General features: G+C 42.4%; 2 protein-coding genes across 2 annotated transcripts; both read left to right on the forward strand.

The window, feature by feature from the left end:
• The first annotated feature begins 43169 nt into the window (after positions 1-43169).
• On the forward strand, positions 43170-105848 carry LOC134601644 (protein kinase C-like). The gene is made up of 7 exons (XM_063446162.1): positions 43170-43459; positions 103595-103753; positions 103920-104011; positions 104798-104860; positions 105087-105225; positions 105695-105762; positions 105827-105848. Exons 1-7 carry the CDS (start codon positions 43331-43333, stop codon positions 105846-105848), a joined length of 672 nt encoding a protein of 223 aa, XP_063302232.1. The 5' UTR covers positions 43170-43330.
• Positions 105787-106688, forward strand: LOC134600854 (protein kinase C delta type-like). The gene is made up of 3 exons (XM_063445242.1): positions 105787-105877; positions 106090-106218; positions 106435-106688. Exons 1-3 carry the CDS (start codon positions 105869-105871, stop codon positions 106576-106578), a joined length of 282 nt encoding a protein of 93 aa, XP_063301312.1. The 5' UTR covers positions 105787-105868; the 3' UTR covers positions 106579-106688.
• Positions 106689-144179: the final 37491 nt, after the last annotated feature.

Below are 144179 nucleotides of genomic sequence, written 5' to 3' on the forward strand. Positions count from 1 at the left end.
CACACAGCGCCCTCAAACACACACAGCGCCCTCAGACACACACAGCACCCTCAGACACACACACAGCACCCAAACATACACAGCACACTCAAACACACACAGCACCCTCAAACACACACAGCACCCCCAGACACACACACAGCACCCCCAGACACACACACACACAGCACCCCCAGACACACACACACAGCACCCCCAGACACACACACACAGCACCCCCAGACACACACAGCACCCTCAGACACACACAGCACCCTCAGACACACACACAGCACCCTCAGACACACACACAGCACCCTCAGACACACACAGCACCCTCGCTCACACATATACAGCACACTCCCACACACACACACATATATATATATATATATATATATATGAGCTCTTTCTAATTTTCTTTGTGTGTTAACTCACTGAGGGTTATTTTATTTATATATATATATATATATATATATATATATATATATATATATATATATATATATAAAATAACCCTCAGTGAGTTAACAGACTAAGAAAATTAGAAACCTAGAATGTGACGGCACATAAAAACACCCTCACACACAGCACCCCTCTTACATACACACACACTGCGCCCCTCACGCATACAGTATGTCCAAATATATATATACACACCACATGCACCACTACACACATTACGCTCCAGATACACGCTAGATCCCTTACCCTATATGCACTCTTAATCCTCTACACACACACACACAATCCTATACACACTCTGGGTCCTTTACACAGTAGATCTCCTACACACACACTACATTCCTTGTCAGCAAACACATACAACATTCTCTAAACACACCCTCTCTACAACCCCTACACACACTACGTCACCTATACACACACACTTCAACCCGTATGCACACACTCGCTACATCCCCTATAACACTATGCTCCCTATACACACACTCTCTACAGCCCCTAGCCACACATATTATACCACAAACACAAATGAAATTGACCTATTTACACAATACCACACCACACTCTACACACACACAATCCCTCAAGCAGGCTCCAAACACATGCACCATACACTTTCCTGGCCCTTTTGTCCTCTGGTATCCCACTTGTGGAGACACCAGAGACAATTTAAAAGCAAACACAGCGCAAGCATGTTATTAAATTTGCTTGCGCTGCGCAGAACAAATTCAGGGCCTTTTTCTAATGCCAGAGCTCTTTAGTGGGGCTCTGCGCATTGAACTAACATGCTCACTTTGAGAGGGGGCATGCTTGTCATTAGTGATGACAAAACAAACCCTCTCTGGCCCCGCCCCCTTCTTGGGGGCCGCTCTGATTGAAAAATGCCCGGGCCTAATTTTTTTCCCAGTCCGGCCCTGTCTACAGTCCTTCTTTCTAAGAACATCAAGCCCATACATACTACACCATTGTCTCTATTTATTTCCTTTCTTTAGATTTTCTCATATTTTATATCCCTTATTACAAGGGTGAGTTAAAGTTTTTTTGTTTTTTTCATTAGCGCTCCACTGGGTCTTGTTTGTTGTTACCTTTTGTCCTACTTATACCACCCCACTCTTTTACTAATAGGAAACTGTCCACATTTGATCAAAGCCATTACACCCTGCCCAACATAGCACACTACTCCTAATTACAATTGAAATCTTGGTGGAAGGCCCATGTCTCAGCCCCTAAGAATTCAGGATTTTCTCCTCTTACAACCTTTGAGAAATTTTACATGGTACTGTTGCCTGTGAAAAAAAAAACATCTCCACCATTTACGCACTATTACTTTCGAATACTGAGACACGCTCCCTAAAATGTGGACAAACCTGCAAAAAAGACCCAGGGCAACAACAATCAGATGCAACCTGGTTAGCCTCTGTCAATATGCACAAGGGTCTAACCTGCGCATTCCAAATGGAATTAATGCTTAAATTATTCTAATCGCTGGTATATAGTTTCCACCCGCTTAGCGGCAATGTGCCCACCAAAACCTATGTTGGCGCTGTCATGGCAACAAAGGTGCGTTCTCACATATTTTGTGGAACAAAACAATCCAGCTCTATTGGAAAGATGTAATTGCATTAATAAAATAATCACACCCAGGTAACCATACCCAACCTCCCTGCTTCCCTGTTACTGTTCATCTTTAAAAATACATATCCCAAACCCACCCAATACTTGATATTTCAGATTCTTATGGCAGCCCTCTCTCACGTAGCAATAAAAAATTTGCTTTCGCAGACAATACCATCTATGCAGGAACTCATAAAACATATCTCATGGGTAGGTAAATACAAATCTAACAAAACCCAAGTGGCATCCTGACATAGCTGGGAATATGAGGTATGGGAAAACTGGGCTTTGAAACACCCTACTTGAATAAGACCATAACCAATCATAGTTACCCCTCCCATTACCTCAGCCTCTTCCCACCACACTAAGAGGAACCTAGAAACTCAAGCAGATGTACCAAAGTACGACTAATCTCCATCCCCAAACTCTAGACTCTCTACCCGAACATTTGAAATCAATACCCGCTTCAGACATGACTGGCTGGAACCTTGTCCCCCTATGCTCTCTGCCCTTCCCCTTTCCCCCTCGCCCTAACCATTTATTTCTACATTCCATCTCTGTCCACAGTTGGACCAAATCACTGACAGATGTATAGCCTCCACCCCCAGTAGCCACGACAGAGGCCCATAAGAATAATGGGCAAGAATCCAAAGCAAAGTGAGGTATATCCTATCACAGACCAGAGGTCGCATCTCAGAAGGTTCACAACCATATATTTCCCTACAAGCATTAGACCCAAATGACCCGACAGGTCAGGAAAACAGCAGATGTGAAATTCACCCATAGTTAACTTACGCACCTAGCAGCCAACAAAGAAGATAGGGACGATGACATGCTGAGTGTCATGTCACGATCATGTCATGCTGTTAGCCACTACATTGTTTCCTTATGGTGATTATTATGATATGTCATAATCCTGGATGAGTTACCTGTTGTAAGCCGATGTTGTTGCATATGAGTGGATTGTGACATGATGTGGACGATATAATGTTGATTCTATGTCATGTGATTTATGTTCCCCTTTCTTTTCTGTACCCCACATGCCTTATATTACTAAAAATTAAAACGGTCAAATTGAAAAAAATATATATATAAACATTCCCTTGCTTTCAGTTGTAGTTAAATCAGGTTTTGTGTTTGCGACACTATGACACTTTGTAAGTAAAGCTTATTGTAAAGCTAGCATACTGGCAAGCAGGTAGATGAAATAATTAAGCCTGTTTTATTTCCATTCAAGCCTTTTGTTTTTCATCCAATCATTAGCTGCTCAGCGCATTATCCAAAATCATAGTCCTAACTTTGTGCAATAAAAATAGATAATTTTTTGCGTACCTGTCTCTGTTACAGGTTTCCCTATATAATTAGAATCTTGAGGCCCGTCTCTCTGACTGCCACACTAGCTCGAGTTAGTATGCAGATATTAGTATGTTAATTCAGATTTAGTGAGAGAACACTGTCCAGAAACAAGGAGAACAAAACGATTCAATGATTTTGGCAGCGACTAGTAGGAGCTGGGGGAATCCAACATGCTGTCATGAATTCTTAATCTCAAATATTTTAAGCAGTTTCTAATTAAGGATCTTTAAAGCTACAAACAGCACTGCGGGCCCTCAGGCTTCAGTGTACAAATTGTATTTAGGTGCAAAATCTTTTCGTAAAACGTGCCAGTATATTTTAAGCATGCATAATTTAAACGCAGATGCCCTGTGAAAGAGAAGCATTTAGTGTTTCATAAAGTTGCATTATCTGTAGAGAGTTTATTTAAATGTTCAAATGTGATAAGGAATTGCCAAAGCCAGCTAGTTAAATGCAAAATAACAAACTCACCTGGTGAATTACCTACTCATATCTGTTCTCTAAGGTTAAAATTATTTTCTTTCAGCTGCTTGGATCTGCTGTCGATTTATGCACTCTGGTTCAGTCTTGCCTAAGCAATTTCGGTTATATTCTGTACAGTCCTGCTTCGACCATGTATCTTTTGTGTCAGATTAAAGTCGTTTAGTCTGTTTTGTTTAGTTTATTCTCATTGTGTCTAGCCATGCAAGTCAAGCGTGTTTCTTTCATGTAAAGGTAAGCCTGTCCAGTTTAGTTAAGTTTAGTTAAGTGCCTTTGTTCCCGCATTGACCTTCTTGCATGTACATGACTATTAACCAGCTTGTTTCTGTCTCAGTGGACTTGATCCAGTCCCCTGCTATTAACACAAGCCTTTCATAAAATCCAATTACATATTGTAGTTTATATTCTGCCTCTGGTGCGCCTGTTCAGAGATAAGATCATATGAAACAAACAGTTACATAGGGCACACACAAACAGCATATATAATGCAAAAAACCTACAGCACAGATAGTGATGCTCAACCATATGAAGTCACCAGATCCCCTCCCCAACTTTTTTAGCCTTTTATATCCATTTCTAAAGGCATTCCTGTAGAAATGTTGGGGATCTGGTGTCTTTCTTAACCACTGCTAAAGGGCCGTGGCGCCAGACTGGATCCCCGATCAAAGATGTCCATCAGGTGACCCTAAATGCGATTTGGGTCCAAATAAGAGACTAGTATCTATTAGTGATGGATTGTACATGCATATATTTTACTGTATTTTTGATATAGAATTTTTTTTACAAGTGGACATAGTAAAGTATTTTTATACATGTTGTTGAGCTCATACGTGTATTTTTGACCAATACATCAGAACCTGCCCGATTTTCAGTTGCGCTGATCATCAGCAGAAATCTTACAGGCTACATGGCTTCAAGGACTTACCCTGTGTTTGATTATGGATCCAAACCCTGCAGCGGGGGGGGGGGACTCACAAGTTCTGTCTTGGTCACCATGACACACATGGGGCAATATCACTGGAAATGAAATTGAATGTTCCAGCTAAGTGCTAACCATTTTTATTCCCCCCCCCCCCCCCTTTTTTTATAATAAAAACAAAGATTCTGAGTGGAATTTCCAAAATATTCTATCTCGGTTATAGGGGTGAAGGCCATACAGAACATTTGTTAAATGGCTTTGCTTCGTCTTTATAATCTCTTCACTGTACTGGAAGATCTCAGACACAACTTGATTTATCTGTTAACAAATTGTGAGATAATGAATAACATCCAGTTCTATCTACCTAACCCCTTTGCTAAAACGCTGACAATATGCGAGTGATGACAGTGGACATGTTGTGCATACAGTACTAAGTAAATAAGAGCTTAAATGAAGAGGGCAGTGTTTAGAAGACAAAAGATTTTTTAGAAAATAGGATGGGTTCAAACGGGTGTAGGACAGACAGTAATCTATCAGGTTTTGGACATGCTTCTAGCTCCAACCAAAATCAAACTTACTGTAAATGTAATCCTATAATATAACAGTTTCCCCTTGCTATTGGTGCACACGCACATGTCCACAACAGGGACTACTGGTCTCATCACATATCAGGGCACAGTTGAAACTGTTTAATGATATTAAATACAGCATTAAAACTAGCTTTACTGGCACTTCCAGTAGCAAACAGCATGGTGGTATAGGAAAGAGCTGGGGAATAGCACAGAACTGTAATAGATGGAGCTTGATGTGTTTTGCCCCCTCTAGTGATGCTTTGTCAAATTCTGATATTATCACTATACCTTAGCAGAAGACATTACATAGATATTAGATCCCTCAATAGGTACGTAGATGTGCTTAGTAATCTAGAAGCCTGTAGCAATTTTGTGCAGACACTAAATAACATCTGTGATAACAAAGATATTTCAAATGAACTTAGAGAAAAAAACCATGACTAACGTAATGTCAATAAAGTCCTGTTCAAATGTCTAAAACTTCACTTTTATTATGTCAGTTTTAAAAAAATAAAGTTAATGACTAATGTGAGGCATGGACACAATTGGTATATGTCCATAAGAGATCAAATAATGTATATAAAGAAAGGAGAAAAATACGATCTAAACCAATATAATTACAAGCATACAAATATTTACAAAAAACTAAGTGAAAAAAATATAACTATATACAATGGACTGAATATGTACAATGGATAAGGTACAGAGATTATGACAGCAGACAGAACAGATATAAACTGAATCACTGTGTCTATATCGTTAGTACTAATCTCTGAGCATTTCAAGTTTAGACTTTGTTGTGAATACTGGATACAATGTATCATACCAATGGATATCATGCAAGCGCTATGGAATCTGTTGGCGCTATATAAATGGCAATAATAATAATAATGTCTCAATAATACTCCGTTTTGTTGCTAGCATACAAGGAGCAGCAGGGCATCGAGGTGAGTAAAGGACCTAGGTTTCCAGGGAGGGGGAACCTCCACCAAATAGTGGTCTGGAGAAACGTGATTTTCGGCAAGTCTACACAAAATCAGGTTAAAATAGTATAGTGTGTACACTGATAAGATAAATCTGTCACTACTCAGATACTATAACTTATATCACTACTATGATAAACCAACTAAGCTCCGAAGTGATCCTATACTGTGCTTTCAAGGGCACCTACTGATGGTATCTGCTATTTGGGATCAAGACTCTGTGAAAATATATAGCTGTGCCTTCGAGGGCACCTGTGCTTGTGGAGCAAGCAGAAAACTATCTATCTAAATAGAAGCTGAGTATGAGTGGTCTAATACTACCAGTGCTGACGTTTGTTGGAATGAAGAACAATTTTGGTCAGTTGCTGAGTAGATCACTTCAGCCTCTGGTAGTAGGGTATATTTCTTTTCCAAATGACAAGACCAAATATGGTCTCTAAAATGGTATTAAGGTTTCTAAAATGGTATTAAGGTTTCTAAAATGGTATTAAGGTTTCTAAACTGGGATTAAGGTTTCTAAAATGGTATTAAGGTTTCTAAACTGGGATTAAGGATTCTAAAATGGGATTAAGGTTTCTAAATGGGATTAAGGTTTCTAAAATGGAATTAAGATTTCTAAAATGGGATTAAGATTTCTAAAATGGAATTAAGGTTTCTAAAATGGAATTAAGGATTCTAAAATGGTATTAAGGATTCTAAAATGGGATTAAGGTTTCTAAAATGGTATTAAGATTTCTAAAATGGAATTAAGATTTCTAAAATGGAATTAAGGATTCTAAAATGGGATTAAGGTGAACACGACTGATAAGAAGCAGTCTTATTTGCAATATTGTATATATACTATAAATAAAAAGGACCTGCTATTAAGCAAATCAAAGTCAGAAGACATGTAAAGAATGTCATAAAAGGTACTTTGGCCCATAAATGTTTGTCACATACATAGGTTCTGCAATACAATCCCTTTAAACCCAAATGATCACCTGTACCAAGTATTTTCTCTTCCTTTTTTATTTTTCTTTTGTCTTATTTGAGAACCTGTGCAGCTACGTACGTTCCCTCACATTCATAGTACATCACACAAACAGGAAATACCAGCACTGCCATAGTAGAGATGACCCTGGCATCCTGGCAATAAATAACAAATTACACATTATCAAAAATGAGATCTACGTGTCATTTGGTTACAAATTAAAGGGAAATAAAAATAACCTTCATAAGAACCAAAGGCGTTCTATAGTGTAAGGAAAAGAAAAAACGAATTATGCAGGCCACATAACTTGCAAGAAGCAGGCATATGGGCTGCAAAGTGTCTGGAAATCGTCAAGTAGTCGAAAATAATAATGAAAAGAAATAATAATAGTAATAATAATAATAATGTGATAGTGGTGTCCCCTTTAAATCAAAACAATAATGGTATTAAAGGATAGATATGGGGGAAATCTAGTTCTTCCAAATAATATTTATATAGAGTCTATCAGTGCATATCCTATATCAAATGGACTGAGCTTTAATGTGTCAGGCTCAAAATATTCCCTATAAGATATGCTGACTCATAATTTTAGAAAGAGGAAGAAAAAAATGCAATCATGCCACTTATTTGGGGTTTACCATAGGGAATACTTCTGTATCTGAATATAAATGTATATGCATAAATGTGCCTCCGTTATTAATGATAAAGCCGATATACGGAGTGCATTTTGAGGAGTACATATGTATGCAATACTATTTCCACCTAGGACCCAGAGTATTCGCTGTATATATTCGCTGTACCCAGAGTATTCGCTGTATATATCAAAACAGAGTTGAGAAATGTTATGGATATCGTGATGCTTAGAGTGCCCACGGCATATCCATGTATAGTATAGCAGTAAAAAGGAAATGAAGATATATACAGATGCAGTCCTTACGGTTTGATACAAAGTACTGTTAACAATGGTAACACAGTTTCCGATGCATGTAAGTCTGCTTGGTCAGACCTCCTCGGGTGGCAAAAGATTGCTACTATCTATCCATACCAAATAGAGAAAAAACATAAGTGCCAAAATTATCGTGTCATATTGTGAATAAGTGAAAGGAAAAGTGTACTGTCTATAAATGAGACAGGCAGAACGCCTGACGCGCGTTTCAGTGCTATAACAAGCACCTTCGTCAGAGGCAAATGAGCTGCTGCTCCGGATGTTGAATATATACCCTGTGTATGTATGCCGCTATCCAATGGGTGACCACTCTCATTTTTGGGCGTGACTATTTCTTGGCGCGAAGTTCGCTGCCCTATCATTTCGGGAAATGCGGATAGGGGTGGGGTATGCAAGGTATGTAGCCTATAATAGGCTCCTCCCATTTTACTCCGTTATCGTAGCCCATTCTGGGCTGTCTTTTACCACGTGATCGGCATTGCCGAAATGTAGATTTATCTGTGTATACAGGTATATGGTTCAACTATATTTATATACATATATTGATGCCAAATTTGGTTTAGTGCATCCTGGTTATCGAAATAAGTGTATATATATATATACCTGTAAATTAAAACAGCTTCATGTGTTCAATGGGGAGTTATTAATTGCATACTTAGTAAGGGAGCAGACATTTTATTAGAGAAGAAAAGGGGATACAATCAGACCTAAATAAGTGGGTCGAAATAAAATAGAAAAATAAATAAAACATGTTATCAGGCTACTTGTGTATATTAAAAATAGTAGAGTCATGTTTGCAAGGAATTATATACATTATAAATTATGAATACATTTCATAAGGTGGACACATATATATATATATATGCGTTGTTTATTCAGGGATGAATGGTGTGAATGAGAAACCCTCATTCAAACCCATCGGTGAAAGGGTTTTGAGTTTATAGATCCATATGCTCTCTCTTTGTAAGAGTTTTTTATCTAGATCACCCCCCCCTCGGTCCAAGAGTGACCTTTTCGATTCCACAGAAACGTATGTTTTGTGCAGAGCCTCCATGGTGAAGTTTTAGATGTTTTGAGATGGGGGTATCAACTAGTCTCCTTGGGTTTACCGATGTAACATGTTCTCTTATCCTTTGTTTAAATGCACGTATGGTTTTACCAACGTACATTTTTTTGCATGAGCATGTGAGTAGATATATTAGTCCGGTGGTTTGGCAATTGAAAAAGGTTTTGATCTCAAATTCATTGGTGTTCATGGAATCGGAGATCTTTTTGGACCTACGTAAAATGAAGTTACATGCCTTACATCTACCGCATTGATATGTCCCAGATAGTGAGGATGTCAACCATGTGGGTTTGGTAGATGGAGATCGTAGGTGACTTGGGACTAGTATGTCCTTAATATTTCTTCCCCGTCTCGCTGTGACTGAAGCATATGGTGTGATGACTTTTTGTAGATGTTGGTCCTGTATAAGGAGTGGCCAGAATCTGTTGAGAATCTTGATTGTTGGATGCCACCCTGCGTCAAAATTACCTATGCATCTTATCAGCTGTTTGTTTTCATTTCCATGTTTTTCTGCGAGGAGGGTGTCTCGATCTGTCATTAGTGCCCTTTTATATGCATTTTTCAGGCATCTGTTTGGATACCCTTTCCTTTTGAACTGTCCTCTCAAGATCTTTGCTTTATTTTGGAAGTCTTCAATGGTGGAACAGTTACGGCGTAGACGTAGGTATTGACCTACCGGTATCCCTCTTTTCAGGGGTAGAGGGTGATAACTCTCCCAATTGAGAAGGTTGTTGGTGGAAGTTGGTTTTCTAAAAAGAGTGGTCATCACCTTTCCTTCGTCAGTGATCGTGATATTAATGTCTAAGAAGTTAATGGACCTGCCTCCCATTTCGTGGGTCAGTCGCAAGTTAATATCATTCTGATTTAGAATATGTACAAATTCCTTAAAGAGGTCAGTGGTGCCAGTCCACACTATTATAATGTCATCGATGTAGCGCTTCCATGTCGTGACATATTGAGTGTATTCCGATAGAGGTGTGCCAAATACAGTATTTTTCTCCCACCAACCCAGGTGGAGGTTGGCATATGAGGGGGCACAAGCCGTCCCCATAGCTGTCCCTCTCACCTGGTGGTAGTACTTCCCCTGGAACATGAAATAGTTGTGCGTAAGTACATATCTCATGAGGTCTTGTACAAATTGGTTATGTCTCTCTGATGTAGTTATATTGCTGTCAAGATGAGCCTTCAAGTGTGTAAGCCCTATATCGTGTGGAATGGAGCTATACAGCCCCTCCACATCTAGGCTACACAGGATGGCGCTTTCAGGTAGATTAATGCCATCGAATGTCTTGAGAGTGTGTTTTGTGTCTCTTAAGTAGGATGGTAAATCCATCACGGTCTTCCTAATGATTTGATCAATATATACACTAACATTTTGTGTTAGGTTGGAATTACCGGAAACAATCGGTCTTCCACTCATTGTGGTTTGTTGTTTATGTATCTTTGGTAGTGAGTAGAACGTCGCGACCACTGGATTTTTTATATACATAAAGAGATACTCATCTTTAGAAATGAGTGACAATGACATAGCTTCGTCCAGGATGGTCTTTAATTCGACCAGGTATTTCTTGGTGGGATTACCACCCAGTAGTTCATACGTGTCTGCGTCTTGGAGTGTCCTTTGTGCCATCGATACATATTCTTGTTTATCGAGAATGACCAGGTTTCCCCCCTTATCAGAGGGTTTAAGAATAATTTCTTCCATATTCTGTAGATGTTTTAATGATTTGCGTTCTTGTGGGGTGATATTGCTATATGGAAAAACTTCTAGTTCTCTTCTATCAAGGTTTTCAATTTCCTTGCAAGTTAACTCTACGAATAAATCGATGTATTTAAACTCAGCCAGATATGGTGTAAAGGTGCTCCTTTTTTTGAGTTGTGTAAACGGTGCTTGTGGATTTACTCGTGTTTCATTGTTTGATAGAAGTTCCACCAGGGTATCTAGCAATTCAATGTCAGATGATTGTAACCCCAAGTTTCTTGCTCTTTTTTCCTCTTTAATACGGTGGAATTTATGTAATGCTAGCTTTCTGGCAAATAAGTGTATGTCTTTGGTCCAGCTGAATTTGTCAAAGTCGGGTACTGGGACAAATGACAATCCACGTAGAAGTAGCTGGGTCTCTGATGTAGAAAGTTGGTAATTAGAGAGGTTAATAATCTGATTGGGGTCTAGTACTTCCTCCTTCTGAATGTGTATGGAGGTCTTGAACGGCTCCGCGTCTGAGGAGCTGGGTTGTTCTCCATACTTGGGTGTCCTAAAAAAGTGACCCCTCTTTTCAGAATACTTCTATTATTACTTTCTGTGTTGTCTCCTTTTGAGTTATCGGATTCAGATCCGCTGGTTTCATACTCTGATGTTGATATTGTCTCTGAAAAACTTTTCCTCATTCGCTTGCTCTTTCTATACACATTCCCAGATTTAAAGTCCCCGCTATCTCTAATATATTTCGAATGTTTGCGTATTTTGATGTTCTGTTGATATTTTTCTAGATTGTTCTTAAGTTTACTTTCAAGCGGTTGGAAGTTGGGTTCTTGTTTAAATTTTTCAATCTGGTTAATTTGTTCCTCCACCTCTTTATTTACTTTTTCTAATCTTTTGGACTCGTATTTACATAGAATTTCCATAAATCTCTTGGAGCAGGTCCCTGCTGCTTCTTCCCACTCTTTGGTGAACTCATCCTCATCTATATGGCTTGCTGGAACATTTTGTACTCTTAGCCCTCTCGGTATGAGTTCTTTTTTAAGGTAGTTTTCCAATGACACTATCTCCCATTCCGTTTTGATTTTTTGTTGGAAGAGATTCGTGAGCCGTTTAAATGATGTCTGTATGTCACCATTCTGATTGATATTCAGATCCTGATCTGAGAACACCTGGTCCGAATTAGTACACCACCCATCTCTGCTTGTTTTATCAAATAAAAAACTTGCCATGACTCAACTATAAAGGTACTCAGGTATTGAAACCTATTTAACGAAATGAAAATTGCATATGACAAGTAAACTTCTACCATATAGTGCCTAAGACAGTAGGCTCTACCGGTATCAATCTACTTGTTTAGTACCTATTAGAGACTCCAGAAATCTCAAGGGGCTTAACCCCAAATCGTATACAGAAAAAACGAATTATGCAGGCCACATAACTTGCAAGAAGCAGGCATATGGGCTGCAAAGTGTCTGGAAATCGTCAAGTAGTCGAAAATAATAATGAAAAGAAATAATAATAGTAATAATAATAATAATGTGATAGTGGTGTCCCCTTTAAATCAAAACAATAATGGTATTAAAGGATAGATATGGGGGAAATCTAGTTCTTCCAAATAATATTTATATAGAGTCTATCAGTGCATATCCTATATCAAATGGACTGAGCTTTAATGTGTCAGGCTCAAAATATTCCCTATAAGATATGCTGACTCATAATTTTAGAAAGAGGAAGAAAAAAATGCAATCATGCCACTTATTTGGGGTTTACCATAGGGAATACTTCTGTATCTGAATATAAATGTATATGCATAAATGAAAAATGAAAATGAAAAAAAGAGCAAGAAACTTGGGGTTACAATCATCTGACATTGAATTGCTAGATACCCTGGTGGAACTTCTATCAAACAATGAAACACGAGTAAATCCACAAGCACCGTTTACACAACTCAAAAAAAGGAGCACCTTTACACCATATCTGGCTGAGTTTAAATACATCGATTTATTCGTAGAGTTAACTTGCAAGGAAATTGAAAACCTTGATAGAAGAGAACTAGAAGTTTTTCCATATAGCAATATCACCCCACAAGAACGCAAATCATTAAAACATCTACAGAATATGGAAGAAATTATTCTTAAACCCTCTGATAAGGGGGGAAACCTGGTCATTCTCGATAAACAAGAATATGTATCGATGGCACAAAGGACACTCCAAGACGCAGACACGTATGAACTACTGGGTGGTAATCCCACCAAGAAATACCTGGTCGAATTAAAGACCATCCTGGACGAAGCTATGTCATTGTCACTCATTTCTAAAGATGAGTATCTCTTTATGTATATAAAAAATCCAGTGGTCGCGACGTTCTACTCACTACCAAAGATACATAAACAACAAACCACAATGAGTGGAAGACCGATTGTTTCCGGTAATTCCAACCTAACACAAAATGTTAGTGTATATATTGATCAAATCATTAGGAAGACCGTGATGGATTTACCATCCTACTTAAGAGACACAAAACACACTCTCAAGACATTCGATGGCATTAATCTACCTGAAAGCGCCATCCTGTGTAGCCTAGATGTGGAGGGGCTGTATAGCTCCATTCCACACGATATAGGGCTTACACACTTGAAGGCTCATCTTGACAGCAATATAACTACATCAGAGAGACATAACCAATTTGTACAAGACCTCATGAGATATGTACTTACGCACAACTATTTCATGTTCCAGGGGAAGTACTACCACCAGGTGAGAGGGACAGCTATGGGGACGGCTTGTGCCCCCTCATATGCCAACCTCCACCTGGGTTGGTGGGAGAAAAATACTGTATTTGGCACACCTCTATCGGAATACACTCAATATGTCACGACATGGAAGCGCTACATCGATGACATTATAATAGTGTGGACTGGCACCACTGACCTCTTTAAGGAATTTGTACATATTCTAAATCAGAATGATATTAACTTGCGACTGACCCACGAAATGGGAGGCAGGTCCATTAACTTCTTAGACATTAATATCACGATCACTGACGAAGGAAAGGTGATGACCACTCTTTTTAGAAAACCAACTTCCACCAACAACCTTCTCAATTGGGAGAGTTATCACCCTCTACCCCTGAAAAGAGGGATACCGGTAGGTCAATACCTACGTCTACGCCGTAACTGTTCCACCATTGAAGACTTCCAAAATAAAGCAAAGATCTTGAGAGGACAGTTCAAAAGGAAAGGGTATCCAAACAGATGCCTGAAAAATGCATATAAAAGGGCACTAATGACAGATCGAGACACCCTCCTCGCAGAAAAACATGGAAATGAAAACAAACAGCTGATAAGATGCATAGGTAATTTTGACGCAGGGTGGCATCCAACAATCAAGATTCTCAACAGATTCTGGCCACTCCTTATACAGGACCAACATCTACAAAAAGTCATCACACCATATGCTTCAGTCACAGCGAGACGGGGAAGAAATATTAAGGACATACTAGTCCCAAGTCACCTACGATCTCCATCTACCAAACCCACATGGTTGACATCCTCACTATCTGGGACATATCAATGCGGTAGATGTAAGGCATGTAACTTCATTTTACGTAGGTCCAAAAAGATCTCCGATTCCATGAACACCAATGAATTTGAGATCAAAACCTTTTTCAATTGCCAAACCACCGGACTAATATATCTACTCACATGCTCATGCAAAAAAATGTACGTTGGTAAAACCATACGTGCATTTAAACAAAGGATAAGAGAACATGTTACATCGGTAAACCCAAGGAGACTAGTTGATACCCCCATCTCAAAACATCTAAAACTTCACCATGGAGGCTCTGCACAAAACATACGTTTCTGTGGAATCGAAAAGGTCACTCTTGGACCGAGGGGGGGGTGATCTAGATAAAAAACTCTTACAAAGAGAGAGCATATGGATCTATAAACTCAAAACCCTTTCACCGATGGGTTTGAATGAGGGTTTCTCATTCACACCATTCATCCCTGAATAAACAACGCATATATATATATATATGTGTCCACCTTATGAAATTTATTCATAATTTATAATGTATATAATTCCTTGCAAACATGACTCTACTATTTTTAATATACACAAGTAGCCTGATAACATATGTTTTATTTATTTTTCTATTTTATTTCGACCCACTTATTTAGGTCTGATTGTATCCCCTTTTCTTCTCTTATAAAATGTCTGCTCCCTTACTAAGTATGCAATTAATAACTCCCCATTGAACACATGAAGCTGTTTTAATTTACAGGTATATATATATACACTTATTTCGATAACCAGGATGCACTAAACCAAATTTGGCATCAATATATGTATATAAATATAGTTGAACCATATACCTGTATACACAGATAAATCTACATTTCGGCAATGCCGATCACGTGGTAAAAGACAGCCCAGAATGGGCTACGATAACGGAGTAAAATGGGAGGAGCCTATTATAGGCTACATACCTTGCATACCCCACCCCTATCCGCATTTCCCGAAATGATAGGGCAGCGAACTTCGCGCCAAGAAATAGTCACGCCCAAAAATGAGAGTGGTCACCCATTGGATAGCGGCATACATACACAGGGTATATATTCAACATCCGGAGCAGCAGCTCATTTGCCTCTGACGAAGGTGCTTGTTATAGCACTGAAACGCGCGTCAGGCGTTCTGCCTGTCTCATTTATAGACAGTACACTTTTCCTTTCACTTATTCACAATATGACACGATAATTTTGGCACTTATGTTTTTTCTCTATTTGGTATGGATAGATAGTAGCAATCTTTTGCCACCCGAGGAGGTCTGACCAAGCAGACTTACATGCATCGGAAACTGTGTTACCATTGTTAACAGTACTTTGTATCAAACCGTAAGGACTGCATCTGTATATATCTTCATTTCCTTTTTACTGCTATACTATACATGGATATGCCGTGGGCACTCTAAGCATCACGATATCCATAACATTTCTCAACTCTGTTTTGATATATACAGCGAATACTCTGGGTACAGCGAATATATACAGCGAATACTCTGGGTCCTAGGTGGAAATAGTATTGCATACATATGTACTCCTCAAAATGCACTCCGTATATCGGCTTTATCATTAATAACGGAGGCACATTTATGCATATACATTTATATTCAGATACAGAAGTATTCCCTATGGTAAACCCCAAATAAGTGGCATGATTGCATTTTTTTCTTCCTCTTTCTAAAATTATGAGTCAGCATATCTTATAGGGAATATTTTGAGCCTGACACATTAAAGCTCAGTCCATTTGATATAGGATATGCACTGATAGACTCTATATAAATATTATTTGGAAGAACTAGATTTCCCCCATATCTATCCTTTAATACCATTATTGTTTTGATTTAAAGGGGACACCACTATCACATTATTATTATTATTACTATTATTATTTCTTTTCATTATTATTTTCGACTACTTGACGATTTCCAGACACTTTGCAGCCCATATGCCTGCTTCTTGCAAGTTATGTGGCCTGCATAATTCGTTTTTTCTGTATACGATTTGGGGTTAAGCCCCTTGAGATTTCTGGAGTCTCTAATAGGTACTAAACAAGTAGATTGATACCGGTAGAGCCTACTGTCTTAGGCACTATATGGTAGAAGTTTACTTGTCATATGCAATTTTCATAGTGTAAGGAAAACAAAGTTTTAAAAAGGGGTTAAAAAAAACCTTTGCTTACTCACCTGATTCCATCACATATCTCACTTGGCGCTCCGCATACTCTGCATGCTCCGCATCCTCCAACATCATCCAACAAGGAAGCGTAAAAGTCCATTAGGATCCAGGAAGTATATCTAGTGACTGTTTGATTGACAGCCACTAGAGGCAGTCTTAGTCCAGCAAGGAAATCATTGCAGATTCTCTAATACTGCAATGATTTACATTGCAGGACTACATGGGACAGGGACACTGCAACCAGACCACTACAGTGTCCCTTTAACATTTAGCTATCGAGAAAAAAAAAATCAACTTCAATGTTTTATGCTAAGAAAAGACATTCACAAAAAATTTAAAAAACATACACATATGCTGTTTACCTGTGTAAACGAACATGACATGTACAAGTGAAACTTTCTAAGTGACCTAGATATATGCTTATTCTAAGGGGTTGAGCTAGCACCCACCAATCAACAATCAGAACGTGTAATAGGTAAAATGTTACCAATTATACTTATGTATATACAACTTCTCAAGACATAACATGATTAGGAAATGTGCACTCACATAAGTAATCATGAGATATTTTCTTTATTTAATGAATAATCCAAACAACATTTAAACCATAACACACACTTTGTTGTTTTTCTTCTCCATTCTGTCCTTATGTATCATAACACTGGACAATAAATGGAAGCTCCTCACTTTTTCCATGCTCTGCAGATAGTTGTGTACATCAAAATTCATGGCTGTATTTTGGATCTATTATACATGGGGAGGAAGTGAGATCTTGCATTGTACACATATACTGTAACTGTACTGTATGTGGGAATCATGTTCACATATACACATTAGACATGTGCAATTCTTCTGAGCTCTACAGATGTGTAAGTGGTTGTGGTGGCAGTCCTGGCACTGGGAGGTGGGAGCTCTATAGATATGTAAGTGGTTGTGGTGGCAGTCTGGGCACTGGGAGGCGGGAGCCCTATAGACTATAGATGTGTAAGTGGTTTTGGTGGCAGTCTAGGCACTGGGAGCCCTATAGATGGTTAAGAGGTTGTGATGGCCGGCCGGGCACTAGGAGCTCTACAGATGTGTAAGTGGTTCTGATAACAGTCCTGGCACTGGGAGCCCCCTGCCCATTACTCTAAAAAATGTTCTGCTTCGGCAATTCGGACCAATGGCATTCAGTTTGGAACTTTGGCACGTCGGCACTTCAGAACTTCGGAACTTGTGGTGGCAGTCCTATAGATGTGTAAGTGGTAGTGGTGGCAGTCCTGGCACTGGGAGGCAGGAACCCTATAGATGTGTAAGTGCTATTGGTGGCAGTACGGGCACTGGGAGCCCTAGAGATGTGTAAGTGGTTGTGGTGACAGTCCTGGCACTGGGAACCCCCTGCCCACTATTCTAAAAATTAGTCTGCTTCGGCAATTCGGACCAAAGGCACTCGGTTCAGAACTTCGGCACTTCAGAACTTGTGGTGGCAGTTCTGGCACTGGGAGCTCTATAGATGTGTCAGTGGTTGTGGTGGCAGTCCAGGCACTGTGAGCCCTATAGATGTGTAAGTGGTTGTGGTGGCAGTCCTGGCACTGGGAGGCAGGAGTCCTAGAGATGTGTAAGTGGTTGTGGTGACAGTCCTGACACTGGGAGCCCCTGCTCATTACTCAGAAAATGTGTCTGCTTCAGCAATTCGGACCAATGGCATTCAAATCGGCACTTTGGAACTTCAGCACTTCGTTCCTTCAGAACTTTTGCACTTCGGAACTTGTGATGGCAGTCCTGGCACTGGGAGGCGGGAGCTCTATACATGTGTGAGTGGTTGTGGTGGCAGTCCTGGCACTGGGAGCCCTATAGATGTGTAAGTGGTTGTGGTGGCAGTCCTGGCACTGGGAGGCAGGAACCCTATAGATGTGTAAGTGGTTGTAGTGGCAGTCCTGGTACTGGGAGGCGGAAGCCCTATAGATGGTTGTGGTGGCAGTCCGGGCACTGGAAGGCAGAGCCCTATAGATGTGGTAGTGGAGGCAGTCGAGTAATGCCCAGTAGAGTAATGTGCAGGGGTCTCCCAGTCCCAGGACTGCCACCACAACCACTGACACATCTATATGGCTCCCAGTGCCAGGACTGCCACCACAATTACTTACACATCTATAAGACACCCACCTCCCAGTGCCTGGACTGCAACCACAACCACTTACACATCTATAGGGCTCCCGCCTCCCAGTGCCAGGACTGCAACCACAACCACTTACACATCTATGGGGCTCCCAGTACCAGGACTGCCACCACAACCACTTACACATCAATAGGGCTTCCGCCTCCCAGTGCCAGGACTGCCACCACAGCCACTTACACATTTATAAGACACCCACCTCCCAGTGCCCGGACTGTCACCACAATCACTTACACATCTATAGGGCTTCTGTCTCCCAGTGCAGGACTACCACCACTAGGTCCGAAGTGCCGAACCGAATGCTATTGGTCTGAATTGCCGAAGCAGACAAATTTTTTTACTTACCCGAATTTCTGAACCGAACAGAATTTTTTGACCATGCACATCCGTAATAGACATTACTTTAACTTCAGTGGTATTTTCACAACATTACATTTCTGGAGATCTGGTTCTTTACAAACAACCATGAACAGAATTTGCTTTTATCTATTATTGTCATGTCTACTGTGTTTGTGCTTCGATGCATACATTTCAAATCCAGTTTGACATATTGCTATATAAGATATGTCATACAGTCCCTAAAATATTCCCGCTTCCAAACATTTCCGTAAAGAATGAACAAATAATAAAGAAAAATGTTGTAAATGTACATAATTTTCATTGTCTGTTTATCCATTGACTGCTGTTTTATACCACTTTAATATGGTATCTATGAACTGCATTTATTAAATAAGTGCTAGGCTAATTTTCTTATTATACATAATGTACGAAAAACAAATTGAGAAAAATCGAACTGAAACTTATTGTGAAATATCTCCCTTTTATGTGCACAGTATATAAAAACAGGATTTAACTGAAGGATGATAATGCATCCGATGTTTCATTGTGAGATGCTATATTAGATTTCCTGCTTGATTCTGTTTTATTTATGATTTCATTTTTTTTCTGTTGTTACCACGATGCCTATATCCTCCATTATACTGACAGCTTGCATGACATAATGTCAATGTTTTAAACTGGCAATAAAACTGAGCAGAAGGCCAACAGAGACAACAAATCCATCCGACGTTAGTGCATACTCTGCCTCTGTGGCATCCTCCTTTATTCACACTATAGTGAGTCAGGCTGCCCTTTGCAGAAGACAAAAACAACACAAGTAGGAGTATCCCCATTAATTAATAGGTTGTAAGATTTGCAATAAGTGCCTTTGACTGGCCTCAGGTAGGTCCAAGATGTATAGGTTACGAATAGGAACAGTCTGAACAAAGGTCAAGTTCAAGGTTCTCACATTCCCTAAAACCATGTTCCCTAAAATTCAATAATTGTAATAAAGAGTATAAAAAGGAAAGGCACATTTACCTTTCACATATACATCCTGTGGTATATACACTGATCAGCCACTACATGGTGAAGAGAATAACAAGAGGACAAAGTCTTAAATTAGAGGGTGTTTAAAAACAAAATATAGAAGTATAACTATACTGAGGGGGTAGTGGATGCATGGAATAACGATCCAGCTGAGGTGGTAGAGGTTAACAGAGTGAGGGAGCTTAAGCAGGCGTAAGGCTATCTTACATTAAGATAAGGCCAGGGACTAATGAAAGTATTTAGAAAATTGGGTACAATAAATCGGCCGAATGGTTCTTATCTGTTGTCGCATTCTATGATTCTATGTTTTTTTTATTTATTTAAAGTATATCTTTATTCACAGTTCCAAATATATAACGAAAACATTAAAAAACCTACGAAACAATTTAGGCTTATACTTCAGACTGTTATATTCAAAGAGACATAGTAGTTACATGTTACAGTATGTACATTACTAATAAAACAGTAGAAGGACAAAGCCTAAAGACAAGTAAATAAACCAAACATACTAAAACAAAGTAACCATTTCAGACCAGCATTCTTATACTCCTTATATTTACAAGGGATATTTGCTCAGTTCCTTGATTTTTTTTGTGATTTTTTTTTTTTAGATCAAATGTATCTTTTTTTATCGTTGTGAGATATATAAATTAAACTGTTCTTTTTCCATGCAGAGCTGGAATTTTAATTGTTGGATATATAGATGTTTTTGGAACGGTATGCTTGATTTCCAGTTCCTAGCAATCAGAATTTTAGTAGCAATAAGGCTATGAATTACCAGGCAACGGTTTTCTTTAGAGAGTACGTCTATGTTCATATGCAATCATGCGGAATGTGGGCCCCAATTTATGTCTGCATTTGATAAAACCTTAAAAGTATCAAAAGCTCATTTCCATATAGTTTAACGAACGGACATTCCCATCAAATATGTAGGTAGGTACCTACCGGGTTTCCACATCTCCAACAATTTGGAATATGATTAGAGTACATTTTGGATAACCTTGATGGAACGAGATACCACTTATTCATGATCTTGAATTGACATTCAATTAGGTTTAAGCAGTGAACATGTTTATGCATTTGATTTAAGGCCGCACACCCCTCCTTTTCAGAAATCCTCGTTCCTAGTTCATTGTTCTAAGATTGAATTATTTTAATAGGTTTATAATTTACTTCTTCATAATTTTATTAGCTTTAGAAATAATTTTGCGGGGGCAGAGCCAAGCCATTGAACCGAGCGGCCGCATGCTACTGAAGCTCCGAGCCGACGGACGCCTTTATAGCCGCAAAATCGGGTCTGAAAAGCCCCAAACCGCCGGCAAATCCCCCCAAGCCCTGACCCACAAGCCATGGGTAAGAAAAACAAAAAACAAAAATCCGACAAACCACATATGGGCATGAATATCGGCGACCTGTGGCGCCAGGCCCGGAGTGGAGTAGGGCCCGAGATGGCCGACTGCTCAGACGCAGACACAGAAATATCAGAGGATTACTGCATGGGACTGCCAGAGGGGAATACAGTGGAGCCGCAAACCACTATACCCTCCACCTCTCCACCCCGGTAACAACGACTATCATGAGCGGGCTCCTTGACGGAACCTCCAGGCCGATATGGCCCAAATCCAACAAGAGGTTCGAGGCCTAACGAACCGCATGGAAGTCCTAGAAAGCGATGCCCACAAAAATACCCAACAAACAACCCAACTCCAGAGGGCGGTACTGGACCTGCAGGCACAACAAGCCAAAACAGATCAGAAGATGGCGATGGCAGAGGACCAGAGGCGCAGCCTAAACCTCAAGATAAGAGGTATATCGGAGAAGACTCCGGAAGATGAGACACCACACCTGCTGAGGCGCCTCCTCGCAGCACTACTGCCACCTAGGCAGGCAAAACAGGTGAGCCTGGAGGTGATGTTCCGCCTGCAAAAATCGCCGAAAGCGCCGAGCTCAGCACCAAGAGACCTACTGGTGAAATTTCAGAGCAGCAAAGATAGATCAGCGGTTATGGGAGCTGTCCGGAATCACTCACCCTACGCCTTCGAAGGAATGCAGCTCTCGTTCTACACGGACTTATCAGGATACACCATGGCTTGGAGAAGATCGTTACAGGCTTTAAAAACCCTGCTCCGTGCCAAAGGCATCTTGTATCGGTGGAGATTACAACACACTTTAGAGGTCCAACATGGCACCGCAACACACCCTATCCGGGACCTACAGGAAGCGAGAGACCTGTTGCCAACCTTGGGACTGTCTAAGGACGCTTTGAAACCTGCTAAACCGCTCACCACGGTCCCGGCGACCCACACATGGAATCCGGACACAGTACTCCCTTTTGTGCCTCGGGAGACAAGGCCAGATGCCTATGTGGCGGTAACCACTTGAATGGCCACGGACACCCGGCAGAGACCAGCTGATACCAACCCACTAGAACTAGTGACCACTCCAACAACTAACGTTTAAATGCTCTAATTATCCTTTCATATGTTACTTTATGTTTTCCACTCGGTTTTTGTTTTTCTTTATTTTCACCTCTCTACTCTGATGTTAAGTTGAATTCTATGCAAGGTCTCTCTCATCGGAAAGGCCTAGAAGTAACATTTACGTAGACAGCAAAAAGGAACGAGGGACTGAGACCAATGACCACACCCCTCTTCCCCGTATACCTACAGGTAGACTCATGACCTCCCCATACATAGACACTGGTTACGCAACTCTGGCAACTTAGGCACGACGCTCTGTTCCAGGTCAGGCCTGGAGGTGCCATGCTCCCCTCGGGAGCAGAATAGGGACGAGACATCACCCTCTAAAGGCCAACCACACTTTATAACGACCGATACCGTTTAACCCCCACGGCTGTGACCCATTGGGACCCATGAGTACACCACAATCACCTAAACTGTGCTGTAAAGCTACAGGTCACACTGATTTGTCCATACACCCGCAATGAGAGATCTACCAATGACACTGTTTGCCAATGCTTCCTCTCTCCGCACAAAAACATAAAGAGTTTATAATACCAGCTAACACCATATTGCAGACTGGGTAGAATGTCAGTTTGACAGACGTTTTCTGTTTTCACTTTTCTGTATAAAAAAAAATTGCGCAGCACACTCAATGCCCAATACGATCCACTGATGTTACCTGAATGCGTGCAATTGTGGCACATTGTCTATGCTTGTTATTTTTATGCACGAGAAAAATAAAGAATTAAAAAAAAAAAAGGAAATAATTTTGCTAGTCTTCTTATAGCAGAACATTTGTTCCATATGTATCTAAATATTTGATCAGGTTTTTAACAGAGTGGTGTTTTAAAATGTTTTGATACGTAAAAACTTAAACACCTCTTTGTTAGGTATATGAAATTTTGTTATAATGTCTGGAAAAGATAACATTTGATCTGAATGAGTAATCTCCTCAATAGTTAATATGGGGGCATTGTTTTAGGGATAAATCTGTCATGTTTTCTTCTAGAAATGTTAGACGGCATGTTTTTATAATTTTATATCCTAGTGGTATATATTTCTTTATCTCGTCCCATACCTGTATAGTTTGTGCTAATATGTACGATTTACTCATTATTTGGTATGTATATATTTTACCACTATTACACCAAATAAAAAATTCTAATCTTGATACACCATTCCATTTTATCTACTTGTAGTTTATGGATATGATCAATGAAATTTGCATAGTAAGTATGCTTAATGATGGGAATATTTCAGCATCTTTGGGGCGTTTTTTTTGCTAAAAGCATTGAATTTATTCTAGGTCTTTTCCCCTTCCAGATATATCTTACAAAACTATGTTGGATCATGTCCAACCAACTCTTAGGTATTTTAAGTGGTAAGGAATAGAAATGACCATTTTGGTAATATACCGTATATACTCGAGTATAAGCCGACCCAAATATAAGCCGAGGCCCCTAATTTTACCCCAAAAAACTGGGAAAACTTATTGACTCGAGTATAAGCCTAGGGTGGGAAATGCAGCAGCTACTGGTAAATTTCTAAATAAAATTAGATCCTAAAAAAATTATACTAATTGAATATTTATTTTCACTGTGTGTATATAATGAATGCAGTGTGTGTGTGTATGAGTGCAGTGTGTGTGTATGAGTGCAGCGTGTGTATACAGAACCAGGTGCTGCTTGGCAAACACAGCATTATGTGACGATGCCATTGTGCTTGATGCAATGACACTGCTGAGTTGCATTCGGGATCGGAGAGGCTTGCAACTATTTCCCTGCAATCTAATCCACTAGGCGGTCCTTTATTTATTTTGTTTATGTTAAGGTTATGAATCATTGTGTGCCAGAGATTTACAATCCTTTTTCAACCTGCAGCCACTGTTCCTTTTGAAAAAGCTGAGAAGTTATCTGTTGCAGTAAAACCACACTACCCTTGCTGGTTAATTTGATGACAGAAAATGTGCCCAGCATGCCCAATCTGAGCATTTAAATTAACTTTTGTTAGTCTAAAATGTGTTTGGTGCCAGTAAATAGGATTTTTACATGGGGACGCCAGTAGTACATGTTCTTTTTTTTTTTTTTTTTTTTTTAATTCTTTATTTTTGTGGTGGGAAAATGCCCACCGGTTTTGATGGTAGATTATAAACGTTCGTTACAGAAAGAGAAAAGTAATCAAAAGAAATGCAATTCAATCAATACAGTAAATAATAACAAACATAAGTCACTCTGAGCTTGACATGCTGGCTTCTCTGGTGTCTTCAGTGTCATGTACGGGAAGCAAGCAGTGTTAATACTAATCCTGCATAATACACCAGCCGCTAGTACGGATTAGGGGTGAGCCAAGCGCTGTAGGACTTTGTCTTTCCTTTTGGGTTATAGGGTATCATTATGGCTCCCCCGTGTAACAGTTCTATCGGGCCTAAGGTATATATTTCCCTTTAGCTTACTTCCTGCTCTTGGGGGCGTAGGGTTAACTCAGGTGCTATGTCTTACCCGCTGGTAAGCTGGGCTTAGGGTGAGCAGTTTGGTGTGTTAGGTTATCAGCCCCTTGTAGTTTCAGTTTTTAGGGTTAACTTTCCGGGAGCTTAAGCGGACCTAAGGCGGCCCGTATGGGGCCGTACGCAATTTAACAAGAAGTGGGAGAGTACACATATTTTCGTATCAGCTAAAGTTGAAACACAGTATAATATACATGCTTAGCATACACTGCCTTGACATGGTGCATGCAATAAGAACACGATTAGAGGCCTAATTCAAGTTAAACATTAGCCGGAATGGGCTATACGTTCAAGTGGGGTCCTGTGGTTGGTTGGCGTAGTGTTGAGCCCTATCTTCCCGAGCCAATGTATTATCTAAGGCCGGTGAATAACTATACAGAGGTGAGATAAGGTAATCATTTGGTATGCTCGCGGTAATTGGCTCTTACATATACAGCCTCTCAGGGATTTTTGGGTTGCAGAATTAAAACGTTTTAAGCGATAATATCTAAATGGACCACAATTTCTATTGCTAACAGTTCCCCAAAATATGTAAGAGAGGATAACAATAGATGTCAGGTGCATAAGCCGCTGTAGCCTAACCCTGGTCTATGTGTGGACCCTGACGGGTACCTGTGGCTATCTGGATGGGGCCCTTGGTCTGTTTCCGCATGGGGAACCCAAATACATCGCTGTGGACATACCCGCCGGCGGCACCTCGATCTCCGAGTTTATCCTGCGAGGCAAGCACGTCCACAGCAAGGCAAAGCGAACAGCAAGAAGTGACCCGTAGGTCCCATCTAAAGCAGTGAAACCTATAGTTTGCTGGTCGTCCGTGTCGTGATTAAGCACTGCCCCGCGGTCCTACATGGGCTGTGTCGTGCCCGGCCTATGCGAGCAGTATTAAACTCACATTGCAGTGAAGCATGACTCTAACCGCTGTGCGCTATACTACATGTGTCACATGTTATACGACAATAGTAAGTTTCCTAACGTGAACTCTTCAGAGCCTGCACATAATATATAAACAGTAAAAGCCGAAATAATAGCCAAAAAGGTACAAATTAAAAAGTCCTTAAATGTTCACCCAGCTCAGCACTAATAGGTCAGTCTCGATGCAAAGTTCAGATGTGTGAAATTCTCACAGTGGGGGAAACATGTTCAGTGTAGCTGTGATGTTGATGAGTGATGTGAAATTGTAAGAGCCTTGGGGCTAAGCTGCAGAGTAATTGGGAGCAAGCTGTAATTATTCGTTGCAGTTCACAAAGTTTTCCTCGATAACTTGGTTGTGTGTGAAGGGTAGCTTGGGTTAGCTGTTGCTAGGTCAATGGGAGTTCTGTTCCCTGGTTTGAGTCTTAACAGCAACTATGAAAGCAGGCAAAAGTACTGATCACTTTTTTGGGTAGGACTCAGGTCTTCTCCGATGGGGCCTACTGTTTATCAGTTGGAGTCCTATGGAGGGTTCTCTGGGCGAGGCGGTTGCTGGCCTCCCTTGGGTTTGGACTGCTGTTCGCGTATCCTTGGGGTTACCTCCTCTGTTGGAGTCCCCTGTGTGTCCGGGGTGTCCAGGTGTGTGTCCGGGAGCCTCAGAGCAGCCAAGAATCTCGTGGGGTCCTCTCCCGCCGATATGGTGAGCACTTCGTCTCCGCGGGTCACCACCAGGGTTCCGGATACCCCCCACCTGTATCTTACTCCATTTTCTCTTAGTTGCCTGGTAATGGCTTGCAGCTTGCGTCGCTCTAATAGAACCGAGAAAGGTAAGTCATCAAAAATCCTAATACGGTGGTTTTCCACTTGGACAGTGGGTTGTTTCCTGGCTTGGATCAGTATTGCCCCTTTGAATGACACATCTCGAGTGATTGCAATTATGTCCCTGGGAGCATCTACAGGCGCTGTTGGGGCTTTCCGGATTCTGAACGCTGAGATCAGTGGTGGATCTCCGTTTTCTCCTGAAATGCCTAGCGCTCCTGCCGCTTTATTCACGTAATTTAGCAAGGCCTCCGGGCCCACCGTCTCTGGTGCACCGCGGATGCGTATATTCCGTTTGCGGTGTCGCGCCTCCAGGGAGCCCACGGTGAGTGCAAGCCTCTGCACCTGTTGCGAGAGGGCTTCGACTTGGGAGCTTGTGGCTACTATCTGTCCGTCCCTATTTATTTCTCGTGTTTCCACCTCCTCGATTCGCCTTGTGATGCTTCCCATCTCGGCCTGCACGGCCGCGAGATCCGCCTTCCAGACTGCCCGCAGGTCTAGTAGGAGCTTTTTGATGTCTCCTTTAGTGGAAGGCGAGGTGTCTGAGTCTGAGTCGGCCTTTCGGTGTATCCCACTCGTGGTCTGCGACCCCCCAGATCTCCCTTCATCGTGGAATTCCTCGGATTCGCTGGAACTTTGTGTTTCTTCCAGCTCCATCTTGGGTCGGGCCTGTTGTTGCGGCCTGTCAAACGACCGTCGGATGTCCGGTAAATTAGAGTATTCTGCATGCACTGTTTTTCTGTTTTTTCGTCCCATCGCTGACCCGGGAGGGTTAGGGTAGCAGTGGGTTTAGTTTTATGCTAGTTTTTCTCTTTTTCCGTGGTCTTTTAGTCGATTTGGAGTGGTGGAGGTCGGAGCTCTCCACTAGCACGTCTGTTCAGGTTCACAGCTGGCCACGCCTCCGTACATGTTCTTTTTAAGCTAACCATCACTGTAATCAACAAATTATTTACCAAATCCTGATGGTGGTGCATCCAATTCTTTCACTCAGTACTTACTGATAAGTAAACAATAGGGAGACTGTGTTATTTTTTTTTTTTGTCAATCTTTCTTTTATTAAAGGCATATAGTATGGGATACAGAAGAGAAATTGGAGGAAACGTTTAAGCGATTTACAATATAGGGTTGGTACATCAATACGCAAAGTTAGATTACATTTCCAGGTTTTCTATGCCTCTTTTTTTTTTTTTATGTGTATTGTAGTGAAACTTCAGTTTGAAAATACAAGCTAAGGATCAAAAGATCCGGATTGGTAACTCGCTAAGTCATGTTAGTCAGGCGTCTGGTGACACATGGGTGAGTAAAACACAGGTTACACAATAGTTGCAGGCATAACACGGGTAACGGCACTGACCTCGTTGGTACTTGTTAGTATGGCATCCTGAGTTATAGTATTAAGGCCTATGCCTAGCATGCTCGTGTCGGTCAGTTACAGTATTGTCTACCGAAAGGTCATAGAAGTTGTGCTATAATTGTAAATGGTAGAACCACGCTTCAGCTGTGGCGTAAAAGTTAAACATTAAAACATTAACAAATTGCTTAGACTACACACATTTGAACACAAATAGTGAGAGATAAAAAAGGAAAATCATACTGTAAATTATAAAGATAAAAGTCAGTGCGTGGTACATATCGATTGTTCATCTGGTCGTCGGAGAGGGTGGTTAGTCATATGGCAGTCCCTAGGGAAAGTTCAGCCAACCCCTGTCAGCGGCAAAGCCGTTACCCCGCCAGGTATCACCTTGATGGCGTCTCCGCATTGGAAACTGGCTTTGTCCGTAGGCTGTGTAGTGTGGTCTTGTTTTGTGACCCGGCTGGAGGCTGTAATCCCACGGGGCATAGGTGCGCCATGCTGGTGCCTGAGGCCTTGGTCCTGTGGGTTGCTTGCGCGTGTGGCTTGCTCTAGGCTCCAGCGTGCGTGAGTGTTCATATCTGAGCCTCCTGGTGCCATTTCCCGGTTTATCGGTCTCTTGTCTCTGAGAGGCCTGGAGATCGTTCTGAGGGCTTGCGGCCGGGGGCCGTAGTGACGGCGCCGGGTGTCCGGGCGGATCAGCCTTGCTACCACTCTCACCGCTTGGCTGTATGTCATTCCCTTGGAGCAGAGTGTCGTCCAGAAGCTTTTGCAGATTTTGTCAAACTGCTCCAAGCTCTGCTTGGGCGGATGGACGTTTGAGTCGATTGGTCTGGGCCTTTGCTGAGTTGCCATCTGGGCCATGTCTCGCTTGGCTGGTCTCCCTGCTGACTGCCCGGCCGGTAAGTCCAGCATTGGGTAGTCCGTCTTAGTAGGCCTCTGTCTGGCTAGCGTGGCCGAGTTATGTGCTTCCGCCATTTTGGGTGCCCCTTCCCCCTTAGTGCTTGGAGGTGTCGCTGGCTCGTGCGGGAGATGCCGGGCTCGGGGTGCTCCGGTTGGCGGGGACCGGGATATCCCCCACCGGTCCATAGGGGGGGGGGAAGGCAGCTCACCAGGCTCGCTGATAGCTGCATGCGTCCGGTGGGAAAGCGGCCGCCTTTCTCCGCCGCCTCCCACGGTAGGCCCCGATCTGCCGATGCGGTGCCCGGTTACCCTGGACATCGAATTTGGTGTCTCCGGGTTCGGGCCGGTCTCCCCAGTCCAGTGGGTCACCTTGTGGGAGGGTGAGCACTTAGTATCCCGTTTCATGCTCGTTTTAGTGCTTGGTGTTTGGGAGCTCGTCCAGAGCACGTCTGCCCTGTTCGGTGGTCAGGCTCCGCCCCCGTGTTATTTTTTTTAATATATATTATTTTATTATTATAATTATTTTTTTTTTCGTCCCCCCTCCCTGCTTGATACATGGCAGGGAGGGGGGCTCTCCTTCCCTGGTGGTCCAGTGGCATTGGCAGTTCAGTGGGGGGAAAAGGGGGGCTGGCTGAGAGTTTACTTACCTCTCCTGCAGTTCCTGTCAGCTCCCTTCTCCTCCGCGCCGGTCCGTGCAGCTCCTCTGTCAGCTCCCAGTGTAGGTCTCGCGAGAGCTGCACTATGACCCTGCGGCTCTCGCGAGATTTACACTGGGAGCTGACCGAGGTGCTGAACGGACCGGCGAGGAGGAGAAGGGAGCTGACAGGAGTTGCAGGAGAGGTAAGCGCTCGCTGCCAGCCCCCAGTCTCTATTATGGCAATGTAAATTGCCATAATACAGACACTGACTCGAGTATAAGCCGAGTTGGGTTTTTTCAGCACAAAAAATGTGCTGAAAAACTCGGCTTATACTCGAGTATATACGGTATATGAGTTAATAGTATTGATTCTACCTAACCAAGAAATGTCTAAGGATCGTCATTCTTTCAGCATCTTGTTAGTATATTGCAATCGTTTTAAGACATTGGTTTCCATAGTTCTTTCTACGTTCACAGTTAAGATTATTCCTAAGTAATTTAGTTCTTTCTTGGTCCAAATAAAATAAAATTTTCATTTTAGATCCTCAATAATTGCTCTATCGATGTTAATAGGCAGTGCCGTTGATTTTGACATGTTTAGTTTATACTTAGAAATGGCACTATAGGTATGAATTTCTTGCATTAAAGGGAAACTATAGTCACCAGAACAATTACAGCTCATTACCTTTAGGCTTTTTGCTGTAAACACTGTCTTTTCAGAGAAAATGCAGTGTTTACATTACAGACTTGTGATAGCTTCACTGGCCACTCCGCAGATGGCTGCTAGAGATCCTTCCTGGATCATGGCTACCTAAAATGCATCCAAACATTCAGTGTCTCCTCCTTCTGCATGCAGACACTGAACTTTCCTCATAGAGATTCATTGATTCAATTCATCTCTATGAGGAGATGATGATTGGCCAGGGCTGTGTTTGAATCATGCTGGCTCTGCCCCTGATCTGGCTCCTTGTCAGTCTCAGCCAATCCTATGGGGAAGCACTGTGATTGGATCAGGCCACCACTTCTGATGATGTCAGCAGACAGCTTTTTTTTCTGAGTCAAACAGCAGGCAGAGTTACAGCTTCTGGCTTGAATATAGTAAGATTTTGCTATATTTATGGAGGCATGAGGGGCCCCGGGGGGCTAGATGGTGGTGTTAACACTATAGGGTCAGGAATACATGTTTGTGTTCCTGACCCTATAGTGATCCTTTAAGCCTATAAGAGAGGTAGTAGGTGATGTTAGTGAGAGCAAGATGTTATCTGCATATAAGGATATTTGTATATCCTGATCTTTAGTGTGGAAACCTTTTATCTCTTTATTTTGTCGAATCTTAATAGCCAAAGGTTCAACTGTTAAAATATAAAGTAATGGAGACAGGGTGCAACCCTGCCTTGTTCCATTTCCTTGGTCAAACCATCCTGCGCATATATTTGCTCCTATGGTTCTAGCAGAGGGATTCAAATATAATGCCATTATAGCACCATGAATCCATCCCTCCAAGTCGAAGGATCTTAACACATTATCGAGCTAGCACTAACTGACGCTGTCGAAAGCCTTCTCGGCATCTAATGACAAGGCCAGAAGGGGTCGTCCACTTCTACTAGTTTGATCAATTATATCTATAATTCTTCTAGTGCAATTACTGGCAAACCTACCCAGAGTGAATCCTATTTGATCCACGTTTATGATTTTTTCTATTATCAGCTTCAATCATGTTGCTAATATAGAAGCGTACATTTTTATATTGATGTTTATAAGTGATATGGGTCAATAGTTTTGCATATCTGTTGAATTTTTATTTGATTTTAATATCAGTAATAAGGTGTATTTGAATTGTTAGCTATTTCATTGTATAAGTTGGTCAAAGGGTGAATACGTTCTTGTTTGAAAATTTTATAAAAAAGATTGCTGCATCTGTCTGGGCCTGGTGTTTTATATACATCTAACCTTTTTATTTCCCTCTCCACTTCCTTGGTGGTGAACTGAGCATTTACTAATTGTAGATCAGAATTTGTAATCTTGGAAATGTTAAATTATTTAAATATTTTCTCATTTTATCTTCATCCATAGGTAAACCACGATTGTATAGTTTATTGTAAAATCCATAACATTTTTTGCCAATTTTCTCAGGAGTTGAAAATATTTCCTTACCAACTATGATTTTATCTATTCTATATTTGGGATTTCTATTTTGTAATTGTTTTGTCAAATTTTTATTTGCTCTGTTCCCCATGTAGTAATTACTTATTTTTAGTTTATTTAACATAATGTAAATTTTTTCTTCTCTTTTTAAGTTAATCTTATTTTGAAGTTCGCTCAACATTATTTTATTTTGATTTGTAGGATTTTGTTTATTTGAGCTTGATAAATTGAAAATGTGTATATATAAATCCACCAGGTCTTTATCTTTATTATTATTATTATTATTTTTTTTTTTTTTAATTAGATAACCTCTCATGACCGCATTATATGTACACCATAATATGGAGTCCATTAAATCTGGTGAATTATTTTCCTTATAAATATTTTTTGATAACTTTATTAATTTCTCTTTATTTTTTTTCATTTTTGATTATTGTATTATCTAACCTCCAGGTAGATCTACCCATTGCTATTTGCCAATTTCTATTATAATAAAACTAGATCTGACAATGTGTTGTCTTTTATTTGGATATTGTAAACATTACTAATAGTTTTTGCCAAACACGTCAATTCTTGAATATGACCTATGGACCTTAGACAAATGTTTCTATGTTTAATAACATAAATTATATTGTAACTCTGTAGTAGTTTTGGTGCTTGGAGTGTTCTTTAGAACATGTATTCCGAAACAGAGACAGTAATAAATTGGAAGACCTTATGTATGGGTTGCATATAAAGAGCATCTCATTTCATTGGTTCCGACTTCATACCTACAATAATGTTTTAAAAGTGCTGTTAAAATTGAGATTATATGGTCCAGAGGCCATTACCTTTTCTATATGACCCGAAAATTCGAATCATGCCAGACATTTAAGCTTCTATTGCAAATAGAAAGTATGAGACTAAAATCCATTTCCTAACAATTAGCCGTACAGCAATCTTGGCTACGTTCCGCTGACGTCTTTGCAATTTTTAAAACTAGCATCAACATTGTTTTACATCTTCTCTCTTGTGGAGCATTAAGGTAAATTAACTACTTAGTAAGAATGAAAAGACAGTGATTAATGACACGCATTTCTTTAAACTGACACACTTTTCTGAAAACAGAAATGATTCGAGTAAAGCACGAGTTTAAATTAAAGACAAAATCCAGTATATGCAGCAAAAACATCTTCAAATAAAGGATGCTAAGTTATAATTAGGGCTATTCACTAAACTCTGAATGGTATTAAATACAAATCTGATTACAAAATTTAGACTAAAATAGCCGAGTTACAACATAAAGCTATATTAGAGGATTTTTCGATACAAGCTATTGTAGCCTCAGTTTTGCATTTGGATTTTCTCTGCCATTGGGAATTTAGTTATTAAACCTCAATGTATTTTTTACAAGATATGATTTATAAAACTGCCACAAAAATATTTATTATCAAGCTTTTTAAAAAGAGACAACAAACTTTGAAATGTTATTTCTTGTCATTTGGTGTTCGTGCAAAATAAAGAATATTCCATCAAAAAAATAAAAACACAATGAAATATCTTAATTATCCAGAAATAAGGCCACTGCTTCTATGCCCTTGGCATGCTTGATAATATAGTAGTGAGAGTACACATCACTGGTAACCAAGATGTCCCCCTCCCTCCACTCTATCTCCTGCAGTACTTGCAGCATCTCTGGGTTCATTAAATATGAGGGATTCTTTTAACCCCTTAAGGACACAACTTCTGGAATAAAAAGGAATCATGACGGAATATTTCCATCATGTGTCCTTAAGGGGTTAAACAAGAGGCTTTAGAAAAGAGTCTGTATACTCTGATATTGGTTCGGAAATTGATCCAATACCTGATATGATCAGCCTCCCTTACTGGGATATCCTGGAAGGAAGGAGAACATGACTTTTGCCCAGAGTAAGGTGCTGGAATAAAAGGGGAAGCAATGTTGAAATTTCAGGGACAGGTAAAAAGGGGGAGGGTACCTACCAGTAAAAAGGAAGTAGTGTAGGATCCTATCTCTTTCCCTCCCACCCTCCCTGGTTGCTTTGTGACTAATGCAGATGTGGCTGGTTTCTGTTTTGTTTTATAACAGCGTTCGGGGTTCCTGGCCAGTGTAGTTGAAGGCAAGTGTCAATTCGTATTGGGGAGTCGCTGCCTGCTTTGGCTGAAAGTGGAAGACAGGGTGCTTCGGACTGTGGGAAAGAAGGTTAAATCTGTCTGGTGAAATATTCACCCCCATCAGTTGACAGGTGGAAGTTAATGCTGGCTTGAAAATGTTAATAAATTTGTGGCCGTTGCCCTTGCCCTTACCCACTATACAGGTGTTTGTATGTTTATTGGGCAACGGGATGGCCAGTTATGGATCTTTAGGCATTGTGTGCAAAAAAACAACAACATGGATTCTAGGCTATAACATTGTTATATATACCAGTTCATTTCATGTTTACTTAAAATCTGCAATGTTTTTCCTTTATCCAAAAATACAGTAAACTATTTTCTATTTATTTTTTTATTTTTTCATTTTTTATTGGGAATGCAATATACGAAAATTGCTGTGCATTATATCAACGGCAGAAAGGCAGTTATGACTCAACATCTATGTCATTAGAGCAAACAAACAGGAACATTCACAGTTTTGAGTTTAACAATAGATCATAAATAAAAATTTCAAAAATTGTCAATCATGACAAGGCCTGGGTAATATTTAGTCAAAAGGGGTGTTAGGCTCTAAGAATTTTACAGGATCTGTAACCCTTACGCTGCCATGGACTTATGCTGGTAACACATCCTGCTTTCCTTAATCTTTTTATGTCCACTGCAGAGAACATACATGTACACCAGTTATTATGGAGTTCCAGAAAAATTGTTCTTTTTTTAATGCGGGTACAGCGTATATATGAAACAAACACAGTTTTCATAGGGGTGTATCAGAAGACAAAATCAACCAATCATAGACATTCAGTAAAAAAAAAAGCATAATTTCTCATTTAACATTACGTATTATAGTTATTCTACTGCGCATGTCTAGCACGTCTTCTCGAAACTATGCAGGGTTATCTTGTGAGAGAAAAATGGGAGTATGTGTGCTTGCAAGATAGCAGACACGGGATAGAATTCTTGCTTTTGACCCCTGCAGACGTGGAAAGACATAATTACGGCAAAGGCATTTTAACCCTTAATTTACCTGTATCTATGACAATTACCCTTTTCTCTGGTACTGCAGGTGCGAGTTAGGCAAGGTATCTCCAGATGTACTAATTACACCTGTGGGCCTTTTTATTAATTCTTCACCTCGATTTCCTCGCCATTTCTCACCAAAAGAGCCATCAAGGGAAGCTTGCCCAGATATCTGTTGCTACAGAATAATATATGTCATTAAATCCATGTCTCAGTATGCAATACATCCTTAGGTTACTGTATATATATATAGCTCTGTATGTCTAGGGGAATATTCACTAAGGATTGCATAGGTAAAATAATTACCGTAATTCTCTATCAAGTGCCCAGTATGATATCAAAGAAACCAGTCCCCAGGAGTAGGGAGGGTAAGAGCTGTGTCCAATTTGGGCTTTTCTATGAAAATTATGTGAAGTGCATGCAGGTCAGCGAGCAACATAAGGAGAAGAAAATAGATTTGCATATGACCATGTGTAATCAGGGCACCCTTCCCAAAAGCAGTGCACATCACTGGTGGAAAGCTGAATAAGGTGAAAGGGGACTTACCTCCGATGTAACAAGTGGGAGCTGTAAAGTGTCCGGTACTACATCAGCCAATATTCTAAGTGTGGTGTAAGACTTATAGAGTTACTCACTAAAGTCCGAATGGCCCCGTACTGGGCCATTCGGACTGCATAATCTGGTCATTGTTCATGCTATCGAAATCAAAAAGCATTGATTTCAATCCGGACACAAAATTCATCCACATCATTGTGGCAGATTAGCTCAGACCGGCCAAAATTTGGCCATTTTCACCAGATTTGTTTCCATCTGGACAAAATACAGTGTATAGAGAATAACCCTGCCGCTGTTCCAGACGGGTAGTACGCTCTCCCATGCTGTGGATGTCTGCCTTGATGTCTGCAGTCATTTGCAAGAGGTCAGCTTTAAATGAGGCTTGCAGTTCTTGCATAATTAGCCTGATGGATGAATTTGTGGCAGGGCTGTTTTGCTCAAGGTGGCTGTCTCCTGCCTCAGAGTTATGGGCGGGAGATTGCCGTCCGTCGGCGCCATCTTGGATTTTCGGCTCTGAGTTTTGAGATCTCTCTAAGTGAGAGTTTAGCGTTTTTTGCTTTAATTTTTTCGTAGCCATGTTGTGCAGGGATGTTTACCCGTCGTGGTATGTGCTTTCTGCACAGTTTGCGCGGTTTGTGTTGCTGTTATAGCCAATTTAGTGCCGCGGGCCGGGAGAGCTCCGGTTTTGCACGTCCGCTCACATGCGTGGTCAGGACACGCCCCCTGTTTTTTCATTTTTTGTTGTTGTTATCATTGAATATAACCCCTGCATGTAAACACCAGGCCTGGAAGTGATCCTTGGTTGTACCTTCTGCTTTAGATTTTACATCACTGTAGCTCAAGGCACGCTTTGCCGTAAAGCACAGTAAGGTTTGCAGCCAGCAGAGCAAGTTCAAGTAGGTCTGTCATCATTCCCTACATTATAATCATTTTTATGAAATATGTACATTGATTGTGCTATAATGTCATTGATGGTAAAAGGTGTAAGATACAGTAGGTGCTATGATGGCAAATCCAAGGGTTGAAAAAACTTGATAAAATACAGGAACCCTGCCCTCACCTTTTGTGATTCCCACAGCACTGACCGATGCTCCATCAGCCGAAGAAAGAATATGGTGGCACCCGTGAGGGAGAGCTTCAGGAAAATATACCTACCTTTCACCTGCACCCAGGGCCACCGCACCGTAAGTGGGGATATCACAATTAGGGGTCTTGACAAAATATGCAAACAGAAAACAATGTTGCTTTTATATATTACTTTTCACATTCAATCTACAGGGTTATCCCCTAAAGTGAGAATTGTAGGGAATGCAAAGTGAATTTCAAATATTTTCCAAGTCAGCTTTGTTATCAGTTTATCTACTTCAGTCTCAAATTTGAAATTAACCTTGAATTCCAATCAATCCTCACTTCAGTGAATAACTTTATAAATCTAATGTGTTTTCACAATGACATTTTTTTTCATACACTTGTTATTGAATTATATCAATAACAGGCTTGTGGTGTTCTGATATTAGAATTGGACCTAAATGTGACCCTAAATTTCATCTTCTACTCCAAATCATGTAAACAAAGATGTCTGTCAATTATTAGTCACAATTCAGTATATTTCATTTATAATAAAAGCCATGCACTCCTATAATATGTATAATGCAGAAATGGGACCCTCACATGTCCCTAGGCCTAAACGGTGAAAGTCAATGTGGTAAATGAATGTTCTATAGAGAGTGATGTCTCCATTTTATGATGTTTTTCACTTTATAACACTTTTTATACTTTGTTTTTGATTACATGGATTGGAGCTCTGAAGTACAGATGTGACCAGTTATGGCACAATCTGTTTGCAGAATTATTTGCCCAGTTTGCAATTTTTTCAACACTGATGTCAAAGGCAGGGCCGTCTTTAAGGAGGGGCAAACGGGGCAGCTGCCCTGGGCCCAGTTATTCATGGGGGGCCCAAAGCAGCTGCCCCGTGGGCCCTGCTGCCTGCAATAACATTTTAAAAAAAATAAAAAATATTTCCCTACCTAATGGGCCCGCGGTACTAGTATTGCGGCTGCACCGGGGCCCGCACACAAAGGGGGCCCACCGGTGGCCCATACCCTTAGGGCCACCCAGTTAGCATGTTCCAGCAGGGGTCCGGTCGGCGCTGTGGCCCTTTAACAGCGCGACCGGGCCCTTGCTTAACGGCTGCATGGGAGGAAGTGACTTCCGCGAATCACTTCCTCCCACCTCACAGACATCAGGCCACGCGGGAGGCTGCTTAGCCAGGATCCAGTGAGGAGGAGGAGCAAGCAGAGCCAGACTCCCAACTACCCCAGCCAGCACACTGGACCACAGGGAAGGAAGCCTCTTTCAAAGGTAGGAAACTGAAGAGTGTCTGTCTGTGTGTGTGTGTGTGTGTGTGTGTGTGTCAGTATGTTTGCCTGTGTGTCAGTATGTCTGTGTTTGTCAGAATGTCTGTCTGTGTGTGTCAGTATGTCTGTGTGTGTGTGTCAGTATGTTTGTCTGTGTGTCAGTATGTATGTCTGTGTGTGTCAGTATGGCTGTATGTGTGTCAGTATGTCTGTGTGTGGGTGTGTCAGTATGTCTGTGTGTGTCAGTATGTCTGTGTGTGTCAGTATGTATGTCTGTGTGTGTCAGTATGTATGTCTGTGTGTGTGTCAGTATGTCTGTGTGTGTGTCAGTATGTCTGTGTGTGTGTCAGTATGTATGTGTGTGTGTCAGTATGTCTGTCTGTGTGTCAGTATGTATGTCTGTCTGTGTGTCAGTATGTATGTCTGTGTGTCAGTATGTCTGTCTGTGTGTCAGTATGTATGTCTGTGTGTCAGTATGTATGTGTGTGTGTCAGTATGTATGTGTGTGTGTCAGTATGTATGTCTGTGTGTGAGTTTGTATGTCTGTGTGTGTGTCAGTATGTATGTCTTTGTGTGTGTCAGTATGTCTGTGTGTGTGTCAGTATGTATGTCTTTGTGTGTGTCAGTATGTCTGTGTGTGTGTCAGTATGTATGTATGTCTGTGTGTGTGTCAGTATGTATGTCTTTGTGTGTGTCAGTATGTCTGTGTGTGCAGGGCCGGACTGGGAAAAAAATTAGGCCCGGGCATTTTTCAATCAGAGCGGCCCCCTAAGAAGGGGGCGGGGCCAGAGAGGGTGTGTTTTGTCATCACTAATGACAAGCACGCCCCCTCTCAAAGTGAGCATGTTAGTTCAATGCGCAGAGCCCCACTGAAGAGCTCTGGCATTAGAAAAAGGCCCTGAATTTTTTCTGCGCAGCGCAAGCAAATTTAATAACATGCTTGCGCTGTGTTTGCTTTTAAATTGTCTCTGGTGTCTCCACAAGTGGGATACCAGAGGACAAAAGGGCCAGGAAAGTGTATGGTGCATGTGTTTGGAGCCTGCTTGAGGGATTGCGTGTGTGTAGAGTGTGGTGTGGTATTGTGTAAATAGGTCAATTTCATTTGTGTTTGTGGTGTAATATGTGTGGCTAGGGGCTGTAGAGAGTGTGTGTATAGGGAGCATAGTGTTATAGGGGATGTAGCGAGTGTGTGCATACGGGTTGAAGTGTGTGTATAGGTGACGTAGTGTGTGTAGGGGTTGTAGAGAGGGTGTGTTTAGAGAATGTTGTATGTGTTTGCTGACAAGGAATGTAGTGTGTGTGTAGGAGATCTACTGCGTAAAGGACCCAGAGTGTGTATAGGAGATTGTGTGTGTGTGTGTGTGTGTGTGTGTGTGGAGGATTAAGAGTGCATATAGGGTAAGGGATCTAGCGTGTATCTGGAGCGTAATGTGTGTAGTGGTGCAGTGTGAGGGGTGCTTTAGTGTGTGTGTATATATATATTTGGACATATTGTATGCGTGAGGGGCGCAGTGTGTGTGTATGTAAGAGGGGTGCTGTGTGTGAGGGTGTTTTTATGTGCCGTCACATGCTAGGTTTCTAATTTTCTTAGTCTGTTAACTCACTGAGGGTTATTTTATATATATATATATATATATATATATATATATATATATATATATATATATATATATATATATATATATAATAACCCTCAGTGAGTTAACAGACAAAGAAAATTAGAAAGAGCTTATATATATATTTTTATATATATATATGTGTGTGTGTGGGAGTGTGCTGTATATGTGTGAGCGAGGGTGCTGTGTGTGTCTGAAGGTGCTGTGTGTGTGTCTGAGGGTGCTGTGTGTGTGTCTGAGGGTGCTGTGTGTGTGTCTGGGGGTGCTCTGTGTGTGTGTCTGGGGGTGCTGTGTGTGTGTGTCTGGGGGTGCTGTGTGTGTGTGTCTGGGGGTGCTGTGTGTGTGTGTGTCTGGGGGTGCTGTGTGTGTGTCTGAGGGTGCTGTGTGTGTTTGAGTGCGCTGTGTGTGTTTGAGTGTGCTGTGTATGTTTGGGTGCTGTGTGTGTGTCTGAGGGTGCTATGTGTGTCTGAGGGCGCTGTGTGTGTTTGAGTGCGCTGTGTGTGTTTGAGTGCGCTGTGTGTGTTTGAGTGCGCTGTGTATGTTTGGGTGCTGTGTGTGTCTGAAGGTGATGTGTGTGTCTGAGGGTGATGTGTGTGTGTCTGAGGGTGCTGTGTGTGTCTGGGGGTGCTGTGTGTCTGGGGTGCTGGTGCTGTGTGTGTGCCTGGGGGTGCTGTGTGTGTCTGGGGGTGCTGTGTGTGTTTGTGGGTGCTGTGTGTGTGTCTGGGTGCTGTGTGTGTGAATGTATATTTTATTTACATTTAAATATATATTTTTTATTAATAAAAAAAAAAAAGTTATATCACCCCTCCGCCCTTCTTACCTTTTAGCCTGGAAGGAGGGGGGGTCTGTTCTGCCTGTGGGGAGAGGGGGATCCGTTCTGCCTGGGGCGTGGGGGGGGTGCCGTGCAGCTTCCTTCCCTGGTGGTCCAGTGGTGAGAGTGAACTTTAGCCTGAAGGCTATAGTTCACTCTCGCGAGATCTGAGCGTTGCCGCGGTAACCGCGGCAACGCTCAGACCTCGCGAGAGGACCCGGCGGAGCTGCTGGCTAGAGCTCCGCCGGTCCTCTCGCCTGCCTTCCTACCTCACACCCTCTCATGCCGGCGGCCGCCTGTCAGTGTCTCTGGGCCGGTGAGGGAGATCTTTGATCTCCCCACCGGCCCATGGAGACACACAGCAGGGCCGGCGCTCGGGTAGCGCTAGCCCTGCAGGGGCTGGCAGGGGAGATCCTGTGATCTCCCCTGCCGGCCTCGGCCCCACGGCCATCGCGGCCCACCGGGCATTTGCCCGGTATGCCCGATGGCCAGTCCGGGCCTGTGTGTGTGTGTCAGTATGTATGTCTTTGTGTGTGTCAGTATGTATGTCTGTGTGTGTGCCAGTGTGTATGTCTGTGTGTGTCAGTATGTATGTCTTTGTGTGTGTCAGTATGTATGTCTGTGTGTGTGTCAGTATGTATGTGTCAGTCAGTATATGTCTGTGTGTCAGTATGTCTGTGTGTGTGTCAGTATGTATGTCTGTGTGTGTGCCAGTGTGTATGTCTGTGTGTGTCAGTCTGTATGTCTGTGTGTGTGTCAGTATGTATGTGTCAGTCAGTATATGTCTGTGTGTCAGTTTGTATGTCTTTGTATATACATGTTCTATGGGGTATGCTGACCCATACTCAGTTAGCACTCTGTGATTTTTATCATTGAGTGCAACCCTCTTTTCTCATTTAGAACAACACAATGCATCACAGTTTGCTGCATATGGGGCTGCTTAACTGCAGAACAGTAAGAGTGCCAATGTCCACCAAAGCACCATGGAGCAATGGAAGAAGGTTGCCTGGTCTAAGGAATCACATTTTCTTTTAGACCAGGTGGATGGACGGGTGCGTTTCCATCATTTACCTGGGGAACAGATGGCAGCAGGATACACTATTGGAAGAAGCTAGGCCAGCTGATGCATTGTTATGCTGTGGCTTATGTCCTGCTGGAAAACCTTGGGTCATAAAATTCATGTGGATGTAACTTGACAAGTACCATCTACTTAGAGATTGTTGCAGACCTTCATGGCAATGGTATTTCCGGATGGCAGTGGCCTCTTTCAGCAGGACAATGTACCCTGCCACACATTGTTCAGAACACATTCAAAAGTCTTGTGGAGTCCATGCCGCGATGCATCAGAGCTGTTTTGGCAGCACGAGGGGGTCCTACACAATATTAGGCAGTTGGTTTTAATGTTGTTGCTGATCAGTGTATGTGTTTATTTACTAAAATTGGAATTCCTTAAGATTTACAGATATCAGTTCAACTTATTTAATAAACTGGAACATATTTCAAAAGCAGGAATTATCAAACTGATAACTTTGGCAATATTTTTTTATAGTTAGCCTTGCAATGTTTACCAAATTCAGGATTTTATACTGCAAAATCAGATCCTGTAAATCTTAAATATTCTATTTACCTACTTCTCTTTTGTATGGTTATTTGTGAATTTTCTGTAAAACATTAAGTGACACTCTAAGCACCAAAAAAAAATGATGTGGTTTTGGTGTATTGCTGCAGTTTCACTGCTCAATTCTTTTTAGTTTAGGGGTTAAATTACTTTGCTTTTGCAGCCCCAGCCTTATCCCCCCTGCCTGTGAGTTACATTTAATTCTTACACAAGTCATGTAATGAGAGATTTTTATAAAGTATGTTTCATTTAGAATTTCTTATTCCCAGCTCTGGTTTATAGCTTCTAAAGTAAAAAAAACTGTGCTGTAAGACTTGTTTGAAAACAAAACTATGTTTCTCACGCAGGCTGTGTCAGTTACAGTAGGGGAGGCGTGACTAGCGCTGTATAAACAGAAAAAAAGTGATTGAACTCTTTAATGGCACAGCATTGAGCAGTGAGACTTCATAGGCATTGTCTATACACCAAAACTGCTTCATTAAGCTAAAGTTGTTTTGGTGCTTAGAGTATCCCTTTAATTTGTATTATAGTTTCCTTATAGGTGAAGTACATCACTGTATTGCTTCTGGGTCTATAACAGTTGAAAGACCAAAACTGAATATTCCAACCTTTATTAAACTCTGTACTGCACAGCTATGAGGGGTGCAAATGGTTAACACAGATCACTGTTACAACAATACAGGGGAGGATGGGGACAGACTATACTGAAACCAGACAAAAACTGTTATTATTTTTTTCTTTCACTGACCAATAGCATCACCCACATATTGCTTTTGCTAGATTTTGAGCATGCTCTGCTGTCAAAGTGGGGAGTGATTCCCCCTTCATTTGTTTTTTTTTTTTCCCACTGGACTTATGGAGAGGCGAATGCAGGAAGCAAGCTTGTTCAGTGTGTGTGTTTACAAGCAAGACTGACTTAGTCAGCAAATACTGCTCTAGCGAGCTTGGCCAATGAGAAGCTTCCCCAGCCTGCTTGGCAGATTCAGAGTTGGAGCAGTATGCATGCAGTAATGTGAGGCAGGTCTTCCTTGCTGCCGATAGCTAAATACAATGGGGTCTGGCTCCAGAAAATACTTGGGTTTCCCTTCCATGCAGAGCCCTGGAGCCATCAGAGGACGCATCTACAATCTAGCAAGCCCTGACAGCAGGATCCTTATGGAATGAGAAGGCTCTGCATGATCCTTCATTTGAAGATGAAATGCTTTTCCCGTTACCTGCCTTACATCTTCAGACCTCCAAACACCATCCTCTCCTCTAGCTGCCACACAGAAGGTACAGATCATCAAAGGGTGTGTATGTGGGTGTGTGTGAAAATATATTTAAAAAAAAAAAAAGAGTGGGACGGGAGGAAGCCTGACTTCCCAAAAGATCACAGCTAGCTGAGCTGTCAGATGACAGCCATTTCTGCCAAAAAAAAAAGCTTAGATGTGAAATAGTCTTTCTGCTGGGACATGTGTTAGGGGGCATCTCAGTGAACTAGTGATTCTAGATTCTACAACATTGTGTCATTAAGTCCCAGGGTTCTAACGGTACTTAGAGAACCTTCATTGTCATTCTGGAAAAACAATTCCATTTTCAGTCATTACGTCTACTTTAATTCTTGTGTGTGCATAGTCCTTCTTAGACAAGTAAGTCCCTTATGCCTGAGTGCTGAATAACCCACTTTATAGTGTGTATATACTTTGACACTGAATGCTCTATGCAGTTTTTTTTTTTAATCTTTTATCCTTAAAGAGTTGATATGGGAGATTTGTTAAGCTTTCCATTTTTATTTAATTTTCTTTTTTTTTTTCCTTTGTATATGTGATTGCTTTTCCGGGGAAGACTTATAAAAAAAGAATGTAAAAAAACATTTGTAGTTTATAAATTAAAGTGCATAGCAGGACAGTATTTGTGATCTCTATAACAGCTGTTCTATTGCAGAATTTGATATCAAAATAGCATATGCATGCTTGATTTGTTTAGATATACTAGTGATAGAGGTTGTCACTTCTGAAGCTGCTTCGTAATATTAAATTGCAATAATAGTGACAGCAATAGGATTTATGATATACTGAATGTATTAAGCAGAAACATAATTAAAGAAGGACGGGGCGGGATGATTGATTGCTCGCATGAATCAAATTGTATATAAACCTAGATGGCATTATCACAATAATGAATGTTCTCTTTTCAATTTGACAACCGTGTTTTTAGATTACATTTTTAGAAACATTTCCTTTAGTTGAAAACCTGACAGGTAGTATTTGTGTTACATTTCTCAAATCCTAAGTAGGGATGCTACCAGTACTACTGCGGAAGCAGCCATCTTGCGCCTTTAGCTGACTTCTCCAAATCAAACCATCACCATAGCAACATAGTACCAACATGCTACCAAATCTTTAATTACAGTGCATTGCTGCATTCCTGAGATAGCTGGTTTTAGAATTGTTGTCAGCAGGTTTTGTACATATTTTGGGATATTGCCACACATGCTTGATTATTCATTCAAAATTCGTATTTAATATAATTTTTGGGAAGTATAAAAGCTGGTATTTTCATTTAAAATAGATTTGTTGAGTAAGAACTAACACTTAAAGTGTAGGCATAACCTGCCTGTTAGAATACAATTTCCAACCGGCATTTATAAAAAAATTTGGAACTTAGCTGGGTTTATCTAAATTTTGAATGCTTCATAGTGCACCAAAATACACGGTTTAATAGATAAAGCCCATAGTCATCAGCCTGTTTTTAATTATTTATAATCATGTTTTTTCAGACTCCACAATCATAACAGGCAAGCAGACATAATTTTAACTTGGCACTGTTGTATGTTTTTTTACAATCTTATTCTGTGCAGTGGATTTGTGAAGCAGTTTTTGTGTGATGTGCTGAAATCAGCAAGGGATCCGAAAGAGTAGCCTATGCAACATTCTGGCCATCGTTGTTTTTGCTAATCTAAGTGTTTTTACATCATTATCTAGTAGTTCCCAGGTTCCCAAGATATTTCCAAAATGGACATCAAGATACAATGAGTGAGCCAGAGAGTATCTAGAAAAATAACAGAAACATTTGAAGACAGAAACCAGTTAGTGGTTTAAGCAGCGTCTTGAATACATATTTTTTTTCTTGTTAAAGTGTTCAACGTTTCATCGCCATGTCTATTTTATATTTCGTCATGTAAATGTCGCAAAGTGTAAATGTGGAATTTGTCGTTAAACATATTTAATGTGGTCGCTGGAGGCGAAAAAGTTTGAGGATTAATCTAAAGCACTGTCTTTTAACCTTATTTTGACAGGAACCAAAATTACATAGACAGCATTAGCTTGATGATCCATTCTTCAACTGTAAAATGAAATCAGCGAGCCATTCTTGAAGTGTAATATAATTAACAGTAAGATAGATTTAGCAAACACCTTAATTAGAATCTCCATACTGATAGAGAGGCATTGCAGTTGAGAAGGCAGTCCCGCTACAGTAACTAATTTATCTTGGGCAGGCACCTGGGGTTTGAATATAATGTGCCTACCTTTCTTTTTTTTTTTTTTTTTATTCTTTATTTTTGTAGTGCATAGGCTTTAACAATCGGTTGAGAAGTACCCCAAAGGCAGTCCTCCAAGTAATATAGACAGTTTAACAGAGAGGTACAAGAGATAGCTAGCACAAATTTTATATTCAAATGAAGTTAAGTGTTAACCTGGTATGAAACATGCTTAGGTAATATTATACTGGGTGATGTTGTCCAGTTGTTTGAGTGCATATCCTCTGTGTGTATGAATAGAGTTAAGTAAGATGCTATATTTGAGCGCTTAGTGTGTAAACTTGCTAGTACTAAACAAAAATCTTTAAGAGTAAGTTAAGTGGGTAACAATAAAAGATTTCATGGCCGAACCTTGCTTGGTATAGGGATTAGTCTCGCCGTGTCTCTGGCCATGTGAGTATAATGCTGCGTAAAAGCTATGCGAAAGCTAGCTAGGCGTTAAGCTAGAGTAATCTTCCTTTATGTGCTGACATTGATAGGGGTCTTTGCCCAATGCCGACTAGTATTGTCTTAGGTCTATGGCTAGATGGGCCAAACTGCGGGTCATGCATGAGGGGGAAGCCACGTGTGTAGGCAGTACGCCTGAGAGAGCGCTCTATTGGGTAGGGAGTGATACACGAGGGGTTAACCTGCCGTGCTATTCATATGGGCTTGGACCCTCGCAGGTGCTGAGTAAGGGTGTGCTAGCTAACTGGCTATTTAGTAGCTATGCCATCAGTTATGAAAAATAGAAAGAACAAGAAAGGAAAAAAAAAAAAGAACATTTAGTTTAACATGAGTCATGGGTAGCATTGTAGTCTTCTCCTAGTGCAGTTGGAAGGGTCTTGCTCCTGGTTTGGCTTCATCCAATGCCCCTTCTGGAGGGTTTCTGGTGGCTAGGGCATAAGTCCATTATCTCGGAAGAGTATGTGACTGTGACAAGTTCCCATCGCTGGATCCCATCGGTTGCCGCTCGCCGCCGGTTGTTACGGGTGCTCTTGTGTATATAGCCAGTGGGTTGTAGGTCTGTTGGGGGGCAGCCATAAGGTGCCATGTTCGGGAGTGTGCGGCCTTCTGCTGTGACAATGCCGGAGTTTTGTGGAAGGAGTGGTGAAGGGGAGCCCCTGAAGTAGGTCCTTATAGGGGGTGGTTGTTGGTGTACGGGTGGTGGCGTCCATGTTCGTGCGTCTCGTCCTTACCGGTATCATGCTACGGGGTTAAGACTCAGGCGGGTGGGTACCTTCTTGTTTCTAGGTCGTGATCGTTGCGTATGCGTCTGGCGTGGAAATTTAGGGGGTGAAAGGGACGGTCAAGTCTGGGTCCCAGATGTGGGTGCGATTTGGGGAGCTGCTGTTGTTGCCGGCCAGCCCCACCGGGGGCAGGGAGTCCTGAGGTAGATTAAGGGTCTGCAAGAAGGCCGGGGCGTCGTGCATATCTTGGATGGTGTGCACAGTTGCACCTCGGTGGACCGCCAGTGTCCTAGGGGACCGCCAGTGGTAGTCTATCTTGTGGGCCCGTAGCGTTGTGGTGAGTGGCTTGAGCGACTTACGCCAGGCCAGGGTACCGCTGGACAGGTCCGTGTAAAACGAAAGTTCCATATTCTCGAAACTGAAGGGGGTCCTGCCACGGAGGGTGGACAGGATCGTCGCCTTATCCTTTCTGTTGCGGAGCGTCATGATGACATCCTTTGTGGCCTTGATTGGTGCGCTTGCTGGTTTAGGGATACGGAACACCTCTACTGGGGTGATTGTTGTGGCCTGTCTGGGAGGCAGAATAGCTGGGATCAGGCGCCCCAGAAGTTTAGGTAGGTCGGCTTCTGGGATGTCCTCCTGGATTCCCCTGATCTTGATGTTGGAGCCACGCCTGGCATCCTCAAGCGCCGCGAGGCGGTGTTCATATTGCTGGTTCTGCCTTTTTAATTCTTGTACAGTATGTTGCAGTGCAGTGACTTCCTGGGCCTGAGAGTGTATGGAGCCCTCTAGGTTGGAGATGCGGCCTGTCAGGTCTGCACGGAGTGTTGTAATATCCTCGTGGATACTGCTTTTCAGGTCCAGCAGCAGTGCCTTCAAGACCGCTGTGGTGACCGGTTCTGAGTCTATTTGTTTGCCACGTTGTTTTGCCTTTTGTGGTGGTGGATGAGAGGGCTGAGTGGTAGCAGGTTGTGTGCATCCCTCTTCCTCCTCCTCCGACAGTTCCTCGGAGAAATCCGAGTATCCGCCATGCAGGGCCGCCATGCTTGATTCTGTTGCTCCCTGTGCCTGCCTCCACATCTGCCCTATCGTGAGTCCCGTGGCGGGCTTGTTCGGGGTTTTTTTGTTCCCCTTTTTCCCCATACTGTCCAGGAGGTTGTGCCCGGTTATTGGGGTCCCGCGGGGGGGATATTTGGGGTGTTTCTGCACTTTTTCTCCGTTTACCGCTCGGAGCTCCCCGTGTGTGCGACCGTTTGCTTCGGCCGTGCCTACCTTTCTATACAGAAATGTAAAGATTAAAACATATACTTACCTGAAGATTGCTTTTAATTTCTGTAAGATGCCTGCTGTAGTGGTTATGGTGCGATGAGTGCCATGGCACTATCTCAGTGTAATTTGTCAAACTGTCTTAGCATGGTTTGACAAATACCTGAGCCCACTTGGCTTCCAATCTACTTGAGCTGGAGAATCCAGATACCAATGTAGGTGTAGGTTCATTCATTGCCTGAGAGCGTCATCTGAGCGTTCTCACTGAATGAATGAATTAAACGAGTTCATGTATTGAACAAACTGACATCTAGCTTTTCTGATCTATAACGCAATGTTGTCACACATACTAGACCACATGTAGTTTTTGCTTTCTAGACTCACTTTAAATAACTTGAGTATTAAAAAAAACATTGCACAGAAAAGTATGGATTGACATTAAAGGAACTGTAGGGGTACGATAACAACATCATTTAGATCCTTTAACATTTTTCTTGGGGAATGGGCGTAGTAATATATTTACAATTCGGGTATAATGTTATTGAAATGTTTTCTGCAACCTGCAGTGAGTAACATCTTATTAAATCTATGGAGAATCTTGTGCCTCCGAGGCATCTTCATCATATAGTGGTCCAGTCACAGTCTGCTACCTGTGATTGGCTAATTTTGCCTCTTTATAAATCGCTGGTAAGACCACACCTTGCATATTCGGTGCAATTTTGGGCACCTGTTTTAAAGAAGGATAACATGGCACTAGAAAAAGTGCAGAGACGAGCTACAAAATTGATAAAAGGAATGGAGCATTTTAGTTATGAAGAAAGGTTAAAAAAATGTAAATCTCTTTAGTTTCGAAAAACTGTGCCTCAGAGGGGATATGATTACATTATGCAAATATATTCGGGGCCAGTACAAACCATTGTCTGGAAATCTGTTCATAAACAGGGCTATACATAGGACACGAGGTCACGCATTTAGGCTGGAAGAAAGGGGATTTCATGTAAGGCAAAGAAAAGGTTTTTTTTTACAGTAAGAGCAATAAGGATATGGAATTCTCTGCCTGAGGAGGTGGTTTTATCAGAATCCATACAGATGTTTAAACTGAAATTGGATAAATACTTGCAAAAACATAACATACAGGGATATCATTTCTAATTAGTGGGGTAATAGCTGCTTGATCCAAGGAGACATCTGACTGCTATTTTGGGGTCAAGAAGGAATTTTTTCCTATTTTGTTGCAAAATTGGAAGCGCTACAGACTAGGTTTTTTGCCTTCTTTTGGATCAACAGCAAAAACATATGTGAGGAAGGCTGAACTTAACAGTTGGATTTTGTGTACTCAGATGTCGGTCTGTGTGTATTCAGCAGTCTTTGTGTGTAGAAAGAAGTCTGTGTGTGTATTCAGCAGTCTTTGTGTGTGTTCAGCAGTTTGTGTGTATTCAGCAGTCTCTGTGTGTGTGTGTACTCAGAGAGGGCGTGCCTGAGTTTTTTCCTGCCTAGGGCAGCACAAAACCAGGATACACCGCTTAATACAGGTATACCATAAACCATAAAAGAATACAAAGCAGCCCTGGAAATGGTATGCCAACCCTATAAGTCTATATAGCAGTCTATAGTTTATAGCAGTCTGTGTGTGTGTATGTATTCAGCAGTCTTTGTGTGTGTGTATTCAGCAGCATGTGTGCATGCCAGCAAATTCGCTTTACCGCGAATCACCTGTGTGAGCTGTCACACAATTAAGCCTGCATATCCCAGTCCTGTTACACGCATCTGGGTGCTGCTGTTTACAGGTACTAGTAGTCTAGAGATTGGGACATGGGTATATGCTCCGCTATCTGTAAAATACTATTATGCTATTCTCTCTATAATACAGGTCTGTGTATAATATCCTGGGACAGTCAGCACTCCCTGTATAGTGCTGCTCTCTGTATAACACAAGTTTGTGTATAATATCCCGGGACAGTCAGTGCTCCCTGTATAATACAGGTCTGTGTGTATAATATCCAGGGACAGTCAGTGCTCCCTGTATAATACAGGTCTGTGTGTATAATTAATACCCTGGGACAGTCAGTGCTCCCTGTATAGTGTATAGTGCTGCTCTCTGTATAATACAGATCTGTGTGTATAATATTCCAGGACAGTCAGTGCTCCCTGTATAGTGCTGCTCTCTGTATAATACATGTCTGTGTATAACAGTCTGGGACAGTCGGTGCTCCCTGTATAACACAGGTTTGTGTGTGTAATCTCCTGGGACTGCCAGTGCTCCCTGTATAGTGCTGCTCTCTGTATAGTAGAAGTCTGTGTGTGTAATATCCTGGGACAGTCAGCTCTCTGTATAATACAGGTCTGTGTATAATATCCCGGGGCAGTCAGTGCTCCCTGTATAATACAGGTCTGTGTGTATAATATCCTGGGACAGTCAGTGAACCCTGTATAATGTATAGTGCTGCTATCTGTATAATACAGGTCTGTGTGTACAATATCTCAGGACAGTCAGTGCTCCCTGTATCATACATGTATTTTTGTATAATTAATATCCTGGGACAGTCAGCGATCCCTGTATAGTGTATAGTGCTGCTCTCTGTATAATACAGGTCTGTGTGTACAATATCCCAGGACAGTCAGTGCTCCCTGTATAATACAGGTCTGTGTGTATAATTAAAATCTTGGAACAGTCAGTGCCCCCTGTATAGTGCTTCTCTCTGTATAATACAGGTCTGTGTATAATAGTCTGGGACAGTTGGTGCTCCCTGTATAACACAGGTCTGTGTGTGTAATATCCTGCTGATCCTTCTCTCCTGCTGATCCCTGTATAGTGCTTCCTGCATAGTGCTGCTCTTTGTATAGTACAAGTCTGTATGTATAATATCCTGGGACAGTCAGCTCTCTGTATAATACAGGTCTGTGTATAATATCCCAGGACAGCCAGTGCTCCCTGTATAGTGTATAGTGCTGCTCTTTGTATAAAGCAGGTCTGTGTGTACAATATCCCAGGACAGTCAGTACTCCCTGTATAGTGCTGCTCTCTGTATTGTACAGGTCTCTGTATAATATGCCAGGACAGTCAGTGCTCCCTGTATAGTGCTGCTCTCTGTATAATATGCCAGGACAGTCAGCAGTGGCGTCGCTAGGGGGGGGGGGGGCAGAGGGGCCATGCCCCCCCCCCACATTATGCTGTGCCCCCCCTTGTGCCCCCCCAAATGCCAGCAACCTGCTGGCCATGTGTTAAAATTATATTCCCTCGGGCTGTAACAGCCTGTGACAGCCCGAGGGAATGCAGGGCAGAGCAGCTGGAACTGTGCAGGGGGCTGTCTGGGGCCGGAGGGAGCACTGACAGGCTCCCTGGCACAGGCCCCGCCCCCAAACGAAGCCCCGCCTCCCGCACACAAGCCCCGCCCCCACCGTTAAGCAGCAGCCCATGCTGCTGCTGGAAAGGATAGAAGATGGCTGGCCCCCAGCAACAGGCTCCAGGGACAGGTAGGCTTAATGTGCTTGTGTGTGTGTGTGTTAGTGAGGAAGTTTGTGTGTCTGTATGTATGGACTCAGCCTCCCTACCACCCTCAGCCTCAGCACCCCACACCACCCTCAGCCTCAGCACCCCCACCACCACCCCCACCAGCCTCAGCACCCCACACCACCCTTAGCCTCAGCACCCCCACCACCCTCAGCCTCCCCACCCTCCCCAATAACCTCAGCCTCCCCACCCTCCCCAGCCCCACCACCCTCCCACCACCCTCAGCCTCAGAACCCCGCACCACCCTCAGCCCCACCACCCTCCCCACCACCCTCAGCCTCACCCCCTCACCCCCCTCAGCCTCACGACCCCACCAGCCTCAGCACCCCCCACCACCCTCAGCCTCAGCACCCTCAGCCTCAGCACCCTCAGCCTCACCACCCCACCACCCTCAGCATCACCACCTCACCATCCTCAGCATCACCCCCCCAACCACATCACCCCCTCACCCCAACCACCCGCATCACCCCCTCAGCCTCACCCCCCACTCCCCTCAGCCTCACCCCTCACCCCCCTCAGCCTCACCCCCCTCAGCCTCACCCCCCTCAGCCTCACCCCCCTCACCATCAACCCCCTCACCATCAACCCCCTCACCATCAACCCCCTCACTCTCACATCACATCACCCCCTCACTCTCACATCACATCACCCCCTCACTCTCACATCACATCACCCCCCTCACTCTAACATCAACCCCCCCTCACTCTCACGTCAACCCACCCTCACTCTCACGTCACCCCCCCTCCACTCTCACGTCACCCCCCCTCCACTCTCACGTCACCCCCCCTCCACTCTCACGTCACCCCTCCTCCACTCTCACGTCACCCCCCCCTCCACTCTCACGTCACCCCCCCTCCACTCTCACATCACCCCTCCTCCACTCTCACATCACCCCCCTCCTTCTCACATCACCCCCCCCTCCTTCTCACATCATCCCCCCTCCTTCTCACATCATCCCCCCTTCCTTCTCACATCACCCCCCTTCCTTCTCACATCACCCCCCTTCCTTCTCACATCACCCCCCTTCCTTCTCACATCACCCCCCTTCCTTCTCACCATCACCCCGCTCTCCCTCTCACCATCACCCCCTCACACCATCACCCGCCATACACACAACACACTTCAGTCTCAGACAAAAACGCAAACATGCTCACAGAGACATACATTCTCACACACAAGGATACTCTCTGTCAGACACACTCTCAGGCACATACACAGGTACTGTGCATCAATGTGTATATGTGACACTTTTTTGTTAATGGGGCCTCATGTTTGAGTTCGCCTAAGGCCTCAAAGTCTAGAGCCGCCTCTGCTCAGCAGTCTGTGTGTGTATGGACTCAGCAGTCTGTGTCTGTGTGTGTATGGACTCAGCAGTCTGTGTCTGTGTGTGTATGGACTCAGCAGTCTGTGTGTGTATGGACTCAGCAGTCTGTGTGTGTATGGACTCAGCAGTCTGTGTGTGTATGGGCTCAGCAGTCTGTGTGTGTATGGACTCAGCAGTCTGTGTGTGTATGGACTCAGCAGTCTGTGTGTATGTCTTTGTGTCTGTGTGTGTATGGACTCAGCAGTATGTGTGTGTGTATGGACTCAGCAGTATGTGTGTGTGTATGGACTCAGCAGTCTGTGTGTGTGTCTATGTGTATGGACTCAGCAGTGTGTGTGTGTGTGTATGGACTCAGCAGTGTGTGTGTGTGTGTGTGTGTGTGTATGGATTCAGCAGTCTGTGTTTGTGTGTGTGTGTGTGTGTGTGTGTGTGTATGGACTCAGCACTGTGTGTGTGTGTGTGTGTGTATATATGGACTCAGCCCACTGTGTGTGTGTATGGACTCGGCAGTCTGTGTGTATATGGACTCAGCAGTCTGTGTGTGTGTGTGTGTGTGTATGGACTCAGCAGTCTGTGTGTTTATGTGTGTGTGTGTGTATGGACTCAGCAGTCTGTGTGTTTATGTGTGTGTGTGTGTATGGACTCAGCAGTCTGTGTGTTTGTGTGTGTATATATGGACTCAGCAGTCTGTGTGTGTGTGTGTGTGTGTGTGTGTGTATGGACTCAGCAGTCTGTGTGTGTATGACCTCAGCAGTCTGTGTGTGTGTGTGGGGGTGGACTCAGCAGTCTGTGTGTGTGTGTGTGTATGAACTCAGCAGTGTGTGTGTATGGACTCAGCAATCTGTATGTGTGTATGGACTCAGCACTCTGTGTGTGTGTGTGTATATGGACTCAGCAGTCTGTGTGTGTATGGACTCAGCAGTGTGTATGTCTGTGTGTGTGTATGGACTCAGCTGTGTGTGTGTGTTGGATTCAGCAGTCTGTGTGTAAGTGTAAAAATCAGCCTGTGTGCATTCAGCAACGTCTGTGTGCATTCAGCAACGTCTGTGTGTGTGTATTCAGAAGTTTCTCGGTGTTCGTATTTGTGTACTGTGTGTATGTTCTCGGTGTTCGTATTTGTGTACTGTGTGTATGTACTCAGCAGTCTATCAATAATTACAATTTTTATTCCTGTGAGTTGTTGTGTAGGAAGGGCCCAGTGCACTGCTTTGCCCGGGGACCCTAAACACTGTTAAGATGGTACTGATTGTGTGTGTCAGTGAGCTTCTATTTATTGAGCATGTGTGTGTCCCTGAAGCAGTGTGTGTGTGTGTGTATGGACTCAGCAGTGTGTGTGTGTGTGTGTATGGATTCAGCAGTCTGTGTTTGTGTGTGTGTGTGTGTGTGTGTATGGACTCAGCACTGTGTGTGTGTGTGTGTATATATGGACTCAGCCCACTGTGTGTGTGTATGGACTCGGCAGTCTGTGTGTGTGTGTGTGTATGGACTCAGCAGTCTGTGTGTTTATGTGTGTGTGTGTGTGTATGGACTCAGCAGTCTGTGTGTTTATGTGTGTGTGTGTGTATGGACTCAGCAGTCTGTGTGTTTGTGTGTGTATATATGGACTCAGCAGTCTGTGTGTGTGTGTGTGTGTGTGTGTGTGTATGGACTCAGCAGTCTGTGTGTGTATGACCTCAGCAGTCTGTGTGTGTGTGTGGGGGTGGACTCAGCACTCTGTGTGTGTGTGTGTGTATATGGACTCAGCAGTCTGTGTGTGTATGGACTCAGCAGTGTGTATGTCTGTGTGTGTGTATGGACTCAGCTGTGTGTGTGTTGGATTCAGCAGTCTGTGTGTAAGTGTAAAAATCAGCCTGTGTGCATTCAGCAACGTCTGTGTGCATTCAGCAACGTCTGTGTGTGTGTATTCAGAAGTTTCTCGGTGTTCGTATTTGTGTACTGTGTGTATGTTCTCGGTGTTCGTATTTGTGTACTGTGTGTATGTACTCAGCAGTCTATCAATAATTACAATTTTTATTCCTGTGAGTTGTTGTGTAGGAAGGGCCCAGTGCACTGCTTTGCCCGGGGACCCTTAACACTGTTAAGATGGTACTGCTTGTGTGTGTCAGTGAGCTTCTATTTATTGAGCATGTGTGTGTCCCTGAACATCTTTGTAGTGAGCCTTGTGTTTATACAAGTGAGTTTGTCTGTAGTAAGCCTGTGTGCGAGTCAGAGAGTTTTTTGTCTGTCAGTGAGCCTATTTGCGCATGTCAGTGAGCTTGTGTGCTCACTGTACTATATATATATATATTGACCTGTAGGAATGGTATACATTTTTTTCCAGGGCTACTTTCCAGTTTGGCTCTGCCAGCGAGTGCGCTTTACCGCTGAATCATCTGTGTGAGCTGCCGCACACTTTAGCCCTGTTACACGCATCTGGGAGCTGCTGTTGACAGGTACTTGTAGTCTAGAGATTGGGACATGGGGTATATGCTCAGCTATCTGTATAATACTATAGTGCTGTTCTCTGTATAATACAGGTCTGTGTCTGTATAATATCCTGGGACAATCATTGGTCCCTGTACAGTGCTGCTCTCTGTCTTAGGATATTATACACAAACAGATCTGTATTTACAGAGAGCAGCACTGTACAGGGAGCACTGACTGTTCCAGGATATTATACACACAACCATGTATTATACAGAGAGCAACACTATACAGGGAGCACTGACTGTCCCAGGATATTATACACACAACCATGTATTATACAGAGAGCAGCACTGTACAGTTGGCGCTGAATGTCCCAATTTCTCAAATGTTGGCAACTTTGGCACTATATCAAGGGAAATGTTTGTTTTTTAATAATCCCTGGTGGAAAATAATGAATCCTCCACCAGGGATTATTAAAAAAAAAAACACATTGTGTCGGGGGCGGGACTTAACATGCGGCAGGGGCGGGGTCAAACTGCGGCGAGGGCGGGGTTAAATGTGCCCCCCTACTTTTGTCCCTGGCCCACCATGTGCCCCCCCTAAAAATGAATCCTAGAGACGCCACTGACAGTCAGTGCTCCCTGTATGGTGCTGCTCTTTGTTTAATACATGTACAATACCCACAGACTACAGGAACTAGAAGAATCAGAAGCAGTGGAGTGGTAAGTGAAGACTCAATCTGAGACATTCAACATGTTGAATTAGGGGCATGAAAAGGGGTTAATGGAATATGTGCATATGTTTTCCTTTTGCTCCCATTTTTCTCATTAATTCGATTATGTAAATTCTCCTTCTATATCTTTCATTTCCCATTTTCAGCTTTTTTTTTTTACTATATTCACTCCCCAATATAATTATTTTTGTGAACTAATGTATGTTCTATGGTGTAGACACAACTCTCTGACTGAAGCACATGTGCACAAGGTCTTTCTATATTTGTACTTGTACACCACTGATACCCAACTCACCTAAAAGTGATAAAATGTACCTGCCTGATATAGATGCAGGGCCCACACTTCCTATAAGGCGACTTAGGCAGAGCCTCAGGCGGCTGCAGCACTGCGCGGGCCGGCGCATCTATTAGGGTGCACCGGCCCAAGTATGAGGGATCATCAGGAGAGAATCTCCTCTCCGGTCCGCGGTACAGGAACAGGACTCGGTGTGCACCGGCCGGGTACAGGAAACAGAAGCTCCTTTACCGCGGACCGGACAGGAGCTAGGCCATGTTACACAGGGTGGGGGCGGACAGGAGAACGTGGGAGGGTGAAGAGAATGGGGGGAAGAGACCACTAAGGGAGGGTCTGACTGTGTGTGTGTGTGTGTGTGTGGCTGTGTGTGTGTGTGACTGTCTGCCTCTGTGTGTGTGAGTACCTGTGTGACTGTCTGCCTCTGTGTGTGTGTGTTTGGCTATCTGCCTGTGTGACTGTCTGCCTCTGTGTGTGTGTGTGTGTGTGTGTGAGAGAGAGGCTGTATGTATGTGACTGTCTGTCTCTGTGTGAGTGTCTGTGGGGGTGAGGGGGGCGCTGCAAAGATTTTTCGCACAGGGTGCCTAAGGGCCTAAGGCCGGCCCTGTGTGTATGCCTCTGTCAGTGTGTGTATATGTCTCTGTCAGTGTGTGTGTCTGTCAGAGAGTGTGTGTCTGTTTAGGTACCTGCCCCCCTCCGATCACATTGGGGTTTTTACTCACCTTTTTCCCCCACGCTGTGCAGGTTTTGCCGTGGCTTGTCCTGCCTCCGTTGCCGAGTTCATCAATCTTTATGATCTCAGCTAAGCCAATCATATAGGAAAGCATTGGGAGATATTGCGCATGTTCTGTATGGGTAACATTCAGCGCCTCCATGCAGAGCACTGACACAAGACTCTCTAGTGGCCGTCTGAGTGACAGCCACTAGAGGTCTTAGTAGGCAGCAATGTAAACACTGCTTTTTCTCTGCAGCTGACAATCATGCAGCGTTTACATTGAAAAGGCTACAGGGACAGGCTATAGGCACCAGAACCACTACATTAAACTGTAGTGGTTCTGGTGACTATAGTGTCCCTTTAAAAAAAATAAAAAAAATAACTGGATCCTAACTTTTATGGCTGGCTCCTAGATTCCAAACAAATTTGTCAAGCTCTGCTATAGAGTATTCCTTTAAGAGCCATTGGAAGAAGAAGGAAAAAAAAAATAGACAAGGAACATAAACCCTCAAACTGCCAATGGATTAATAAGCACACATGTAAAATGTGAGGTTACGTGTACGGTCTTGGTGATTACATATTTACCTAATGTGTTTGAAATTATAAGGAGAAACAAAAAAATATTGCTAGAAGTTGCAATTTCATGTAAGCAAGGCTATGGTGAAAAAAATGGAAACTATAGATTTGAATTTCATTCTGAGGTTTGACCCTGTGATTAAATATTTACGACTCCGGCTTTAGTTATCAGCATCTCTGACTTGTTAAATTGCAATCTTGCATTCAAATAAAAAAAAATCTAGAAATTACATTTTAAATATTTATTCAATGTTCTCTAAGGAGTCTGGAGTTGCATGAGAGCATTTTTACTAGAACCAGATAAATAAACGCATTGCCATAAAATAGTCATTCGAAAGGACATATGACTTTAAAAGACAAACCAATTTGCCATGTTGGATAAAGAATGGTTTTACACTAGTTATTGTGTTCTTTATTTTAAAAAGAAATAATTGCATCCAGTCATTTTAGCAGCTATTTAAGCACTGCGTCAATTGATTGCAAGTTAGAAGAAAAAAGTAAATTATAATTTTTTACTATTACTGCAGCATTTCCATACAAAATCATGATCTTATCACTGCTTCAGTATTATTTCACATTACTGGTGGGTCCTGGGCAGAGCATTTATTTATGAGCCGCCTCTCCGACCCGACTTGTATTGATAAGAACTTGTCAGGCCATATAATAAAATGTAAATTAAAAGTATAAATATTTTTAAAAAAATGCACAAACAGTTGTTCCCCATGCAGTAAACCCGATTTAAACTGCGTCACTCTACATTTTATTTTACCTTGTATTCATTGAAGAGTTTTATCCCATACAAATGTTTTACACAAATACTCTTATTTCTTTGTACCATTGGATAAACAGCTCTTTTAATATCATCTGTAATTTGTAGTAAGTATTGAGGTCACCATGAAGAAAAGTGAGAAGAAACTAAACGTATTGGAAATTTGAGGATTATAGTCTAACTAAAAGAATTTGGATTTTAATTGCATGTCACAAAATGATTGAAATACTGTTTTAATTGCATATAATATAAATCAAGACTGGTGTCAGTAATATATCTTACATTCTGGAGCACACATCCATCTGAAAAATGATCAATAATTTGTCTAAAAATAGTATCTACAGGTTTTAAAAACTGGATATCTAAGTGTAACAGAGTCTCATTAAAACAATGCAAGGCCAGGCCTGGCTCATATTCATATGTAAGATGAATGTGCTTTACTTAGATGGAAAATATATTGCTGTTTTTTATCAGGTGGAGGGCTGAGGGTCAAACCAGAAAACCAAGGACATTTATATGATGCAGAAGGTCAACAGATTACGTTGTTACAAGGTCAGGATCCCAGTGTAAATCTGTGGCAATTATTTAGCTTACTTTCCTCAAGGCTAAATGTTTTTTTTGTTTTTTGTTTTTTAAGAAACAGAGGTTTTAAACACTCTTTTTCACTCTAATTAACGTCAAATTGCAATCATATATTTTCATCCAGGGATCTAACTTGTGGACACCTGTGTCCTATTGCTTTGAGATCTTGGTTTGACCATTGGGGTACACTGACCTCCTTGTTATATATTTTGTACCAGTTCAAGATGGCAATGTGCTGTGTCCAAAAAAAAGGCCTTTATCAACACATAGATCAACACAGCACGCAATGTGTGTTGTGTTGTGTTTTTCTATGGTTGATAAAGTTTTTTTCTATAATAAATGTTTATAGAAATAAACTTTATACATACTGAACATAAGACAGGAAAAGGATGTACCGTACTTTCACATTATCCTGATCAAATATGGTTTTCAGTCCACATTACGCAAGCATTTACATTTTTTATATAATTTATTCAAGCACAGCTTCATACTTTAAAATCTAAATGTGTAGTCGATCATGATGTGTAGCAATGAAAGTTTGACACATTGCGTGTTCAGAGGGGCTCTTTCCATAGCATCGATTTAATGCGTGGTTATTTTAGTTATTGTCACCTTTCTGTCAGCTCGTGTCAGTCTGTCCATTCTACTCTGACCTCTCTCACTGAAAGCCATTGTGTAACCATAACAACAACTATTTATTGAATATGTCCCTTACGGTTCCTATTAAAACACTTCACTTTCTAATGGTAAAAAAAAAAAAAACACCATAACATAAGATAGCATAATGAAATGATTGAGAAGATAGTCACTTTATTGAGACACTAGATGGCACCAAATATTTGAGTAAAGCACAGTTCTTTACTCAAATAGGGATAAGGATCTTTTCTTTCAAATCGAGAATCTTCCTATAACAGAGATTATTTCAGAACAATGATTAGATTAGAAGCACATTTTTTTTTATCTAACTAGTTCATAGAATCTACTACCATCATCAGCATTATTCAAATTATTAATTCTCATCATGACACAATCTGTAAAATAAATAAATGAATTACAAATATGTCAGTGATTATAAGTTGAAGCTTACACGTTGCGTCTGGAACTGGGCTTGATGTTTTATGACCCCCCTCCACCTGCTCAAATGCCTTTTCAATATCATGGGATATATATCATGGGGGGGAGAGCTGACAATCAAAGTGGAGGGTGTTTGGAGAGTTGTTTGGGTAAAAGTGCCCTAAACATGTTTTATATTTGTTGCTTTATTTTTTTCAAGATCTGAGCATGTTTCAGTCATATTACTCAACATTTTTTTCAATTATTCTGAATTTGAATAACACTGAAGAATATCCCCTTCTTGTATAGCTACAGGCTAGATACCATTGTAGGTGTATGAAAATATAGGATAGGAGAGGTTGACTATGGATTTAAATGTGAGATGTTGGTGGTAGGGTAATGTGGGAGGTGTGTGCAAGTGGGGAGATTTGATATGTGAAGACCATATTGATTGTAGTCAGGGCACAGATGTAGATGCAGTTTGGCGCACCCCCCAAAAAAGCATCTTCACCTGTGTACCTCTTAACACCTCCTTTTTTATGCCCTCTTTTAAATGTATTACCCCCTTTAGTGTATCTTATCCCCTATTTTTCCCCACGCACGCGTCTGACATGGGTGTGCACACTTATACTAACTGCGCATGACTCCCTTTTTTCTTTATTCCTATTTTTCCCAATTGTGTGTCTTACACCTCCCTTGTGTATCTTTTACAACCCCACTTTGTGTATCTTACTCCCCCAAGCCCCATTGTTTATTTTACTCTTCCTAGCTCCTTTGTGCTTCTTTTTCACCCCCAGCCCATCTGTCTCCCCTTCTCCCAGCCCCTCTGTGTGTCTCTTTTTCCCCTTCTCCAATTCATCTGTGTGTCTTTCACATCCAGCCCCTCTGTGTCTTTTACCCCAGCCCCTCTGTGTGTCTTTTACCCCCAGCCCCTCTGTGTGTCTTTTACCCCCAGCCCCTCTGTGTGTCTTTCATCCACAGACCCTCTGTGTGTCTTTCCTCCCTCAGGTCCCTCTTTGCATCTTTCTCACCCCCAGGCCCATCTGTGTGTTAGCCATTCTCAAAAGTTGAGGCTTTCCCACAAAAAGCTCTTTAAATTAAAATATGATAAGCGGGTGGAAAAAAAAAAAGTTTCAAAAGCTGCAGATATTTAAAGGATCACTATAGTGTCAGGAAAACAAAGCGGTTTTCCTGACACTATAGTGCCCTGAGGGTGTCCCCACCCTCAGGGTCCACCTCCCGTGGTGCTGAAGGGGTTAAAGCTATGTTTGCATCTGAAGGGTTAAAGCCTGAGGGACCTGGCACCCAGACCACTTCATTGAGCTGAAGTGGTCTGGGTGACTATAGTGTCCCTTTAAGCATACATATGACCTATCCCCTCACCACTCTCATAACTTTATTTTTAACTATATTTTTTTCAGTGAATGAAGATATCATGATCACTGAATCTGGTGCTAAGGGAGACCTGAAGACCATGTACATCCAGCTTGAGTCCTACCTACAAATGAGGTAACTAAAGGCCAGCAAAGGAAACGGAGTAGGTAACCAATATCAATCTTCTCTGCAATACTTTGTGTTTTAAACATCATACTTTCAGCAACAATATAACATAACTGACGTCACTCTACCTCACAGCCAATCATTGTCCGCTTATGGTTTGTACCATTTCCTCTTGGCTCAACATTGAGATACTATACAGATAATAAGAGGAGATTGATTGGTTGTGGGGTGTAGTCAACACTGATTTCTCATTGGCTGAGCTACACGGTTATCCCTTGCGCTCCAGATGGTTTTAGAATAGTTCGAAAACATAGACATAAACAGTACGTATATATGATTTATATGTGACTTCACTTATGGGCTTTATTATGTTCTAGACGCAGTAATCTATTTTTTGTATTTGTCTTCTGTCTCTAAAATTGTTCGGCCGTTTAAAATAAGCATCCCTTCTGGGAACGTTTGGTCAGGCTGAAATTCGAACACATTTCTGTCTCACACAGAGACATCATTGCTAAATCTAAACAATGTTAAAGATAAACACTATGAAGAATGTCTCGACCAAAAGGCTCTATGCAGAAACCAAATGGTTTCATCCCATTCAGTATGGGGCTATTCAGATATTATTAAATAACCTTGTAAATTATAAGAAGTATTACTGTGAGACTATGGGAGTGTTAAATTGGTGTTTAATAAAACTACAGTATTGACATAGAACATATTACACCTCGATGTTCATTTTGTTTTGCTCACTGTGACAAACACTCCTTAACCTGGACATTTGTCATGATCTCCTGGAGGAGCCTGCAAGGTTAGCCTCCTGCCCAAGGACTATGAGCCACATACAAAGACCCTGTTCGGGAGTTTAACCTCCCCAGCCTCCATTACCAGCTTTCCCTGGGTACTAAAGGGAACAAAAGTTACCTAAGAGCCAGGCGGAGCACCCTGTATTGCAGCCACAGGAGCTCCAGAAAGTTGACTGGCAAAAGCACCAAGTGCCCCGGAACTGTCTTGGGCATAAGACTATGTGTGCGGCCGGTCAGAACTTTGACACTGTGGCGTTTCCCCTACACTGCATGGATCTGAGCGCTATTTGGACAACTTGGGCGCTCAGATCCAAGCTATCAAGGGATTTAACATTTGGGGGTTCCTATATGATTATTATGTATTTTTATTTTATGTAATTTATGTTTAATCATGCTGACACTGTAAATCGTAGGAGTGTTCTGGGCGTGTTCTCCAGCCTCCTGATTTTGTATATAAGTGGGCCAGTTGGCCAGAATAAAAACATTTGTTTCTACCCTTCATCAAGTCTAGGGTGATGTTTGGGGAATTGGGAGCTATAATCACTGCTTCATTGAGGATTTGGGAGAACTACAGCGGATATACTCAGCCGGAGTATAGGGGATCCGTTACACACACTAAATATTATTTTCTTAGCTACATTATGTGGCTTTTTAAATAACCTGCATCACTGGAGATTAAAGGCTGCACTTTAAATCTCTATTTAATTTTAACCTGTAGAAATGCAGATACGTTACCAGTAATGGTTCTGTAATCTTTACTTACATATTTATTGCAAATCCGATAATCTCCTGGAATTGAAACCAAACCTTTCATTAACTTTCACATTATTTGTGCAGGAGTGCAGAATCTGATATTAAATACAGCTGAACTTCATAAAAAGTTGTTGTGCGTTTTGTATTGTAAATAAAATGTTTAGATACCTGTGCTCTTAGTTCTGACCTATTAATATATTGCTTATCAAATAGCTGGTCAAATAGGATAGGAGCCCTAAATCAGGACAGTCTCGTTGGAGCTGGGACCATGGGAGGGCTGACAAGGGAGGCAGGCGTTTCATTGCCCTCTGCGCCACTAGCATTGGAGGGCTTGCAATGGGATGTGGGCTGCCACCTTGCACACCAGTTGAAAATATCAGAACGTTAGGGTGTCTGTTGACAGAGTATTGCAGGAGGTAGGCAGCAGTCAAGCATTGTGCTGTGCGTTTGCTAGTCAACTGGTGTAGGTTTGTGCATAGGCTTATGGCCAGCAGTCACAATGTTCTCCGTGCCTGAACTGGCCCAGTGGGATTTTCACAGAGACCTGCAATAGCCAGAGTTGACCAGGCTTTTAGTTTATAATGTGCTAACAAATGGCTGTAGTCTGAAATGAGACAGTCCACATTAGATTCATAATACACTCCAGATGTCATATGTAACAATGGGAAACAGAGATCATACTTATGGAGGTTGCAGGGATATCATGTCACACCAGAATCTTTCATTTATCAAATCCACAGCACCATCTATACTGAGATCAGTACGTTTTGTGCACAGAAAGGCCATTCATTTGTACTTGCCCTTCAGTCCAAAAGTTACCATCCCTCCCATTGATCAGGTATGAGTATGAGATAGTGATATAGAGGAATGAGATAGACAGACAGTTGGCATTCTAAAATAAGCCTATGCAGAATGGTGTTGACAGGAATGCATTTCCCATTAGGTAGAGTAGGTACCTTTCTAAAGGCGTCTGTTCTGTAAGGGGCATCTATTAACAGCCCTTAGAATGTGCCTTTTGGAGCTTAGGTGGGCCGTGGGGAGAGATAAGAACCAGGAGCCTTGGCCAGTGTCCTCTCTAGTGTAGCCAGCCTCCTATGCTTAATAACAAAACAGGTGCAGGAACAGGTATATGTTGTGTAAAGCTCAGTGCTGTCTCACTCTCTCCAGTGTATGTGTGTGAGGATGGACAGGAGGTGTAAAGGATCACTTCCCATCTGCCCATTAACAGCCTCTCACACAGCTTTGCAGTAGCTGTAGAGATAGTCCTGAATGATTCACACTGTACTACCAGCTACTATAGTTCTTCTATCAATCATAGGAGGGTGAGTACTTTGCAAATAACCTTTCTAACTCCACATGCTTGTGCCCTTTTTCTCTAACCCTAGATTTACCCCTCACAAAACCTAAACAAGTTCTTTCCTTGGTCCAAAATGTAAGTACTCAAAGCCTAAAACAGAAAAAAAAAACAACCTCTTAATGGGACACTATAGTCAGCAGAACAATACAGCTAGATGTAGTGGCTCTAGTGTGTATAGTCAGTCCATGCAGGCTTTTTAAAGTAAAGTCTACCTTTTCAGACCCTCTAGTGGCCCCTCCTGTGCAGCACTGACATTCAACATCTCCACATTCTGCATGGAGACACTGAACTTTCCTATGGAAAGCACTGTGATTGGCCGAGATTAGCAATTCTGATAATGTTAATCAAGGAGGTGAGTTAGAGGAGAAACCCTGCGTGGCACTTGAAAAAGGTGAATAAATACCTTTCTAACCCAAAGTAAGGGGGGCGACCATCTAAACGGTGGTTTTAGTACTATAGTGTCAGCAACATTTGTGTTCTTGACACAATAGTGCCCCTTTAACCTGAGCCTACGTTTAACTTTTCTTAAAAATTAAACACATTATGTTCCCTAATACAAAATCTAAATCCAATAATTCTAAACACTCTTTATAATCCAACTCTGATATCAAAGCCCTAACCATTTCTAACATTATGTTAAACCCTGCATGTATTAACAGCAGCATACACTCACTATATGTACAGATTCAAACACAATACATTACAAGTAGAAATATGCACTTCTTGCCTTTCTTCCATCTCTGACTGGATGTCCTCCCACTTTCTGAAACTCAATCTCTCAAACTGAGCTCCTTGTCTTTCCTCCTCCTAATACTGATCCTCCTCTTTCGCTCTCCCTTCAAGTTAGTGGTACCCACATCAGTCCATCCTTGCAAGCGCGCTGTCTTGGCGTCATACTTGATTCTGGCCTCACCTTTGAGCCTCACATCCAGCATGTTGCCAAATCCTGTAGATTCCATCTTAAAAACATAGCCCGCATCCGCCCCTTTCTTACGCAAGATGCTACCAAGGAGCTTGTCCATGCTCTAGTAATTTCCCACATGGATTATTGTAACCCTCTACACTCCATAATGAACGCTGCTGCCAGATTGATTTTCCTCTCTAGTCGGTTCTCTCACACCTCACCCCTCTGCCAGTCCTTACATTGGCTTCCTGTATGCTATAGGAGTCAATTCAAGGTACTAATTCACACCTATAAAGCACTGAACAACTCTAGCCCCTCTTATATCTCCTCACAGATCCATAGGTATGTCCCTTCTCGGTCTCTCCGCTCTGCCCCTGACCACCTCCTGTCCGTTGTCTGCACCCGTACGGCCAACTCACACTTGCAGGACTTCTCGCGGGCGGCTCCCTTCCTATGGAATAGCCTGCCTACCGCCATCAGACTCTCCCCTAGTCTTGCATCTTTTAAGAAGTGCCTTCAAACCCATCTCTTTAGGAAAGCTTATGGCCTCCAAGACTAACCTCTACCTCACATACCTGTCTCTTGCTCTCTCCTAAAGGGCAGCCCAACTTATTTGACTGCAAATTCCTGTCCTAATGTGTTTTACACCCCACCTTCTATAGAATTTAAGCTCGATTGAGCAGGGTCCTCTGCAACCTATTGTTCCCGTAAGTTTTTTGTAATTGTCCTATTTATAGTTAAATCCCCCTCTCATAATATTGTAAAGCGCTACGGAAACTTTTGGAGCTATATAAATGTCAATAATAATAATAATAATAATAATATATGTGGTTGTTAAATTTGAATACATTTTTTTTGTATATATTTTTTTATGCCTGCAGTTTTCTGTTATTAAATACATAAAACTCACTTTCTTTGCATTTTCTGTGCCTACTGGCAGCTGACGTGTAATTCCGGCCCTGAATGTTAATCTGTCCAATTTGCTTATTCATGATACAATACATACAAGACAAATTGTGATTATGTTAACATGAAACGTCTTGTTTGCCAAAGACAAGTACTATGTCTTCCCAGCCTGGTAAACATGCAATATGAACAAGATTAACAGGATGAGATAAAATGCAATATGCAGGTGTCCTCTCCATATCTCGTTTTATGAAAAGCCTGAAAGAATATCTATACTGTTCTAACTGTCTAAATTAATTACATTTGAAGAATCACATTTCCTTTATAATTTATAAGTGAAATCTACTACAAGTGTGCCAAAGGTTGATTTTACTTATAAAATCATCAATTTTTTTTTTTTTTTTTTTTTATTTATTTATTTTTTTATTTATTTTTTTTTGCAATTTACTCTTTATTCTTTTACCACATAAAAAACAAAACAACAAAAACAAAACAAAGAGAAAAAAATAAAAAAAAATTAAAAAAAATTTAAAAAAAAAATTAAGTAAATAAAAGGGGATACAAAAAGCAAAAAGGGAGGGTACATAGAAATATTAACCCTGTTATCATAATTCAGATCCCAAAGAATTCTGTTATCAGAGAGACAATATTATCATAGTGCATATCGTAAAGTATAGTCTTGTGTTATACTTCTACTAAAATTAGCTTATTTAATATTGACATGTTTAACATTTGGAAAAGAGATTCCTGATCTTCTGTCTCTGCTTCTGCTTAAATATCTATTACAGCCTTGGTTTAATAGCTCTACTTCTATTATAGGAGGAAAAAAAAAAAAGGGGGGGGGGGGGAGATAAATAAATAAATAAAATAAACAAACACATTTTGGCAATTATATTGTTGTTTTTCCTTTCTTATCTTTTTAACCCCTTAAGGACTGGACTTTTTTTGCGATGTTGTACATTTGCGACCAGGCATCTTTTTGACACTTTTGTGGTGTTTGTGTTTAGCTGTAATTTTCCGCTCTCTCATTTACTGTTCCCATACAAATTATATATTGTTTTTTTCAGGACAAAAGGGGCTTTCTTTACATACCATTATTTATATAATCTCATCTAATTTAATAAAAAAAAAAATGAAAAAATATGATGAAAAATTGAAAAAAATACACGTTTTTTGAATTTTATGTGAAAAATCTTTTACTCATCTACAAAAGCGAATGAAAAAAAACTGCTAAATAGATTCAAAATGTTGTCCTGAGTTCAAAAATACCCAGTGTTTACATGCTTTTTGCTTTTTTTTTGCATGTTATAGGGCTATAAGTACAAGTAGGATATTGCGGTTTCAAAACATACATTTTTAAAATGTATCAATAGTGACATTGTAACACTGTTATCTGTCATAAATTGCTAAATAACACCCCACATGTACATATTTTTTTAAAAGTAGACAACCCAGGGTATTCAATATGGGGTATGTCCAGACTTTTTTAGTAGCCACTTAGTCGCAAACACTGGCCAAAGTTAGCGTTCATATTTGTTTGTGTGTGAAAAAAGTAAAAAACTAAATTGAACGCTAATTTTGGCCAGTGTTTGTGACTAAGTGGTTACTAAAAACGACTGGACTTACCCCATTTGCAATACCTTGGGTTGTCTTCTTTTGCAAATGGTATGCCATCATGGGGGTAATTCTCATTCCTGGGCTACCATATGCTCTCAAAGGCAACGTAACCAACCTGGCCATTTTCAATGTAAAAATATTTGACCTATATATTTGACCCTGTAACTTTCAAAAACGCTATAAAACCTGTACATGGGGGGTCCTGTTCTACTCAGGAGACTTTGCTGAACACAAATATTAGTGTTTCAAAACTGGAAAATGTATCACAACAATTATATCATCAGTAAAAGTGCTGTTTGTGTGTGAAAAATGCAAAAAAAGTCACTTTCACTGACAATATCATCGCTGTGATATGTTTAATGTTTTGAATCACTAATATTTGTGTTCAGCGAAGTCTCCCGAGTAAAACAGTACCCCCCATGTACATGTTTTAGGGTGTCGTAGAACGTTACAGGGTAAAATACAGTGATAGCAAATTAAATTCTCTGGTCTTTCGGTAAAACAGTACCCCCCATGTACATGTTTTAGGGTGTCGTAGAACGTTACAGGGTAAAATACAGTGATAGCAAATTAAATTCTCTGGTCTTTCGGCCTGGGTTGGCAGGCAGGTCCCTTAAATTGCAATCAATAAAATAACTTAATTATGTAAAAATATTACCTAAATACGCACGTAGAATTTAAATATATATGCATATTTATATATTTGAAGTCTACGTGTATATTTATATAATTATTTATGTAATTTTGTATATCAACATATGAATAGTTCGCATTCTTTTTATTTATTTAAATATACATAGATATATATACAATTTCATTCTAAGTGTATTTTGATATAAATATATATATATATTAATATCAAAATACAGTTAGAATAAAATTTCGTATAGATATATAATTTATTTTCAATTTTTTATTATTATTTTTAATTTTTTTAATTTAATTTAAATTATTTATTATTCGTATTTTATAATAATATATATATACAATATATATAGTTATTATATATATTATATATATACGTGTGCAAATTAATTATAAGTGTATTTTTATATTAATATATGTACATATTAATATAAAAATACACTTAGCATGACATTATATATATGATATATAGACATATATTATATAGGTATAATATATGTCTATATATCATATATATACACATATATCATAATATTTTTTTTTTTTATTAACTATAACTTTACATTTTTTTATGATTTTACAGTTGCAGGGAGACTGCCTGTCAGCACAGACAGTCCCCCTGCAGGCAGAGTCTAGGACACCTATTGTGACCATGTGGTCGCCCTGTTGGGCGATCACATGGCCCCAGGGGTCCTAAACCGCCATGGGGAGACTGTCTGGGCTGCAGGCAGTCTCCCCACACCGGGAGCACCGCCGATCGCCGCCGGGGGAACGACGGCGATCGGGTAAGTACATTTTAAATTTAGGACGGTTCAGGACCGTCGTCGGTCGGCAACGCAAAAATGCCGATGACGGTCCTGAACCGTCCTGCGTCCTCAAGGGGTTAAATGTTTCTATTTACATCCATTTGCTATGTTACCCGCTATTATTCTATTTTTTTTATTTTGCACCGATATCGTTTCCCTGCTTCCTTTCCCTATTGATAGTGAATAAGATTGTCGAGTTAGAAATTAAAAAAAAAAAATAGGAACTAAATAAAGCCTTATCCGAAACCAGTAAGTCTAGTTTCTCTCCGTATACTAGTTCTTATTATCAGATTCCAGGTAGGTTTGCCACATTTGAGCTATTTGTGGGCTCAGTTTCCCTATTTTTCTTTGGTTCCACATTAGTAATTCAAATTCTACTGTTGTCGACATTGCTTCCTCAATTTCTTGTAGTGAAGGTAGATCTTTTGACTTCCAATATCTAGCTATTAATATAGACCCTGTGCCCAGTAAAAGAAATATCATTTTCTTGATTATTTTAGTGGTGTTTATTGGGAGTGATCGCAGCAGTATTGTTTTTGGGTCGTGAGGTATTCGCTGATTTGTGGTTTGTTTTACTATTTTTCCAATCTTCTTCCAAAATATATTCACCTCTTTACATGTCCACCAGACATGCAACATGGTGCCTCTGTCTGTGTCGCAGCGCCAACACCTGTCTGTTGAGTCCGGGAAGATAGTGTGCAGGCGAGCTGGAACCATGTACCACCTGTACATTATCTTCCTTGTTACTTCTAGATGCGCAGTGCTAGTGGTTAATCCAGAATGTGCGTTAAAAATATGTTCCCATTCCTTTATTGGAATATTCTGTTCGAGATCTTCTTGCCAATATTTCATAAATTTCCAGTCTGCTTTATCCGCTGGATTGGCTAATGTTTGATAGCATAAAGACAATGATTTTTTCGGAGGGCTTAATGATAAGCATTTCTCTTCAAACTTTGATATAGAAGATTGCAACATATCTTTTCTTACTTGAACCTTTTCTGTATCTAGAATCGCTTTAATTTGGAGATATGCGAATGTATAGCTTGCTGGTAAAGAAAACTCTTTTTGTAGAGTCGAAAATGATTTTAAACCTTCTGTGGTACATAAATGGAACAGATGTGTAATTCCTGCCTTTTCCCATTTCTGGTATGGAAACGTTCCATTACAAAAATATAAGGTTTTGATTGGAGTCGCTAAGGCCCATGGGTTAGCTGTGCACAGTTTATCTCTGTAAGTATCCCAGGTTTTCAATAGATGTTTAGTGGAGGGCAGCATATTAGGATTCATTTGACGTAGTTGTTGAGGCTTCCATAAAAGTGTCGAAAGATCTTGTGAGCCACAGTAGTTATTTTCTATTGCCACCCATTGAGGAGTATAGTTGGTTGAATGAACACTGATAACGTTCATAAGTATTGAAGAGTAATAATATGCTTTTATATTTGGTATCCCCATTCCTCCCTTCTCCAGGTTTCTCATCAGTAATGTTTTAGGCATTCGCAGATGTTTATTACCCCAGCTAAAGCGAACCATAGCAGCTTGCATAGCTGTTATATATTTTTGTGGGAGTATTAAATTCAGCGATCTGAAGTAATATAGTATCTTAGGTAATATTGACATTTTAAGTGCTGATATTTTCCCCACCCAAGATAAGAACAAATTCTTCCAGGATTTTAACTGACTATCAATTTCCTTCAATAGCTTCGTGTAGTTAACTGGTAGGAGATCTTTTTCTTTTTTGGTGATTCTGATTCCTAAGAATATTAAATGGTCTTCCCTCCAATCATAAGAGAAACTTATTTTCAATCTTTCATCTGTTAATTTGGTTGTATTAAAGCCCATTGCTTGAGTTTTTGTCATATTTAATTTATAATATGATTGTTGACTGTAATGCTGCAGTTCTTTATGCAATGAGGGAAGAGATATAAATGGTTGGGTAATTGTTAAAAGAATGTCATCAGCAAATAAACTAAGTTTATATTCCTTATGACCAACTAATATCCCATGTATATTCTCATTGTTTCTTATTTTTTTAACTCAATATCAAGCAAGAATAAAAACAGAAACCCTTATTATAAACCACTCCACTAGCTTTTTCTATATTATATTATAATAGATTAGAATAATTTCTGATGTTGATTTAAATGAATTAACTCAATGCCAGGGGCAGACTGACCACTCGGGCAGATCAGTCAAGGACCAAGGGCCTGAAGCAGTCAGGTGCCCAAACGAACAATCATAGATCTCCCTAGCCAGATCATTCAGTTCTTGCTGCCAGGTCTCCAAACCCTGAGCGGTGCTCTCTGTGAGGGGGAAGAAGCGGAGCCAGTGGGTTTGGATGTGACATCACTTCCTGCTCTATCCTGCAGAGCATTTGGAAGATATGTTTCCCTGCACCCACCTCAGTCCCTTTAAACCCACAATCCTGTATCTCTATACCCACTTCAGCCTACCAGCACCCACTACAGACCCTATGCATCCACTACAGCCCGAATGCCTCCCTGCACTCACCTCAGGCTCTCACTCCCTGTACCCACCTCACACACTACAGCTTCTATGCCCCTGCACACTCACCTCACCCCTCATCTCTCCCTGAACCAATCTTAGCCACCGTGCCCTCCCTGCATACACCACAGCCCCTATGAATTCTTGCATCCACTAAAGCCCCCATCTCTCCCTGCAGCCACCTACAGCCCCTTCACATTCCTGCACCCACCACAGCCTCTATCCCTCCCTGTACCCATCACAGCCCTTACCCCCACTGCATGCACTGTAGCCCCCATCCATTCCTGCACACTGCCACTATTGCGTCCCCAAGCACCCACTACAGCCCCTATGCCTTACTGCACCCACTACTTTCGCTATCCCTCCCTGCACCCACCTACAGCCCCTATGCCCCCTACTCTGATCCACTGTGCCCACTACAGCCCCTATGCCCCCTGCACCTACTTCAGCCTCTATCCCCCCAGTGCACACTCTACAGCTACTATCCTACTTGCACACTTACTGCAGCCTCTATACCCCCAACATACAGCAGAGCCTCTATTAACCATACTAACACACACACATACTACAGCACATGTGACCCACAGATGCTTACTAGAGCATCTATCCCACATACACTACAATAAAACCAGCCCTCTCCACAATATACACTGCAAACAGCCCCACCCAAACATGCAAACCCACAAGGAGCCTCACTGAATGTGCACAATCCCACAAGCAGCATCCCGATACATGCAGAACCACATGCAGCCTCCCTACACATACACATTACAAGAAGTATCCCCACCATTACAATATTGCATGCAGCCTCTTTACACACACAAATTATTACAATCACTTATACAGCACCAACATATTCTGCAGCGCTGTAGAATAGGTAAAACAACAAACAATTAATACTAACACAACACATTGACATACAGGAACACAACATCACTAGCAGCCTCCCACACAGTCCCACACATGTGTTTGGAGGCTGCTTGTATGGTTGAACATGTGGGGAATACTGCTAAATCTGTCCTTGTTTGGGGGCCCTGTGGGTTTGGGAGTAATGACTGTCTGGCTCTCTCACAGCCATTTTGGGTGCTCGGCAAGCGCATATAATATCAAGTGTTCTTGGGCAAGATATCTAACAATCTATATACCCCTTCCTCAAATTCTCATTTTAAACTGGTTTCAGCAGGGACTTAAAATAATCCCTTTTAATAACTGTTAAGTGCTGTACAAGATGTTGGTGCTAAATAAAATGTTAATAACAATCTGAAGTACTCCCATGAAACCCATGACTTTACTAAGGCTTGCTTGTTAGCCGTAAAGTTAATATGTATTGAATGCCTGTTGTTAGGTATTCAATAAGGAACAACAATTATAAATAGGAAAAGTATTCTGAAAAGTAGAAGAATATCTATTTGTCATTTGTCTCTAACTTTCTTCCACAATTTTCACATAAAGATTAATGCTGGGAGATTATGTCTTAAAATGTGTGTTTCTTCATATAATATCAAGTGGAGATTATAGCCTACACTTTAAATCTCTATTTAATTTTAACCTGTAGAAATGTATAGGTTACCAGATACAAAGATGAGCTACATCCATCCTTTAAGAAAGCAAGAAAGGGAGATCTGTTCAACTGGAATTACAACTGATGTTTTATTCACACTATCTCCACTACATAAGAATGGCTTTCTTGAGTTTATCCCACCTTCCTCCGGATGGAAAGCATGTGGTCAGGGCTCTCCAAACCCAGAATACCATGGTATTGTCTATGTAAGTGAATCTCACACAAATCTCTATTAATGTTAATGAGTAAGCTAAACACAACCAGACAAATGTGGACACACATCATCGGAATCTCACTGACAAACGGTGGATAGATCCTGACTGAAGCCCTCACTGTAAAAGCTCTGTTAATAATTTATACAGTGCTCTGTTGGGTATTCAAGCATGCTAGCACCTATTTTGATACTGAATTGATGTTGGCATAACTAAACCAACTTTTTTTAAAATTACTTAAGTAACCATTGACCTGACTAGACTATTTGTATTTGAGTATCTCTAGCATACTAGTCCATGACTTTGTATCTTTTTATCATTTGTATCATTTTTAGGATTAATGAAACACTCTAAGCACCACAACCATTTCATGTTATTGAAGTAATTATGGTGCCAGGATATTATCACCATAACAATTTAATCTTGTAGGTTGTAGGCGCTGATCACTGGGAGAAAGTGCTTGTAAGTCCAAAAACTGTCCTTGTCTCTGCGACAATTGGTAGGCATGCACAGCCATTGGCATGGCTTTTAGGAGGAGCTACACTTCTATTATGGCCCAATTGTGTCAGATTGAGAAGTTAATTAAATTAAATACCATAGGAACAGTATTCTGATGCCAATGCTACTTTAATAATCTAAACTGGTTTTGGTGCCTAGAGGATTCTTTGAAGTGCTACTATTCTACGGCTCAGTTATGTGTACTTCAGTTTTCTTTACGTTACTATTTGGTATTAGGTTCTAGGTCTAGCATGTTCTGCTGCAATGGTTCTTTAAGACGTACAAGTATTTTGTATCTTAGCAGATCTTCCTTCCGTCCCTCCCTCCCTGCTTCCCTCCCACGGTTACTGTCAGCAAGCCTTGAGTATTTCAAATCAACAGCACCTGAACCAAATTTGCATTTATGTCAGCAAACGGGATATTTTCCATCGACGCATTACATAGTTTACAAGCATGACATGTCCTCCTGTTCATCAATATCAGCATTTTCTGAAAACAACAAAGGGAAATTTATTGTCTTGGAACAAGGAGATGAGACATCCATCAGTAGTCCTGATTCAGTGACATTGTACTTTTTGTTTGTATTAACATAACGATGATGCCAGAACTGTAAGGGCATTTCATAAACTGTGATTTCATTACAGCAAAAATACATGCAAATAGTGAAAATCGTATTGTAGCTTCCGTAGTTCAGTAAGCTCAGTGAGACTTATAAATGTTAATAAAGAAAGGCAGAATATTTAAAATTATTAAATGGGTTTTGTAAAAAACAAGAAAAAAGTGGCAAAAAACATTAAAACTACGTTCTCTGGTGACTATACAAGAAGATGGCCTGTATCTTTGGCCACACAGATGGGTCTAGCAACAGAGAGGCAGATTTGCCATAAGGTACAGGGGGGCACTGCTTGAAAGGAGAGTGTGGTCTCAGGCTCATATCCGGGGGGAGCACCACTGCAGGAGCTAACCCTCAGCCACATACGTACTCTTGCACAGGGCTGACATCAGAAATGTTGGCACCCCTGACACAGCTCAAGGTCTGGGCCCCTTGGGCCTGCCCCCGACTCCACTCACAGGGCTCATCCTGAGTTTGAACATTTTAATTTTTAATTTTATTACCACCTCCCTGCTTTTTACCTGTCCATGGGGGGGAGGGGGGATGGTGGTCCAGTGGCATGGTTGAGGGGACCCAGCAACGCTTTCTTAACCTTCCATCATCTCCTCTGACACTCGTGAGACAGCCTGCGTGCCGTGTGGAGCTTTGCAGACAGCTTTACAGACAGAGGTGCTGCTGGGCAGTGAAGACTGACTGTACTGGGCCCCCTCTCGCGTAAACAAGTAGTCGGGGGCCCTCAGTGCACAAATATATAGCTATAATCGCTATATATAAGTGCACTTAAAGGATCAATCCACACCCAAAAGCACTTCAGCTTGTTGAAGAGCTTTATGGGTGATGAGTAGCATAGTTTATAAAAGTTATTTTGGAGTTCTTTTGGAAATCAGCAATTTTATAAATTTGCTAGGAAACACCCCCCTGGCTGTCAATCAAACAGCCAGGGAGGATTCCTTCCTACTTCCATTAGTTCCCGATAGCTAACGGAAGTGGCAGGCATGCTCTACATGAGCGTGCCTGTCTCCCCACTCACCAGCTTTTCAGCTTCAGACCAGACATTCGCGCACGCATGCATCTGTGCACTCATGTGCATGAGCTGGCACATGCACATGTAGCTGTGTGCACCAATTCAGAGGCTTCTCAATGAGGCAGTGGAGTGGAGTGCTCCTTTAAGGAATGTGGGGTTGGGGACTCCCAGAGCAGTCTGGGCAATCCAGGACCACCGGGCCCATGACAACCATCATTATGTGTGAAAAGTGTGTCCTCTTTTTTTCATTTAGCAAAAATGCAGATTTCAATAGAAATTTACACTTCTATAAATTAACCTTGTTACTCCCCTTGGCTTTCGATCAGACAACAGGTCCTGGTTTGGTTAGCTCAGTGGAGCTAAACTCAAGAAGCAGCAATTGCTCAGAGCACCTGCCTTGCAAAGACCTCTCATTGAGCTGAATTGGAAAGACTGTGATTGGACAGCCACAGAATGTCTGGGTGTGGTTAGAAGGGGTGGGCTTGCAAAGGCTGCAGACAAGAGAACTGAAGGTTTTGTAAACTATTTTTAGAGAAAAACCCCAAATAAAAAAATGCATAATAAAATAAATGCAAGTTTTCATTTGGGTATATCTACTAAACGGTGATTAAAAAAACCAAAAAACGTTTGTATCTGTGCAGTGGAATATCTTTTTTAATGTCTGAAAACATAAATGAGTTTGGATTCACATTCTGATGATTCCTAGTGGACAAAAAAATCCATCATGCCCAATCACTGTCTGGCTAGAGTTTGGGGGATCTCACATTACATGCATCTGCTGAATGTATTTTTTGGATTACAATTCAGGTCAAGGTCAGTCAGTAGTTTTAGTCTAATATCAAATGCAGAGTATGTGTATATCACAGGGCTCTCTATACTGGTCACATTGACAGTATGTACAGTATTTGTATTTGAAAGGCAAGCATAGAGACTGTGTGTGTGAGGGGGAGAGTGTATGTGTTCATGTGTGTCTGCATATATATATATATATATATATATATATATATATATATATATATATGTTTGTATATAGTGTGGAAGAGAGTGTGAGCGCTTGTGCAAGAATGAGTGCAAGTACAAATTAAAAACCCGCACAGACAATCACACTCAGCAAACACACACTCAGCCACCATATACAATTACACTCTGTCTCACCACACACAACCACCACTCAGCCAACCCCACACACAGCATAATCAGCACAAATCACAATTAATCATACTCACTCAGATGTGCTCTGTGATAAACCCATGCACTATGCACATATGGCTGTGGAGCTTTGAGATACACTTTAAAGGTTTGCATTATTGTTAGTTGTGTTGCTAAGGAGTTTGATGATGTAGTCCTGCACGCTGCACATAACTGTGAACTTTATTGCTTTGGAACTCTGCAAGATACTCAAACATACTGCTCATTGCTGTGAGTTTTATTAAAATGTATCATATTATTAAAAGACGGTAGGCAGGATTTTGTTTCTTTTGTATGGTTATCCTGGGTCCCTTGCTGACACATACTGCATAATATATATATATACGGGGTGCATTGAGGAAACTGGCCTTGGGGCAGCCGAAAGGCTAAATCCAGTCATGGAAACAGATGAGTTATTGGTTTCCATTAGTTTGTTCTCCTGAGACTGATTCCATGTTGCTAGATACCTTTTTAACAATACCATCTCTGATAATGAGATGTTTGCAAGTTGGCTCTTGTATAAATGCTTTGTTTTAGTGATAGGATGCAAATAAAATTTTCCTACTCTATACGTAAAATAAAACGTTTTTAAAAAGTCATTACAAGTGACAGAGTGATTAGTCAGTATACTATTCTTGGTCCGTCTACCAATTTTGTAGTAAACATGTGTAGTGCTTAACTTGGCAAAGTCTTCCATCTATTTATGTATTTATTTATTAGATCAGCCATGTTTGTATACTATGCACATATATTATATGTATAGTATATTTAAAGTCATTGTATGCAAGAATGGGATTCAATTAATTGTCCAGTGTGAAGCTTTAATATCACTGCATACCCTGCCTAGACTCTGTATATACAGGGGTAGGCAAACTTTGTCACTCCAGGTGTTGTGGACTAAATCTCCCATGATGCTTTGCCAGCATTATGCCCATAAGGGCTTTATGGGAGATGTAGTCCACAACATCTGGAGTGCTGAAGTTTGCCTAGTATTCTCCCAATGTGTCCTTGCACTGGTTTATAAGGGACAGTGTCAGAATGTGGCATATTCTCCCAGGACAAAATGGGAGCACACTGACAATGTTTTTTTTTTTTTTTCTACCCAACACGTAGACATCTTCTTACTTGACTAGCAAGCAAGAATTTTCCTTATTCTTGTCAGGAAGTGACAAGGGAATGATATTTCACATCTTAGGAATGAATTAAAATATAGAAAAGAAGCGACTATGGTATAGAATATATCAGGAAAGACATTAAAGTAGACAACACACGAAAGTTGTTCAATATTTTATCAAGAGCGGCCCGACAGCTACACAAAAAAATACTTAAAATCATAAAAGGAAAAAAAATACTTACCTTTAGAGTACTTGAAATAGCAGTACTTTCACAGGCAAGTATAACATAAAAGAAAATAAGTGGTTGGAACAATTCTGCATATCAGCAACAGGCCTGCCAAGGTTCTCTCTTCTTGGCTGAAGTAGCGATATAGAGTAGCAGTGGGGTGGTCGTTGCGCTTTGGATAAGTGAACATGTATAACAAAAAACAGAAATCGTCCAATGGTGGAGTATATTTGACTATCTGGACTGGATTAAAAGTAGAAAGGAACTCACATATAATAGAGCTACATTGATTAAATGATGGCATGGGAGACTGGCCTTGGATGTAGCCTTGAGGGAAGGGTATCACATTTTGATATGAGCTAATCAGCTCCGGAAGGTTTTACAAATTAGCAACTCCCCTGCATGCTGCTATTAATTCATTCACAGCCTGATTTACAGTGAACAGTGATTTCCTGCGCTGCTGACTGGGCATGTTGTGGCTGTGGGTTGAATAATCTACATGACTGCTGACCCATGTAAACCTCCCATTCCCCAATAAATACACAACACCGGTATAGTGTATGAGGGCAACGGCCACAGCTTTATTGAACTTTTGAACCAGTATTAACTTCCAACTGTCAGCTGATGGGGGTGAGCCTTCAGCCCAAGCAGGCGGCGACTCCCCAATCCGAATTGGCACTTGCCTTCACATGCGCTGGCCAGGTATCCCGCTGTGACAAAAACAAAACAGAGACAACAACACACAGAAGATCACCACAACCACCACCAACCATAAGCAACGCACATTGCAATATCACAGGGAGGGCGGGAAAGAGCTCCTGTCAATTACACTCCTTCCTTTAAAGTGGTAAGCGCCCTCCCCCATACTCCCTTTTATCAGTACCCATTTTTGCAAATTTCCCTTGATCCAGCTTCCTTCCTTGGTATACCCTCTTAAACAGGGGAGGGAGGGATATCCATGCAGGTACCATACCCATATATTGGACACAGGTTGGATGACAAAGAGTGAAGTAAATAATTAATTTCAGTGCAGGCAGGGCCGGCGCTACCATAAGGCGGCCCAGGCGGCCGCCTTAGGGCGCACCGGCCCTGGGGGCGCAAAATCAGGCTGACCGGAAGGAGGGAAGCGCACTGCGCTCCCCTCCAACCGACGACCTGTCGTAGCGTGGCCGAGCGCCCGGTTCTGCGGGCGCGCGAGGGAGCACTCTCCCATGTGTGCTTCCTCTTCAGCTCCCTCGCGCGCCGCATACTGATACCGGAGCCGGAAGATGACGTCATCTTCCGGCGCCGGCATCCCTACGCGGTGTGCGAGGGAGCTGAAGAGGAAGCACACATGGGAGAGTGCTCCCTCGCGCCCGCCCGGGAGCCAGTCAGCAAGCCAGCCAGCCAGCCAGGGAGGGAGCCAGCCAGCCAGCCCAGGAGCCCAGCAGCACCACTGGACCCCAGGGAATCCCTTCAGCACTCCAAAAAGGTAAGGAGGCTGAGGGATTAAATTAAAAAAAAAAAACCATGTGTTAGTGTGAGTGTTAGTGTGTGTGTGTCTGCTAGTGAGTGTCAGTGTGTGTGTCTGCTAGTGAGTGTCAGTGAGTGTGTTTGCTAGTGAGTGTCAGTGAGTGTGTTTGCTAGTGAGTGTCAGTGAGTGTCAGTGAGTGTGTCTGCTAGTGTGTCAGTGAGTGTGTCTGCTAGTGAGTGTCAGTGTGTGTGTTTGCTAGTGAGTGTCAGTAAGTGTGTTACTGTGTGTCTCTTACTGAGTGTGTTTGTGTGTATTAGTGCGTCTGTTTGATGTCTGTTAGTGAGTGTGTGTTTGTCAGTGAGAGTGTATGTTTTGTGAGTGAGTGTGTATGTATGTCTGTCGCTGAGTGTGTCTGTCAGTAAATGTGTGTGTCTGTTAGCTGGTGTGTATGCATCTGTAGCACTTACCTTTCTCTAGCGCCGGACTCCCTTGGCGCTGGGGATCCCTCCGCCTCTCAGCTCCGAATGCTCTTGCCGCGCACGCATTCAAACCGCCCATAGGAAAGCATTACTCAATGCTTTCCTATGGACGTTCAGTGTTTTAGAATAGCGGAAGCTCCTCTAGCGGCTGTCAGTGAGACATCCACTAGAGGCTGGATTAACCCTCGGTGAAACGTAAATGTTTTCAGCTGCAGGGTTAAAACTAGAGGGACCTGACACACAGACCACTTCATTGAGCTGATGTGGGTGATCTGGGTGTCTGTAGTGGTCCTTTAATTGTGTGTGCATCTGCATGCACTGGCGTACATACCGCGGTCGCAGGGGTCACAGCCCTGCAACCCCTGCGACCAGGTGCCCGCCGCCATGTGTTGGAGGGGGCGAGGATATGAATGACATCATATCCCTGCTCCCTGTGTACCACACAGCGCGGCTGGCACCCTGTGATGGGGCTGGGCTGCAGGACAGGACTCCAAGGAGCCAGACAGCATGCATCCAGGGGACAAGATTGAACTGATGTAAGTATGTAATTGTGTATGTCTCTGTATGTGTGTATGTATGTATGTAGGTCTCTGTATGCCTGTATGTCTTTGTATGTATGTTTCTGTATGCATGTATGTGTCTGTATGTTTCTGTATGTACAAATGTATGTGTCCGTATGTCTCTGTATGTACAAATGTATGTGTCTGTATGCCTGTATGTCTCTGTATGTACAAATGTATGTGTCTGTATGCCTGTATGTCTTTGTACGTATGTGTCTGTATGCCTGTATGTCTCTGTATACCTGTATATATGTATGTGTCTGTATGACGGTATGTCTCTGTATGCGTGTATGTGTCTGTATGCCTGGATGTCTCTGTATGTATGTTTCTGTATGTCTGTGTCTGTATGACGGTATGCCTCTGTATGTATGTCTATATGCCTGCATGTATGTCTCTGTCTGTGTCTGTATGTCTCTGTATGATTATTTCTGTGTTTGTATGAACCTTATTTTAAACGAGGGTGGGGGGCACCAAAATTCATCTTCGCCTGTGTAACTAAAAATCCTAGCACCGGTCCTGAGTGCAGGGAGTATACTTATTGCTGCTATAGCAACATGATCATTTGATTGGAGTAGGGCACACTCAGAGCCTGCAGTCCTGTCATTTATTTTGTTCTAACTATTCTACAAAAAGATAACTTGGTGGAAGGAAGAGCAAGCAGGAGTAGGGGCTTGTAACAGTGATATTGAAAATGTTAGATGCATATTGAGGTTTGGATGTATGGGTGCCTGAGGGGGGAACATTTGATATGGGATACCTCAAGGTAAACCCACAGTGGGGGAACATTTTTAACAGAGGTGTTTAATGTAATTAACATGTTTAATGAATTATGCTCTACTTTTACATTTTGAGGAAGTGATTGATATTTATTGCTTATGCTTAGCGGTTGTGTTTGTTTTGACTTATCACTCACAGACATCGAGAACAGTTTAAGAACAAGTTTAAATTTAGATTCTGTGCATGTGATTAAGAACTAGCTTACATTTTCCAATTTTTATCCAATGAAATGTAAACATGGTGGTTTTCTTTTTTTATTCTTTATTTATTCCGAGACAGGGTAACAAAAATAATGCGTACAAGATAACAGTGCGTACCATCATAACTTTGTACAATCATGATTTCCATATTCATTTACATATTGCCAGCAAAATTACAGCCAGTAACATTGTAACAATAGAGATCTTGAAAAGCGTTAGCGACCGTGTATCGTGAAGTAGAGCACGGATTTGTATAGTAGCATATATCCCGTCTCGGGGTTTTGTTTAAATAAAAAGGAAAGAAGCTCCTATACCACCATACACACAGTTGTCAGAGAACATCGAGATGTTATATGGTCCGTAAGTACGTCCCGTTTAGAAATGCCCTACAGTAGTATTGTATCTGCAAGCGTTCACACGTGGTCTCTGCAGTTCGTTAGCGACCATAAGTCGTAGATTTGTAAGTGATAAAAGGGAGAGAGAAGATGAGAGTAAGAAGAGAGATAGAACAGGATGTCCCTCAAATAACAAAGAGGGCATAGAGTGGGGTAAGGGGGGAGAATATAGGAGGGCACTCGGGGCGGGGGGGCATCCATAAATATTGTTTGTGATAGGTGAAAACAGTGTGGTATTATATTTATTCATGCTTTGGGGCGTTTCAGGTCTCTAGCATATCCCAGGGGGATCCCCCAGGTCTCTAGGCAGAAGATGACATGCATGCGGCTATGGGTCGTTAACGAAAGTGAGATGGTCGGTGCGCTCGGGGGACCGAGCCCAGCTCGCGCCTCATTTAGTCGCTCGCTGTGCTAGCCAGCCAGGGGTCCCAAATCTTTTCTAACTTTCTGCTTGTCCCGCGGACCTGTGTTGTTAATTTGTCCATTAGGAATGTATCTTTAATTTTTTGTATCACCATAGAGATATTTGGAGTCTCTCTCTGTAGCCAAACCTGTGCTAGTGCTCTTCTAGCAGCTATGTTCACCCTGTGTAGAAGGCTTTGTTCCACTTTTGTCCAATCTTCTACAGATCGTGCCAATAGGAACACCCATGGGTCCAATTTGACCTCTCTATCGAAAATATTGCGGAGTAATACCTCAACCCATTTCCAAAAGGCTTGCACCCCTGGGCATTCCCACCACATGTGGATAAAGGTACCCTTTTGACCACATCTTCTCCAGCATAAGACAGTTGAGGTTTTTATCCATGTGGTGCAGTTTTACCGGGGTAGTGTACCATCTAAATAGGGTCTTATAAGATTGTTCCTGCAAGGAGACACACACAGAGGACGTTGCGGCGGCCTCCCATATCTCCTGCCACTCCACTCCCTCCAGCACTTCACCCAGGTCTGCCTTCCATTTATCTATGTATGTAATCTCTCCCCATTCTAGTGTGTGAGTGCTCAAGTGGGAGTAAAGACACGAAATAAGGGCGCTCGGAAATCGTTCCCTCATGCACATTTTTTCGAAGAATGTTAGCTGCGTTAAGGTGGCCTTTTTAACTTGAGGGTCTTGGGCATAATCCCGAAGCTGAATGTAGCGAAAAAAGTCATAGGTGCGTAATGGTGCCCTGGTTTTTAATTCGTCAAATGTCACCAGAGATGGCACAATCTCTGTAAGCCTGTGTTCTCTATACCACTGAAATTTCGTGCCTGCATTCCAGGGAGAAACTCTCTATTGCTCAGGAGAGGGGTCAACGGGGAGGGGGATGATGCTAGGCCATATTTAAGTGCAGAGACATCCCATAGTTTTATAGAGTTCAGTATGGCTGGGCACGGTATTTGAACTTTCGGTCTGTGTTCCTTAGGGGTCCACATGAGAAACTGAGGCATATCGAGCCCCAAGAGGGAGGACTCCAGATCCACCCATCTTCTCTCCTCTGGGGGAGAATGCCATAGCGCTACTTGGGCCAGTTGAGCCGCCAAATAATAAAAGTAAAGGTTCGGGAGGCCCAAGCCCCCTCTATCTTTCGCCCTATAGAGCACATTGCGGGAGACTCTATGCCTCTTATTCTGCCAACGAATTTACCTATGGCCTGTTGAAGCAACCCCAAGTTAGATTTAGTTATTCGTATGGGGAGGGCCTGAAAGAGAAACAGTATTCTGGGCAGCACATACATTTTTATTGAGTGTATCCGTCCAATTCAGGAGATTGGTTTATCCGCCCATTTCTCCATGTCACTCATTAAGGTCCGTATCAACAGGCATAATTGTGTTGGTATAGTTGAGAGGGGTCTGCCGTCAGCCGTATGCCTAGGTATTTGATATGTTCCTTCGATATGTTTAGATGGTATGTCGTCCCTATACTCGCCACGTCTGCCTCAGTCATACCTATGGGGAGTGCGCTAGATTTGTTTGTTTACTTTGTAACCGGCCAAATCGCTATAGTTCGTTAAGATGCCTGTCAGTGCCATCATAGAATATTTTGGGTCCATTAGTGTCAACAGAACATCATCCGCAAAGCCCGAAACAACATATTTCTGTCCTCCTACTGTGATCCCTTTAATATCCGGGGCGGCCCTCATTTTTTGCAGCAGTGGTTCCAGCGAAAGAACGAATAGCAAAGGCGAGAGAGGGCAACCTGCCTAGTGCCATTACTCAGTATGAATGAGGTAACCTTCGCTCCCGTGATTCGTATTTGTGCTCTGACATTGGTATACATGGCCCGGACAGCAGTAATAAACCTGGCCGGTATACCAAAGTGATACATGGTGGTTTTCTATCCAACCATGCATTTCAATTACCAAAAGAAAGACTCCCTTTCTGAATTTTGTATTGAATTCTCCCCATTGATCACAGGTTTTCTTTTCCGTCTGAAAATCAATAAACCCATTTCTGAATCTGTTACTCTGACTTTGTGGCTTACTGGAAGTGAAAGAATGTTAACAGCATTTTTACAAAAATGGCTGCAGTCATATGCCAAATTGCGCAGGTAGACAGAGATTCACTTCGACGATGCAAAGTTCCTATGGTATTTAGTGTAACCTTTTAAGACTGCTCTCAACTACAGAACATAGACAGCTTATCTCACCTAAAATACCAGCTGATCTTGCAGGCTGTGTTACTTTTCCCAGAGACAGAAACAAATTGGTTCTGCTGACATGATATGACAATGCAGCTGGAGTTCTTCAAACAGTTGGTTATAGCAATAATTAGGGAACTGAGCTCTTGAATTGCAGTCAGCAAGACCCGAGATTTCCCCGGTTACCTCAGTTAAGCATCTATCAGAGTACAGCCGTGTTTTGTGTTGAAGTGAGAAAAATGGAATAGGCCCAGAACTATAGTTTCCTGCCCACAAACACTGTGTGTTCTTTGTGTAAAATAAGTAAAAGTCGAATTTCCATGGTAACACAAGGCTGCCATTAAACAATTTGCTGTAAAGAAATATTTTGCCTACAGCTTTGGCAGCAAAATAGTTGATGATTTTTCTGTAAAGAACAGCTCTATTGACAAGTACCTCAGAGGGGCACCATTAATGGATTTATAATACCCTGAAAACTAGCATTTATATTTAGGACAATTTTAGGAATATTGAACTAAATTTATTGCAGAGAGGAAAGCTTTACTTGTGGTTACACTGTTGCAATATTTATATTATGCAGATATTTTCGCATGTGTGGATATTACTTGTCTTTAATGGTCAAATGCAAAAGGCTCCATTATAATGATCATTTATTTATATTGCACCAACAAGGTTCGTAGCTCTGGAAACAAAAATAAAAGGGATTAAGTCTTAGGGAAGGGTTGGCCTGAATATAAATTCCCAGTTTTACAGCAAAACTACAACTGCCTTAATGCTTTATCAGTCTTATAGCTGATGAAGCAACATAAAGGTCTACGATAGCTAGTGATATTAGATGGTGCGAGAGGGATTTGAGTAACACCCCACCTATTATTTTGTCAATTTTTTTTCCCAGGCAATTTCAAGGAAAAAAACGCCATTCCGTGTATCCAAAGCTTGGTATGAGTTCTACTTTCTATTTTTTCATCAAAAATATTTGCACAGGATAAGTACATTCATCTGCACCAGGCTATGGAGTCTGTTTTAGTTTTTTTGTCAATCTAAATTTATATAGCCATACAGTCCACATACAAACCGGATGCTATCCTGCTTCTTATTCCCCCTGACTTTCGATGTGAAACATATTTCCAGTATACCCAACAGCCATGAGTACACCTCTCTCAAGTTACCTATTGTGCCTCCTATTGCATGCTCTCTATGTCCCACCCGTGTGATAAGCAATACCTGTATGTATACTGTTATTGCCTTGATAATTACGTAGCTTCAGTTTTATTTTTATTCTAACCACACGAGTATTCTGATGTTCAAGCTTAATTTTATAAACAGTGCAGGGAAGCAGATGTATAATGCACGCTACTAGTTGACAATCCCTGTTACCAAACGCATAACTCTCTACTAGTCGTAAACCACCACTTGGATACACGTCAGCCTGAGCTGACCTTACACACCCAGGGACACCTTGTCTCTGATTATTCAAGGTCCACATTCACATAGACTCAGAGCACCCATTGCAGTTACATATTGCTTGTATTTAATCATATAATTTTGCTTAACTTAATTTTTAAGCTTACACTCAACGCTGCAGTCAGCGCACCTGTTGAATGCATTGTTTGACTTTAATCTAACTTGATCTAACTTAAATGTCAGCTATCACAGCACTCTCAAGCTTGTAACCCGAGTTAAATTACACTGCCATAGCGTAACAGCCTTGCTTTTTCGTAATAATATTTAAAAAATGTGCCGTTATCTCAAAGCCACATATGTGACCTTCTGTGTTATTGTGACCACCTGCTAATTCGCACCTGCTACATTTTTATTTTAAGTTTCATTCATTAATTTAGAATGCAAGATATACTTTACATCATAGATCACTATGGGATTTCTTTACTAAGCACAGTAGTTCAAAGTTACGCAAAACAAGTCAATTTGTAAAAAAACTCAACCTTAGCTAAAGTCGCAGTTTTTTTTAGATATAGAGATACCATCAGCAGAGTGATATCTGCTGTGAAAGCCTTGAGAGCTCTTTTTCATAAGATAAAGGTTTGAGCATTTTTTTTTAACATTGGTTTTATTTTTAAGAAAACGTGTGAAAATATACAATAATGAGCAAATAAATAATTATTAAAACTATGCAATGAAAATAGTTATTTAAAAATAAAAATTGAGATAACTATGACATACAAATATTTTTAAGTTATTATAAAAAGCTTTTTTTTGTGATAGAATCCACTATTATAAGGTTCTTAATACTTTTTTACTTTTCATTAGTTTTAAATTCAAAGTGTAAAAGTTGTAGAAATTCACTTTCATCAATAAACCTCTCCTTTAACCCCTTAAGGACACATGACATGTGTGACATGTCATGATTTCCTTTTATTTCAAAAGTTTGGTCCTTAAGGGGTTAAAGGGTTACTCCAACCATCATGACTATTTCAGTAATTTGAAGTGGTCATGGTGATAAGAGTCAGTATGTGCAGTCTTTCACTCCACCTACACTGCACCTACTGAGGTATTTGTAATTATGTGCTTGGGGCTAGTTGCACCCCCAGCACACGTAACATTGGCAGAACTCTGTTCCTGAACTGCAAATGTTATGTGTGCTGGGGGTGCAACTAGCCCTAAGGTGCCAATGTCAATTCTGTACATAAATTACCTCTATCACCAGCGCACACTGCACAATGTCATCAGAAGTTACAATCTTCCCCTCCCCTCCCACCCTGCATTACCTCCTGCCTCTCTCTTTTGAACTCCCTCCCCTCACCAGCCAGTGCGTGCACATGAAGCTCTTCAACAAGCTGAAATGATTTAGAACTCTGGAGTGTCTCTTTAAGTCCAGAAATGAGCCCTCATATCTTGAGAAGAATGTAATCGCATATCATTTTGTATGAAAGGGTTACTCTAAGCATCTTAGCCACTACAGCCACTATAGCCATGTTCCTCGGTAATGGAGCACCGGGCACCAAGCCTCCTGTTCTGTCGATTGACATGCATACAGCTTCAGCAGAGTTGTAGAACTGGATGATGATCCTGCCAGCCATTCACTGGCTGCGATTATCCGCTAAGTGCTCTCAGCCAATTAATGACCCTCTGTGCATAGAACTATGCTCATAAACTGGCCATCCCAAAATTTGGTTCTGTGCTGGCCAATAAGACCCAGTGACGCTGCTGGAGGTGGAGTTATACCTCTGGCAGCAAAGGAAACGCTGCAGATACAGACTCCAAACACCATGACCACTTCAAAATTGGACGTGATCATGGTGCTTGAAGTAACCCTTTAAAGCAACACTCCATGTACCATAACCACCACACCACTGTATGCCAATTTACACCACTTGGCTACATAGATATGTACATATATGTATTAAACATGTTGGTGGTTAAGGCTGAATAAATAGTGTGGTAAAGTCGGCAGCTGCTTCATGTCTCCTTAGTGTATTCTGAATATATTAGTGGGCAATCAGTCCTTGCAGTGGGGCACAGTGAATATGTAATCATTAAAATTTTATTTCAATAAAACAATGCCAGGTTGTTATTTTAGTCAGTAGATATACAATAAGGAGCCCCTTGTGAGCCATACTTGACTATAATCCCCTGGGCCTTGCACTTCTCAAAGCCCGTTTGGTTCTATTGGCACAACACACGGGGCTTGACAAAGTACAAAAATCAATGTCTTTTATTTAGCTTACTACTTACTAAAATGTTCAGTATTGTTTGTATATAGTTTAACATAACAAAAGAAATAGGGCATAAATAAATGCCTGGTGAGCCCTATGATAAATCTAGATATGATTGAATACATGCTTATGCACATCTTAGAGATTGAGACTGAATGTTGGCAACCACAGTGGCTGGTATACATCGAATATATACTGAGGCTGCCTACCCACCTTATTCAATCAATGCACTATAGAAGAAAAGTTGAAAGGCTTTTTAATCTAGACGGGTATTAGTTTGGCTTGCCACTAGTAGGTACATAATTTTTATCTTTAGTCTGTGGAGTTCACTAGGGGCAGAAAACTAATTTAATAACCTATAAAGTGCCATGGAGGCAAGAAACTCATCACTTTACAATAGCTGACTTGCTTCGTTGGTAATTCACAGGCTAATTGCTTCAAAGAGCATTGTTTAAAACATCTTCTGTTTTTTGCCCAACGGTTTTATCATAAATGTGGCATAAATACAGTGTTACTTGGTCTCTGTTGACTATTTCAACATAAATGTGACAGCCCAGGAATTATTAAAGCACTACGTTCTGCTGATGTCTTGTTTGGTGGTACTTAATTTCCTAATTACTTCCCAGAGACAGAGAAGTAATGATGAACAGGTAAAGGGGGAACTGTTTTGTAACAAGAATAGTGATTAAATAACACAGTATACAGGCAATTTCAGCGACAACTAAAACATTGCTTTATTGCTTCCTAATTGGATACTTGTGGAAAACATTCTCAGAACATTTAGAAACCTCTCTTAAAAATGCTAAAGAAAGTATGTGTGTGTGTGTGTGCATATATACACTGCTCAAAAAAATAAAAGGAACACAAAAATAACACATCCTGAATGAATTAAATATTCTTCTGAAATACTTTGTTCTTTACATAGTTGAATGTGCTGACAACAAAATCACACAAAAATAAAAAAATGGAAATCAAATTGTTCAACCCATGGAGGTCTGGATTTGGAGTCACACTCAAAATTAAAGTGGTAAAACACACTACAGGCTGATCCAACTTTGATGTAATGTCCTTAAAACAAGTCAAAATGAGGCTCAGTAGTGTGTCGGGCCTCCACGTGCATGTGTGACCTCCCTACAATGCCTGTGCATGCTCCTGATGAGGTGGCGGATGGTCTCCTGAGGGATCTCCTCCCAGACCTTGACTAAAGCATCTGCCAACTCCTGGACAGTCTGTGGTGCAACGTGACGTTGGTGGATGGAGTGAGACATGATGTCCCAGATGTGCTCAATTAGATTCAGGTCTGGGGAACGGACGGGCCAGTCCATAGCATCAATGCCTTCGTCTTGCAGGAACTGCTGACACACTCCAGCCACATGAGGTCTAGCATTGTCTTGCATTAGGAGGAACCCAGGGCCAACCGTACCAGCATATGGTCTCATAAGGGGTCTGAGGATCTCATCTCGGTACCTAATGGCAGTCAGGCTACCTCTGGCGAGCACATGGAGGGCTGTGCGGCCCCCCAAAGAAATGCCATCCCACACCATTACTGACCCACTGCCAAACCGGTCATGCTGGAGGATGTTGCTGGCAGCAGAACGTTCTCCTCTGCGTCTCCAGACTCTATCAAGTCTGTCACATATGCTCAGTGTGAACCTGCTTTTATCTAAGAGCACAGGGCGCCAGTGGCGAATTTGCCAATCTTGGTGTTCTCTGGCAAATGCCAAACGTTCTGCACGGTGTTGGGCTGTAAGCACAACCCCCACCTGTGGATGTCGGGCCCTCATACCACCCTCATGGGGTCTGTTTCTGACTGTTTGAGCAGACACATGCACATTTGTGGCCTACTGGAGATCATTCTGCAGGGCTCTGGCAGTGCTCCTCCTTGCACAAAGGCTGAGGTAGCGGTCCTGCTGCTGGGTTGTTGCCCTCCTACGGCCTCCTCCACGTCTCCTGATGTACTGGCCTGTCTCCTGGTTGCGCCTCCATGCTCTGGACACTACGCTGACAGACACAGTAAACCTTCTTGCCACAGCTCGCATTGATGTGACATCCTGGATGAGCTGCACTACCTGAGCCACTTGTGTGGGTTGTAGACTCCGTCTCATGCTACCACTAGAGTGAAAGCACCGCCAGCATTCAAAAGTGACCAAAACATCAGCCAGGAATCATAGGAACTGAGAAGTGGTCTGTGGTCACCACCTGCAGAACCACTCCTTTATTGGGGGTGTCTTGCTAATTGCCTATAATTTCCACCTGTTGTCTATCCCATTTGCACAACAGCATGTGAAATTGATTGTCACTCAGTTTTGCTTCCTAAGTGGACAGTTTGATTTCACAGAAGTGTGATTGACTTGGAGTTACATTGTGTTGTTTAAGTGTTCCCTTTATTTTTTTGAGTAGTGTATCTCTCTCTCTCTCTCTCTCTCTCTCTCTCTCTCTCTCTCTCTCTCTCTCTCTCTCTCTCTCTCTCTCTCTCATAGAATGTGTTTTTTATATATATATATTTCCATTTTTTCATTTTTTATTTAGTTACATGCATAGAAATAGTTACGTTACGCGTCATGGCGTGAGTTACAAATGCCTGCAGGTTTTATAATAAGTGTGACATACAAAAACAACTTAGAGGGACAGTTTAGGCTCCTTAACAATTTCATCAAAAGTTGTTATTATGCTGACTTTCCATAAGGGATTAAACCATTCTCAAACCTCAAAGTCTGTGTTCCAGCACCAAATCTCCCTTTTCTGCCGTTTTATAAAAATCTTTAAAATGCCTCTCTGCCCTTCCGTTTTCTAAAATCTTTAAAACGGAAGGCTCTTACAGAATCGGGCAGTGGTGCTGCAGATTCGCTGAGAGAGGTCAGCTGAGGCTCTTAGCCAATCAGAGACTCCACATTCATAAGACTGGCTTGAACAGAAACGTACCTTTTTCAAGCCAGTTTTATGAATGGGGAATCACTGATTGGCTTAGAGTGTCAACTGACTGCTCTCAGCTAAATAGTGGCGTTGTTGCCCGATTCTGCAAGAGCATTCTGTTTTAGAGACTTTTAGAAAATGGAAGGGCAGAGAAGCAGTGAGACTCAGAGCTGGAATACAGACTTTGGGGTTCAAGAACGGTTTAATCCCTTAAACGTTTTCAAATGGTTTAACCCCTTAGGATCTGGCACCATAACATCTTCATTTCAATAAAGTGTTCCTTTAACATACAACTTGTGCTTCTCAGTCAAGTTTTTTCCTGAATTTTCTTAGAATGCTCAATGTAACATAAAGGTTGGTCATGCCTAGTTAAGCTAAACACAATTGTCTCTGCAACATTTGTGGTCTTGTTCCTACCTCTCAGCAGTTGTCTCTCCACTCCACCACGAAGCAAGAGAACTGCCTCTTTCTTATTATGTTATGTAACCACATCACAACATGCCATTCTATTTTTTGTATACCACCCCCTTTACCTTCCCATACCACTTAAAGTTGCGTGTTTGGTGCAATGTGTAAAGATTTTACAGTTGCAGAACAATTACTGTGACAGGGGTCCTTGATGAGTATGTACATTTAGCTGCATTCAACCAATATATCAGAACAGATAATAAAAAACTAAATATTCTCGAAAACAAGACAAACGAAAATGGGATGAAAATGATCCAATTAGTGTATAACAAAATAAAAACATAGTATAACTATATTTTCATGCCATTTGTTTCACAGATCAGGTGAGAAGTGCCAATGGTGGGTGGGCAGAGGACCAGCGGAATTGTGATCGCTATATTGCTGCCATGGTCCCCAGGCCTTATAAAATGTTTTCCTGGCCTGTGCTGTCAACTTGTCCATGAGATACGTATTCTTAATTTTGGAGATGACCTGTGCTAGCTGTGGGACCTAAGGTATTTGCCACAACTGAGCTATCGCTCTACATGCTGCTAGAGTTACCCTCTGACCATGTCAAATTTTTCTCAAATTTGTTAATAAAAGAGGGGGGGGGGGGGGGGAAATAAACCTTTGCTTACAAATCTATTAATATGGAGAGAGGATCCAGATTGATTTGCTGTAAGTGATTTAAAGGTTTCTCATTTCTCACAGAGGCCTGCTCAGTGAGAAAGAAAGAAAGACAAAAAGCTGGTGCATAAGCTGATTTGGGTACCACTACTCTAAATTTTATCAGTTACATATATGTAGATGTAGACCAAAGACAGATAGTTAAATACATAGGAACCCTAGCCCCGTTCATTCCCTACTCAGCTGCTGCTCACCCTGTGTGTTATTTAATACTTACTGCAAAGTAAGACTGTGTGTACCCTACCCTATTTTGTTTGGTTACCTAATGCTATGTTATTTGTCTGTGTTAAATGCCCGGTTCCAACATCTCAATATCCCTTTGGTGGGTGTTTTCTATTATTTGGCATCTGAATCGTTCCTTGTTCTTCTGCTCAGGGCTTTTGAAGCAGGACTGAAATTTATGATGTTCAGTTTTTATTCTTTAAATCCAAATTATGCTACAACTCAATGAAATCTGTGAGATTAAATGTGTCCCCACTGTCCAGTTTATGGATTCGATCTACCATGTCCACATGACTTGTGAGTCCACATGACTCATGTGAGAATGATCTTGTGCTAGCTCTGATTGGTCAACATCCTAAATAGTTATTTCTCCATTTTTTTTTTATTCTTTGTGGTGTTATATGTGTCTTACCCTTCTCTAGTTTAGTATGGCTTTGTAGTTCTTACCTTCATACCTTCATTTTACTCAGGTCCAGATAGGTCAAGTTTGTGTATCCAAAAGTATAGCAATTCCACAGAATGTTCTGAAAAGGCTGGGTATCCATCAGTAAATGGATTGATAGTCTTCAAAAACATTTTTTTAATTTCCAGAAGATCAGCATGGAAGGCGACTGGTCCATTTATTAAATAAGGCATATCAATATTGTCATATAGATATAAAAGGTTATTTACTAAAGTCCAAATGACCCCTTAATGAATGGGGCAACAACATCTAGCTGCAGACTGTAAAACCCGGACATTGTTGATGGAAATTAGCAATGCCAAAATTGTTTATATCAGCCTTAAAATATTTGATTCCAATATTGTTACATGGGTTGGTCAGTAGCTGAGTGACAGGCAACAGAGGGTGACGATCAGGAGGGATAAGCCAAATGGTAAATTATTTGGATAAACTAGAAAAATGGTCTGTGGCAACTGATATTTAATGTGGATAAGTGCAAGATCTCGGGTGTAAAAATCCAATATTTGATACACTACTATCCTCAACATCTGAGGAAAGGGATTTAGGAGTAATTAGTCAGATGACTTTTATTAAAGGTAGGAATACAATGTAAAATAGCAGCAGGAAATGCTAGCAGAATGCTTGGTTGTATAGGGAGAGGTAGTAGCAGTAGCTCATGCCATTATACTTAAACACTGGTGAGACCTCACTTGGAGTATTGTACGCAGTACTGGAGATTGTATCTCCAGAAGGATATTGATACTTTAGAATGAGTTCAGAGAAGGGCTACTACACTGGTTCATGGATTTCAGGATAAAACTTACCAGGAAAGATTAACCCCTTAAGGACTGGACTGTTTTTGCGATGTTGTACATTTGCGACCAGGCCTCTTTTTACACTTTTGTGGTGTTTGTGTTTAGCTGTAATTTTCCGCTCTCTCATTTACTGTTCCTATACAAATTATATGTTGGTTTTTTTTCAGAACAAAAAAAGGCTTTCTTTACATACCATTAGTTATATAATCTCATGTAATTTAATTTAAAAAAAATAAAAAAATATGATGAAAAAAATGAAAAAAATACATGTTTTTTGACTTTTACTTGAGAAATCTTTTACTCATTTACAAAAGCAAGTTATAGGGCTATAGGTACAAGTAGGATATTGTGGTTTCAAAACATAATTTTTTTTCAAATTTATCAATAGTGACATTGTAACACTATTATCTGTCAAAATTCTCTGAATAACACCCCACATTTACATATTTTTTTTTAAAGTAGACAACCCAGGGTATTCAATATGGGGTATGTCCAGTCTTTTTTAGTAGCCACCTAGTCGCAAACACTGGCCAAAGTTAGCGTTCATATTTGTTTGTGCGTGAAAAAGTAAAAAACTAAATTGAACGCTAATTTTGGCCAGTGTTTGTGACTAAGTGGCTACTAAAAAAGACTGGACATACCCCATTTGCAATACCTTGGGTTGTCTTCTTTTGCAAATGGTATGCCATCATGGGCGTAATTCTCATTCCTGGGCTACCATACGCTCTCAAAGGCAACGTAACCAACCTGGCCATTTTCAATGTAAAAATATTTGACCCATATATGTGACCCTGTAACTTTCAAAAACGCTATAAAATCTGTACATGGGGGTACTGTTAAACTCAGAAGACTTTGCTGAACACAAATATTAGTGTTTCAAAACAGGAAAACGTATCACAACAATTATATCATCAGTAAAAGTGCTGTTTGTGTGTGAAAAATTTGAAAAAAGTCACTTTCACTGACAATATCATCGCTGTGATAGGTTTTACTGTTTGGAATCACTAATATTTGTGTTCAGCAAAGTCTCCCGAGTAAAACGGTACCCCCCATGTACAGCTTTTAGGGTGTCATAGAAAGTTACAGGGTAAAATACAGTGCTAGCAAATTAAATTCTCTGCAATTTCGGCCTGGGTTGGCAGGCAGGTCCTTCAAATTGTAATTAATAAAATTATTTAATTATGTAAAAATATTACATAAATACGCACGTAGAATTTAAATATATATGCACATTTATATATTTGAAGTCTACGTGTATATTTATATAATATTTATGTAATTTTGTATTTAAACAAATGTATGTTTCGTATTATTTGTATTTATTTATATATACATAGATATATATACAATTTTATTCTAAGTGTATTTTGATATAAATGTATATATTTTAATATCAAAATACAGTTAGAATAAAATTTCATATAGATATATAATTTTTTTTATTTTTGTATTATTATTTACAAAAAATTAATTTAATTTAATTTACTTATTATTTGTATTTTATAATAATATATATATACAATATATATAGTTATTATATATATTATATATATGTGTGTAATTTAATTATAAGTGTATTTTTATATTAATATATATACATATTAATATAAAAATACACTTAGCATGACATTATATATATGATATATAGACATATATTATATAGATATAATATATGTCTATATATCATATATATACAGATATATAATTATTATTATTTTTTATTAACATTAATTTTATTTTTATGATTTTACAGTTGCAGGGAGACTGCCTGTCAGCACAGACAGTCCCCCTGCAGGCAGAAACATGGACACCTATTGTGACCATGTGGTCGCCCTATTTAGCGATCACATGGCCCAAGGGGTCCTAATTCGCCATGGGGAGACTGTCTGGGCTGCAGGCAGTCTCCCCACAACGGGAGCACCGCCGATTGCCGCCGGGGGAACGACGGCGATCGGGTAAGTACATCTTAAAGTTAGGACGGTTCAGGACCGTCATCGGTCGGCAACGCAAAAATGCCGATGATGGTCCTGAACCGTCCTAAGTCCTTAAGGGGTTAAAGGATCTTAACATGTATAGCTTGGAGGAAAGACGAGACAGGGGGGATATGATAGAAACATTTAAATACATAAAGGGAATCAACACAGTAAAGGAGGAGACTATATTTAAAAGAAGAAAAACTACTACAACAAGAGGACATAGTCTTAAATTAGACGGGCAAAGGTTTAAAAATAACACCAGGAAGTATTTATTTACTGATATGGTAGTTGATGCATGGAATAGCCTTCCAGCTGAAGTGGTAGATGTTAACACAGTGAAGGAGTTTAAGCATGCATGGAATAGGCAGAAGGCTATTCTAGATATAAGATAAGGCCAGGGACTAATGAGAGTATTTATAAAAATGGGCAGACTAGATGGGCCGAATGGTTCTTATCTGCCGTCATATTCTATGTTTCTAAATGGACTTGAATTTGGTCTGGATTTCAACCGTACTGAACTCCAGACCATTTCGATTTTGCCCATATATATAAAGTGGACAAGCAGCATTTGCAAAACCCTTACTTATGTGTGTCTGTAATATGAACATAGACCATTTATAAAATCCTATTCTGTGTGTATATTTAGACCAATAAAAAGATTAGTGGGAAATTAGTCTGCTTTTTCTATGTTGTATGACTCTCAATCTCAGAAACAGAAAATGCAGCTGTTCTAAAACAAACACATTAAATTACAGTGCAACTTACTTGTTAACAGGATGTACTAACTATTGTTTGATGTTAGTGTTATCTTTCATAAACTAACCACCCCATATAATAACATATAGAATTAAGGAGATTGGAAAACTAGACTTACAAGGCCTGTGTGAAGCCATCTCTCTGTACTTTATAGACATATAGAGAGGACCATCTCAACGTGTATATGTTCAGACAGTGTATATACAATATATACCAGACTATGTTTGTATATTGTGTGTTCCAGTATGTTTGATTGTGGTGTAAATGTATGAATTTGTTTGGTTTTCTGAGTGAAACCATGTGCACATTCTGTGTAAATATATTTTCGTCTGTGTTTGTGAATTGGGTATTAAAAAGTTGAAAATGATGTCTAGAAACACACTGGACATTACAGCCCAAGCAATATACATACTAACAAGAGGAATTAATTAAAGTGTTAATATAATGTTTATTACAAATTCTCTTCTTTAGTTCAAAATGGCCTCCGGACTTTTATTTCTTTCCAACTTTGATTTGTTATAATGTCATTATTCACTTGTCCTACTCTTCTCTTTCTTGACAAGTCGAGATCCACCTGGAGTGAACCTGTATCATAGAGCAAATCATCATTTGCCCTTTTCTGATGCTCTATTTAATGCACAAGACTCTCTGTATCTGAAATGTAATGTATAAAAAAAGTCATATATATATATATATTTTCTACTGTCCTTTCAAGCACATGTATATAAGTGAAAATTTAAACAGAAAACCTATTGTGTTTTATTTTCTTGCCAAAGGTTAACTAAAAGTAGATGCTTTTCTTTGTTGGTTTTCTTAGATCTTAGGTAAATTCTACTTCTGTGGGGTGGACAAGAGAAATGGCATTAACACACCTTTGATCTTAATATTATTTTTAAAGCTTCTATACACTGAAAAAAAAAAATCTAGAACCTTACTGCTATTGGCTATTTACTACTCTTGGTATGTCTCAAGTTGGCTATTAGAGCCGTGGGTTTAATCCTAAATGTTAGTGAAAGTGTTGTTCTTTTTTGCTGATTTAATTTTATAAGCTTGTACCAAGGTTTTATGCTAGGTATGTATATTATATGGATGTAATTTTGTATCTGATAAGCTCAGAGTTAATGATACTCAATTAACAATTTTGTTAAAACTGAAATAAACAGTGGTTAGAAATGAAAAAAAAAAAAAGTTGAAAATGTATTCTCTATATTCCACAAGACAAGTGCCGTTTATGGCACAAATACACAACCCAATTACAGTTGTTTTGTTTACATAAATGTATATGTGAAGGAATTCCCCTGTTTGGCGTTGGGGTGACAGTTTGTATTCCCTTGTTTCATGTTGGCAGTTGACTCCTTGAGCCTGATTTTTCAAATATTGTCAGTTGACTCCCTGGTTTTCCTTTCAACTTGTCAATAAATCTTCAGTTCATCTTTGTACCCTTCTTCTGTCTACGTATGCTGTTTGGGAGTTTGTGTGTCTTACTGAGGGAATTATACAGGGACACTATTTAAATTACACGGGGATTCGTCTACCATTACTACCGAACGGAGGGCTATGTTCACTAGGCTCTGGTGGTCCGGGAGGAAACTACCGATTGAGGTTTAAATACACTTGGTTTCCTTACAGTATATAACTGCATATTTTGTTATTTTACTCTGGTGTGCTGGATCAGGTTGCAAATCAAAACCGTCCAAGCAGATCCAGAATCTAAATCCAGGACCTACTGTGTTGGGTATAGATTTGGATGTTGTAAAAATAGTTGCCTTTGGTATGTTTGATGTGTCTTGTCTGAAATGGTGAGAAATAACATACCCACCTATATAACAACAACTAAAGCTGTTAGAGACTGTTTTATTTGCCCCATCCAAATTCTGAGCAATGCATATAGTCATTATTCCTCCATTAAAGAAACACTGTAATGTTATGGCTATATTTATTTATAATGGTAAAGTGTTCCTATTTTTTTAGGATTATTGGGCCCCCTGTAAAAGATAAAAATGCAGGTAGATCCACATTTCATCCAGCATCATCTCAGTCTCTGGCTGCCAAATTCAAATTTTACCATTTCACTTAAATGACAATGTTTACGTTTGTGAGACTGCAGTGAAAGGTTATATGCACCAAAACTACTAAAGTAAGATGTAGTGATTTTTGCTACCTAGAGTGTTCCTTTGAATAGGGCTTGTTAGAGAGGTTGAAAATATGTGGTCAATATGAGGCAATATCTGTTATAGTTATTAATAATGATAAAATAATAACATATTCTGCAACACTGTACAATGTGTAATAATAAATCTGAACAATAAATGTAACCCCTTAAGGAAACATGACATGTGTGACATGAAGTTTGGTCCTTAAGGGGATAAACGAGAATGGTTTCAGATAAGTATATCATTAAATTGGAATAACATATGAATAATTGAAAATAATACATAGAGGGCAATGTTCAATGGCTGAAAATGCCAGTAAATAGTGCTTTTATGTATAGGAAGGCCTAAAGACAGCTTCGATCAAAATTTAGAATCAAAAATGGTGTTTCCAGTTTTGCAGTACAATTGATTAGCATTGGGTTTTCCACTTTTTTGTTGAATAACATAAACAGTGATGTACAGAAGCTTGAACTTGGTGAAGTTTACTATGTTTAATATTAAGTTAGAAGGTTTATTAGCATCTCACTCTTCTCTCCTGGTTAAGTATATTCATGACATCACAATATGTTGCTAGCGTTAGCCAGGCAGTTGGTGTATGGAAACATTCCAAAGCAGTTGAGATCTTTATGGTCCTAGCTACGTGCGAGTCGTATTTTATAGACTGTGTGTATTTAACTTAAAAAAAAAACATGATTATAACATTTGTGATACTTATGTCATATTTGGGTAAAATATTCTCACCTAAGAAAAAGGAGTATGAAGAAGGAGAAAGTGATCCACCTATTTCTCAGGAGAAAAAGAGGAGGATGAAAAGAGGTTATGAAACAGTGTACCAGAGCATTCAATTTAGCAGTGACTGTGAGGAGCAGGAAAAAAGACCAAAACATGTATCATCAATAAAACAATTAAAGAATAGGCAAGAGAAAGCTTATATATGTGCAAAACGGAAAGAGGAAAAGGAATATAAAGAAGGAGTGAGAAAGAGAGCAAGATGGGAGGAAAGTACGGTTCAGAAGTCAACAAGATGGAGTCAGCAGAGCTCACTGACCCCATTAGACTTCACGTTCCTCTATGAACTAGGAAGCGGTGCTTTTGGGAAGGTGAGTCACACGTGGTGTGATGTGGTGGAAATGTTAGAAAAGCACAGAGAATATTGCAAAATAATGTCATAGGAAGAGATTTTCACAGGTAGCAATTACAATGTACAAATTCCACATCCTTGCCATGCCACTGCAAATGTGTGTGTGCTTACTCTTTATCCCTGCTTATATATTACAGGGGGTATTTGATCTCCCATTGAACTTGATTCCATTGCTTATATATCTGATAATTTCTGATACATTTCTTTTTTTTTTTTTTTTTCTTTTTTTTTTTTGGTTTTAAAATAATTTTATTAAGTTTTGTATGCAATACAATATAGATAAAAAGATAAAGACATAAAGATACATTTGGTAGTACAGGTCAGAGATGTGAAATTGTTTTACAAGTTGTAACCACATGTGAATATGCGTTTGACAAATCGTATCAACAAATGCTTACATACAAACATAAAATTTAATATGAAAACTCGGATTTGACACTGTCAGGTTGTGTGTACCGTGAAGAGAATATTTACAAGGTTGAGTTATATTGTTAAGATATGGTTATTGTTTTACCAAATTTTAAAAGCTATATCTGGTATGCGAATAGATATTTGATATTTAAAATATAGAAAGATAATTTGTATATGTCGAGTTGAGGTTGGAACGTGGTGATTGTGAAAATCGTGCCTGTCAAAAGGGTGTGATCGTTAGGTTTTTCTTGGTATGTCCCTAACAGTGAAGGAATCCTTCGGCTGAGAATATTTTCCATTTTTCCCAAATTTGTGTGTGTGTTGCCATGTTGCCATGAAATCTCCTCCATCTGTCTAGTATTTTCTACTTTTTGAATCCACTCTCTGATGGTTGGGGTCTCAGCTTGTTTCCAGTGGATAGGGATTATGAGATTTGCTGCTATCAATAAGCGTGTGAGTAAAGCAAGATTTTGGTTCCTTTTGTCGTTTGGAAGGGGGAGAAGGAATAACATGTATTCTGGGGCAAAGGGATAGTGTACGTCCGTTATGGTTTGTGTGAGTGAGTGGATGCGCTTCCAAAATTTAGAAATGATGGGGCACGACCACCACATATGTGATGAGTGAGCTTTGGGGGTCTTACAGCGCCAGCAATTGTCTTCGAGATCCTTGTGTATATGGCTAAGTTTGGTTGGAGTATAGTGCCATCTGGACAGTCTTTTATAATTGCTTTCTTGTGTAGCTAGGTTTGGAGATGTAGAGTGTATCCTATTAATGATTTGTTGCCATTGTGCTGAGGAAAGTGAGATTGGCAGTTCTTCAGACCATTTGTCTATGTAGGTGGGGATTGTATTAGTTTGATGTGACTGGAGCAGTTTATACATTGTTGATAGGGTTTTTTTCTTTAGGGGGTGAGTTGTACATAATTTTTCATATGGTGTGAGATTTCTCGCTCCTCTGGGGAGTAAAGAGAGATGTCTGACAAAGTGGCATATTTGGTTGTAGAACAGGTGGTGGGTGCCAGTATGGGGGGATTCTGGGAATAGATCCTTCAAATTCTTGATCTTACCCTCTTGAGTGATATCTCTTAGCGAGAGGTATGAAGGTGTCTCGGTTGCTTGTGGCATCCGTCGAGGTGTGTCTATTGATAAGAGTGGATTGTGTGTTATTGGATATAGTGGTGAAGGAAATGTAGCCACTCCATGAGAGGCATCCGCAGTGCCGCTCTTGTCTGTAGTTGCTGTTCCCTGCTGGGGAGATTCTCACCTCGCCAATGCTGTAGATCCTCCAGAGCTCCGCCCCACAGCTCTTGTCTGGCAGTCTCTCTGTAAGTGATGTCACGGTTGCCCCAGGCTGGCTGAGGGTTGGACCATAGATGGATGCTCCTAGTGCTTTCCAAGGACCATCAGCACCACACCAGACACCATAACCACCGCTGACCCCATGAACCGCCGCAGCTTGGTTGGGGTCTCGCTGTCTCCTACCCACCCTGGACCTACAACAAGGCTCCAGGTTCCAGTGGGTGAACCTCTCTTTCCCCAGAGAGTGAAGCAGGAACAAGCTCTTACAAGAGTTTAGTGCTTATTCAAGGGAGTATGAAAAGCATAGCTGTAATGCTTACTTGAGATTTATATGGAACACAACTGCAGATAACTGAGGATTTAGTTTAATGACTAGGATACTAGAGAATAGTACAGGTACTGTACCTTTAATTAAGTGGAGGTTTGTTAACTGGAATAAGCAGCTTCAGATTTGCATGCAGTATAGCAGAAAGGAAATTGCTAGTCCATGGAGTCAGAGCAAAATAAGAGTGGTAAGTTGCAGCAGGTAATAGTTAGTTTGGAGTTATAGGAAGTAAACAGACTTGCAAGCAGGCAGAATCCAATTACGGATGATATTACTACTTAGCTTTACAATGGGGGAAGTCCAGGGTTGCCTAAGTTCTTCTCCGAGGAGGAGAGAGGATTTAGCAGAGAAGGTCCTTTTTACAATCTGTGGTCGAGGTGAGGAGAGAGTGGGTCAACGGGTTCCAGTCCGGGTTCGGTACTCATAAGGGGTAGAAGATTCTTGATAGCCGGTTTTGAGTTTCGCGGTAAAGCTGTTCAATAATCCAGCGTTTTGAATCTGGCACGGTCTCCCTATGTAGCGTGGGGAGACCGCGTCAGAGAAGGGGGTGTGGCCGAGCTCCGTCTACCCGGAAGTGTCAAGGTAGCGGTAATGCCGGCAGTTAGGACATGACAATAGCAATCCCTGTAGTGATTATAGCTGTCTCCCCCAAACATGAGACGAGGCTGCGAGTTGAGGGTCAAGTAGAACTGAAGTTTTAATGGCACAGCTGCTTCTTTTATACAGTTTTTCCCCACAAGGTTACCGCCCAGGTGGACCTTGTAGGGCACAGGACATGAAATGCACAATCCAATAAAAACAGAGTTTTACATTTGAACACTCCCAGTTACTGTACACAAACCCTCCCTTCTGCCTTTGATACAATTAACAAAGACAATGGACTAACTCAATTACCCGCAGGCAGAAACACATTTTTACCCAAAGTCCAGAAACACCCCAAAACTCCAACATATTCCCATAATATTTTGTATAAGATCCAGATTCAAAAGCATTGATTTTAATCTGGACATCGACTGCATCCAGGTGATTGCTGCAGATTTGCTCGTTTTGTCCAAATTCTGACTATATTTGACTTTAGTAAATATGAGAATTGCCATTGCTGTCGGAATTCTGTCATATACAAAATTCGGTGAATATCCCCAAAAGTAAGAAAAACTCTCACAATCACTTGCTGGACACAGACATGGGAAACATAAAGTATGATTAAATTATAAAGATATCAGTTTTATTATTTACAGCCATGTTAAGCCACTCAGAATTCAATAGAAAGTTAATACATGATATAGCCCAATGCTCCTACAGACAACAATGGTAGGACCAGCATTGTTGTGGAAAGAGCAGAAGCAACACAACATTTTTTTCAGGCAAATAGGCAATGAGAGATGTGTACATTTTGGAGTTTATCTTTAGCACATTATGTGTTATGTAGCATGATGGTGTCTGAAAGCTGATCTGTTTCAATACAATGGCAATTTTTGACAGATAATGATGATTAAGTTAGTCTGACACTGGAATCATATCTTCTCTATCTGTAGGTAATGATGGCGTCATGGAGGAGCAGAAAACCTGTGGCAGTCAAGATAATGAGGAAAGATGCAATCAGGGCAGACATCATACTCCGGGAGCGACGTGTCCTTGAGATTGCCAGAAACTGCCCCTTCCTGTGCGAGGGTTTAGCCGCCTTTCAGACTAAGGTAAAGAATTTCTTGTCAATAGATTCACAACTTTGTCCAATCTTCTAACCAGCTGAAAGGTTTGCCTTGAAACTATGCTGTAATCTATTTTGTTCATACCACATATCTGTCTACTTTATGGTGTTAGTCTACATGTGCCTTTAATACTTTATGTTTCCTGTATCAGATGCACACCTTCTTTGTCATGCCCTACATGTTTGGTGGCAGCCTGGATTGGTATCTTACGATAAAGCGATCCCTCCCGACCTACGAGGCAATGTGAGTGAAGGAATGATGGATATTGGTCTTGAGATATTTATTGAAGGAAGTACAATTTGGGTTACCGAGTCCTCTTTCTTTTTTAGAGATTCATTCATTGACACCTTATTCCTTAGCAAATTATAGCACTCAGGGCCTTATTGAGTAAACTGAGAATTACGTCCAATTGGCATTTGCCGAGTTTTATGCCAAATGTAGAAATTCTCAAAAGCGTGTATTGAATCTTGCTTAGGTATTTTTTCATCTCTGCTAATATGGCCTAAAATGTGCAGTTCTCATGTCACGTCTCCACAATTTATGGTTTTGTGAAAAACAGCAAACTCGTGTTTTTCTTTTTTTTCATGTCTCATTTTTATTAAAGTTTTATCATGACATACATCACATTTCAGATTGGTACAAAGTTCAAGTACATGTTTAATCTCCATCAGCATACACTTAGATAATTGGTGAGATATATATCATGAGATGTGCGTGACATCCTTAGGAAATGACTGAAACTATACAAAACGTATAATCTATATTAGTAATCAAAACAGAGAACAGTGCTCTTCATGCATAGTTGTACAAAGGCAAGGCACACGAGTACATTTCATAAATTGAGTGTATGGTAGCTACAATGTAGTTGTGGTATGTTCGATATGGTGTAGTTTATTATTAACTGCGATGTGGTTGGTTATAGGTTGGCCCCCCAGTGAATCGAAGTAAACGCTTGTCTTACACATAACTAACCTCTTCTTATAAGTCTATTCAATTCTCTGTTCATCTCTTTCTACTTTTTTAAATTAGGTTTTATGCTGCAGAAATAACATGCGGCCTTCAATTCTTACATAAGCGAGGCATCGTTCACCGGTTAGTCCATTAGATTTTCTTCTTCTCTCTATTTTAGTCTGCTTTGTTCTATCTGAACAACATTTTATCCCAATGTTGCATATTTTCTCTCTTAATGAGCTATACTGCTTCAACCCCCAGGCTGCATCTTCTGTATGTCTTCATATGATCTACTCCCTTTGTTTTTGTACTTTATAAACATTTGACATGAGCAACACATTAAACAGTGATGGGCCCTTTTCCTTAGGGATATTAAGCCGGATAACATCATGCTTGATGAAGAGGGCCATGCCAGAATATGTGATTTTGGACTGGTGGCAGAAAACATCACAGGAGGAGTCCTGGCCCAGGGTAGCACTGGGACTACAACCCACATGGCACCAGAGGTTAGGATCTTTTCTGTATTTACTTCTCATATTTTTATAGGATGTAGAAAGCTGTTTTTTTTTTTTTCAAGATTATACTATATTTTTTAAAGATAAAACTAATTCTGAAGTTCTTCAGTGGAGTTTTGTTAAAAAAAAAAAAAGAAGCAGCTGTTACAGCTGGATTCTCATAGCACAGTAAGAAATTCCTCTGCTTACTGCAGATCAATTCATCCATTGAAACGATTGGAAAAGTCCTATTTAGTAAGTAGAGTCAATTCTTACTGTTCTAAGAAAAACTAGCCTTCAGAAGTGCTGGAAAGTTGCCCAGATGGTATCGAGATACATCGTATCATATTAACAGTTGCACATTCTATTTGTAGTTTATCACAATTCCTTATACAGTGATTAAACCCCATATGTATCGCACTGATTAGACAATAAGAGAAGCTATTTTATATTTCATTAATATATTTAATTTTTTTTAAAGGTGGCTGCAGAGAGGAGATATGGTGCGTCAGCCGACTGGTGGTCACTGGGAGTTACCTTACATCAAATGTTGAACGGACATCTCCCCATTTACATAAAATTACCTGGGCACAGGTGCTCATGCTTCAAGCAGCTGCGCTTCTCTCCCCACCTGAGTAAAGAAAGCAAAGATGTCATGTCTAAAGTGAGTCTTTTAAAACTGTCTGAGCAGATTGCAACAGCTGTTGTATTGGGTATATGCGGCAAACTAATGCAGTTATGTATTAGGGTTCTTATGGCACTGCCAGGTCATCTTTTTCAGAAAACTCTTGATAACATTCAAATGCATACTTAGGATGCTGGAAAGTTGTCCACATAGCAGTGAGATGTGTTGCCTTTATCTTTATCACAATGCAGCTTCTAGAGGAAAGCCCCAGACTGAGGCTTGGAGTACGAAGCAACATCAGGCTTCACCCATTTTTTGGAGCTATAAATTGGAGGCATTTGGAAGCCAAGGCCATTCCACCCCCATACAAGCCACAGAGGGTAAGCACACTCAGGACAACTACAGTTTAATCAAAGTCACGTGGGGCAGAAGCACTATAAGTTGACTGATTGCTCAGAGGTTTGATCATGTCCTTTCACTGGCTCTAATTTTATATGCAAATATTTTGGAATGTTGGTTGGTATCGGTTGCCTCAGTTCTTCTCTCCACGGTAGATGCGTTGATGTGTTAATAATATAAAGTTTCTGTGCTTACAGGGGCCAGCTGAGAACCCCCTTTGGAATGTCCGGAAGAAGCATTTCTCTTTTATGGAGCCCATGAAGTATCACACCTTTTCAGGAGACAGCTGGTTTATACCGAACTTGTCTTTCACAAGCTCCAAATTGAGAGACTATTGCTAGGCTCCATATTTAATACCAGGGTAGGGAAGGAGGGTCGGAGTCAGAACACGTACTCCCGGAATATATAGTAAGCACAATCTTAATTAATCGCTATCGATACGTTCCGTTTCTACATGAAGATGGAGATTCAATATTTCTATACAATCAATTGTAGAATTGTAGAATGCAATCATTGTTACAAATCCAGCTATTTAATGGAAGTCTGTCCATTTTTTAATAAACTCTTCTTACATTGAAAACCAGTTTTCAGTTTTACTCTTTCATATATACATTAATATATAAAATGAAGCTTTGTGCTCAAACTCCCACTACTCCTGTGGAGCAGCAAGGACCATAGTACGCATCAGTCCCAATACCTAGAAAAAAAAAAAGTTACCTGCACATTTTAAATACTGGAGGTTTTTAGTATCACTGCAATGGTCATTAAAGTGTAAGCTCACCTGCCACATTATTGCAAACCTTCTACACTAAGAAGTCACCTTTCTTCCTTGAGCTAAAGGCAAAATCTCTAATGAGACAGAGAGGGGAATTTTTCTAAACCCCCACTCACTCATTAATAGGGAATACATGGGGTGGACGGCTGTATTGTAACATGGCTGTGTAATAAAAAAGCAAATACAAACATACAAAATTAAGCCCTGCACTTAAACTCCCACTACTCCTGGTCAGCAGCAATGACTATTGTACACATCAGCCCGAATACATAAAACAACAAAAAAAATATCTGACATGCAGTATTGGTCCAGTTATATAGACACAAAATAATGACGTATCGCAGTTTGTAATGACAAGCTTTTTGGAGTTTCTCCCTTTATCAAGTCTAAAACATTTGCAACTACAGTAAAAAAGCAAACTAAGATAGCTGTAATGCAAAGGGTTAAAGCAACAAAAAAAGAAATAAAAAATAATATATATATATATTCCAAGGTGCCCTAAATCTGCATTGGGATGGGGGAATTGGGAAAAGAAAACAAGAGCTAAATGAAGAGATAGCAAGTTAAGGAGTGGGGAGATAGGTAACTGCCAGAAACAATTGTATAAATACACAGACATTGTGATAGTAGTGTAAACAGTATATACTAGCTTGATGAGAAGGAGCAAAGTACTCATATAAAACAGATGTGTTGAAGGTACCATTGGAGAAAGTCACAGTAGTGTCCAAAAAAGTGCATGGAGATCTTTTAGATTTGACCAAAAATTCATAAACCAGGAAACCCTGGCAGACCTATACAAGTCCTGGAAACATTTACTGATATACCGTCGTATTGGTTCCCCTGAATAACAAATTATATATACTTGACTTTTTCTTTTCTTTATGGTTACAAATGCTTTCTGTATATCTGAAAGATCATCAAATCCCATTGCAATTAAATTGTTTATATGTGATATTCTTATATAAACAAAGACAATTTCTCTCACAGAAGAGAGAAATGTTAAATATGTAGTTCTAATTTCTCTATATTCTGCTTACTCTGCAGAGATCTATTTTAAAATAAGCAATTTTTCTCTGTAATTAAAAGCCATTTAGAAAAAAAAAGTGCATTAGAACGACAGCGTTTTACTGGGTTACGATCCAGCCAACATATCCTAACAGGTACATTGTCACAAACAATCCAGCCAGTTCCAAAACCTTCTTCTCCATGTGAAACTGCCACCTTCGTCCAGGTTATTCACTAACGTGTGAAATGTCATGTATGCAAAGTTAAGTAACAGTACATTTCCTATTTATGGGCAAAATAACTGAATATAAAAAAAATTCTCTCCCAGGCCAAATTTACACCAGTTCTTTGGTGCTGTTTAATCAGATAAAACCATTGTAGTGTACCTCTATGAATTATTTATTGCTACATAGCCGAAACGTCACATTTTATTTCGAGGAGAATTACCCTCCAATAAAGAAAACCATCACAGACCTCGGAGTGTCGCCTATGTTCCTTGTTGTTGAGCTTAGACTGCAGGGGCATGATCTATATACCCAAAACATTTATTAAAGGAAAGTTGTTTTGCTGCCTGTACTATCCCTTTAAGAGAGATCTCAGATATACAACAATATACTTTTTGAGCAGCAGAAAAAACGGTGTCAGAGAACACATTAACCAAATTTGTGCCAATTCCTTTAGTTTACAGAATTGGTTAATATGACAGTTATTAAACAGTTTTAAACAAATATACAAACCAAAATAAAGCAAAAAAATAAAAAATGTAAACTTTGAAAAGTACATAAATAATAAACATTTATAAACTTACTATAAACTTAGTCAGATTGCATTGTTGGGCACTAAGGGAATTGCGTCAGCCTCCACAGTGTGTATGTGTTTCATATGTTTTTTTAGCAGTTTTAACATACATTTAAAAGAGAAGAGATCATCACATGAAAAAGGTTAACACAAATTTAAATCTGTTTAATTTGAAAAAAATGTTTCATCAGAGGGGATATGATAGCATTATACAAATATATTCAGGCCCAATACAAACCATTGCCTGGAAATCTGTTTACAAACAGGGCTATATATGGGACATGAGGTCACGCATTAAGATTGGAGCAAAGGAGATTTAGTCTAAGGCAGTGGAAAGGTTTTTTTTACAGTAAGAACAATAAAGATGTGGAATTCTCCGCCTGAAGAAGTGGTTTTACCAGAGTCTGTACAGAAGTTTAAACAGCAACTGGATGTTTAAAAGAGTTCAGAGAAGGGCTACTACAGTGTTTCATAGATTGTAGGATAAAACTTACAAGGAAAGGTCAAAGGATCTTAACATGTATAGCTTGGAGGAAAGACGAGACAGGGGGGATATGATAGAAACATTTAAATACATAAAGGGAATCAACACAGTAAAGGAGGAGACTATATTTAAAAGAAGAAAAACTACTACAACAAGAGGACATAGTCTTAAATTAGACGGGCAAAGGTTTAAAAATAACACCAGGAAGTATTTCTTTACTGATAGGGTAGTTGATGCATGGAATAGCCTTCCAGCTGAAGTGGTAGAGGTTAACACAGTGAAGGAGTTTAAGCATACGGGGGATATCCTAGCTATAAGATAAGGCCAGGGACTAATGAGAGTATTTAGAAAATTTGGCAGACTAGATGGGCCGAATGGTTCTTATCTGCCGTAACATTTTATGTTTCTATGTTTACCTAAGTTATCTCAGACTTTGAACTAACAAACTAGAGATTGCCTTCTAGCAGCAAGGGGAGTTTGCGTTTTTCCAGAACAGGAGTGCTGCAATCAGGGGTGGGGGGGTAGAGAGGCAATTGCCCCCCAGTCCACGCCTAAATCATTTTGTAAAAACGTCCGGCTCTCTAATTAAGCAGCCTAAGGCCTGCCTTAGGGCAAACTATGTCACTGACTGAGGACCCGACACTAGGAGGTGGCCCGGCGGATTGCTCATTATGCCGCCTGGTATGAGGACCCTCCTGCTGCCAGGCCCGACCGGAGAGTGCCTATGGCTGCTGGTCTGCAGCTCCGCAGTGTGCAGAGCTGCAAACTGTGTGTCTCACGAGATCTGGCCAATCAGAGTGTTGAGCGGGTTACCACAGTAATATTTTGACCGGGACTCGCGAGAAACATGGTCTGCAGCTCTGCACACTGGATTATCAGGGAGCCCACACTGGACCACTAGGGGATGACAAAAGGTATTTAGTCCCCCCTCCCTCACACCATCACCCACCTCACTCACACCATCAACCCCCCTACATACCATCACCCCCTCCCTCTCACCATCACCCCCCATCCTACACACCATCACCCCCTCCCTCTCACCATCACACCCTTCCCTCACATCATCACCCCCTTCCCTCACACCATCACCCCCTCTCACATCAACCCCCTCCCTCATCACCCCCTCCCTCTCACCAACACCCCCTCACTCAAACCATCACCCCCTCCCTCCCTCTCACCATCACCCCCTCACTCAAACCATCACCCCCCTACCTCACACCATTACCCCCTCCTTCTCACCATCACCCCCTCCCTCTCACCATCACCCCCTCCCTCAGACCATCAGCCCCCTCCCTCTCACCATCACCCCCACATAAACCACATTGTATCATATTTGTCTTGCTTCATAACATCAATATCCGTTATAAAACCAGGAAAAGGTGGACTTGGATGGTGAGCTGATTCAGTGGTGCAATGGACCACTTGACTGGATTTGCCCCCCAGGCCTAAGGCTGCCAGCCCTCCCCTGGCTTCAATCCGGCTCAGGGTGCACAGAGCAGTTGGTATCTCTCTGCTGACGGACCGGTAACCCCTTGACTGTATTGCTGGCTAAAGTGTACCTTGTGTTTTATTAGTGGGTCTTGGAAACAAGCACCACATTTACATCTTGTAAGAGTTTCTATAAGGGGAAATTAGGAGGGTTTTAATAAATTTGCTATGTTACACTATGTTGCTATTTCTTTGTGATTTTTAAGGTGGATACAGAGTGACCTTGAATTGATACAGAAATGGATGCACTTAACCCTCTATGCTGATACCCCTCCATTAACATCCTATATTGGAACTTGATTTTTAAATTTGTGTTGTGGTACCCTAGAAAATATTTTCCTAGGGGCATATCCACTAAGCGCTGACACTTTTGTTTAAATAATCACAATCATATTGTTTGGCTCTCACGTTATGGGTCAATGTGACATATGCACGGAGAGCATTCCTTTTCACACAAGTGAGCTAAAATTTGTTTAAGTACTGCTAAAATGGGTAATATCCCATAGAGATAGCAAGTTAAAAGTAAAATATATGAAAATAGGTATTTTAAACAATGTGCCTCTCCAAATGGATACTGCAGTCAATAAAACCTTTTCCTTTATTTCATACAAATTTTATGTTATTTCGAGCAGTACAATTACGTCAATGCTGTGGTATTTTAAACAGTTGCAGAATAAGCAACATTGCCTCTATAGATGCCAAATTACACAGATGTGAACAGTCAAAATAGCACTGCTTGTAAACCGTTATAATTACTTGTAATGCATTCCTTGAATACAGTAAATCCATAAATAGATACATTTTTGTTTAAATTGATTACATTCTGAATATCTTTTAATGTAATCACATGGGTCCAAGTCAGGTGACAGTGTTTCCATGAGTCTTTAGGCATGACAAGAGGCATAAGTTACCTGGTCCCAACCAAGCTGTTGATTTTTTTTTTTTGTTTCTTGTTCCACACTCCACAACCCCATTTTGTTAGTGAAATCACACACTCGCATTAATAAACAAGCAAGCACTCACATTCATAAAGACATGCATTAAAATGACTTAATTTTAATTAAAGGAACACTATAGTCACCTAAATTACTTTAGCTAAATAAAGCAGTGTTAGTGTATAGATCATTCCCCTGCAATTTCACTGCTCAATTCACTGTCATTTAGGAGCTAAATCACTTTGTTTCTGTTTATGCAGCCCTAGCCACACCTCCCCTGGCTATGACTGACAGAGCCTGCATGAAAAAAAAACTGGTTTCACTTTCAAACATATGTAATTTACCTTAAATAATTGTATCTCAATCTCTAAATTGAACTTTAATCACATACAGGAGGCTCTTGCAGGGTCTAGCAAGCTATTAACATAGCAGGGGATAAGAAAATCTTAATTAAACAGAACTTGCAATAAAGAAAGCCTAAATAGGGCTCTCTTTACAGGAAGTGTTTATGGAAGGCTGTGCAAGTCACATGCAGGGAGGTGTGACCAGGGCCGGCGCTTCCTATAAGGCGAACTAGGCAGCCGCCTAGGGCGCCATATAGGAGGGGGCGCCCTGCGCCACCATCGCCGGCCCTTTAAATGCTGCAGCCGCCTGAGCGCTCTATAGAGAGCGCTCAGGCAACTGCCGCACTGCCTCTCTCCTCACCTCCCCTTCCTGTAGCGTGGCCGAGCTCCTCTCCGGTCCGCGAGATTACAGGGAGGGAAGGGGGGAGAAGAAAAGAAAATTACAGGGGGGGAGGGGAGAAGATTACAGGGAGGGGGGAGAAGAAGAGAAGATTACAGGGGGAGAAGAAGAGATTACAGGGACGGGGAGAAGAAGAGGAGAACACAGGGAGGGGGGGAAGAAGTGGAGAACACAGGGAGGGGGGAATAAGAGGAGAACACGGGGGAGAAGAAGAGGAGACCACGGGGGGGATGAGAACAAAGGGAGGGGGGGTTGAGGAGAATGTGGGGGAGGGAGAGACCACTAAAGGAGGGAGGGGGTGGTGGATAGACCACTAGGGGAGGGGGGTGAGGAGAGACCACTAAGGGAGGGGGGTGGAGGATAGACCACTAGGGGAGGGTGGGGGGAGAGGAGAGACCACTAATGGAAAGGGGGGGAAGAGGATAGCAGAGACCACTAAGGGGGAGACGAGAGATCACTAATGGAAAGTCGGGGAGAAAAGGAAACCACTAAGGGAGGTGGGGGGGAGAGGAGAGACCACTAAGGGGCAGGGGAGATCTCTAAGGGATGGAAGGGAGAGCTCTTTAGGACAGGGGGCAGGACAGGGAGCTTTTTCACACTACGCACACACACACACACAATGCATCCCTATACACACAGAAACACAACATGCTTCCCTTACACACAGAGAAACACACAATGCATCCATGACACACACACAATGCAACCCTTACACGTAAAGACAATGCATCCTTTGCATATATACACAGAAACACACAATGCATCCCTTACACACACATGCAAACACACACTGCTTCTCTTACACACACACAGAAACACAATGCATCTCTTACACACACTCAGACACACACACTGCATCCCTTACATACACAGAAACACACTTTGCATCCATTATGCATACAAACACAGATTCACACAATGCATCCCTTACACACAACAAGAAACACACAATACATCCCTTATACACAAACACACACTGCTTTCTACCCTTACACAAAAACACACTGCATCACCTACACAAACTGGTATCCCTATACACTACATTCCATAAGCACAAACATTAGATCCTCTACAATAACACATAACACATCCCCTACACACTCCACTCCCTGTGAGCAAACTCATGGGTGGAACATATGGGTGGGCCTTATGGGCATACTCACCGTCAGGCCCTGGGGCCCAGACCTTGAGCTGTGTAAGGGGCCCAAAAAAATTGAGCTGATTCCCGTTCTCCCAGAACATTGAATTTTGTGACCACAGTTACAAACAGCCTCCAGAGATCCTGTTCTACACCAGACCAGTGGAGCCAGACTGCAGCCAGAGCCCATCTCCATCCTCATTTGGTTGTAAGTAGGCAATCTAGTATGTTATTAGTGACACAGTCTAATCTATAATTTACCTCACATTAAAGGGGCACTTTAGTGCCCAGAACCACTGCAGCTTAATACAGTGGTTCTGGTGTCTATAGCATGTCCCTGCAGGCTTTTTAATGTAAACACACACTGTGTGCAACACTGGCAGATCATATGGATGGGGCATTGCGATGTCACTAGGGGGTGGGTGGGAGGGGGAGGGCAAATCTTCAGGGCAAAAATCCTTGCACCGGCCCTGGGTGTGACTAGGGTTCATAAACAAAGGGATTTAACTCCTAAATGGCAGAGGATTGAGCAGTGAGGCTGCAGGGGCATGTTCTATACACCAAAACTGCTTCATTAAGCTAAAATTGTTCAGGTGACTATAGTGTCCCTTTAAAGTTGTTATAATGTCTGCAGTTCTGCCCCCTTCCTACGTCCAAGAACCCTTTAGTTTGCTAATTAGGAGCTCTCCAAGCCCTCTGGGTATGAGAGCTTGGAATATTACTTCCTGGCTCTCATGCTATGATGTCAGCCAAGGAGGCGGATTGGGCGGTGGACCTGCACTGCAAATAAGGTGAGAATTTACTGTATTTAAGGGAGATAGGGGGGCTAAATAGTGTTTTTTAAAACTATGGAATGTGTTCCATTAAGCAATATATAAGATTGAGATACGTATAGCCTGAGCAACACAGTTTTGTGGCTACTATTATTGATATTTGCAGTATATTAATTGCTTATGTAAGATGGTTAAACATAATTACAGTATTAGTACAAAAAAATCGTATTCTGTATAATTTATTTTATGCACTGTAGAAATTTTTAAATTTTATGAAACATTTTCTGGAAAGATTATAAATCATTTCCAAACAGCAGATAGATTTAGAGAATTAAAATAAGGAACAGCAAGCATTTTTGTTAGAGGGTTATTGAAGCTAAAAAAGAAGAAAAAAGAAAACACCAAAACGTAATACTTTGTTTCATGAATTTCACAAAACACATGCTTTAAAGGAACATTATAGTCTCACAGACCACTTCATTTCAAGTCGTCTGGGTGCAGTGTTACATAGTTACATCAATTCAGTCTTCCGCACATATGTTTGTTTTTGCTGTTGATCCAAAAGAGCTGGCAATGCACACAGCAAAATAGCCCACTCAGAGAACTTCAGTGATATCTAGTTGGGGGAACATATCTAATCAACTCGACCACATTGCATTAAAACCCCTTCGTAGACAGTGCCCCTGTCCTCTTCAGGTTTTTGAGAAACTTCACTCTTTGCAGGGTTAAGTCCACCATCATGTGACGCATTATTAGCATTGATTTTAATGCTTTCCTATAGGAAAGTTTGAATGTGCACGCAGCACTCGCTGCGCATGCGCATTAGGTCAACAAATCTCATCTTTGAGGAACATTGGATTGGACCACACCAAAGGGGAAGTGTGCAGCGATGAGGGAACAAGGCAAGAAAAATTTAATAATTTAAACATTTTCTGGCAAATGGGGGGCTATTTATAACTAAGGAAAGGATCAAAATAGTGTTAGGAATTCAGGTTTGCATTCCTAACGCTATAGGGTTTCTTTAAATAGATACATACCTAGGGTGAGATCAAATAGGTGTCAGGAAGAAGATACCAGCAATGCTGCACTTATGAGACTGTCTAAGGAGGGGGCTTTAATGCAATGTGGTTGAGTTGATGAGATAGATTCCCCCAACTACTTATCACTGAAGTTCTCTGAGTGGGCCATTTTGCTGTCTGTGCACACTCTCGCAAGGGCTGAGAAAATGTGATGTACTATAAGTTCCTCCCAGCACACATGCTACACATTAGGGCAAAAAGACCAACTAGACAGCTGACGACTCCCACTGGACCCCACGTAACTGTACATGAACTCTGATACTCCGGCTGAGTTACCTCTGCCAAGAATCTCTACCTGATCCCGCAAAGTAGTTGGTGATTATAGCCTTCACCCAAAAATGAGCCAAGACCAAGGCACCTCTGTGTCAGGGAGACGATTGTAACACCCAAACTTACAATTATCCCCCAAACATATTAAAACATACAGAACAGTAGTACCCAACACACATGGATAGTCCAATCTTGTAAAATAGTGATCTGATAATGGTTGGATAAGTGCTGGGAGAGGTTGTGTGTATAAGTGCATGAAGGCTGCTTGTGTGTTGCGTTTGTGTGGGGAAACTGCTTGTGAAGTTGCATGTTTGTGGGGATGGTAGTGGTGGTGTTGTATGTTTATGGGGATGTTGATTGTGGGGATGCATGTGTAGGGGTGGTTGCTTGATGTGTTGCATTTGTGAGGGTAGACTACTTGGGATGTTGCTTGTTTCTAGAGTTGCTGCTTCTAGGGTTGTGTACATGTGTGGGAATGCTGTTGGGATGCTGCATGTGGAGCTGTGTAAGTGGGGGGAGGCTGCTTGTGTGGTTGCGTGTGTGCAGAGTCGTGTGTGTCGGTAGATCTGTTTGCGGTGTAGTATCTGTGTATTAAATAAAACGGATTTCTAGCGTTTCTGACAATATTGATAGGTAGGTTCGAGAACCCAGGCCAGAGTCTCTTCTTTCTGTTAGTTGAAAGATAATGAAAGGGTTGCAACGTCTTGTGGATGTCCTCCAGTCCAGATAGTGATTATTATTTTATTATACATATAGTGCCAGAAAATTCCGTAGTGCTGTACAATGTGTGGATTAACAGATACATAAATATAACCAGACAAGTAGACGCAAAGGAACAGAGAGGTTAAAGGCCATGCTCAATGAGCTTACAGGCTAGAGGGAGTGGGGTAGAGTGACACAAAGGGTATAAGTAGGGGTAACAAAATAGGTGGCTAGAAAAGTAATCACTGAGGTGTTAGTTGGTTATTTTTGACAGTTGCAGGAGAGGAGTCATGGGCAGTGCTGTATTTGCCGGCAAAAAATACTGTCCCAAAATGCACAGGCAAATGCCTTGTTAGCCTCGGGGCAGGTAGCTAGCTGAGGTCCAGGACGGCAAGATCACATTCCGGCTCCCGGCATCACTCTGCGCCACCTGCCTGGACCTCAACTGGCCTCCCGCCTGCCTGCACGCCTGCCCAAACAGCCCAGCCACCAGCCCCACTGGATCCCAGGTAAAAATTCCACCCAGCTCTCCCAAAGGTAGGGAGGCTGGGTGGATTTTAATTAAAATAAAAAAAAATAATCTGTGAGTGTTGGGAGGTGGAATGTGTGTGTATGTGTATATGTCTGTCAGTGTGTGTGTCTGTCTGTCAGTGAGTCTGTGTGTGTATATCTGTCAGTGTGTGTCTGTCAGTGTGTGTGTATGTCTGTCAGTGTGTGTCTGTGAGTAAGTGAGTGTGTGTGTTGTGTCTGTGAGGGAGCCTGTGAGTGACTGTGTGTGTCTGTCAGTGTGTGTCTGTGAGTGAGTGAGTGAGTGAGTGTGTCTGTCAGCGGATGTGTGTTTATGTCTGTCAGTGTGAATCTGTCAGTTTGTGTGTGTATCTGTGAGGGAGCCTGTGTGTGTGTCTGAGTGAGTGTGTGTGCCTGTGAGTGAGTGAGGAGATGGACAGAGTATCAGGACTGCTTTTATGGTCCTGATACTTTGTCCATCTCCTCATTATTTTATCTGAATAGATTGGCAGCAAGTTTGATATAACCACTAACCTTGCTACTCCTACTAGCATCCTATACAGTCTGTATAATTTGCATACCTTGAACATACCATTATATTTATACTTATGAGGTACCCACTATTTTACTAGTCCATTTAGGATAATTACTATGTACTCGTGGACCTCTAGTACATAATTGTGGTACCTGCAGATTCTTTACGATCTGTATATTCCCCAGAACTTAACAACTGATATACCATTATTACGGTGGTCTCTATATTTCTATCTGATCCCTTTAAGGATCATCACTATATGCTATATTGGACCCTGTATACAAAACTGTGGTATCTAGGACAGATCCACCCAGGCTTTTAAAGGTGTATCACTGTGTTTCATTTAATCACTTTCTATACACAAGTTAGGTCTGCAGTGATTTAGTACTTCAGTTTATTTTGTTTACTTTTTGACTCAATAAAGGTGCATACCATTTACGGTATATGAAATTTTAACTTTAGGAGGTTTCTTTGAGTGTGAGTGGGTTCCACCTACCTCGAGTGAGTGGTTTTTCCACCCCATTCTTTCGTAATTTCCATATAATGCAAAATTAATGATGTATTCAAATAATGAAAACAAACTATTATTTTTATATTGTAGGAGCATCGGGACAGAAATAAATGTTTCTACTGATTTGATTTCAGTAAGGTATAATGTCTTCGTGAGTGGAAACAATCTCGAAATAAAGGCTCAACATTTGAGCATGCTTTTCAACTCTGTCATAATAATATTAAGAGATTCCATCATGCAAATAGTTCTTACTCACTGAAGCTACTTCTAAACCATAGAGGCGCATTACTGTCAGAAGAGAGAGGGAGCTTTATGAAAGATATTTGACAAAGAATAGGATTCTCTTCTAAGTCAATCTAACACCATAGGGAACTGCACTTTACATTATATTAAATATGATCCTCTTGCAGGCTATGTCCGGCCGGCATGGCAGTCAGGCCCCGCCCCAACCTGTTAACTTTGGTACAGCTATCACTTTGTGACATTAATTGGGATAATAACAAATAACAAAATTCAAACTAAAAGCTGCATTTTATAAAAAAAAAAAAAAAATCTCCTAGGAACTATTCCGGATTCTTGGACTGGACATCACCATTACACTTTACTTACTACTTTTAGTGCCAAGAGCATAGGCACGGCCTTGGTAGTTCACCATGGGGCTAGCACTGCATTTATTCTCTTCATTGATAAGCCTATCCTACTTTATTCTCTAAATCAGGCTGGCAGATGTGAATTCTGGGTATTACATGTGTTGCGCACACTCAACTGCTCTCAACAGCACTCAGTAATCATTGGTTCTTTAGTAATAAACTAATTTGATAATGGTGTTACAAAGCATACTTTGTATTATTACAAATAATTGCAAATTGAGGACACCAGGAGGTGGAGGGTAAAACTGGGATGTGGGGAGAGGATGACACTTGGGTGTAGGAGAAAAGGTACCATTGGGGATGGGAAGGCAATGCTGAAAAGCAGTTACTCTAAGAGAGACCTCATTGTGGCAGTTGAGGGTCACAACTAATTGTGGCAGTTTAGGGTCACAAGTATGTATGGGTTAATGTGGGCCATGGGGAAGCAGTCATTGAATATTATTGTAGGATATTGCATTCAAGAATTACTTTCTGTAATATCAAACTCAATAAAATGTATTTTGACATGGAGTTGAACTAGACACTCCTCTGAATTCGAAGTTTTCTGAATTCTATAGCTCAGGTTCTCATAGAGTTACTAAATAAACTCTTTCAATTGTGTCCAGTTCATCACCCATACATTTCTTTCATGCTGTCTGGAATTTAAACTACATGTCAATTGCTGCTGTCTCCAGGTAACATCCGTTGCTCTGCCAGTGAGACCAGACTGCCTCTGATGTGCAATTTAAGCTCTTCATGCTGAGAAGATGAAAAGAAATCACACACTGTATTAAATGTCCCTGCTGTCACACATTATATCACCAACTTTTTCATCTAGCTGGGAATATATATATATATTTCATAACTATAAATCTAACTACAAAAGGAAAAAGTGGCATCAGCCAGCCCAACGTTCACAGTTAGGATATTTTAAACCAAAGTAGATCCTACTTCACTGCTTCAAGGGCAATCTGTTCCACCGTGGTTTAGTGATCTGACATTGCTAATTGACTTTAGCAGTCTATTCGTTAGGATTTGATTGGTACAGCTTTTATGTGATATTTATATTCAACTATAATTAATATTCTCACTTTCACAAAGTATAGAGCTAATATTGTAAGCATTTAATACAGTAAAAGTCAGACATAGAAACTTTTCTTTAAGTCTCCTCAATAACCCTGCCTGTAAATAAAAGATGCCCTTATCCACAAGAAAGGATGGAGAACTCAATTGCAATTTAATAAAAAAACAAAACGTATTTAAAAAAAGAAGTAGATAATAACAAAGAACAATATAGATAATGTTACGTCAAAGGCGGATACATAGACAAAACGCCATAAGTTAAGCACACAAATCCAATTGCTAAATATGGTCCCATGTTGAAGAATGTCTTCTAAAATGTAGCACCCACTTGTTAAGCTTCTGTTGTATCTCATGAGCTAAATATATCATTAAGGTGGACCACTTCGCAATATATATATATATATATTTGTGTTCAAGGCATAGATGCCGTAATGACAGTATAAAACGTATACAATATAAACCAGATAGAAAATATAAACAGTCGGTTTTGGTGTGCCGAAACCGACGATGTGGTAGGCCTGTAAAGATCTAAAAAAAAAATTTTTTTTTTAGAAATTGTTAAAACTGTGTGTAGACGATCGGAAGATATCTGCTATTTAATTTTAAAATCTTAATTTTTGAAGCTACCATTTATAAAATGTCAGCCTGAATTAATAGTATGTTGAACCGTGTTAAGCAGGCAGTTATCCATAGTAAAAAGCAATGCACAAGGAACTGGAAAATTTATGATGACATTGTCAGGATCGGGACAGGGATCCAACACGCAGAGTACAAAGTGTAGTAGGTACGTATACCGGACCTTAGAATGGCCGGACTTAACGTAAGGAGTAAGGCAGCCTTTACAGCAAAAACCCTGCAGGGGCAGACTATACTCACCAGAATAACTACATTAAGCTGTAGTTGTTCTGGTAACTATAGCGTTCCTTTATGGTTGTGCGTGCAATGGGGTAGGGACTGCAGAGGGTGCTGGTAGGAAGGGGCTGTAGAGGATGCGGGGGGAAGAGGCTGCAGAGGGTACAGGGGGAAGGGACTGCAGAGGGCACAGGGGGGGAAGAGAGGCTATAGTGGGTGCAGAGGGTAATAGGTGCTGTTGTGATTGTAAAGGGAAATATAAGCTGTAGTAAGTGCAGGGAGTGTAGGGGCTGCAGTTGGTTCATAGGGTATAGAGGCTGTAGTGGGTGCCTGGGGGTAGGGGCTAAAGTGAATGCAGGGGGTGAGGGGCAGCAGAGGGTGCAGGGGTAGCAGAGGGTAGGATCTCTGCAGGGGGGTAGGTGCTCCAGAGGGAGCAGGGGGATAGGGACTCCAGAGGGAGCAGGGGGATAGGGACTCCAGAGGGAGCAGGGGGATAGGGGCTCCAGAGGGAGCAGGGGGATAGGGGCTCCAGAGGGAGCAGGGGGATAGGGCTCCAGAGGGAGCAGGGGGATAGGGGCTCCAGAGGGAGCAGGGGGATAGGGGCTCCAGAGGGAGCAGGGGGATAGGGGCCCCAGAGGGAGCAGGGGGATAGGGGCCCCAGAGGGAGCAGGGGGATAGGGGCCCCAGAGGGAGCAGGGGGATAGGGGCCCCAGAGGGAGCAGGGGGATAGGGGCCCCAGAGGGAGCAGGGGGATAGGGGCTCCAGAGGGAGCAGGGGGATAGGGGCTCCAGAGGGAGCAGGGGGATAGGGGCTCCAGAGGGAGCAGGGGGGTAGGAGCTGCAGAGGGAGCAGGGGGGTAGGAGCTGCAGAGGGAGCAGGGGGTAGGATAATAGGTGCTGTTGTGATTGCAAAGGGAAATATAAGCTGTAGTAAGTGCAGGGAGTGTAGGGGCTGCAGTTGGTGCATAGGGTATAGAGGCTGTAGTGGGTGCATAGGATATAGGAGTTGTAGTGGGTGCCTGGGGGTAGGGGCTAAAGTGAGTGCAGAGGGTGAGGGGCAGTAGAGGGTGCAGAGGGTGAGAGGCAGCAGAGGGTGCAGGGGTAGCATCTCTGCAGTGGGTAGGGGCTACAGAGGGAGTGGGGGGGGGGGGTAAGGACTACAGAGGGAGTGGGGTGTAGGAGCTGCAGAGGGAGCATGGGTTAGGGGCTGCAGAAGGTGTAGTGGGGTAGGGGCTGCAGAGGGAGTTGGGATGATAGGAGTTGTAAGTGTAAAGTGCCTTGGCATGATAGGAGTTGTAAGTGTAAAGGAAGGAGTTACAGAGGGAGCAGGGGGGTAGGAGCTGCAAAGGGAACATGGGTTAGGGGCAGCAGAAGGTGCAGTGGGGTAGGGGCTGCAGAGAGGACAGGGGAGTAGGGTGTGCAGAGGGAGCTGGGGGTATGGATGATAGGAGTTGTAAGTTTAGGAAGAAAGTAGTTACAGTGGGGGTAGGGGCTGCAGAGGGAGAAGTGGGAATATGGGCTGCAGAGGGAGCAGTGGGAATAGGGGCTGCAGAGGGAGCAGTGGGAATAGGGGCTTCAGAGGGAGCAGTGGGAATAGGGGCTTCAGAGGGAGCAGGGGGGGTAGGGGCTTCAGAGAGAGCGGGGGGTAGGGGCTTCAGAGGGAGCGGGGGTAGGGGCTTCAGAGGGAGCGGGGGGTAGGGGCTTCAGAGGGAGCGGGGGGGGTAGGGGCTTCAGAGGGAGCAGGGGGGGTAGGGGCTTCAGAGGGAGCAGGGGGGGTAGGGGCTTCAGAGGGAGCAGGGGGGTAGGGGCTTCAGAGGGAGCAGGGGGGGTAGGGGCTTCAGAGGGAGCAGGGGGGTAGGGGCTTCAGAGGGAGCAGGGGGGGGTAGGGGCTTCAGAGGGAGCAGGGGGGGGTAGGGGCTTCAGAGGGAGCAGGGGGGGGTAGGGGCTTCAGAGGGAGCAGGGGGGGTAGGGGCTTCAGAGGGAGCAGGGGGGGTGATGTAGAATTATTAAAAAATCTTTATTGAACTTGTACTGAATTATTGTACTAACTCCATTTTAACCTCACACTGTGACAAACCCTCCATTTTGTCCTCATTACCTGACAGATCCTCCATTTTAATCCATTTTAAACTACATTACATGACAGAATTTCCCAGCAACATTTACTACAATGAACAGAGACTGTATTTTCTATAAAGACATGACTAACCCATGACATTTGCACAGACGTTATTCGGCATGTGCTAAAACTTTTATATAAACCTTTGTACAGACGATATTCGTCATGCACTATAACCTTAAACTAAATAAGACACGGACACAGTTAATTCTGTTGGAGTATAAAGTCCACAGCTTTTATTAATTAAATTATTAATTAAATTATCATAAATTAACATAATTAACATAATTTAGGGTCATTGTCCAACTATACATTAAATTACTATACCCCCCACACAGTACCCTTGACAATGACCCTACCAATTGAACAATATATAACAAATAACAATTCACTTGAAACACGGCCTACCAAAGAGGCCCCACATCATATTGTTAACTGTAGGGGTGTACCTCAGACACCCCTACACCCACAGGTTCGTCGCCACCGAAGAGCTAGAACCAACCAGTCCTTAATTCCATCAGGCCTACACCTCGGCCTGTCCAGTCCAAACTCTACGCCAAATTCCAATTTCTACTATGCCCTGTTCCGCCACAGCACATGGCTTGACCTCCTTAAGAGCATGTGCGACCCCCACCACACCTAAACAGGGCCTGCTCAATACCTTCGTGGAACCCAAGGTTCAACAAATCGTTCCCCAAGTCTGACAGGTGTACACCGTCCCTCCTGAAATACCCAGGTAACATGCCCTCCAACTCTCTGTGACGCACCACTACGCCCCCTGAACGTCTAATAAAAACTGACATAATCTTATTAACCTTACCCCTCAATCGAGCTATTGCAGCCGGGTCCCTGGCGTGCCGCCACGCAAATCGCGGAACCATTTCTGACCACACCACCACCACGCCAGGAACCAGCTCCCTCAGCCGATCTACATCCCTTTTCATCCTTCTCACCATTTCCCTTTGCGGAATCCCACCTAAGTCGTTCCCTCCTCCATGAATCAATACCACATCCGGGACCGACCCACCAACCACTTTCTGAAACAAGAAATTACACAAACTCTGCCAACTTGCGCCCCTGAAACCAAACCAACATAGAGTCACTCGTTCCAAAGGAAAGCCCAGCTGTGATCCGCTTCTGCGAACTGCGGCTCTCTTCTCCGCCCAGTACACATACGAGTGGCCCAGCAACCAAACTTTCAAACCTGAAAAGAGACAAAATTAGTGGCAGAACAAAGGCAACGTCCCCATCCCCAGATACTTGCACCCTAGCAATTACACCAATTTATCAGGCCTTACATACGAGCGGAATCGCACGGACTCCCACCTCCCTATTTGCTTGATCTTCTCGTCCCCCAAACCTAAACGCGCAGCTTCCGTCGCTGCCCCAATGCGAAAGGAGTGCGTCCCAAATTGACTCGGCTCTAAGCCCATTCTCTGCAGACCCATTCGAAAAACCCGCAGAAACTGAAATCTCGACAACGCTGAACCATCGGCGTGTAAAAAGAAACAACTCTTACCTTCTGGCCGCACCTCACAGTACCTTTTGCCACAAGCCACCGGGCAAGCCTCTGACCCTGGCAACTCATACAGTACCACCGCACGTCCCTTGCCGTACACGTCCGTTTTAGACCGTCGCAGCCACATCTGCACCTGATCATTACCTACGACCACGTCTTTGAACATCAAACCGCCGTTCCCCGACTTGTTGGCACTCACCAGCTCACTAATGCGAAAAGCCCCAAAAAACGCCCAGACAAACGCCCCGGAAAATAGTGTCACTTCGAAAGGGGAATTACACAGATCGATCAACACACTTAACAGGTTTTGCAAGACCGAAAACGACACCGGTCGCCTCGGGTCCGCGAGCCTCTTACCCTTCTTAAAGCCCTTCAAAGCCTGGCGTATTAGAAAATTCTTCGTAATGTCCTCCCACCCGTTGAACTTGAACAAAAACGCCATGGCAGACATGCACCTATCTATCACGGCCGGCGACGCTTGTTTAGCAAACAAGCGACACAGTACCCATAACAGCACATCCACCCTCTGCCCTTGCGAACTGTCACCCCCTACCTGCTGTACCGCCTCGTCCCATTCTTTCCAAACCTTGACATAGCCTGACCAAGTGCTCGGCGCAAGGGAATTCTTTATACACTCCCCAAGCATGCGGTCCCGAGCTGCCACATCTCGCCAGGGCAAGCCTGCCCCTGTGCCAAAGCTTCCGGCGCCGCTTCCCGAAATCGTTCCCACTGAAAACGAGAAAGCGCATCAGCTACCACATTCAACATACCAGGGATGTGCCTAGCCCTAAACACCAAATTAAAAGACATACAAAGAAGGACAAAACGCCGCAGCAAACACAAAACAGGGGGGGACGACGCCGACAAACTATTGATCGCCTGTACTACCGCCATGTTATCCGAGTGAAATATAATATGCTTGTTGGACAACACCCGCCCCCACAAACTCACCGCTACCACCACCGGGAATAGCTCCAGAAAAGCTAGATTTTTAATCAGCGAGCTTTGCCTCCAGGCCTCCGGCCATGGCTCAGCGCACCAGTGACCCCCCAGGTAAGCCCCAAAGCCTACGCTACCAGAAGCGTCGGTGTATAGACCAACAACCTTCCCTGATGCCGCCGGCTCTCGAAAAATCACCGTTCCATTAAAATCCTGCAAGAACCGGTCCCACACCATTAAATCCGCCTTCATATCCACCGAAACCCTAATGTAATGTGACGGCAGACGCACCTTACTCGTAGCTTGTGCGAGGCGCCTACAGAAAACCCTCCCCATGGGTATGACCCGGCACGCGAAATTAAGGCTCCCCACCAGCGATTGGAGCCCGCGCAGTGTCACTTTCTTGGCCCTCCCTACCGTGGCCACCAGCTCCCGCAGCCGTGATAATTTGTCCCCCGGTAACCTGCATTCCCATTTACAGGAGTCAATTTCTAAGCCCAAAAAACTAAGGCACGTCGTAGGCCCCACCGTCTTGTCCTCCGCCAGGGGGACCCCTACTTTATGCGCTACCCACTGAAACACGTCCAATATCTGTTTACAGCGGTCCGAATCCCGCGGGCCCACGCAAAGAAAATCATCGAGGTAATGCACCACCGCACCCTCTGCCGATTCCGTCCGCACAACCCACTCCAAGAAGGTACTAAACTTCTCGAAATAGGCGCACGAGATCGAACACCCCATAGGCAGGCACAGATCAACAAAATATTCCCCTTCAAAACAGCAACCGAGCAGATGATGGCAGTCCGGGTGTATCGGGAGCAGTCGAAATGCTGCTTCCACATCTACCTTTGCCATCAGTGCACCATGCCCCAGCCTCCGAACCAACTCGACTGCCTTGTCAAATGACGTATAAGAGACGGAGCTAAGAGCCGTGTCGATGTCATCATTCACCGAAGCCCCTTTCGGGTACGATAAATGGTGAATCAACCTGAATTTGCCTGCCTCCTTCTTGGGAACCACGCCCAACGGGGATATTCGCAAATCGGGCAATGGCGGTGCCGAGAACGGCCCCGCCATCCTCCCCAGTTGCACTTCCTTACTTAGCTTGTCCCTCACTACCTCTGGGTGTTCCCGCACTGACTTAAGATTCCCACACAACGTACCAGGTTCCCTAACTACGTAGGGAATAAAGAACCCTTCCCGAAAACCCCGCCACAAGAAAATAGCATCTTCCCTGTTAACGTATCGCCTTAGCCAAGGCAACATCACGTCTATTTTCACCGGAGACGCTCCCAACGGGAGCTGCGGTAGCTGCCGCCCCTGCGGGACCGCTTCCCCCGCCAGACTTACCCTTTTTGAAGCAACGGTTGACACCGTGGGACCCCCCGCAGCCTGAGCATTCGTGCCGGAACCTGCAATTATTTCCCCATTTGCAATGTCCTTCGTTGAACATCCAACAGAAACCTTTCTTTTGCCCAGCCGACCCGGCCCCTGAGGCCGTGCCGGCTGCCCCAGGAAAGGGCGCCGCCTTCTGGGCCATCATAAGGCGCATCCATAACGGCAGGTCCATTTGGTCCCACCGCATGTTCGCATTCGCTGCCAGCCGCTGACGAAATTGTTCGTCGTACCTCCACCAAGCCAAACCTCCGTAGGTTCGGTACGCATCACCTATCCCATCCAAATAACAGAATAATTCTGAGCAACGCCCCGGAGCCTTCTCCCCGATTACGCTAGCTAGAATGCAGAAGGCCCTCAACCAATTCCCAAAGGTCTTAGGTATCTTGCGATACCTCCGCCTTTTCTCCTCTTCCTCCTTTTTAGCATCCTTCTTATCCTCCTCCTTCAAGTCTAAGAACTCCTCTAGGGGAAGGAGGGAAAATATCTCCACAAACTCACCTTTCCATATCTTTTCCTTCACTTCCACCTTTAAATGACATCCGAGGGGGCCCGCGAAGGACACGTGCACATTCTGCCGCGCCGCATCCGGGACATCACCTACCTCCCGCTCTTCACCCCCTCCTTCCAACCCAGACAAATCAGCCCCCGCTCCCGACTCACCTCCGCCGTGCGCGGACAGCTGTGTAACCCCGAGCCCTGTAGCTATGTCCCAACTACTCTCTCGCGCCCACACTTTCCCGAATTGCGCAGGCGACCCCTCTTTCCCAGACCAAGAATCTAAAAATGTTCTTAAATCATTTAACAACTGTCCTGGGTGTCGTGTGTGTAGGAACTCACCACTCGAACCTCTGGCCGTAGCTGGCAGCAGAGGCGCCGTCCTTCCGTCCACCTTTTCAGGCACCGGAGAAACCCGTTGTCGCCGACTCCCATCCACCTGGACTCGCCTCGAGACCGTAGGGGTATTGCTCCGAGACCTGTAGGGAGAAGGAAATCTGGGTAGTCTGTCCTGAACCTTCCTCACCCGCCTTTCCTCCCTACGTTCCTCCCAATCCTCCTCAGCAACGCTGCGTCTCGCAGGGCGACTGCCCTCACGAGATGATCCCCTCCACCGATCACTAGGCCTCTCTCCCGGCGAACCCGATCTTCTCCGCTGACTCCTCCTCCTGCTATCCCTGGAATCACGCCTCCTGCAACATGAGCCCGCCAAGCTGCACCCGCTCCGCGCAGGTGATCTTTCCCTGCTCCCTGAACTCCTTGCTCTGCTCCTCGAAACGCTGCGCCTGACGCCAGAGAAGCGTCGTTCTGCTCTCCCTGCGGCCTCCCTGTCATGAAGCTGACCCTGGGAGCGGCCAGATGGGCCCTCCCGCCTACCGCTGACATCCCGAACCAGCTTAACAGCTTGAGCACCCTGTCCCTCAACTGTCAGTGCCGAGCCAGGCCTCTCCTCGGCCGTCTGCCCCATGTCAGATTCATCTCCGCTATCCTGGCAGCCTGCCGTGTGCCCAGACCCACTCGCTCCTTGTGAGGTCCCCTTATCCCTGCATCCGTCTCCCTGACCTGCCTCAGCCTGAGACGTCCCTGCCCTCACACTGCTGTCCTGGCCTCCCCCCACGGCTTGAGGGGCCGTCATACATCCGCCATCACCATCACACCCCTGCCCTCCAGCATTCGCACTAGTGGCTGACTCACCGGGACGTGTCCGCTTCGTGCCGCCGCTCACATGACTCCCAGCCGGCCTGGCCTCCGCCCCGGCCGTCTTCCGAGATCCGCCCGGACCGTTCCTCCTGCCAGCCGCGGAACCGCGTGGCTTAGATCCATCCGCCACCATGCGCTGTGCGGCCGTCCTCGCCAGGCCGCTGCCGCGCCCACCGGAGCGAGCCGTGCGCCTGCCTGGCTCTGTTGACCGGGGCTCACCCGGACCGTCGGTCACCCCACTTCCCGCTGAAGGGCTCCTCCTCCGCCGCGCTGCAGGCCCAGCGCCTGGGCTCAAACGCTGAGGTGGTCTCGTCCTCCTCGCCGGTCGACGGGCCGGTACCGCAGGAGCAGGCCCGGCAGTCCCCAACTGCTGATGAAGCCAATCCAGTCCTCTGTCCTTCACCGCTGCCCGAACACCATCCAGAATCTCATCTAGCGACGCCATAATCCTGCAGAAACGACAAAGAAAAAGAACCTCGCCGACCTGACACAATTTACAGGTAAGAAAGGCTCTGGTTAAAATGGCCCCTATTCTAAAATGGCTGCTCTTTATACTCCCTGTCTCCGCCCCCAAGCTCCATTAAATTAAGCCAACCCCCAAACACTAGCACCTGCCCACTTCCTGGCTCTGTCAAGGCCCACTCCTCCTACTGCGTTGTTCCATGGGCTTCAGGAATTGCTGAATCTCCTGTAGTTTGCAACATAGTATAATCTGAAGGCCATGAGAACACTGTACTAATGAAATGTTCTATTCATAAGAGAACCTTGCACCTGACCACAAGACTTGACATCACTGACTGTGTAAAATGACGCTCAAGCCCCCCTTTCCACCGAGTAAACCTCATGCTGGGAAAGATGGCGCTTGAGCCTTCTGTCCACACCCGTGTCCAGAACAATACCACCTCCCGGTGGGAGGACACCTAGCTAGTCACTCAAATCCCTGAGCCAATTAATAATATTGATGGGTGGACACTGATATAGCCACTTAACATTTAATCCAATTAATGATGTTTATTTGTTATTATCTGATATTCAATGATGATGCCATTTTGCCTTTAAAAGGGTCTGCATACCCGTTTTCTAACCAGATGCCATTAAATTTTCTGAAGTGCTTTTAACCTGAACTGCATGTGTCAGTGTGAACTTACTTCTGCGTATACGCAATTTAATCATCTCAGATTTGGACAGGAACAGATAGACATTTAAACATATTTGTTTATTTCTAAATTAATCTACATCAGGGGTAGGGGCTTCAGAGGGAGCAGGGGGGTAGGGGCTTCAGAGGGAGCAGGGGGGGTAGGGGCTTCAGAGGGAGCAGGGGGGTAGGGGCTTCAGAGGGAGCAGGGGGGGTAGGGGCTTCAGAGGGAGCAGGGGGGGTAGGGGCTTCAGGGGGAGCAGGGGGGGTAGGGGCTTCAGGGGGAGCAGGGGGGGTAGGGGCTTCAGGGGGAGCAGGGGGGGTAGGGGCTTCAGGGGGGGCAGGGGCTTCAGATGGAGAAGGGGGGGTAGGGGCTTCAGAGGGAGCAGGGGGGTAGGGGCTTCAGAGGGAGCAGGGGGGTAGGGGCTTCAGAGGGAGCATGGGGGGGTAGGGGCTTCAGAGGGAGCAGGGGGGGTAGGGGCTTCAGAGGGAGCAGGGGGGTTGTGGTGGCAGAGGGTGCAGGAGGTAGGGGCAGTAGTGGGGGAAATATCATTCAAATATTTTTAATAAAAATTTTTTTTAATGATTTAAAAAAAATGTAAGCACCCCCCCCTTACAAGTCTTACCTCTCTGGTAGTCCAGACATCCTCTCCTGGAAAGTCCCTCACCGCTCCAGCACAGGATCTTCTTGTCATGCTGTCTGTAACACAGCTCAGGGCAGCTCCGCACAGCTCACTCTGCACTGTGACTGGTGATGTCACTTCCTGCAGAACAAGCCGCACGGAGCTGCCCTGAGCAGTGTTACAGGCAGCTCAGTGAGGCTGTGTTTGGAGACAGGCACACTGAGGGGCAGCCTAGTGGGGTCTTTGGAAGGCCCCTTAGCTGTCTCTCAGTGTGCCCTGCACGGAGGGAGAATATTTTTAGCAGCAGGGGCCCGCGGACGGTTGTGCGGGCCCCTTGCTGAGTGCAGGCTGGCTGGGGAGATTAACTCCCCAGCTCAGCCGTTACTGCACTGCAGGCAGGGGCGGGCCCCCCAGAGCCTCGGGCCATCGGTCCATGACCGATTTGCCCGAGTGCTCAGTCCGCCCCTGAGTATCTGCAGTAACACAGAGTGTCTGGAGGGAGTATCTGCAGTAACACAGGGTGTCTGGAGGGAGTATCTGCAGTAACACAGGGTGTCTGGAGGGAGTATCTGCAGTAACAGAGAGTGTCTGGGGGGAGTATCTGCAGTAACACAGGGTGTCGTGAGGGAGTATCTGCAGTAACGCAGGGTGTCTGGAGGGAGTATCTGCAGTAACACAGAGTGTCTGGGGGGAGTATCTGCTGTAACACAGAGTGTCTGGGGGACTATCTGCAGTAATACAGGGTGTCTGGGGGGAGTATCTGCAGTAACACAGGGTGTCTGGAGGGAGTATCTGCAGTAACACAGGGTGTCTGGAGGGAGTATCTGCAGTAACCCAGAGTGTCTGGGGGGAGTATCTGCAGTAACACAGGGTGTCTGGAGGGAGTATCTGCAGTAACACAGGGTGTCTGGAGGGAGTATCTGCAGTAACCCAGAATGTCTGTAGGGAGTATATGCAGTAACACAGAGTGTCTGGGGGAGTATCTGCAGTAACACAGGGTGTCTGGAGGGAGTATCTGCAGTAACACAGAGTGTCTGGAGGGAGTATCTGCAGTAACACAGGGTGTCTGGGGGGAGTATCTGCAGTAACACAGGGTGTCTAGAGGGAGTATCTGCAGTAACACAGGGTGTCTGGGGGGAGTATCTGCAGTAACACAGGGTGTCTAGAGGGAGTATCTGCAGTAACACAGAGTGTCTGGAGCGAGTATCGGCAGTAACACAGGGTGTCTAGAGGGAGTATCTGCAGTAACACAGGGTGTCTGGAGGGAGTATCTGCAGTAACACAGGGAGTCTGGAGGGAGTATCTGCAGTAACACAGAGTGTCTGGGGGAGTATCTGCAGTAACACAGGGTGTCTGGAGGGAGTATCTGCAGTAACACAGGGTGTCTGGAGGGAGTATCTGCAGTAACACAGAGTGTCTGGAGGGAGTATCTGAAGTAACACAGAGTGTCTGGGGGGAGTATCTGCAGTAACACAGGGTGTCTGGAGGGAGTATCTGCAGTAACACAGAGTGTCTGGGTGGAGTATCTGCAGTAACACAGGGTGTCTGGAGGGAGTATCTGCAGTAACACAGGGTGTCTGGAGGAAGTATCTGCAGTAACACAGAGTGTCTGGAGGGAGTATATGCAGTAACACAGAGTGTCTGGAGGGAGTATCTGCAGTAACACATGTTGTCTGGGGGAGTATCTGCAGTAACACAGGGTGTCTGGAGGGAGTATCTGCAGTAACACAGAGTGTCTGGAGGGAGTATCTGCAGTAACACAGGGTGTCTGGAGGGAGTATATATATATCCCAGGGATCCTTAGGATAGGTGTCAATCCATACCTGCCAAGTGACCCTATGTAGGGGGAACAGTCTCTATTCTGCTCTATGTCAGTGTGTATCAGGGATCCTAAGGATAGGTGTCAATCCATATATGCCAAGTGACCCTATATAGGGGGAACAGCCTCTATTCACTTGGCAGATATGGATGGACACCTGTCCTCAGGGACCCTGATACACACTGGGGGGGGGACCTACTGTCCTCCCCCCCACCCCCACCCCTTTGTGGTTGGTGGGGGCCATAAAAATAATGAGGGGGGGACCTACGGTTCTCACCCCGGCCCCCACACCTGCGCGGTGGGTGGAGGCCATAAATCACAAGGGGGGGAGGACCTTCCGTCCTCCCCCCCTGGCCCCCACCCCTGAGCAGGGGGTGGGGGCCCTAAAAAACAATAAGGGGGACCTACTGTCCCCCCAGCCCCCACCCCTTAGTGGTGGGTGGGGGCCCTAAGTAAAAATTCACCCCCCAATCAAAGGTGACTAGGGGTCCCCAAGCCCCTAGTCACCCACCCCCCACCCCCAAAAAAGTTACCCCCTACCTACCCCCCTCACCCTAAAAAATAGTGAAGGGGGAATAAAATAACTAACCTGTAAAGAAAAATTCAACTTACCATTTGACGTCTTCTTTTTTCTAAAATCTTCTTTTTGCAGCCCCAAAAAAGGCCAAATAAAAAGCCATAAGAACCGACGCAATTTAAAAAAAAAAAAAACCAAAAAACGAGCGCAAAAAATAATAATCCATCTTCACCCATGGAGGGCTCCGTGTCAGTGTGTATCAGGGATCCTTAGGATAGGTGTCAATCCATATCTGCCAAGTGATCCTATGTAGGGGGAACAGTCCCTATTCTGCTCTGTGTCAGTGTCTGGGGGGAGTATCTGCAGTAACACAGGGTGTCTGGAGGGAGTATCTGCAGTAATGCAGAGTGTCTGGGGGGAGTATCTGCTTGTAACATTTATATGCGGTAAAAAAAAATAATAATAATAAATTGAAAAAAAAAATGGTTGCAGCTTCCGAATTAATCTAAAATGGATGCTGTCCAGTAGGTGGGAGAGTCTGCTAGGGAGGTTGTGCTGCTGATTGGCTGGAATGTGTCTGCTGACTGTGAGGTACAGGGTCAAAGTTTACTCAATGATAAAGAATAGGGGGCGGACCGAACATCGAATGTGTACGCCCGCGGTGGCGGACGCGAACATGCTATGTTCGCCAGGAACTATTCGCCAGCACTACTGGTGACTATAGTGTCCCTTTAACTATTGACATTGACTCTATTGCTACAATATTGTTATTTTTACATATTGTAACTTTACAGTTTGACTGATTTATATCATCCACAGTTTAAGAGTGGACAGTCTCTGGATTGCTTTCTTTATTATTATTAATATATTTTTCTATTGAGGTTATCTTGTTTTTGTTTATCTCATTTTTTTGTTATTATTAATGTTTTATTTTTTCCTCTATTACTGTAAGCTAAATCCTATTCAGGGGCGGACTGAGAACCCTCAGGGCCCCCAGGCAAAATAAATCAAGGGCCCCCTTACAGGCCCCACCCATACTCCGCAGCAAGCGCCACCCATGTCCCGCCTCCATGCACCGCCTCCAGCCACACCCTACACAATCTTTAGACACAAGGAACAAAAGTGCAATAATCCCTTCGAGGCCCCAGTAGAGACTACAATTGAGGGCTAATGGGCCATGGAGGGGGGTCTTTCTAGCAGAGGCTATCTCAGTGTCCTTTAGAGAGTGTGTTAGAAAGAATCCCCTCCAGGCCCTATTAGAGACTACAATGGAGTCTAATAGGCTTGGAAGGGGGTCTTTCTAACAGAGGCCATCTCAGTGTCCCTCCTGGAAACAGTCGCCTCCAGGCCCCAGTAGAGACTACATTTGAGCGCTAATGGGCCATGGAGGGGGGGGGGAGCGTGTCCTTTAGAGAGTGTGTTAGAAAGAATTTCCTCCAGGTCCCATTAGAGACTACAATGGAGTCTAATGGGGCCTGGAGGGGGGTCTCTCCAACACTCTGGTTCCTATTCACAATATAGCAATACAACATAGCTCGCTGATACCTAGGCCAAGTTAGCTCCTCTTACCTTAATTACTGTTGCTGGCTGGCAGTCTGTGGGCTTGCTGGCAGGCTGTGGGCTTACTGGCTGCGGCTAGCAGGCTGTGGGCTTGCTGGCAGGCTGTGGGCTTGCTGGCAGGCTGTGGGCTTGCTGGCTACTGCTGGCAGGCTGTGGGCTTGCTGGCTACTGCCGGCAGGCTGTGGGCTTGCTGGCTGTGGCTGGCAGGCTGTTGGCTTGCTGGCTGTGGCTTGCTGGCTGCGGTTGGCAGGCTGCGGGCTTGCTGGCTGTAAGCCTAACTGGTGGCCTGTGGGCTGGCTGGCTGGCTGGCTGGCCTGTGGGCTGGCTGGCTTGCTGGCTACTGGGGCACTTGTAGATTATTTAAAGAAATAATCCATGCACAATAACCACTACTGCTCTGTGTAGTCGTTATGGTGCCAGGAGGGCCGGACCCCCCTTTCAGAGTAAGTAGTCAAACCGTTTAAGAACAGTTTGACAACTTACCTGGGGTCTGCTGGGATATGAGGCTGTAGTAGGGTATAGGAGCAGTGGTGCAATGTGTGAGGGGTGCAGTGTGTGTGTGAAAGGTTCAGTGTGTGTGAGGGGGTGTAGTGTGTGAATGTGTAGGGTGTGTGGGGCAATGTGTGTATGAGGGGGCTGTGTATGTGTGTGGCAATGTTAGTATGGGGGGCTGTGTGTGTATGGGTGGGCAGTGTATGTGTGTGTGTGGCAATGTGTGTAAATGTGTATGGTGTGTGTGGGTGTATGGTGGGCAGTGTGTGAATGTGTATGGTGTGTGGGGGCAGTGTGTTTATGGGGCTAGAGTTCACTCTCACCACTGCGACCACCAGGAATCCCTGGTGGTCACAGTGTTGAGAGTGAACTCTAGCCCATAGCTCCAGGGCTAGAGTTTACTCTCGCAAGAGCCGTAACGATCTGTGCTCGTGCAAGAAGGACCCAGAGGAGCTGCAGGCTGAGCTCCCGGGTCCTCTCTTCCTCCCTCCCCTGACGGCTGCCCGCACGGTGCCTGCGGACAGGGGAGGGGGCAATTGCCCTCCTCTTACTCCCCCTCCCCCTCTTCTTACTCCCCCTCACTCTCTTCTTACCCCCCTTCTTACTCTCCCCCTCTTCTTACCCCCCTCCCCCTCTTCTTACTCCCACCTCTTCTTACTCCTCCCTCTTCTTACTCCCCTCCCCCCTCTTCTTACCCCCATCCCCCCTCTTCTTACCCCCTCCCTCTCTTCTTACCCCCCTTCCTCTCTCTTCTTACCCCCTCCCTCTCTTCTCCTAACCCCCCCTCTCTCTTCTTACGCCCCTTCCTCTCTCTTCCTACCCCCCTCCCTCTCTCTTCTTACCCCCCTTCCTCTCTCTTCTTACCCCCTCCCTTTCTCTTCTTACCCTCCTCCCTTTCTCTTCTTACCCCCCCTCCCTTTCTCTTCTCCCCCCCTCACCCTCTCTCTTCTTACCCCCCCTCCCTCTCTCTTCTTACCTCCCTCCCTCTTCTTAACCCCCTCCCTCTCTCTTCTTGCCCCCCTCCCTCTTTCTTCTTACCCCCCTCCCCTCCCTCTCTGTTCATTCCCCCCTCTCTGTTCATTCCCCCCCTCCCTGTTCATCCCCCCCTCCCTGTTCATTTCCCCCCCTCCCTGTTCATTTCCCCCTCCCTGTTCATTCCCCCCTCCCTGTTTATCCCCCCCCCCTGTTCATTCCCCCCTCTCTGTTCATCCCCCCTCTCTGTTCATCCCCCTCTCTGTTCATTCCCCCCTCTCTGTTCATCCCCCCTCTCTGTTCATTCCCCCCTCTCTGTTCATTCCCCCCGTTCATTTCCCCCCTCCCTCTCTGTTCCCCCTCTCTGTTCATCCCCCCTCTCTGTTCATTCCCCCCCTCTCTGTTCATTCCCCCCCCTCTCTGTTCATTTTCCCCCCCCTCTCTGTTCATTCCTCCCCTCCCTCTCTGTTCATCCCCCCCCTCTCTGATCATTCCCCCCTCCCTCTCTGTTCTTTCCACCCCTCCCTCTCTGTTCATTTCCCCCCACCCCCTTCCTCTCTGTTCATTTCCCCCACACCCCCTTCCTCTCTGTTCATTTACCCCCCACCCCCTCCCTCTCTGTTCATTTCCCCCCCACCCCCTCCCTCTCTGTTCATTTCCCCCCCACCCCCTCCCTCTCTGTTCATCCCCCCTCCCTCTCTGTTCATTCCACCCCCTCCCTCTCTGTTCATTTCCCCCCCACCCCCTCTGTTCATTTCCCCCCACCCCCTTCCTCTCTGTTCATTTTCCCCCCCACCCCCTCCCTCTCTGTTCATTTCCCCCCCACCCCCTCCCTCTCTGTTCATTCCCCCCCCACCCCCTCCCTCTCTGTTCATTTCCCCCCTCCCTCTCTGTTCATTTCCCCCCCCACCCCCTCCCTCTTTGTTAATTTTCCCCCCCACCCCCTCCCTCTCTGTTCTTACCCACCCCTCCTCTGTAGCGTGGCCGAGCTGCTGTGCGGTCCGGTGCCCGGCCGGAGTGATAGGAAGGTGCACACTGAGTGTGCACCTTCCTGTCAGTCCGGCCGGGTACAGGAAACAGAAACTCCTGTTCCGCGCGGAACAGGAGTTTCTGTTTCCTGTACCCGGCCGGACTGACAGGAAGGTGCACACTGAGCACCTTCCTATCACTCCGGCCGGGCACCGCGGACCGCACAGCTACAGGGGAGGGGAGAAGCTGCAGCCGCCTGAGCGCTCTTAAGAGAGCGCTCAGGCGGCTGCAGCATTTAAAGGGGCGGGCGGGCCCCCTGATGGCGGGCCCCCCTCCCGGCCGGGCCCTCGGACCATGTCCGAAGTGCCCGACCGGTCAGTCCGCCCCTGATCCTATTATAGATATTAATTTAATTTTCTTTATTGAATCAAAGGTTTTTAATATCTATATATCTATTAAAAGGCTTCCCTGCCTTGTGTGGGTATCTTCTGTGACAGACACCGCTTCAACAGATCCCAAAAGTGGGCAAATATCAGGTCCAGTTTCGTATGTGTGGGCTGCATGGTTGCAGGTGCCGACAGTTGGGTCGCATCCGCCATCTTGTTAGGCCCGATGCAGTCGGAGCCTGTGTTACAGTATGTGGCAGGAGCAAGGTACAGTGCATGTTTTCGGTGGGTAGACACTGGGATAACTGCCGCCAGTCCATAGGGAAGGGGACGAGGGCCAAGGCTGTGATCTGCAGTCAGTCATTTCGACAGGAGAGCGGCTGTTCCCCACGTGCAAACCATGCTTCTAGGCCACCGAGGATAGTCCGGGCAAGATCGGTAGAAAGGTCCACTTGTGTGGTATGGGTATGGAGATCATGGTGTCCCTGGTCGTTTGTCAGCAATAGTTTGTCGATGAGCATTCTCTGCCCAGTAGAAATCGATGTTTTTTTTGCAGTAAGAAGCAGGAGCTGCAGTGACATGCGACTGCTCTGCGGTCAGACCCTGTCCCCAGATAGTTCATTCTTGCCGTCAAGCTCGGAAATCAAATGTTACTAAAGCATTAGTAACACTCATTAATCTCTATGGGGGATGTTTTAACATTTGCGTTTTTCCTGATTTTCCAATAAAACTGCTGTATAAGTGATCATGAGTGCCTGGACTACATTTATTGTTTTACCATTGGAGTGGGGTGAGCCAGCCCCAGGTCTAGATGCACTAGGATCAGATAAGAGTGCGGATTCCTCCTTTTGTTAGATCAAAAAAGGTAGACATATTCTACAACTTAGCATTATTTCAGCTTGTATTTCACATTCTGCTATTCTTGCTCAAAAATGCAGTTCCAGGTTTAGTAAATAAATCTCTCAGTATATTTACAAATTACACCAAAGACTCAGACACAATGAAAAGGAATAAAACAATATAATAGTATAAATTTACCATACGTTTATTTTTAGAAGAAATGTTTTGACAGTCACAGACAGCAGTACATCTGAATTCACCACTAGGTGGCTCTCTTCACATAGCAATATACTTAGAGGTGGTAATTTTTGTAGATACGTTGACCTGTCTGTGTCTAATATTGCGTATTAATTTTTGTAAAAAAAATTTTTAATAAATGTTTATTAAGAATTTTTTTTTTTTACACATAAAACATATACAAATATTCATTATGAGTATCATAACAATGTACATATTATACAGATTTCAGTATCAATAAATAGTACATCGAAGTTATGATAGAGCAAATAACAATGATATTAAGATTATACAAAACAAAAAATTACTAAACAAACAGACACACCCACACCCCATCAGAGCAGGAGAAAATTGCTGATTATGTGATATCAAAATTCTATCCACAAACTGACAAGTAATTCACATACCAGTTGCGACCACCCATATGTCTCGAGATCACATCTATCACCAATAAGTATATATGTGGCCGAGAATTAATATAGTTGTTTATACTAGTTATGTGCCTAATCGATTCTCACAGATAAACCGTTACCAAAAACAATTGAGCTTGTATTTAGGAGAGTTTTGATAATAGTTCGGAGAACATATCTTCTTTCTTTTTTGAACGAAGTCCTATATTGTTTATTAGACCTTTTTCCATTGTCAACTGGAACCTAATTTGCTTAATTAAGAGAGATTTTTGGAAAGAAGTAGATGATCTCCAATTTCTAGCAATTAAGATTTTAACGGCCACAAAACAATGGGTTGCAATCAAAACATATTTTGTTAAATTAAAGTTCCAATTCAAATGCAGAAGAGCTATTGCCGGGTTTTGCTCTAGTGATCTGTGAGACAATGTTTGAAAAATAGAAAAAGCCCAAGCCCATAAAGGGCGAACTATCGGACAGGACCACCATATGTGTATGTAAGACCCTGTGTAGCTTCCACATCTCCAACATGTGGGGTCATAGTTCTCATACATCTTGGCAATTCTTACTGGGGTGAAATACCATTTAAAAAGAAGTTTAAAATGACATTCCACCAAATTTAAACAATGGATATGTTTGGCAATATGAGTTAAAGAAATACACCAATCCGCCTCAGAAATCTCAATGTTTAACTCCTGTTCCCATGTTTTAATAAGTTTATGAGGAATGATATTCAATAAATCTACCATATGGTTTACAGCTGAAGTAACCTTGTTTAAAGGCTTATAATTGAAAATATGTTCTACATGAGTTGAAAGTGGAGAAGAACATTTTATGACATTTTTATCAATATAATTTTTAATTCGAAGGGAGGTAAAAATTTCCCGACGTGAAATATGCAAATAATCAACAATCTGCTGGAAAGGTATTATATTGTCAGCTATCATGAGGTCGGAAATTCTCATCTTATCGGTATCTGCCCAGTGGCTTAACGAAAGATCTTCAATATTTATCTCTAATAGCTTAAGTCTAGTCGATCTTGGTATAAGTTGAGGAAAACCCAGAATTTTCTTAATTTCCTCCCAGACCTCTAAGGATTGCAACAAAGTAGTAAAATTTATTTGAGACCTATTGATTTTTTTAGTATCATCTATCCACATAATATATTGCAAATTCGAGGTAGGGGAGGCATCAGACTCTATAATAAACCAAGGTTCTTGGGTCATTAAAGGATCTTGTAATAAGTATATATGTCTAATCATATTAGCGTAGTAATTAGAGATAAAATTTGGGAAATTTAAACCGCCCCTCGATACTTTTTTTGCCAAAACTTTTCGACTAATCCTAGGGGTTTTATTCTTCCAAATAAATTTTGAAAAACCTACTTGTATCATTGTAAGCCATGAATTTGAAATTTTGAAAGGAATCATAGAAAAAAGATAAGACCACTTAGGGAGTATATATGAATTAATAATGTTTATTTTGCCCAACCATGAAGTTTCCAAATGTTTCCATGTTTTTAGTTTCAAGTTTGTGTGTTTCATAAGATATAAAATGTTCTTCTCCATTATGTTATTTATGTCTGATGGAATAATTAAACCTAGATAATTCAATTCATTTTTTGTCCAAATAAAATTATATTTATGGGATAATCTTTCTATAGTAGAATTAAATAATAATATGTATTAATAATGTATATTATTAAAATATGGGAACCCTGGACAAGTTGTGTACTATCTCAGGACACAATCTAACGCCTGGACAGTCACGATAGAAAGGTGAGTCATCGGACGCCCCGGCGCTACACGGGAATGACGCAATTCCCCCCCCCCCTCCCACCCCTCCCATCCCTTTCTCTCTCTTCTTCTATACCTCCTCCCCCCCCCCCCCCACTCTGCTCTACATATTCTCAGGCTCTACTGCCTTTTTTCTCATCAACCTCCTACATTCTTTGGCTTCGGACGAGGGGAAAAGTCCCAATTCCATGCACATGGACGACATAACCCCTGGCAGGACCAGGCCCACCTCCGAAGGGATTGGGGACACTTTTCCCAACCAAACGTTGGCAATAACTAAACCACAACAATCTCATAAGCATAGATAACTGGACACTAGCTGCACACCGATGGTTTAAACGAATAATCACACAATAAAACAAAGTGTAATGTCTCTGTTGCATGCCTGACGTGACATGGTTAACTGACAATGAGACTATATGTAACGAATCAGGAATACGGTTGTTACCTACGTTAATATTCTATGTATACCAACTGCTGTATGATATTGTTGTAACAAGACGTTTACGCAAGTATTGAAAAAATAAAATAAAAAATAAAAATAATGTATATTATTTTGCAAATACTTTTTCTCAGAGTTCACCACAATAGGGGTTATATAACCTATAGGGTTACTCACTAAACTCAGAATTGTTGACTAATCGACTTCCATATCTTCAACAGATGAGTCTTGTGTACCGGGAGTGTTGACGTCCATTGATTTGAGTTTTTTAACCAGCTCCTCTAGTGTTATTCTGGCAGAACTGAAATCAATATCTGCGACCCGTGGTCTTTTGGGCTGGAAACCGTCCTCATCTTCAGCTTGACCTTCAATAACAATTATAACGATTTATAGTGCTGACATATTCTGCAGCGCAGTTTAATAGGTAAAAAAAAAAAAAGACAAACAATTGTAACAAAACGCATTTGACAAACGGAAACAGTAGGTGAAGAGGAAAGAAATTAGCTTACCTTCCCAGCATCTTTTGCGTTTACGACTGAGAAACACTTGGCTTTCATTGGCCTTACTTTGTCCAGCTTCCCCTCTGCTCCTTTTAACTTCAGGACAATGAGCATCATTGGTGCTATCCCCTCTAATCTGTTGGGATCTCCCAAACTGAGACTGACAATTTTGGGGATAGTTGAAGTCCGTGGATTTAACTGGCAGACTTTGAGTAGGTAGGTTGTATTCTGCCAGTTTTTTATCCAGCTCCTCTAATGTCATTCTGGGAGGACTGTACTCCATATCTGCATACCGTTTTCTTTTATAATGGAAACCGCCTCCATCTTTGGCTTCGGCTTGACCTTAAATAACAATTACAATAATTTATATAGTGCTGACATATTCTGCAGCGCAGTACAACAGGTAAAAAAAAAAAACATCAACAATTCTAACAAAACATGTTTCACAAACGGAAACAGTAGGTGAGGAGGAAAAAAATTAGCTTACCTTCCCAGCATCGTTTGCGTTTACGGCTGCGAAACACTGGGCTTTCACTGGCCTTAGTTTGGTCAGCTTCCCCTCTGCCCATTTTAACCTGGTGCGAATGACTATCCTTGGTGCTATCCCCTCTAAACTGTTGAGATCTCTCAAACTGCGTGCCATCTTTGGGCATCTGTCTGGCATGGTGAACATTTTGCGTCTTTCTCTTCTCTTGCTTTCTTCCCACCTCTCCTCCACACTGGGAGTGATAGTTTTGGGGATAGTTGAAGTCTGTTGATTTAACTGGCAGACTTTGAGTAGGTAGGTCATATTCTGCCAGTTTTTTATCCAGCTCCTCTAGTGTTATTTTGGGAGCACTGTACTCCATATCTGCAACTTGTTTTCTTTTGTGATGGAAACCGTCCCCATCTTTGGCTTCGGCTTGACCTTAAATAACGATTACAATGGTTTATATAGTGCTGACATATTCTGCAGCGCAGTACAATAGGTAAAACAAAAGACAAGCAATTCTAACAAAAACACATTTGACAAACGGAAACAGTAGGTGAAGAGGAAAAAATGAGCTTACCATCCCAGCATCTTTTGCTTTTACCAATGCGAAACATGGGGCTTTCATTGACCTTAGTTTGGCCATTTTCTCCTCTGCCCCTTTTAACTTCATGCCAATGACCATTCCTGGTGCTATCCCGTCTAAACTGTTGGGATCTCTCAAACTGCGTGCCATCTTTGGGCATCTGCCCGGCATCGTGAACATTCTGCATCTTTCTCTTCTCTTGCCTTCTTCCCACCTTTCCTCCACATTGGGACTGACAATTTTGGGGATTACGCCTCTCTGATCCATCCATTATATCTTGCATACAACGTCTTTTTTCCATGTTCTGGTCATATCGACGGTTTTTAGCTAGATGTTGATGGATCTGGCGTGAAGAATCCCGGAAGTTGAGATGTTCCCGTGGTTGGTCTTTCACTCCGTAACTAAAGCTCCTGTTTTTGGGGCGCTTTCTCTCGCGCTCCATCTCAAATTTTAACATTGGCTGTAAAGCCCTTTCAATGTAGGTGCACCCAATGTGCTATGATATTTTCTTTTTTGTCTTTTCCACAATTTATGAGATCAAAAACCTTTGCAACCTGCTGCAAGGATATACAACAGTGATATGCCTTTCACCACTGATGGTTTACGTGTTATGACATCACATATACTTTATGCAAATCAATTAAACAATAAAGTTCAAGAACAAACAAATACCAGTAGGACTTTATCAATAATAAAGGACCTGGAGAAAGTTTTAAATACAGCATTTTCATTATGTTTATTAAGAAATATTTTTACAACTTACAAATTGAACTATATATATATATATAATCAATGAATGTATGTTTACATAATCAAAAAACAAATATTTCACAATAAACAGGTCTTATTAAATACTATTATTCATATTGTGTTCCTTGTATAATGGCCCATAAGTCTAATCTTTCACACAATTACGTTAATAAGTAGTAATTAGAACAATTATAAATGGAATATCTATGAAAAAAAATAAAAGTTTATATTTATATACAAAAGTAAAATAATTTTATAAAAAAATCAATACAAATTCTAACGCTGTTTTATACCTTTTATCTTGACTTTGGGTAGTAGAAACAAGTAAAATAAGTCTCATGACTACGGCAGACTAACAACATAAACATTAACTTTCCACATAAGAGAAACATTTAAAGCTTGTATTCCTTTTTCAATTCTTTTTCCCATATTCCCCAATAGTAAGTAAGATTGTTGCTCAACTGAGAAGGCTGTCTAATGGCCAATTCATGACTTTTATTCTCCAGAAAAGAATTGAGATCTTCTTTAACTGATGGAATGGCAGGTGACCTCCAGTGTCTGGGGACAACTGTAGTGGCAGCAATGACAATATGTCCAATAATGATCTTATCTATTTTTTCAAATGAACTTGGGAATTTTTTTAACCCCTTAAGTCCGCCGGGCGTATATTTACGTCCACACAAAAATCACAAAATAATATACATACAATGGGTGGAATAGTTCGGTTCAGGGTAAAAGACGATGGTATGGAAACAAATGGAATAACTGTGGAGATAAAAATAGTGTACAAGCACCTAGTGCAATATCATACAGTACAAGTAAAAACAACGTAAACTGAGTTCTTTAGTACTCACAAGGAGGGAGCCAATTGGAAATGGCTCAATCCAGATGCCTGTGGGATAGTTAGAAGGGATCCCACTCCCTTCCAAAGTGCAAATAGTGCTTCACCGGTTTCAAGGAGAAATGTCCACACCAACAAAATGTTAGGGACTAAATCCTTTTAATGAAGATGAATAAAATGCAGGTAATAATGTATAATACAAACAAAAAAGCAAACTCAATAAAATCCACTAAGATTGTGGTAAAATATAAAAGTCCTCTGTGGGGGTAAAAAAAACTTGCAAAAAAAACTTTGCAAGTTTTTTTTTACCCCCACAGAGGACTTTTATATTTTACCACAATCTTAGTGGATTTTATTGAGTTTGCTTTTTTGTTTGTATTATACATTATTACCTGCATTTTATTCATCTTCATTAAAAGGATTTAGTCCCTAACATTTTGTTGGTGTGGACATTTCTCCTTGAAACCGGTGAAGCACTATTTGCACTTTGGAAGGGAGTGGGATCCCTTCTAACTATCCCACAGGCATCTGGATTGAGCCATTTCCAATTGGCTCCCTCCTTGTGAGTACTAAAGAACTCAGTTTACGTTGTTTTTACTTGTACTGTATGATATTGCACTAGGT

This window comes from Pelobates fuscus, chromosome 3 (assembly GCF_036172605.1).
Source record: "Pelobates fuscus isolate aPelFus1 chromosome 3, aPelFus1.pri, whole genome shotgun sequence".
Classification (NCBI taxonomy): Eukaryota; Metazoa; Chordata; class Amphibia; order Anura; family Pelobatidae; genus Pelobates; species Pelobates fuscus.

Bases quoted from the DNA above. Each gene is read 5' to 3' on its own strand.
- LOC134601644 (XM_063446162.1), top strand. From the start codon at position 43,331: ATGAGAAGGCTCTGCATGATCCTTCATTTGAAGATGAAATGCTTTTCC. The intron at 104,861-105,086 runs GTTAGTCCATTA...CCTTTTCCTTAG, and splicing joins AAGCGAGGCATCGTTCACCG to GGATATTAAGCCGGATAACA. The intron at 105,226-105,694 runs GTTAGGATCTTT...TTTTTTTTAAAG, and splicing joins CAACCCACATGGCACCAGAG to GTGGCTGCAGAGAGGAGATA.
- LOC134600854 (XM_063445242.1), top strand. The intron at 106,219-106,434 runs GTAAGCACACTC...CTGTGCTTACAG, and splicing joins CCCCATACAAGCCACAGAGG to GGGCCAGCTGAGAACCCCCT.